Here is a 144179-nt window from a genome sequence, read left to right on the forward strand (position 1 = left end):
ATTATTTTGAATTTCATCTTTCTACTTATGAAAATAAAGAAGTCTGTGCTTTACAAAAATTGAGAAGTTATTATAATGGTTGGTAAATATATGGACTTGAATTATTGATTTTTTTGCAAATTTCATGCATATAAATTCTTAAAATCAACAATTTAATGGTAAAATTTAACGGTATTACCCAATTGAATTAAATACTTTCTTAATTTCCATAGAACATATTGAAAAATAAAATTCATAATTAAATCATTTTAGTTATTGCATATGAAAAGCAAAGTGTTTCTCAACATCTTTATGGTTTATCCCCTTGAATTGTGGCAATTATCTCTGGAATTATGGCCTAGACTTTTTGCCAACTATTACCAAACAAGATGATTACTCATAGTTTTTATATGTTCACTTATGAAGAATTAAGTAGCCCTCCCCCAAAAAGAACTTCAGTGGCAAGTGGGGCTTCTATAAATTGAGTTATTGGCTTTAATATGGTCACATCCACTCTAAATTTTCCTTAGTGCTTGGCTACCATTAAAAATGAAATTATATTTTTGTTTTTCTTATATTAGAATAGGATGTCTACAAAAGGTCAACATATTTATTTTTTTGGTGCTTTATTGGGTTTCCATGAATATGAAGGCCTCCCACTACTTTGGCATAATAAAATCAGAATCCCTGAAAATCACAAGTCCCCACCACTAAAATTTTTGAGTCTAGAGATCAGATAATGTCTAATGAGACAAAACTTCAACTAGAACGAAGAAAGTAAAAGTTATATGTATAATTGAGACATATTTTAGTTTCAACTATTGATTATTTTGAATTTTTATTGAACTCAAGATTTAATGTCAATTAAAATTGTCATTCGATTGATCGAAACTAAACATATTTGATTATATTTTTATATATTTACTATAAGGACTAAAATCAATTTTTTGAAGAATTTTAGGGATCCCCTCCCGAGATTAGACGATCCTCATTAAATACATTGCATTCATCTTCATTAAAGCACACACTTTTCAATGAATGTTGATTGTTCTACAGCGATATATCTTCATGCCAAGTTCTTAAGAGCTCTTTACAAACATGAAATCATTGCTTTTGCATAGAAATTCCAAGGTTTTACATGGAATTAACTCTAAGTTCGACAAATACTATAATAAAAAACCAAGTTCCTTAATTTCTTGGCACTTTTCTCAAACTTTTTCTTCAACATTCCCCTTTTTACTCTAGTTTCAAAGAGTCAAAAATTTGTTTTAGAGAACTAAAGATACCATGATATCAATATACTATTTCATAAATTTAAAAAAAAATCTTAAATTTATCATTTATGAAGACAAAAATTAATTTTTGTTTTCATTTTTGCCCTTAATTATCACCTATTTTTTAATATAAATTTTTTTGTTGAAATCAATATATTCATCCTTATGAAAAAGGGTATTTTAATAAAGAAAGATTTGTGGGTTGACATTTAATAAAGAAAATGGACCCAAAAAAAAAACTTACACCATAGCTCTCCCTTGCCTTTTCTTGAACCAGTCTTTTTACTCCAACGCTTGCTTTGCCGTCTCTTTCTCCTTTCTAGTTTTCCTTCTCCTTTTCTTCTACATTTTCCCAGAGAAAAAAAAAAACCCAATAAGACTTTGTAGTGATGGTTGAATTGATGCATGTAACAGCAGCAGTGGTAATCATTGTTATTTTTTTGATCCTTTTGGTAGTGTTTATACTTAAGTGGTGTCTTCATAAAGAGAGTACTGAAGGTAAAGACATGGTTGCTGATCACCACTATGTTTTCCGACGTGGGGTGTCGGCAAAGCCATTGTTTAGTTGGTCTGATCATCCATCTCTCATCACAGATGCAGTTGAAAATGGATGGTCTAGATTTGGTTTCACACCCTACAACATATCATCATCAACAAGGTCATCAAGCTTGTTGGGATTATGTGCAGCTGTTGATTTTCTAAGAGGGAATGATGTTGAATTAAGTTGGGAAGTATGTCAAGGATCAGCTGATTTCATGCAAAAGGTTAGGCTAAAATCTGGGTCATCCATGGCTGCAGCATCATCAGCTGTTATTAGAACAGCTTTGCCTTTACCAGGCCCACCTTTAGGGAACACTGCTTTTCCTCAAGAAGCTTATTTTGAAATCAAGATTTTGTATTGCCATGGTGATGATGATAGTGGGAAGCTCAAGGAATTAGGTGAGAAAACAAAATTGATCCATGAACATCAAGATTCCCACCATGTTATTAACAAGGTTGATGAATTAAAATCTGCAACTAAAGATGATGGAAAAGGTGAAGAACAAGTGATGTTATCAATGGGATTAACAGCAGGTGGTTCTCTTCCTTCGAAGCTTCCTGGTACTTATCCAGGTTCCATTGGTTTCAATTCAGATGGTTCGGTCTTTCTTGACGGTAACTTTCTTTTTTCATCAACTTTCTATTTGGTAACTTCCATTTTTTAGATGATCAAATAAACCCCATTTATTTTATAATGTTAATCGAGATGAAATAGTATCCGAAGGATGTCAAAAATTGAATAAATCTGTGAAGGTAATTGAAAAAAGGGTCCACTGCCACATGATCACGAATTATGTATTAAGACCACTTAATCAGTTAATGATGCCACACTTTACTGCATGTGGAGTAACTGTGAAGCTATTGACTAAAAATGATGCATCAGTTTCATATAATTTATTGCAGTATTATGTGTACCAGTACATACCTACGTATCAAATTATAGGGGTTCAAATTTGTTGGTACTAAGTACCAATAAAGAGGAGAAGGTGAGTACAAGGCAGAGAGTCAATAAGGAAGAAAGGGAGTGAGGAAGAAGGGGAGAGTGACTCGGTCTCTTTTGTGCACTTGGGCTTATATAGGGATTTTAATTTTGTAAGATAATGCCACGTGATGAGCCGTATGATTATACAGACAAGTCAGAGGTTAGTGATCAGAAGTCAGGTGTCAAACGGGGCACTGCTATTGTAGGTTGATTGTTGTTATAGTAAGTGTTCCGTGGTCCTATGTATGTCGTTAGACATGAGTGTCAAATGACAGGTGGGCTCACTTGTCCTTGGTTGAGGGGTTATAGGTAAATAGTCTTAGGCGAAGAGTGTCTAACTTACCAGATGAGCTCCAGGGTTCAATTTCTTAATTCTAAGTTGCTTGTTTATGCAACTTTAACTCATGGTTTACACTAATTTTCAGGAATTAAGCTTATTTTCGAATCCGAGAAAGAAGACTGGGGGAAACCAGGGAAAGTGATAGGTTGCGGTTTCAATCCGAAGCAAAAGAAAGTGTTTTTCACATTAGACTCGGAGTTAGTACATGTAATAAACTGTAAGTCTGAGGAATTCGGGACACCTCTATATCCGACACTAGCAGCAAACGATGATGTTTTGGTTCTAGTTAATTTCGGACAAAGTGCATTCGTTTACAGTCCGGCGAACGGGCAACGGACACCGAATCCATGCTTCATTGGCCCTGTGGTGAATTCCCCTGCTGCTGCAGCAGCTTTAGGGTACGAAGACAGCAAAGAGCTATTTTCAATGGGGAGAATTGATTCTCAATGGCTTAATAGATGCACAAATAAAGGCAGCCATAATAATTATGGGACAAATTGTTCAACAATGGAATTTGATGAAGAATCTGAGGCTGATTTGTTTGAAATTGTATTGGATAATCATAATGGAAGATCCCCTAACTTAGTTTTGTAGCATGTGAAACTGAGATTTTGTTTGATTTTTTTGGAATGAGTGTGTGGGTTTTGGCGTTGAAAATTGAACTTGTTTTAGTTGTATAGTTTTTAATTGGAGTTTGGTAGATTGCAAATGCTTCAATTCTCTGCTTAGATATACAAATATTAACATGCGATCTATGGTTTGAATTAGTCGAATTATGATTTAATTATCTCTGAAATACTCTGATTTTTTTTAAATATTGTGAAAAATACAAGTATTTACTGCAGAGAAAAAAATTTGTCAATTAAAATAAACTGAAAGAAGATAATTGTTTAATGGGTGTCGCCGGTGAGAATTAAAAAAAATAGGTGAAATAAAAAAGAAAATTGAAAAGAGACAGTTGAAATAAATAAATAAATAACCGAAAAAAAATAAATGAAAAGCCCGTGATTAATGCTTGCTTCATAGGTAATTATCGTACTAGCACCATACATTTTTCAATTTTCTAATTTGTTTGTGTTTAGTTTTCTTTTCATTTCCCCTTTATTTTTTTCCATCTTTTTTCTATTTCAACTGTTTTTCTTCAGCATTTTTTTTTCGGTTTCACCTTTTTTAAAAAAAAAATTTCCACCAATGCTGCCTAACACCAGCAGCACCCATTAAAAAATTATTTTTAAATACATACGGGTGTTGCCTAATACAGTGGAGGCACAAAAAATATTCTTTCTTTTTTTTTAAATTTGGTGATTGAGTGATGATTAAAAGAAAAAAAAAGTAGTACCGTCAGTATGTCAAATTACACGTTGGGTGCTCTTAAAAACAATCTATTTCCATAAATAACTTTTCGCTATCCCATTTTTATAATTAATTAATTTTTTATATTATTTTTATATTAAAAAAAAAAACCTAAACATCCTAACGTGAGAGACTTGTGCACGTTTTGATCAACAATTCAATTTTAAAAAAAAATGAATACAGGAATAAAGAAATAAAGTAAAGCAGAGAAATTCGTCGGCTGAGATGCCAAATGCCGTTAAATGTGCATTAAAAATAAGTTGAATATTTATCCATGGATTCAGCTAACAAAACCAGTGCGAAGTCAAATTTATTTTCCATCAACAGAATGTTTGATGAATAATTCGTTTTTTTATTATTATTTATGTTTATTTATTAAATTAAATAAATGAATATAAACAAAATTTTGAGGTTTTCGTCTATTGTTCCGTTAATATATATTAATAAAATTATTTTGATTTGTATTTTTTATTTATAATATAATTATTAATATTTATATTTAATTATTTTATATCTAAAAACAATATATGTTTATTTATTGTTTGTTTGTTTATTTATTTTTCATGAACATTGTTCGTAAACATGTTCAATTATATGTTCACGAACATGTTTGATAACATGAACATTAAACAAACGAACATTAAGATTCATAATTTTAAATAAATGAACACAAATAAAAATTTTGAGATTCTTAACGAACACGAACCGAACACAAACAAAATTGAAATTAAACAAACGAATATGAACGAATAGAAGTTCGTTCATTCAAGCTCGATTCATTTATAACCCTAGTTGTAAATATGTGTGTACTTTATTGGATGAATCATTTTAAATCTGGTGCATTAAAAAAATAGTTTCAAAAAAATTTGAGAGGTCTCTGTTTTTTAACATGTTATATATCCAAGCTATCATGTGATAGATGTACTATATAACAGGTTATATATACAAGTGGAGGTGCACACATCATGTTACAACAAATGTTGATAGAACAACCACACCTAAGCCTGCTAAAGAGAAGTATACTATCACAGAAGGAAGGGTACACATTACAACTCAAAAGCCTTGAATGCAATTTTCAATCAAACAATCAAAATCATTTCTATGTGTAAATCTGTCAAAGATGCTTGGACACTTCTTTAAGATCAACATGAAGGTAATGTATCAATTCGTATGTCCGAGCTCTAGATCTTTTCTTTCAAGTTTAGAAATTTAAGAATGGATGAAGAATAATTTTGTTTTTTTTATCTTTGAAAGAAAGGTTCATTATAAAAGTTATTACAATCGAAGAAATTAAAAATGATACCACTTCCAAACTTGACGAGTTCATATGTTCACTTGCAACTTTTGAATTGGATTAAGAAGAATCTAAAATGTAGAAGGTGAAAGATGAAAAGAACATTGCTTTTAATGTCTAAATTGTGGTTACAACGTACACCTGATTCAACAATTACTTCTATTGTTGAACTTGGAGAGAAGCTAGTCTTACTCACTAAGAACTTCAATAGAGTATGCAAAACTTTTTGAAGAAAGAAGATATGAGAAGAATATCAACCGAGACAAAGGGAAAATCTTGTTGAAAGAAGATGCACCATCTCCAAAGAAGATGAGAATTGAAAGCCATGAATGTGGAGGTTTTGGACATCAAGAAGAAACAAAAATATTTCACTTAGTGGTTAAAAAAACCTCTCATAAAAAGAGCAAAAAAAAAAAATCAAATATGCTCTCATGAAAAATTTACATCAAATTGAGAAGTGAAAATTTAATCAATTAAGCCCCTGTTAATGTTGACCATGTTTAACCGTTAAATTTTGTTGATGTGGCTGATGGAGCAAGCAGATGGTGGAACGTGGCATCCATGTGTACCTAATAGCATGGTATTTTGCCACATCAACAAATATTTAAATAAAAAATAAAAATTATAAAAATATATTAATTTTTAATAATTATTTCAAAAAAATACAGGCTAAACAAATTAATAAATAAAAAATTTAAAAAATTATTAATAATTATAAAAAATTTAAAAAATATTACGAATTATAAGAAAGGTTCATCTTAAACCAAGCTTTTAATTAATTATTAGGTACAAAGCCTTTATGCTTTCTGGGTTTGGGTCTTCGGGTATTAACAGGCCTTTATATGATGTGCCCATGAATCATTGAAGAACTTTCCAATTAACCAAAACTAATAAAACATTGCCCACCATTATTGTATTTCTTCTTTATTTAGGGAAAACAATATTGTTTCTCAAGTTGTTCATGCAAATTACCACAAACATAGCCTACCATTGCCGTGTTTAATCTGTTTTTAGAGTTAGTTTATTGTTAATATTAAAACCTACTTCTAAAAACACACACACACACACACACACACATATATATATACACCCTTTACCCTTTGAATTTTGATATAAGAGTTTGATTACACATTTCAAACAAAAAGAAGGAGAAAAAGCTTCAAATTTGGCAAACAAGAGAAAAGCTTATCATCATAACATGGGAAGCGATGGAAATCAAATACATGCAATGTTTTTTCCTTACATGGCACCTGGTCACATGATGCCAATGGTGGACATGGCGAGGATGTTTGCTGCTTTCGGCGCTAAGGTCACCATTATCATCACAACCATGAATGCCCTTCGCATAAAAAACGTCATTGATCGAGATGTTAAATTAGGTCGAGACATTACACTTGAAATCATCTCATTACCTTCCACTGAGGTTGGATTGCCCGAAGGTTGCGAGAACGTGGTTTCAGCCCCAACCCCAGAAATGTCCATAAAGCTCTTCCATGCCATCGAATTGCTTCAACCCAAAATAAAAAAGCTGTTCAGTGATCTCCACCCTGACTGCATAGTCTCTGATTCTCTTTGTCCGTGGACTCTGGATATTGCCAATGAGCTTGGCATTGCAAGGATTGCCTTCAATGGAAGCGGATTCTTTAACCTTTGTCTCTTGGAGAATATTACACTTTATGAGCCTCATAAGAGCATCGAGTCGGAGACTGAAACATTCGTTGTTCCAGGACTGCCTCATGAAGTGAAACTCACTAGATCACAGTTGCCAGACATTGTTAAAGCCAAAAATAAATTCTCTGAGTTATTCGATAAGTTAAGAGAATCCCAGAGGAAGAGCTTTGGGGTGTTGATGAACAGTTTTTATGAGCTAGAGCCTGGTTATGCAGATCATTGTAGGAATGTTTTAGGAATCAAAGCATGGCATATTGGCCCCGTTTCTCTGGTCAATAGAGACACTGTTGATAAAGTTGATAGAGGTGAAAAAACATCAATTTCGAAGCACGACTGCATTAATTGGCTTGATTGCAAAAAACCCAGATCTGTTCTTTACATCTGCTTTGGAAGCTTAACTAGATTCAACAAAAAACAAACAACGGAGATTGCTTATGCACTCGAAGCTTCGGGCCATCCATTCATTTGGGTTGTTGGGAAAGTGTTAAAAACAAGCAACGGTGAGTTCGAAGATGAAGAGCAAGAGCTATGGTTGCCACAAGGATTTGAGGACAAAAACGGGCAAGGTTTACTTATTAGAGGGTGGGCACCTCAAGTGTTGATACTCGAACATGAAGCCATTGGAGGCTTCTTAACACATTGTGGGTGGAACTCGATACTCGAAGGGATTGTTGCAGGTGTACCCTTCATCACATGGCCGATTTTCGCCGAGCAATTCTACAATGAAAAGCTGGTGACTCAAGTGCTGAATTTGGGAGTATCAATTGGCAACGAGGTGTGGAAAGCATGGGCAACGGAGGATTCACTAGTGATAAAAAGTGGGGATGATATTCTCATGACGATTAATGCAGTGATGGGGGATACTGAGGAGGCAATTGATATGAACAAAAGAGCTAAAAAACTTGGGGAATTAGCAAAGAAAGCTGTTGAAGAAGGCCATTCATCTTATAATGATTTGAAACGTTTGATTGAGGATATCAAAATGCACAGAATATCAAAAAGTAATGGAGTTATCAAAAATTCTGGCCATGCTTGAAGAACTACCAAGTTTTCTAATGCTCTTATGGTAAATAGTTGATTTGAGTCTACATATTGATTATTCATCCGCTATACATATGTAAAAAAGAAGAAGATTTGAGCTATTTGTATTTTATAAAGAAATATGTGGTAAATAGTTGATTTGAGTCTACATGGTGATTATTTTTCTTGTGTTGTGCGTTTCATATTCTTGTTTATGTTAGGGATCGACCTGATTAAGCAACAAGTAACAAAAATAGCAGAATAAATTGAGAAATTGAACACACAAATTTAACGTGGAAAAACCCCTCCAAAGAGGATAAAAAACTACGAGCAAAGATAATTTTACTATAATGGCAAAAGAATGAAGAGTACAAAAGATGGAGATAAAACTAAACCCAAACCCCGAAAATAAAGAACCCTCAAAACGTAAACACAAAATTATCTAAATGTGTTATGAGTTCTAATCTCTAAATGGGGTGTTTTTTTTTAATGTTTGTAAAAGAGCCTATTTATAGGCTAAATTCATATGTCAAATAATAATAAAATAATCTAAACTAATCAGTGTTTGATTGAAACAAATAAACAGAGTTTAACTAGAAGATTATTTCTCAAATTTAACTGAAAATAAGAGTCATACTTAACAAATCTCCACCTTGACTCATATTTCTACAACGCCATCTTTGCCAAAGCCCGCCACGAGCCTATCTTGAATTATGCAGGGAATTAACTGAGTCGAATTTGTGCTTAGAAACTGGAAGACTTCTAGCCTTCGACTTGTACACTGCCAAATCAAAATTAATCCGGGTCTGATTTTCACGAACACAGTGCCCTAACTTTTCACAACCTGCATCCAAAAGAGAACCTCTCTTCAACGAAGCGATCATACATTTTTCCCTCCTATGACCAAGTTGCCTCCGCTTCAAACGAGTTGACTTCGACTCTGTAACGGACGAGGGACGTCCGATTTCACCGGTCACTGTAGAACTTTCCAGAATATAAAGACTGTCAGTTCTTTTACCTTTTAACAAAACGAAAGCTCCACGAGATACTTTAATACCGCTTGACTCGATGTTGATTCTACATCTTTTCAAGTCTAAAATACTCAAGGAGATGATATTCTTTCGTAAATCAGGTACATACCTAACATCTGAGAGTGTCATAATCGTCCCATCGTGTATCCTAATTTTAACAGTACCAATACCAATTACCTTACTAGATGAATTGTTTCCCATGCGCACAACTCCACCTTCAACCGAACTGTATGTGGAGAACCATTCTCTATTGGGACACATGTGGAAAGAACATCCCGAATCTAGGATCCACTCGGACATGAGCTTAGAGTTATCGCTCGTTGACACTAACAAGAAATCATCACTGCTTTCATCGATCAAATTAGCACTAGCTACATCTTCCTCGTTACTCTCAGCAACTCTTTTATTTCGCAGTTTATAACAATCTGCTTTGACGTGACCTAACTTTTTACAATAGCGACACCTTTTGTCTCGTTTCTTTGATGCTATCAAAACGGAAGTTTGCCTATTTGCCTTGCTATCCAAGTAAAGCTCATTGTCGAGTTTGTCTCTACTCAACAAATGACCATTCACATCTTCGAACGAGAGTTTGTCTCTGCCATAAATCAGGGTCTCCCTGAAAGACTTGTATGAAGGGGGTAAAGAGCACAATAATAGCATAGCTTGATCTTCATCATCAATATGAACCTCTCTTTAAATCATTTAAAAGAGTAATGAATTCACTGATGTGATCTCTAAGAAGCTCACCTTTGTTCATGCGAAACGTAAATAGACGTTGTTTCAACACTAAACAGTTAGCCATAGACTTAGTCGCATAAAGAGTTTCTAACCTTTTCTACAAGGCAGATGAGGTCTTCTCCATCAATACCTTCTGCAATACCATATTCGCGAGGCACAACTGGATTGCAGACAAGGCCTTTTCATCAAGCTCTTCCCATTCTGTTTTATTTAGATTCTCAAGTTTTTTTCCGGTAACAACCTTTTTTAAATCGGATTGAACTAGAATTGCCATCATCCGGACTTGCCACAGATTGAAATTTGTCTCACCATCGAACTTCTCAATTTCAAACCTTGTTGTTGCCATATTTGAATGGGTTGATCTATGAAAATTAAACTAGCTCTGATACCACTTATTAGGGATCGACCTGATTAAGCAACAAGTAACAAAAATAGTGGAATAAATTGAGAAATTGAACACACAAATTTAACGTAGAAAAACCCCTCCAAAGAGGATAAAAAACCACGAGCAAAGATAATTTTACTATAATGGCAAAAGAATGAAGATAAAATATGGAGATAAAACTAAATATTTTACAAAATATGGAGATAAAACTAAACCCAAACTCCGAAAATAAAGAATCCTCAAAACGTAAATACAAAATTCTCTAAATGTGTTATGAGTTCTAATCTCTAAATGGGGTTTTTTTTTAAAGTTGTAAAAGAGCCTATTTATAGGCTAAATTCATATGTCAAATAATAATAAAATAATCTAAACTAATCAGTGTTTGATTGAAACAAATAAACAGAGTTTAACTAGAAGATTATTTCTCAAATTTAACTGAAAATAGGAGTCATACTTAACAGTTTGATTGGTGATAAACTTGTTTGAGTAGAGTTGAGAGTGATATTTGGTGTTTATTGATTGTGGTTTTGTTCTCTATTGTGACGGTATGAATTTGGCTTGTAAGGGGTTATGAGTTTTAGCCGATAGAGATAAATTGTTACGGTTGTTTGATTTAGTGATTGAATAAGAGTATATTTTAAGTAAGGCTTCACAGACGTAGGACTTTTGTGTCTAAACTACGTTAACAAATATTGGTTTTGTCGTTTCTTCTTCCTCTCTTGTTTCCTGATAAGTTCAATTTTTGTTCTATTTATCGTTGCAACGAATTCTAGGCATAGTAGAATTTATCATATTTGCCGGCTAATTTTGTTTCAATTGGCATTAGAACTTTCCTTTATAAGGCACTTGAAGAGGATCCAATGATAAGTTTGAAACTATGGAACCTATGAGAGAAGAAATTTTGGTATCTCGGGCTCCGCTTCTAGTAGGCCCTTTAAATTACGTTTATCGGAAACCTCATATGAAGGCGTTTATCATGTCTGATGATGTTGCTGCTTGGGAGGCAATTGAAGAAGGCTGGGTACGCAGCCAATAGTTACTAGAACGGATGGAAGTAGTTGCCCAAAAGAAAATATACAATATAGAAAAGGATTCATTTACACCAACATAAAATTAACATCTTCCTTATTATTCATTTTAAAGAATTATATTTCTTGTTTGTATCCAAATATATATAACATAAAAATATTTCCGAAAAGACTTTAAAAAAGAAAAAGAAAAAAGGAGCCGAACCAAAGCTCTGGAAAATCCCACAACCTAATTGCAAAATTGAAAGCATCCCCATGATTGAAACCCCACAATCCAGCACATGTTATTTCTCCAACACATTGAAAAAAGGTTTTAATTTTATCATCAAAAGGGTTATTACCAATAAGAGGGCACACAAAGATCTTTATCAGCAATTTTGGTGTTTTATTTACGGCAGAAAAATTATATGATGGTTGACAAGATAAAAAGAATCCAATTTAGATTTTCTTTTTGTAATAATTATGATGTTTGAAATTAATTATTATGATGCAGGTCTCTTATAAGCACAATTTCAGATTTATGAATGTGATGAGTTCAAATCATCTTAAAACCTAACAACAATGTCAAAAGCTAAGCAAAGCAAATTAAAATTCGATAAAAGACAAGATTCGAAGACGAATTTTTTCGAGGAAAGGGGGAATGATACATGCACGGGTGGTTTGAAATTTATTAAATTCCAATCACCAAAGTTGTCAATTTTCAAACTTGGAAAATTAATAGATTTGCAACGACTTTTTAAATGAGATCCTGACATTTTTGGGTTGAGATGTCCCATGGCGATTGAAGATCGGTCGTGCATGTATCACATTACATTTATATGAATAATGAAAAACCTTAGATATTAAATTGTACTAATGAAACAACATGGTGCACTGTTTACAGTTAATTTTTTTGATAATTGGGTTAAAAACTTTTTGCTGGTAAGAATAGAATGAAATGGGGACAAAGATTGGTGCTTTGATAAAAATAAAAATAAAAGGTTGAGAATTAATTTTTAGTGATGTGGAAGCATGTGGGGTAGAAAGCACATGGGGGAATATGTTAAAAGAATAATGCAAATTCCTACATTGTTTATCCTAAAATAATAATTGAAATTTATTCAAAAAAAATTAATAATAAATTTTGATTTAATATATCAAACCTATAAACGAGTAGTGGTTTAAGATTTTTGTTGATACTTCTTTAATAATCAAGATTCAAATTCCGTTGATGTAATTTTTCCTTTCTTAATTTATAACATGATAAGAGTTCAAACCCTATTGATGTAATTCTTCATTCTTGAAACTTGAGCAATAGATTAATTGACTAAAGTGAGTTCATCCAGACCCGAGTCCAATGTTCAATCCACAGGCTTGCCTGTATGATAGTGTAGCGTGTGTGGGTCTAAGAGTTTGGACTCGTATTGTACCTAAAAAGTTTCCTCCTTCCTCAATTTGTAACTTAACTTTATGCAAAAGAAAAACCCTTATTGATGTAATTCTCCCTTTCCCAATTTGTAACACCACTCAAGTTCTAACCCCATTAATGTAATTACTCTTTTCCTAATTCGTAACTTGACTTCATGTCAAATAAATACTTTGTACTTAACATTCAGAGATACACTAAATTCGAGTCAAAAGAATAAAAAACAATATTCTCTTGCATAAAATATTCTCAAATTATGTTCAAATATTAGATTAGTCCTCAAACTTTAAAATATTTTATTAATATTTTTTGTCAACTCAAACAGAATCTAATATGAAACATATTTACGCATTTAAACCAAATTTAATAAATAAATTGATAAAAAAAATTTAGACACTAATTTAAAACTTGACCTTTGATGAAATTGAGTCAATCCTCATGTGCCCAATATTTGTTGAGTAACGTGGTATTTACTTCTAAAAATAGAAACGTAGAAATGTCCAATTAATGATGAATATTGCACCGGTATATAACTTTTGACTTTAGAGTTCTGACAAGCCATGTGAAGGTGTAACATAGAAACATGCGTGTAGGAAAATGAAACCCAAAATAATTGGACCGACATAAAACAACATATTGGAAATAATTCAACACAATGACATATGAATGTGTACTTTTGAAACCTTTTCAAGGTTGGGAAACTAAGATGGAATAATCCTTTTTTTTTAAATAATTGACATGCTAATCCCTAAGAAGGACCAAAAAAAAAAAAAAATGGGCCTTCCTTTAGTTGTTTGGTCTGAATTCGAAAAAGAAAATCTATTGTTGGGTGGGTTTAATTTTGATAAAAATATTATAGTAGTCTTCGTATTATATTATATAAAAGTAGTAAGTTAATTCATATACGTTAGATTAAAAATAAAATAATATTTTATCAAAATTGTGTTGTTAAATGTTTATTTGGTGTTTTATGTATAACGATGATAACAAATTTAACCCTTAGCCTTTATATATTTATTCAAAGGACTATAGATTTTGTTTCTAATTAAAATACATTGCATTAATAAATAATAATTCAGGTCTCATCAAATTGATTTTATGTAAAAAGATTTTACACAAACCTAATCCGAATAGAACAAAATCTATAGTCCTTGAACAAGTCTAATTTTCAGTTTTTGAGATTATATAAGAATAGTTAATTTTCAGTTTGATATTTATACTTCGCTCAAATTTGAGATTTAATCTCTATACTTGATTTTGAAATAATTTAGTACCTCAACTCTTGTAATGTCATTAGTTAGTCTAAATACTTTATTTTGATTAAAATGTTAATGTGAATTTTTAAAATTTGTTAACACTGTTAAAATTCTCTTTTAAATTCAAGTCTATTATATTGTCATTTTGTTACATGGATACCAAGTGAGTTTTTTTTAATTTCAAATTTCCACACCAATAAATTTAAACAAATGAATTTTAACAATGTTAATAAATAGACCTGCATTTTTAAACTTGAAAAGTAGAGATTAAATTTCTGAAAATAAAATTATGAAAGTTAAATTCCAAAAATATAAATAGTATAAAACTTAGAGCATATTGCAACCTTTAACTTTTTACTCTATAAAAGAATAAATATTTAACTCCATGTGAAGCATAGGTGGGAATACTAGTTTTGGAGAAAATGAATTTTAAACATTTTATTAATTTTAAAATTATATCTAGATTATTAGAATTTTACGATTTAAAATTAAAATTTAAGATTTAAGGTTTAGAGTTTTTTATTGAAGTAACGGAGGCTTATGAAATGGCTCCATTAATGTATTGATAGAAAAATACATCTATAGAGTTAAAGATGGATGGTTACATTTAAAATAGAAATTCAAACAGCTAATTTACCAATAAGATAAACTAATAATTCAAAACTAGGAAAGGATAATAACAAATTTATTTGAATGTTTAATATGCTACATTATTATACCCTGCACGATTGATGGTCACTAGAGCAACTATCTTAGATTGATGACAACAAAAAAAAATGTGGACATTTGATAGGAAAAGGTAGATTTTGCGATTTAGAGTTTTATGATGGTAAGCTCTTGTTGAGAGTTACGACAATGATTGACTAAATAAAAAATATATTGATTTTGAATGTTATGCGGATTGTGATATAATATTGTGAGTTATAGAATTATAATCAGCATATCCAAAATACGATTTGACATCTATTAAACAAGATTCTCAGTTGACTATCAAAATAATCAAGCATAAACGTCTCCACTTTGAATTAGTAGATAGTAGCCAATGGTAGGCTAATGATAACATAGCTGATTGATGAACAAGAATTGGCGTCGTTTTAGCCGAAAAAGCTAAATTGTTGGAGTGGATATCACAATAAGATGTCGTTCACCCGACCAAAGCTCTGTTAAATTAAACGTGGATGTCGCAGTTGATATTGCTGCTCGAGTGGTAGGCGTGGGAGCTATCACCCATGATGCGGACGGTATGGTGCTGCGGGGTTGCACACAAATACTGCTCGAGTATGTGCACCCTATGTGGGTCGAGGCGCGCAGGATCTTGCTCGGGACATGGGCTTTAGAAACATTGTGCTAGAATATGATAATTGCTTTTTAATTTCTAAATTTATTCACTATACATTCGACTTAATTTTATTAAGTTATGTCATTTTTAAGGCTCGAATTTATATTTAATTTGTTTAATATTCACTTATATAATTATATATATTGAATTTGAAGTAAAATGAAATTTGAAAACCATGTAAATAGATATGCCTAAATCTAACATAAATTTAATAAACATAATAATTTATTTGATTTTTCAACTTAAAAAAAATCGTTTTATCCTTCTATTTAGATTCTCCTTTTTTACCCTTAAACTTGTATTTTTTATTAAATAATTTCAAAATAAATAAAAATTTTAACATTTTTAAAATGAAATATAATAAATATTTTTTACAATTATCCGTAAAATTTAAAAATTATTTTGGACTACCATACTCAAGCACAAGTGCCAAGAAGATGAAATATAATAAATAATAATTTTACAGTTATCCAAAAATTAAAAAAATTCGGAAAGTTAATTTTCGGGATAATTGTAACAATTATTATTTATTATATTTTATTTCGAGACACTTAGACTTGAGTGTGGTGGTTCAAAAATATTTTAAGATTTTCTGTGATACTTATAAAATTATCATTTATTATAATTCAATTTCAAGGCACTTGAGTTTGAGTATGGTGGTGCAAAAGTATTTTAAAAATTTTAGGATAGCTATAAAATTATTGTTTATTATATTTCATTTTCGTGCACTTGAGATTGAGTATAGTGCCCCAAAATATTTTAATTTTTTTGAGATAACTGTAAAAATTATTATTGATTATATTTTATTTTCCAAACACTTGAGCTTAAGTATGGTGATGAAAAATATTTTAAAATTTTTGAGGTAACTATAAAAGGGCCACAATGACTTTTTTCAATGAATTATAATATTAAAATTAATATTGTCAAATCGTAGCTAACAATTTAAACCAAAAAAAGGGTTTAGTACCAATAAAGGCTCATTTCTGAAATTATTTACGGAAATGGGCCGTTTCTAAAAATAATAATGGGTATGAACCAAAAACCTAAAAAAGCGCTGATGTGGATGCGTTTCAGAGGATAACCCAGAAAAACGCTTCTACGTCAGCGCTTTTTTTCTTGTGTCAAGCAAAAGCGCTCTGATGTGGACATGCTTCACTAAAAAGCGTTGACGAAGACGCGCTTTTGGCCGTGTTTTCCCTCAACAGTCACCTCCAATGGTTGTTTAAAAATCTGGTCGTTGGGCCTCCAACGGTCAGGAAAAAAAAGTATAAAAATCTGACACAAGGAAAAAAGTGCTGACATGAAAGCATTTTTCTGGGTTATCTCCTGAAAACGCGTCTACATCAGCACGTTTTTAGGTTTTCAGTCCATACTCATTATTATTTTTAAAAACGACAATTTCTATAAATAATTTCGGAAATGAGCCTTTATTGGTACTAAACACCAAAAAAACAATATATCTAATAAAAGTCTATAAATGTATGAACCAAAGTTTTTTTTTTGTTTTTTTTTCAAAAATCGTATATGATTAGATATCACATGGCTTATGTGTTTGTGTCATCCTGTTTTCTACCATACGTTACGATCATGAAATCTTATAACAAAAACCCAAAATGGAAAAAAGAAAGAACTGATGAATTTTATAATTTTAAATATTTTTATTAATTTTGTGAATATTTTAAATATTTATTTAATTATTAATAGATTCACTGTAAAATTAGTTAAAACGAAAATTGATGGTCTCACCGATTCGAATACCAATTCTGTTTTTTAAAATATCCATTCTTTGTTGAAATCCAAATATCAAGGTTTAAACTTTATTGTTGTTATTCTATTTCTCAATTTGTAATATGTACCAAAAAAATATATATATAAATATATATAGGATTATTTGCATCAAACATTATAAATTTTAAATTGTTTAATTAAGTATAGTATCAATTAGACACTTCAATCAATCCAAAGTCAGCTTAGACTTTAAATATCGGACTCGGATTTGAGTTAGCTTACAATTAATAATTGGATAGTTTGAATAAACATATTAAAGAAAACAAACAATATCATTAAAATTTTAGAACTATTTCTTCTTTCTAACCTATCATATTAAAATTATTCATGTAATATTTATAATTTCATTTAAAATTTGGTCCACGTATTTAATTACATTCCACCGTAAACTAATATGAGAAATTAAGTGAAATACGAGAATAAATTAAATCTAGGTTCATCCTTGTGTGATGCATAGATTTATTCATTATTGTATTTAATAATTAAAATATATTAAATTACTTTTTCTTAATGAATTATTGAAAACTAGGCTCCGTAGTCTTGACTCCCTAATAATGATAAATATGTCTATTAATCTCTTCAGGATTTACGAAAATATAAATAAGTATAATGGTAAGATTGCATTTTGATCCAAAATTTATAATTTATCTATAATCCCTCCCTTGATTTTTATTTCAATTTCAATTAAATAAATTATTAAAATTAAAAATAATTAAAATATCATAACAACACATCTTTAACAATTATCTGCCTTACTTCTAGGAGATGCATTGATCGGTTTTCAGTACAATTGATCGATAAGGTTACAACCAGTGCAATTTTTAAAAAAGAAAATTGAATTTTACATAAATAATTATTATTTACCTCTTTTCTTTCAGTTTCCAAACGAGAAATTGTTTGAAACTAAGATTATACATTTCGTTTTCTCTCCTTTCCAAACATTCTGTAAGACAAGTAAACAGGGTAGAGCTAAAAAAGACAAAAAAAAGAACAAGTAAGGTTAGAAACATAGATACAAACAGAGATTGAAAAGGGAATGAGTGTCATGAAAGTATGTTTTAATTTTACTTGTGGGATTTTGTAGTGAAGGCAAAGAAAAAATCATATGACTGTTCCTCAACTACCCTTCCCTGCAGTTCCTCTACCTCTCTATTTCTTTTCTTCTTTGTTCTTTCACAACAGCAGGCAACTCATTCCCTTCACTAGTTGTTGCATTACTAAAAAAACAAAACTCTTACAAAAAAGGAATATTATTTTCTCTTTTTTTTTCTTGGGGGGGGGGGGTGTTTCTTTATTTGTTTTCTCTTTGTGTTTGGAAATTGTGAAACTTTTTTTCTTTGTTTAGCTGTTTCCTATGGAAACTACTCCAGTTTCTGAGGATTGTTGTGTTAAGGTTGCTGTTCATGTAAGACCACTTATTGTTGATGAAAAGCTTCAAGGCTGTAATGATTGTGTTACTGTTACCCCAGGGAAACCTCAGGTACTGTCACTTTTTAGACCAAATACAAGTGTTCACACTGTTAAAAAATTGCTTGTTCATATAGAGATCTGGATCTTTGGGTGATTAAATGCTGAATTTAGTTAGTTTCTATGTTTGTTTCTTACAGGTTCAAATTGGGACACATTCCTTTACATTTGATCATGTCTACGGTAGCACCATGGGTTCACCGGCATCTTCCATGTTCGATGAATGTATTGTTCCACTTGTTAATGGTTTGTTCCAAGGATATAATGCTACTGTTCTTGCTTATGGTCAGGTATATACAGTTGAATCTCTTACAAGACACTGATAACTATTGTATAGCTTTCAGTTTTGTTGTTGTGATTTTAAGTTCCAATTTGCAGACTGGATCAGGTAAAACATATACTATGGGAACAGGTTTCAAAGATAGTTGTCATATAGGAATCACTCCACAAGTAATGAATGCTTTGTTCAACAAGATTGATAGTCTAAAACATCAAATCCAGTTCCAATTACATGTTTCCTTCATTGAGGTTTGTTATCATGCATTTCCTGTAAGAGAACTGTAAATGTTTTCATAATTTATAGTTCTTACATATATGGTTTTTATGCTGAAAGATTTTGAAAGAAGAAGTGCATGATTTGTTGGATCCGACGTCTCCGAACAAATCAGATACTGCGAGCACGGGAAAAGTACATGTCCCCGGAAAACCACCTATTCAGATTCGTGAATCATCGAATGGCGTTATTACATTAGCAGGATCTACTGAAGTTAGTGTTACTACATTAAAAGAAATGGCAGCTTGCTTAGAGCAAGGATCGTTGAGTCGAGCAACCGGGAGTACGAACATGAACAACCAATCAAGGTTAATTCATGTTCTGTTCTCGTTAATTTAGTATGCTTTAGTAATAATTTCCTGTAACGATATGTGTTTGTATAGTCGCTCGCATGCAATCTTCATCATCACGTTACAGCAAATGCCTATTACCGGAGATGGAAGTACTAATGACGTTATGAATGAAGAATATCTTTGTGCCAAGTTACATTTAGTAGACCTCGCTGGTTCGGAACGAGCAAAAAGAACAGGTTCTGATGGTATGCGTTTTAAAGAAGGTTAGTGGCATCACTTATTGTTTCTTCGTATCACGAAAGTAATCTTCTCCATCAAGTAATTGCCATGTATCATCTAAATAGGAGTTCATATCAACAAGGGCTTGCTTGCACTTGGTAATGTCATTAGTGCACTTGGTGACGAAAAAAAACGCAAAGAAGGTATTCACGTTCCATATCGAGATAGTAAACTCACTCGGCTTTTGCAGGTATGACTGGTATATTGATATCTTTATGTTGCCTCGATTTGTTTTGTATTAAGCGCTGAAAATGCAAGCATTTTTGGACAGGATTCACTTGGTGGCAACAACAGAACTGTCATGATAGGTACTGCCATTATTTTATTACACTTGGTGGCAAGCATTCCTTAACGAATTTCTTTCGTTGCAGCCTGCATTAGTCCGGCCGATAGCAATGCCGAGGAAACTCTTAATACTTTGAAGTATGCAAATCGAGTTCGTAATATCCAAAACAAGCCTGTTGTAAGTTCAAAGAGAATGATTTTCAAAATAGTTTCCATACAGGATTTTCATTCTTATTTTTGGCTTTAAATAGGTTAACCGAGATCCTATGTCCAACGAGATGCTAAAAATGCGTCAACAATTACAGTATCTGCAAGCCGAACTTTGTGCTCGTGGGGATTCCGATGAAGTGCAGGTATCATGTTACCCTTAACTACTTGTTTCAGTCCACAAGTATTCTAATAGGAATTATTGTTGTAGGTTCTCGAGGAAAGAATTGCTTGGCTTGAAGCTACTAATGAGGATCTTTGCCAAAAACTTCATGAGTACCGCAAAAAATGCAACATTACGGAGCAATGTGAAATAGATTCGAGAAACTTTGATGAAGAGGCAGCTAAAGAATGGGAGCACAAACTTCTACCGAACACGATGGACAAAGAGTTACACAAGTTGAATAGACGTCTCGAGGAGAAAGAGGTATATTGTTCAATTGTTGGTAACTTTTCAAACACTAGCTAATTCTTCTATGTTCATCTATTATGTTTCGAATAGTCCGAGATGAAACTTTTCAGAGGCGACACGGTTGCACTCAAGCAGCATTTTGGGAAGAAAATTCAGGAACTAGAAGATGAGAAAAGAGCTGTGCAGGTTTAAAAACACATTGCTTTTTTTGCTTAACTCGAAGAAAAACCGTGCTTGTTTAACATTTGTTAACATATTTCATTGTTGCAGCAAGAACGAGATCGTTTACTGGCTGAAATTGAAAATCTTTCTGCCGGTTCTGAAGGACAAAAACAAAGAGTGCAGGACATACATGCTCAAAAACTGAAGTCCCTTGAAGCACAGATTCTGGATTTTAAGAGAAAACAAGAGAACCAAGTTCAAGTTTTAAAGCTGAAACATAAGAGCGATGAAGCAACAAAACAACTGCAAGATGAAATTCAATTCATAAAGGCACAAAAGGTTCAGTTACAACATAGGATAAAACAAGAGGCCGAACAATTCCGTCAATGGAAAGCTTGTAGAGAAAAAGAACTATTGCAGGTGCCTTGTATATTACATTCTGATATTACATAAGAATAATCACACACTTCGTTACGTACTTAATTAATAACATGAATGTACAAGTAGTTGCGAAAAGAGGGCTGGAGAAATGAGTATGAAAGACACAAGCTGCAAGCTATAAACCAACGGCAGAAAATGTTTCTCCAAAGAAAAACCGAGGAGGCAGCCATGGCTACCAAGAGACTAAAAGAGTTGCTCAAAGCTCGTAAATCATCTGCCCAAGATAACTCAGGTATGCTTTTGCAGACAAATGAGAAAGCATTACAACAATGGCTAGAACACGAATTAGAAGTGGTGGTGAATGTACATGAAGTTCGGTCTGAGTACGAGAGTCAAAGCCAAGTGTATGTAACAAAATCCCTTTTGTGTACTAATACTGATGCATGATATATAAAAATTATTCTTATATCACTTTCATTTATTATGCTCAAACACCAGTCGAGCTGCAATGGCGGAAGAGTTAGCTGTTTTGAAGAACAGATTTGCAAGGTATCGGTTGTTTACATGCATTTTATCTTCCGCCATACGGGTTATATTGATGTATTGTACTGCTCTACAGGGCATCCTCAATGACACTAAATGCAAGAATGACTAGAATAGCTTCACTTGAGAATATGCTTAACATATCATCGGATTCACTTATAGCAATGGCTTCACAACTTTCGGAAGCAGAAGAACGAGAGCGTTCTTTAACTAACCGTGGGCGTTGGAATCAGTTGCGGTCCATGGGAGATGCAAAGAACTTACTTCAATACATGTTTAATTCTCTTGGTGATGCAAGGTACTTTCTCTAGAACAAACAAATTATGGTTAATAAAGGTCTTTAAAATGGTACTTATATGTTATGAACAGATGCCAATTATGGGAAAAAGACATGGAAATCAAGGAAATGAAAGAACAGCTTAAAGAACTTGTAAGTCAGTTGCGACAAAGCGAGTTACAACGAGAAGATGTAGAGAATGAGCTAAAATTAAGAGAGCAAGCTGTCGCCATTGCATTGGCTACATCACCGAATTCATTGAAGCACATCGCTGATGACATGAATGGCTCGTTGTCTCCAATGTCTGTGCCAGTACAGAAACAGCTGAAATATAGCCCTGGTATAGTAAACGTCCCAGTCAGAGAGTTGGTGTCGTTCATAGATCAAACACGAAAGGTAATGCCATTATCTAACCTTAATCATAGTGTTGCAACTTGCAATCAACTTTCATCCATGGTTGGATTCCCTCTGCTTGCGTAGATGGTACCACTCAGTCAATTACCAATGAAAAAGTTAGTCGCCATAGGACGACCCGGTAATGGAAAACTATGGAGGTGGAAAAGATGGCATAACAAATGGCACGTACAATACAAATGGAAATGGCAAAAGCCCTGGAGACTCTCAGAATGGATTAGGCACAGTGACGAAAACATTATAAAGGCAAAGCCTCGTTCACGAAGTTTTCTGTACTGAGTTCGATATTCCATGGTACGAGATTATATCGGCCGTATTAATCTTTGATTTCTGGCCACGGTGCAGTGGAACCTAGGAAAAACTGCAGGTAATTTTTTTCCTTAGTACGATAGCTTATTAGAATCATGATCTTTTTCTCTTTGTTGATGCAGTGTATCGGAACTGGCTAATAGGAATCTACATACACCGTATCAGTATAGTTGATTTTGAAAATATCAACACTATAGGTTTGTCATCTTCAAATATAAATAGTTTATTTTTTCTTGCTTGTAAAGAAGTGCCGATGTTGCCGATGACAACGGTGTGCCGAGTTCGTTGACATGGTTTCAGTGTTGATGCTTAAGCAAAAATATAAGGGATATAGTCCCTTCAGCTGTCTCAAAGGTTTTGGCTTATTGCTCATCAGTAACATACACATTGAGAGAAGAAAGTCATGAATAATTTGTATGAAAGATGCAGTACAATAAGTATTTTTCCTTTTTAGTTCTCCAGTTTTTACCAATGTGTAAATTTTTAATGTTCATATGTTTCAGCTTCTTATGGTTATAAATGGAAAAGTCTTTAGCTCTTCACGTCTCTCCCTAGATTCTTGTAAACCCAATCAGACCACTAGGCCTGTCTTGATTCAACCGGTTTAATCAGATTTCAAATAGTCTATTCAAAAGCTGATTCAACCCGAACAAGTATACCAGCGCCAGTCTGGTCACCGGTCCAATCTGTTTCAATACCATGGTAAAAGAAGTGCCATTGAATGAACTCATTCAGTGCTATTGAAACCAAATAATTCCATAGATAAAAGTAAGCAATCTAACTTTGGTACAATAAGATTATATGATACATTATTGTGCACTAAATCAAATTTTAACTCATTATTCTGTGACAAAAACCTTCTCACTGATGAAGTACAGTGTTCTAATTCATGGCAAAGGAACAGATTTTGCTTCACTTTTGATTGGTAAAATGACAATTTATACTGATTATCAAATGGTACACCAATGTCATGAGTCTCATAGCAAGCATTGCGAGAGGTTCTATAAAGTGAGCAATTTCTACATATTGCAGCACCAGTATGCATAATGCTCATCTTTACGATGATTACTAACGAGACCACCGCACTGTAAACAGATAAAGCTGCTTCCATCCGAGAATGCGTCCAATACGATTTGCATTCTACCTGTTTCGGCAAGTATAGAAGTCCCGTGAGCATCTGGTGCAACCGATGGATCATTGGGGTTGCATGGTACTGGTTCGGTTTTCAAAGGCTGTGCTTCAGCTATTGCACACTCAGCAAACAGAGAAGCCAGCTGATCAACTGCCGTGCTCTCTTGCAGCTTAGTTCTGTACACTTCACGAGCACGGTATAATGACTGAAACACAGCTTCATCGCCGCCTCTAGTTCTTACAGCCATCACCACCTGTTCCATAACAGATAAGCAGAGATTAAAACAGAGGAGCAAGTAGGTCCAGGGCGCATGTCTCTAAATAAAGGCAGAATCAAGAGCCAACGATCCTCAGCTATGGCAGAACAGTGATCAGCAAGCTGGCAAGCAGAAATATAGAAGAAGCTCAAACATATGCAAAATAGAACACAGTTTAAAGGATAGAACCGTGTTCAATGGTGCTAATAAATAAGAATAAGTTTGCATAGGTCCACGACCTCTATCAGTTTCGACTATTAGTAATGAAAGGGGCCTTTCGCCAAGTTTATCCTAACTCCAAGCTTGAGGACAAGCTTTTTCTCTGGCAAGGGAGTAATATTTTGGGCTGAATCTATACTAAGTTTGTCTAGGTCCAAAACCCCTATCAGTTTCGACTATTAGTAATGAAAGGGACCTAGTGCCAAGTTTATCCTAACTCCAAGCTTGAGGACAAGCTCTTTCTCTAGCAAGGGACTGATCTTATGGGCTGAATCTACGTTAGGAAAGGCCATTAATTTTGATTCTCTAATTAAGGCTTAGGTTGCTATTTTATTTCTTTCCTTACATTTTGTTGCGATTTTATTTCAATTGATTTAATTCCTTTCTAGAATAGGCTTCCTATTTACATAATAAGACTTGTTAAAAGGGTAGAGATGTAGTCAATGGTGCTAATACATGAGAATAAGTTTGTGTAGGTCCACGAACCCTATCGGTTTTGACTATTAGTAATGAAAGGGACCTTTCGCCAAGTTTATTGTAACTCTGAGCTTGAGGACAAGCTCTTTCTCTAGCAAGGGAGTAAAATTATGCGCCAAATCTATAATAAGTTTGTTTAAGTCGGTTTCAACTATTAGTAATGGAAGGGACCTTTTGCCAAAGTTTATCCTAGCTCCGAGCTTGAGGACAAGCTCTTTCTCTAGTAAGGGAGTAATATTATGAGCCGAATCTATAATAAGTTTGTGTAGGTCCATGACCCCTATCGGTTTCGACTATTAGTAACGAAAGGGACCTTTCACCAAGTTCATCTTAACTCCAAGCTTGAGGACAATCTTTTTCTCTAGCAAGGTAGTAATATTATCAGCCGAATCTATGTTAGGAAAGGCTATTACTTTTGATTCTCTAATTAAGGCTTAGGTTACTATTTTTTTTCTTTCCTCAGGTTGCAATTTTATTTCAGTTGATTTAATTCCTTTCTAGAATAGGCTTCCTATTTACGCAATAAGACTAGTCCTTATTTAAGGGGTAAAGATGTATTCAATGGTGCTAATAAAAAAATTTGTGTAGGTCCATGAGCCCCATTAGTCTCGACGATTAGTAATGAAAGGGACCTTTCGCCAAGTTTATCCTAACTCCGAGCTTGAGGACAAGCTCTTTCTCTAGCAAGGGAGTAATATTATGGGTTGAATCTATAATAAGCTTGTATGGGTCCACAACCCCTATCGGTTTCAACTATTAGCAATGGAAGGGACCTTTCACCATGTTTATCCTTAACTCTGAGCCTGAGGAAAAGCTCTTTCTCTAGCAAGGGAGTAATATTATGGGCCGAATCTATAACAAGTTTGTGTAGGTCCACGACCCATATCGGTTTTGACTTAATGAGGGGACCTTTCTCCAAGTTTATCCTAGCTCCGAGCTTGAGGACAAGCTCTTTCTCTAGCAAGGGAGTGATATTATGGGCCGAATCTATAATAAGTTTGGGTAGGTCCACAACACCTATCGGTTTCAACTATTAGTAATGAAAAGGGCCTTTCGCCAAGTTTATCCTAACTCCGAGAGCTTGAGGACAAGCTCTTTCTCTAGCAAGGGAGTAATATTATGAGCCGAATCTATTATAAGTTTGTGTAGGTCCACAACCGTTATCGGTTTCGACTATTAGTAACAAGGGGACCTTTCCCCAAGTTTATCCTAACTCCACGCTCGAGGACAAGTTCTTTCTCTAGCAAGGAAGTGACTTATGGGCTGAATCTATGTTAGGAAAGGCCATTAATTTTGATTCTCTCTCTTTGATTAGCTAAACTATCAATTCAAACCTCAGACATTACATATCCTTACTGTGTTTGTTTACTCTAGTTAACCCGAGTTAAACTAATAGTGTGTATTCAATTGTATTATAGCTGCCTGCCTAAGAAAGGCAAAGCTACTTTTGACCTTCTTGTATCGACAAACACCAAAAAGGATAAAGAAGCGATATTTTTAGTTTGGCCCAAGATGGTCAACTCGGATGCCTCGTATTTTACCACCAATACTTGTACCCATCAATGCAGTCTTCAAAAAGCCTACAGTGAGAAGTGGCGGAACAATACTTAATTAACAATCGGAATTCAAGGTTGATGGAAAAATAACAAGCTATTAAAGCTAATACATTCGAAAGGGGAACAACTAGCAAATGTCGAATTCATTAATATCCAAAAATAGTAGCTAGTTTCGAAAGTAATGAAAGTTGAAACAATCCGAAACTAATCACATCGAAGCAACAAGACATTTAAGTCTATAATCAATAAGAAAGATGTCGAAAGAACAAGATTTTTTTCAACCCCATTGTTCTAAAACAAAGAAAAGCTACTTCGATGAACAATATCATGGGAAATCGCATTAGGTTCTTTCCATTCCAAAACCAAAATGCTTCACCATTTGTTCATCCTTAGACTGGCTCATTGATTGGGATTCTCAAATAAATGCCAAGACATAAAAAGAATTGCTTTCAACCTCAAAAATTCAAACTTTGAACGTTTTTTTACTTCTACAAGACACCTCCTTTAACCCTTACTCTTTAACAATAATAAATCCCCATTGTTCTTTACATATATTCATAATCACCCAACGTGTTTTTTTCTATTCATTTTTTGCAAACACAAATGATATTCACTAACCATTAAGTACCCAAAAAAAATTAAGAAACCAACAAATCCCATTAACCTATCGAGAAAAAGAGAACGAAATTGAAAAGGTATCTTATGAAGATTACCGCTTGAAGAGCCTGAGAAGGTTTGCCTTGATCAATAAGATTACGAGCCATTGTAAGCAGGTCCTTACCAACATCATTCTGTCCTACCTGCTGAGTTGGCGCTGCTGCTGCTGCGGCGGCGGTGGTGGCCTCCGTCTCCATCATGTCGGCGTCCATACGGTCCATGGCATCTGGTCCTTTCCTTTCTTCTTCTCCGTCGATCAATGAATCTTTCTCTATGAATATATCACCTTCTTTTTCTTTCTTTTTTTTTGAAAAAGGCAAAAAAATATTAACAAACTGTTGATTGAGAAATGAAAATGATAAAGAGGATTCTAGCAAATTCTGGTGTGATACCTTTTTCTTTTCTTCAATCTTCCATTAGCGTTTTGGGTTTCTTCCATTGGACCTCCATATCATGGTTTTCAATAAATTCATGGACTAGCGGAATATGGCCTTGTTCTTTGAAGGCCAATCATGGAGTGGGCTATTGCACGGCCATAAGAGCCTGCAAAATGAAAGTTGAGCTGAAGGTATTGGCCCAATGAGGTCTTGCTAGCTTGATGATGTTAGGAATTCTTCTAATTGGATCATTACAGTCGAATTATGGACTTTAGTTACTTTAGGGATTTTTTTTTTATATAATGTCTACTTATACTCGTAAGCTCTCAAGTCCTTAAATCGAAAAAAATGCGTTTAAGTATCTTTAAATAACAATGGTGTCAATTAAGGTGCTGTTTAATAAATTGAAATTTTAAATATTGAATACAGATTAAGCAAATTTCTAAAGATAAAGTATTTAGAGGATAATGTTAAAAGAAATAAATTAAATTAAATTAAAAATATTTTATGTTAAGTGATAAGTAACTGAATTGAAATAATGACAAATCAATAAAAGAAAATTATATTCATGATCTTATATTTGGGATAAATCTTAAAACTACGCATGAATTTTAGTTTAATGTGCAATGTTATCGTGAACTTTGATTTTATACAATTTTATATATGAAATTTTAATTTGATTCAATTTCCACAAACTACTAACACAATTATCGATATACCGCTATTTTAAATTTACATATTGCAAACACAAATAATTTATATTTATCCAATATAAAAAATCGATGCAATTATTTCTTTAAATGCACACAATTGAAGTAAATTTAAAGTTTCACGTGTATAATTATACCAAATTAAAATTCATGTATCAAATTACACATTTGATTAAAGTCCATAGAACACGAATTTCGAACTCTTTAACCCATCAACCCTAATAAACTTGATCAAAATAATTAGAATGGAAAATTGGAAAGTCTTGTGAATTTTTCTTTTCAACTTAGTGTGAAAATGAGAATCTAGTAGTGGTAGTAGTAGTAGGTATAACTTTAGGGTTAAGAAATAGTTGACGTACAAGAGATACCTTAACAAAAAATCAAAGTGCTTGGTTTGTAGTACATTACTCTTCTCTTTTATATATATATATATATATATATTTTCTTGGTTTCAAAGTAAAGTTGGTGTGTTTCAGATTCATCCTTTCACACTTTTTCCTTTTCATACACTGTCAAAAAAAGCCTTGGATCGACCAAATCCAATCGACTATACTTTAATAACAAGAAAATGACTAGAGTTAACACAACAAGCAACAAGGATGATTGGATTTTGTTTAAATATTACAAGTGGGTTAATTCCATGAAATGTGCTCCAAGTATGGTCTAAATTTTAAATTAGTCTTCGAATTTCAAAATGTTCTATCCGATTCCTCGATTTATTAGTATGGTATCAATCAAATCCTTCTATCAGCCTAGCCATTAGTTTGGGTATTAAAAGTGGGAAAAAGAGGGAGGTTGACTTTGAAATTAAACCAATGATTCAATCCTTCCCACAATCAAGAAAAATAAAAAAACAGTAGTATCAATGCATACTGTTAATAGTGAAATTTAGGCAAAGTAAACAATTTTGAAAAAAAGCAAACTAATTATTTCAAACTCTTTACTTATTTTAATTTTACATAATTTGATATTTCTGTTTTATGTTATTAGTTAATTGAAATAAACAGTTCACCAATATTAATTATTTTACACGAGTTTTCTTAAAAATACTTTGTTCAATTCATCATGTAAATATGTTTTTTTTATGCGTATGCATCGGAAGGATATTTAAAAAAAAATTCACGCCAACCTTTTAATTGGAATGTTATTTGATTGGACTAACTAATGATATTATAAAAATAGGAGATTGAGTTACGCCAAATTACAATACAATGAGATAAAAGTGCCATGGAGGCCCTTATATTAAGAGTCCGAATATATTTGCCCCCTTTACTAAAAATAGGCAAATTAATCCAAGTATGTTAGATCAAAGAATAAATTGATATTTCTGTTAAAAATTGGCATTGTACGACAGTATGATGTTTGTTTGGTTAACCCATCAACCAGAAAGAATCAATTTACTCTTTGATATAATGTCAAGGATTAATGTAACTATTTTTAAATAAAAGGTAAAATGTCATCTAGCTCTTAATACAATTATTTGCTTGTATATATCGATTTATATTGTCAATTGTTAAAATGTTCATTTAGTTTTTTTTTTTACTTTCATTTTTGAGTATTTTTAATGACGTATCAATATAGGATACATAAAATCAGTAAGTAACTGAAAAAAAGTGGCACTAAACTTCTTCCTTGGGTATTTAAATTAATTTCTTCCCTTACTTAAATATCATCTAACACCAAAATAGACCACAAAACAGATGAAAAAAAACGTACCATTCATACACTAATGGTACATAAATTCAAACCCATAGTTGGAAAATTGGTCCCCCCCCCCCCCTTTTCAATCATAAGAAGGTAATCAAAGGGTACTTTTCTTTGAATCCATATTCCATACAACAATAGTAATTTTTTGAGAGACTTGAAATTCAAATGAAAGATTAGAAAGAAAGTGTAGACAAGAAAAAGATGAGTGGATTATAGTTTAAGTTTGACCTAAACAGTTGAAAAAGTATATTTGTGATGCAACGTTCAACTCTATCTTCATAGAATAACCACTGTTGAAAAAGAAAACAAAAACGTTTTATTCTAAATTCCCAATCTGAAAAGAAAAACACTATGAAAAGCAAAGAAATTTAGACATCAGCTGTTGACATTGAAAGAGGAAAAACAAAAGAAGGGACAACAATAATCAACATGCCAGATAACTTACTTTGACTTCCTATTTTATTCCTCTAATTTTTTAAATGAATATTAGATTATGAAACACTACCCATATGGGTAAGTCGAGTGCATTTTGCGCTAGATTAAGTTAATTCGAACTTTATAATTTTGGGATTGTTTTGAGCTTGGGAGACTTGCGTTTGAAGTTTGATTTTTTGAATTATTTTGAGTTCGAAATAATGTAAAAATAATCTTAAACAATATCACATTTTTTAAGAAAAAAGCTACACATTTTCTACTTTCTTTTGTCCCACTGCACTCAACACAAAGAAGCAACTTCATATTCATTGACTGCAATACCTATTTGCCTTGAAATACAAGATAAACAAATCCAAATTCAGACCATTTTTCTGTATAATATATATTATATTAAAAAGGAAATTTTTTTTCTAGTAATTGAGTATAAGAACATCAACAAATACATTAAAAGAAAAAAAATACCCACCACTATGCATGATTCAACTCCCACCACCACCAAATCCACCATAATCTCCTACTCTATCGCCCCCTCCAATACCAAAAAAACAATGAATCCTATATTGTCTTTTTTTTTTCTTTTACTTTTTAGAAACAGCTAAACTTACCCACTAATCAATCTTCTTTTGTCTTGTTGGAGACAGAACCTATGGATCTAAATTGACTAATCTGAACAACCCTATAGATATTTCAGCCGTTGGGTGGGATGATCTTATGATGATTCAAGAACTAGAGCCGATGGGACATCTGTGGTGATATTATGGCTATGATTGTGATCACCTTCGTATGTTACAATCAACATCCTTGGATCCTCTACAGCTCTTTCTACATGCTTCCTTGCAGGACAACCTCTGACACTGCTACATTTGTAATAGCCCCTGAAATTTGGTAGAACATAAGGGACTGAGTTAAAAAAAGTGAACTCAATGAACCAACTCGGTAGTAAGGCAATAGTTCAATGTTATAACAACAATAAAAAGTACAAATACTATTGTATTTTAAGAAAATTTGATAAATTAGTCCCTAAAAGTTGAATAAAAGAATAAATTAATTATTTCTGTTAAAAATTTTATTCTCGTTCGAGTTTACTCTTTAATCTAAATACATAAATTAATTTATCTATTTCTCTAGTAAAAAGAATTTCTAATTCAAAAGTCTCCATGCATTTCCCCGCAAAATGTCAAATTAACAATTAATTTTTTGCCAAATAGAATATGATTATTGTTTGTAGTTGAAAACCAAACTAAAAGGCATTCAATACATACATGAATTATTGTTTGAAAACTTTGGAACCCTTAAGTCAACTTCAAAAAAAATAGAAACTTTGGTGTAAAATTCACTCTATTAGAATCCATTCGAAATTTAATCGAAAAAACACACCTTGGATGAGGAGAACCTTTGATTGGTTTTTGGCCATATTTTCTCCAAGAATAATCATCGTGAGGAATATCAGCCATTTTGTTGCTAACAGCTGGGACTCTAATGACTCTTTTCACTCTTGATTTCCTACATGAACACATTCATAATCAAAATCAAATGAAACCATCAAAAATCACAATCAAAAAGTGAAGAACCAAGCACCAAGGACCAACCTCTTCTTGGAACAATGGCAACGAGCAGAGGATGATGATCCACACTTGAGATTAGCAACATCATCCATGGAATTACACTTCCTTTTTGAAGACAAAGGAGGTTTACCATGAGAAGAAGGGTTAGTGAATTGAAAACCAAGAGAGAAACACGGTTGGTGTTGTATGCTATCAGTATCCCCAGTCAATGAAGACATAACAGAATTCCCAGGCTCTAAAACACCAGTCTTCAAAACATGGCTGCTTTTGGTTGGCAAAGGAGGTAACTTATAACTTGGGGTTGAACATAAAGGCTTAAAAGTCGATACTTCTTCATCTTTGCTCACTTGAATCTGTTGTTGTTGTGGGAGATGATTAAGAGGAGCTCGTCTGAACCGAGCATGACCAGTTCTAGGTCGACCCAATAACGAAATAACTTTTTTAAAGGAGCTTACAGTCTTATCTGTAACAGCTTGGATTTCCATAGCTGGTTCTGAACTTGAAGGGGCATTAAAACAAACATCTTGTGAGCAAAGCTGTTGACTTTTAGACATCAATCTGATCAGTTCTTCAAAACCTTGAATCCCAGCATTAGCAGCTTCTTTCAAAGCAGTTTCCTCCATTTTGACTGGAAAACTGTTGCCTCTACCGCCAACGCCGCCGTGACCCATCATCAATTCCACCGTCATCTCTGCTCATACGAAAACAAAGAACACCCAGCCCTTTTGAGAAACTCCCAAATAAAAGCAGAGTTTATTATATAGATGAAGCAGAACAAAGAGGGGGGAAATGAAATGAATTGAGATTTAATTACGAAGAAAAAGTGAAAGATTGATTATGATTTTATGATGAAAGAGATTCGAGTTTTCGTCAAAGGGATGCCTTTCTCATTGGGTCACTGACAACAGATAAGGTCAAAAGGTGGGGATTAGCCGTTTGAAATTGATGACTCTGTAAATTTGGGATTTTTTTTTCTAAAAAACGATTTAATATTAATTTCTCATAAATAAATTCTGATTTCTTTTTAATTCTATTCTAAAAACCGTCCCAAGTTTTGCATTTTAGTTTCTTTATTGAGAAAATAAGTAAAGTAGTTCATGTATGTTAGATGCACGAGTAAAATAGTCTTCTGTTAAAATAATAAAATCGACTCAATAAAAGAGCGGGGTTAAATTTTATAAATATGTAAAATTGATGGCTAAATACGTTATTATATCTTATATATAAACACCAAATTTTAACAGATGAATTGTTATGCTAACTCATCTAGTGTGTGTTTGATATAAGGAGTTTTGTAGTAATTTTACCTAGTTTGTATCGATTTTGTATTTCTTGATTTTTCTTATTTAGTCATAATTTTAACTTGTTGTGTCATCATTCCGTTAACTTAATCATCAATGTAGATATTAAATGCCAATTTAAATTTAACACGAAAGATATTTGAAAACACTCTAAAAATATAAAAGCAGTTACGTACAAAATTTGAATATATCGTGTTCAAAAATAAAAATAATAATTTTCTTAAATTTTATTGATGTTAACTTTTTAACAGGTTAGATCTAAGTATAGGTTAATCTTACACTTACTTACAATTTAATTTATGTGTTTTTTTAAGTATTACAAATACAATACAATTATGAACTAATCACGAGTAGGATCACATTATTACAATACAAATAGATTAAGAACTAATACGATTCAAGCTAAAATCGACAAACTAGACTAAAACTTTAACATGAGACTCAAAAATTAGTGCAAATTATTCATTTAATAATTTACGTGTTTTAATTATATTCAAGTCACATTCAAAATAACATTTAATACTCAAATCTAGCTTTTACATGTGGTAAGTCTTTCGCTTTACCAGTAATGCCAAAACTTCATTAAATAATTTACATGTTTTAATTATATTCTCGTCAATTTCAAAATAACATTTAGTACTCAAATTTAACTTTTGCATGTGGTAGTCTCGAATCTTTTCCTTTACCAATCATATTAAAACTTCATTTAATAATTTACGTTACGTGTTTTAATTATATTCCACGTCACATTCAAATAACATTTAATACCCGAATTTATGATTAAATTGACAGAAAAAATTTAGAAAAGTTTCATACTTTAATAACTCGATTATAATATTTTAAAATTTAAAAACAGGATTATAAAATTAAATCTTTTATTTAAATCCCATACGATGGTCTGTTGATTAAGAGTATTCACCGCCTCAAGTATAGCCTAAGTTCAAATCGAGCTAATCGTGTTTGTTGATTGAACTTTACCCTATTATTATAATTAAAAAAATTAAACCTTTTATTTATTTATTTATTTATTTTAGGTTGGAGTTGGAGACAGTGATTAGAGTTGACCTTTGAAAACAAAATTAATAAATAATAATAAATTTTAAAGTTATTAGTGGGACCCACAAATAAAAAGTGGGCCCCCAATCGACTGTTTTACCGGAAACTGGAAACGGCGGTCAAAGTGACAAAGTCTCGTCCCACAAGTCACATGGGATTCTCCCTTTTTTTTCCTTCAAAAATGTGGACCCCATAGCCGCTTTGATTTAATATAAACAGTTCCATTTTTTTTCAAAATATTTATAGGAATAAATTTAGTAATTAATTTTCTGTATTTTTTTAAGCTTATTAAGAGGTAAATAATAACCAGAATTTCTAAAATTATTTTATATTCAAAACGATAATCGAACTCTCAACTATTTATTAAAGCAAAAGAGATTCGTTTTATCTTACTTAACTTTCGTGATTAATATAAGGTGTTGGATTTAGGTGTCTTTGGTAATCATTTGGTATGATAGCATCCCGTTGAATTTTTCTGATATGACTAGGTTTAGACCCTATAGCCGCTTTAGCTTTTTGATGCTTACAGCTGGACGTTGAAATAAAATTTTCTTTTTTATTCTTTAAATTCCACTTTTTTTAATTCAATAAAAATAACACATTGAATATACTTTTTTTATAATGATACTTTATGATTTAATTAAGATAAATATAATGTTTGGACTCTAAATTTGACAATTAAATTTATTTTGATGTATTTATTTTTTTTGTCCATTTTAGAATTTGAATTTAAACTTGACAGTTAGGTTCGTTTTGGCCTCTGATGATGTATTGATGTAACACTCTAAAATTATGTCATATTTGAAAATTAAAAAAATATTATATAAAAATTTAGTCGAAGATGTGGTAGAATCTTGGAGTGTCATATTTAATATTTTAATAATCATGCTAGTGATTGAATAGGTCAGACCACTAGTTTTTTATTCAACCAATTCGATTAGCTCGATTGTCGAACCATTAATAATTAAACAAATAATTAAGAATCCATAAAATTAGAAAATAATTATTAAATCGATTTAACCAATTCAAGTGTCAACTTTTATCTTAAATTTTTTATTTTTATCAATTTTAAACAAGTTCTAAATCAATTGATTCAAACCATATTTAAAATGAGTGTTAAGATAATGTGTCTACTATATAAATAAATATTTGGTAAATAGTAGGAAAACTAAGAATTTCATTCTTTTAAAATTATTATTTAGTACTAATTGTTCAACCATTATAATTAATAAAATGAAAAAAAGACCCATAAATTTAGAATTAATTGTTGTTTATAGGAAATAGTAGGCTCTTTTTTAGGTCAAAGTGTGACATTATAAAGGAAAAAGATAAAGCAAAACAATCATGATAGCTTGTTTCTAATTGTTCAAACCTTTTATCTTTTTCAACAATTAATTCAATTTATGGTTTAAATTTATTGTTAGTCCTTGTACTTGATCAAAATGAGATTTAATCTTTGAGTTTAAAAGCTAAAACTTAAGTGATATTTTTTTGATTTGAAAATTTCACTATAGCCATTGAAATCGTAAGTATTTTCCATTAAATTTTGTCAATTTGACATATTGATTAAATGTTATTATCGATGTGACATATGATTGATAAAAAATATATATGTTAAAATTGATAAATTTCTATGAAAACTATCAAAAAATATAATAATAGGATTAAAGGTATTTTTGGACTACAAAATCACGGCTTCAAATCCAACATCATATGTGGGAGAGTGTTGTAGTGCACGCCATGCATTATTGTTTGTTTATTCTATCAACAATGTCAGTTTTTAGCGGTACAAATGGATTAAATTTTTACTAAAAAAGACTAATTTTCTATTTGATTTAGCATACAATGACTAATTTACTCTTTTTTTAGTAGGGGGATAAAATGCAATTTGACTTTTTTTTGGGTTAAATTTAGTTCATTACAATTGTATTCTTTTTGTTACATGGCTACTAAATGACTACTTTTTTTTTTCAAAATGTCACACTAATAAATTTAACAGAAAAATTTAGTCGATGAATTTAACCGATAAGTTTTTACGAAAACTATCAACAAAGATAATAATAGGATTAAAAACTACAAATAATCTAAACTAACATAAACTAAATCGAACTAAAACCCATACATGATAATAGTACGACACACATCATATAATTGTGTATAGTGAATATTAAGCATGGATACTTAAAACCCAAAGCTTGAAAATATTTTTATTTTGAATAAAGCAATAAATTTATTTATGACACGAATTTAAAAATCAAATGAAGGAAAAGTCTATTATTAATATAAAAGTTCCAAGTAAAAATATTTGCTTTTGATTACAATAACAAATAAAATAGGCCCAATTTTGAGTGTCAAAATGGCCCATTCATAAACAGAAGAAGCAGAATCCAAAATTGTCAATAAAATGAATAAATCAGCCAAGGCCTAATAGTTTAGTCCTAAATTTGATTTGCAACTAAGCAAAATATTTAAAATTGGATTGATTCAAAGGATAATGCGTTTCAATGCACTCAAACTCATTTCCTCCTGCACTGACAATAATACCGATGTCAATCAAGTTAAGACTCAATCGCCCTTCAAGATTAATATTTGATGCTCTAATAGTGTAGAATTTTATATACCATCAATGAATCAAATAATGCCATACATTCAGAATTAAGTTAAAGCACACTGAAATAGGGTTGTAAATGAACTGAGCCCGAACAAACTTTTGTTCATGTTCATTTATTTATTTTTGAGCTTGTTTATGATCGGTTCATGTTCGTTAATAATTTCAAATTTATGTTTATATTCATTTATTTAAAATTATATAATTGAACATGCTCACAAACAATATTCATGAAAAATAATAAGCAAACAACAAATTAGCTTTAAATAATACATGAACAGAACACCAAATGTTGCATTAGTATGCTTCATCAACACTGAATGTGGGCATAACTCACTCGAAAATGAAAAATTTCTATAAAACGCTTTTAATAATATAATGATAAAATTATATTTTAATTTTTTTTATTCACTTCTGGTCCCTTTGAACAACTTTTTGGCCTTGCCCCTTATGGAAGTGGATATCGCAATGGATAGCTTGGGATAATAACAAAGGAGTAAGAGAATCCAAGTGAAGACTAAAGATGTATCCTCTACTATTGGTATCTTATCGTCTCTTTTATCTACAATTTGTATACATGTATATATACAATACCAACCAATTATACAAGTGACATAAAATACTACAAAAATACTACAACGTGATTGTTCAAATGGTTCACTTGTGAGTTGATTCTAGTTGTGTTTTTTAACACTGATGTGAACTGTGTGGACCCAAGTAAGCTTAGCTACAATCTAACATCACATGCAATGACCAGGGACCATGAAGACCCCTAGGTTATATATTGATGGTATAGCTGATTGGAAAAGATAATTTGAAGTTGAATATGTTAGATAGTTAGATATTTGCACTTCTAATTTGATAGTTGGATTGCTTAGCTATTTTTTTTATACCATACTTGGAACTATTCATAATCTTTTCTCAATCTTTAAACCGATGTTAACTTAACTAAGGCTCAATCAGCCGAATGATTAGGTATTTGGATATTAAAGAATCAAAGACACTGGAGGCTTGTAAGTCGCTACAACGATAGTGTAATATTGGGTAATTTACATTTTGGGTCGCTAAATTTAACATCAATTTTTGTGTAGGTAGCAATGCTTTAATTTCATTAAATTATATTATTGAATTTTTGTTAATAAAAAATTAAATCACTTGTGCTAACTTTACCAAATAATTTTAGGGATAAATATCAAAACTATACATGAATTTTGATTCAATGTGCAATGTCACACGTGAATTTTGATTTGGTGCCATTTTATACATGAAATTTTGATTTGATTTAATTTTACAAATCACTAACAACATTGTCGAGTTAACATCATTTTAAGTTGATATATTGTATAAATAAACAATTATATTAATCAAATATGAAAATAAATATATATATATTCGTTTCTTTAAATGTGTACAATTGAATCAAAATCAAAGTTTCATATATACATATGAATCACAATTCAAGTTTCATGTGTCTAATTGCACCAAATCAAAGTTAATGTATCAAATTGCACATTGGACCAAATGTCATGTATAAATTTGATATTTATCCCAATAATTTTAGTGTAAAAGTTACCTTAACATCATGGGAAGACATAAAAATTTTTGGGGTGAAATTAAATTATATATTTTATAGTATTTAAAATGCAATTTCACCATAGTATAGGTATATATCTTTATAGTTTTTAGAAAGATTAAGTAAAAATTTATCATTTAAAGGAGAAACTATAATTTTACCTTGTGTTAACTTAAAATTTCATAAAGTTTAAAGGAGCTGAAGCTAAAATTTCCTATCCTTCACCTGCTTAACATGCATACATGACTTAATTTTTAAACGGAACGCCCTAAGGCCTTCCTTTCATGACAATATCTTTTTCTTCTTTTTTTCACATAAAAAGGTTATGGTCAAATTTCATCTTTAATCTCTTTACTTTTTTTGAGATTATATAAGAATGATTAAATTTCAAATTTGATCTCTATATTTCACTCAAATTTGAAATTAAATTTCTATATTTTACTTTTGACATAATTTGTCACCTCGATTCTTATAATGCCATTAGTTAATCTAAATATTTTATTCGATTAAAATGTTGATGTGAATTTTAAGGATTGTTAACAACGTTAAAATTCTTTATTACATTCAGTCTATTACGGTGTCATTTTTTTTGAGGATACTGAAGTAAGTATCTTTTAATTTCAAAATGTCACGCTAGCAAATTTAACAAAAACTATAACAGTGTTAACAAATGGACCTAAATTTTAAATTTGAAAAGTAAAAGACTAAATTTCTGAAAATAAAAATATAAAAATTAAATCCCAAATATCTGAAAAATTCACAAACTTTAAGGACATTATAACCTTAAAATTTTTACTCTATAATTTAATTAAAAATAAATAACCCTTCTCAACACATAAATAGAAAGATAATGTAAATCGGTGTATTTGAACTTATGTTCGCTACATTGACAACAATACCCATATCAATCGAACTAAGACTCAATCGACATCATATTACCTAGATTTTAGATGTTGAATATTAAGATAAAATAAAAATTCCCATTTATTTATTTTCCATTTTGTTTCTTCTCCGGCTACTATTTTATTGGATTTACCATTACCATGTTCACATTCAAGTTTGGTATATATATTTTTGTTAAATTCGACTATTAGTCCTTGTACTTTACTGAAAAGTTGTAATTTGATCTTTGTACTTTTCGAATTAATCAATTTTAATTTCTGTACTTTTTGAAATTTGAAATTTTAATCCTTACTCAAACAATAACGATTAAATTTGTTTGGTTAAATCCAATTATTAGTAATGTACTATGCATAAAATTGTATATATGGTCAATATTCTCCATTTGGGTAATTCTAAATCCTATATTCTCTTTTCAAAATTTGAAATTTTAATATTTACATAGATGACTGTCGTTAATCTATTAACTAGATTTTTAGTGAGTAATATGTGAAAATAACAAGGTGACATGGTATTACACATATAATAGTATGTCAGGCGTATCAGATACTGGAAAAAAAAATTTAACTTAATAAACTTAATAGTTTTCATAAGGATTGGAATTTTAAATTTTAAAAAGTATAGGGACTAATAGCAAAATTCAACCTATTTTCTTTTCCCTTTATAAACTCATACATCACTACACTTTCTTCCACCCCACATTCAAAATCCACTATATGGATTCACAACCATCAACAATGGCGATTCTCTTGCTGATGATGTTCACTTTATCATCAGCTTTCGACATGTCAGTCGTATCCTACGACAAATCCCATCCCGACCGGTCGATGTCTAGTTGGAGAACCTTCGACGAGATTATGGCAATGTATGAGGACTGGCTTGTAAAACATGGCAAAGTTTACAATGGTTTAGGAGAGAAAGAGAAAAGGTTCGAGATTTTTAAAGATAATCTCAGGTTCATCGATGAACATAACTCGGAGGAGACCCATAGTTTCAAGCTTGGGTTGAACCAGTTCGCCGACTTGACCAACGAGGAGTACCGTTTTACTTTCTTGGGTGTTAAGAAACCTAATAAGAAGGTTTCCAAGAGGAGTGATCGTTACGTGCAGCTCCTCGGCGAGGCGGCCTTGCCGGATTCTGTTGATTGGAGGACAAAAGGTGCTGTGGCTCCGGTTAAAGATCAAGGTTCTTGTGGTAAGTTGCATTGATCATCATTGTTTTTTCATCTTTGTTGGGTTTTAAATTTGTTGAAGTTTTTATTTTGTACATCAAAACTATATATATATATATATATATAAAGGGTATTGTAGATATTTTTATTTTGATCACCCGTCTTTAATTTGGGGTTAGAGAATATTATTCTACATTCATTTTAGTTACTCAATTTTAGTGAGTTCTCATTTTAATCGCTCATTTTTTAGAATTAATTTTATATAAAAATTTGATTTTTATGGAAAATTGAGTTATTTAGTTGTGGAGATAAAATCCAAGTTTTTCCTTGTAACTCAATTCCTTATAAAAAAATTAAGGTTTTCTGTAAAAAATTAAAATTAATTCTAAAAATAGAAAAAATAAAGGAAATTGAAAAGATAAAATAGGGTTTTCTGTAAAAAACTCAAATAATTTCTAAAACCTCATTTTTTATAAAACTAAAATTAATTCTAAAAGAATTAAAAAAGATAAAATGAGTGACCATAATAAAAATATATTAAAATTGAATAACCAAAATAAGTATACAATAACATTGCTTCACCCCAAATTAGCGACAAATAACGAAAATGAAAATAGTTTGTAACGACAATGGTTTTTTTACAAAATTTTTTTTATTTTCAATACTTAAAATGAAAATTTATGAATTTAAGGTCACCAACTGCATAATTTATCTTAAATGTTTGATAAGATGATTCAACGTTGACTACAGGGAGTTGCTGGGCTTTTTCAACTATTGCTGCAGTGGAAGGGATAAACAAAATCATTACAGGCGACCTCATAGTTCTCTCAGAGCAAGAATTAGTGGATTGTGATACATCCTACAATGAAGGATGCAATGGTGGCCTTATGGATTATGCCTTTGAATTCATCATAAAAAATGGTGGCATTGACACTGAAGAAGATTACCCTTATACCAATCATAATGGCAGATGTGACACCTATAGGGTAAGTGTTCGAATACATTAGTAATTACCAACAAAACTGTTATTTGATTATTCAATTTTATTTTATTTTTATTAGTAGTAGATTAATATGATAGTTTTAAACACTCAACAGTTATATATTATGTAATTTAATTTTTTTATAGTTTTATTTTTCTTTGTGACATTGAGAGGTTAATTTTAAAAAAATGAAAATTATTATATTAGGTTTTGGGTGTTTCAGTTTTTGTATATTTTCAATCAAATTTAGTTGATAAATTTGATTTTTAGCTTTTAGGCGAAAAGATCACAAAGAAAAGCAGAAATGTAAAAAGATAAAATTACAAAATATGCAAATGTTGAAGGTTAGATTTTTTAGAATTAAGACTAAATTGACACAATGTGTAAATGTTAAGGGTTAAAGTTGCTATTATACCACTTTTAAAATCTACCACCGTTAACTCGCTAGTTATGATTATGGTGTTTTGTGATTTGCAGAAGAATGCCAAGGTTGTTTCAATTGAAGCTTATGAAAATGTTCCGGAAAACGACGAGGGTGCATTGAAAAAGGCAGTCTCAAATCAACCGGTTAGTGTTGCTATCGAAGCCGGAGGCAGGGCTTTCCAGTTATATCAATCTGTAAGTTTTGTCTATGGATTGAATGCTTTGTTTATAATTGACAATGAAACAACAAAGTAATGTGTGTTTTTGTCCATTATTGTATTTTAGGGTATATTTGATGGTCAATGTGGCACACAATTAGACCATGGTGCGACTATTGTTGGATATGGTACTGAAAATGGTAAAGACTATTGGATTGTAAGGAATTCATGGGGTGATAATTGGGGAGAGGCAGGCTATGTGCGGATGGAACGAAACGTGGTTGATACCAAGACCGGCAAATGCGGAATTGCAATGGAAGCCTCTTATCCTATCAAAACGGGACGAAACCCACCTAATCCGGGTCCTTCTCCGCCGTCTCCCGTAAAGCCTCCTACGGTTTGTGATAATTATTATAGTTGTCCCGAGAGCAATACTTGTTGTTGCGTCTACGAGCACTATGGCTACTGCCTCGCGTGGGGATGTTGCTCGATTGAGGCTGCTACTTGTTGTGAAGACAACTATAGTTGCTGTCCACATGACTACCCTGCTTGCAACATAAATGAAGGAACTTGCTTGATGGTAGTGACATTTTCGGTTTCGTTTTCTTGAAAAATTGTTATTGCTTGCATATACAGTGTCTTATTTTCGAATTCGTTTTCGCAGAGCAAGGACAATCCGTTGGGAGTGAAGGCGATGAAGCGGACTCCGGCGAAACCATTCTGGGGAGATGGAAGTGTAGTCGGAAAAAGCAGGGCTTAAATCGAAAACCGACATGTATGATGGTAAAGCAGCTGTGAACAAACAGGTTGCTGTTAATTTCTATTGTCCTCTGTATTTCATTTCATTATTTATTAATGGCTTCTAAGAATTTGATTACTTGTCAACATGTAATGTTGTTTATACTTTCTTCGTATTAATTATTAAATTTAGGTTTTCGTACGCGTATTTTAAACGAGTTTAATTTTTATTCTAAATGAAACAAAAAATAGGGTAAATTTTATAATTAATCACTTAATTATTAGTACATTTTTGGTTTGGTCAATCAACTAAGAAATTTTTTAATTTAATCACTTTTTGATCCCCTATTAAATTGTTAATGGAAATAAAGATGCGGCTTTTTTTAATTGGTATAATAATATATTCAGTCCTCAGTACTCACTCGTTCTATCATTTTGGTCCTAATATTAAAGCTTGTTTGCCAAATTTTCTATTTCAAGCTCTTTCGTTGCCCAATGAAGCCAATTTGATTTTTGAAACAGTCCATTTGAACCAGGTATTTCCCACGAACATCACTCAAGTCAAAGCACAAACAAAACCAAAATCGACAAACAAAACTGAGTCAGCACGTTGACAATGTGGCCTTTGACTCCCCCCCCCCCCTTTAATGAGTTCAACGTCAACTTTAAAGGAAGTTTATTAATGAATGAACCCCCTTTTAATCTGTGGTTAGATCCAAAGTCTTTGAAATTTTAGCCATTGACTTTACCTATTTCTGCACATGAAACTGGATTTGACTATAGCCTTAAATGACTTTATATGTGAACACAGCATGAAGGGAACAAAATACGACGAAATTCCAAGAATGTCAGCCATAATTCTCTAACTAAAAACATATAAAATAGATAGGTTTAATTGAGTTTTTAGTTCGAAATTTGGGATTTAATTATTATAATTTGATTTCATATAATTTGGTTCGCATATTGTTATAATGTTATCAATAGATCTAAACTGATAACATCGTTAATTATTGTTGTTAAAATGATAATATGATTTTTTTGTTTGTTTTTTAGTCATACAATCAAGGTTGCATAAAAATCTAATTAACTATGTTTACAATCGATAATGAATTTATGTCATCTGAATGCTTGAGTTTTTTTTTTTTAATTCACATCATCACTTTAATGAAACTAACAATTTTATCAATTTACATCTATTAATATTATTACAAATGTGTTAAAAGTCTTCCTGAGAAGAAAATGGGTCGAAGGTTGGTTTTGGTTTCGTGAAATATTCAATCCTACAAGATAAAGGAATAACTATGGGGCCACCAAAGATTGAGATTTGGGACGTTTTTCGATGCTTAAGTTAGTGAGGGAAAGGTAATGAAAGCTAGAGAGAATGTTTTTGTAGAATAATGATAGATAAAACCGTTCCTTCCATATGTAATTGGCTAAAGCTAGTACCTTTGATCCAATAGGACTATGCCTCGGGTCCTTTGTTGATCTTGCCCTCTGGCGTTTGGCAAGTACCGATTTATCTAGACTTAAGTATATTCTCTTGAACCGGTATAACAAAACGTATAAAAATAAATTACATCAAATTAAAAAAAATCCCAACTTTACTAAATTTCAAGATGGTAGAGGGACTTAAAATCATAACTAGACCAAATAAATATAAAAATAAAATTCTATTGATATTTAGGTGAGCAAGTTTCAATGGAATTTCCATTAACAATATACTCTATATAGTAGAACATTTCAGTCACATATGGCAATTTAAACAGGTTGATGTGTTGGAGATTAAGCAAGTTGATGGGTTTTCTCTCATAAACAATTCAAAACCACCCCATGATTGATACAGCTAAGAAGATGACTAAAACAGGCTCTGTCAACCCTTACCAATTAAGGAGAGATAATTATATTCCCTCCATTCCTATAAATACTAGTTGCAGCAGCTTCTATATTGTCATACTAAGAACAGCATTTTTTTCATCAAGCTATAAAGTTGTTCTATACTCGTAGTCATGTCGATCCAAGGCCTTCCGTTCGAGGTTACAGGTACGACATATCTATATACATTGTATGTATAGAGATTTATGATTGACCTAATTCCTAGTTGCCATTGCTATGTTTTGTTCATATCCATCCATTTTTGCAGTCGTTGGATGCTATAACTTGGAGGACAAGGAATGGATATCAAAACAAGATCCTTATGTTTGTGTCGAATATGGAAGTGCTAAGTATGGGACTAGAACCTGCACTGGTATCTTTCTTTTCTCTATTTACGAAACCGATTTTGAAATTTATGTTCGGATTTCGTTCTTTAAACTAATTTTTTTTTTGGTTTAGATGGAGGGAAGAATCCTACTTTTCAGGAGAAATTCGTATTTACGCTTATCGAAGGCCTCAAGGAACTGAATGTGGTCGTTTGGAACAGCAACACGATCGTCGCCGATGATCACATCGGAACTGGAAGGTAAATGATCTAAATCTACAATCCCCAAGAAAAAAACATTAACTTAATGTTCAAGGAACTGAGTTTGTCTTGCTTGTGTTGCAGGGTTCAACTCCATAAAGTCCTTTCCCAAGGTTTTGATGATTGTACTTGGCCACTTCAAAGCAAATATGGCAGGTTAGCTAAATAGGAAAGCTTGTATAATTCTCTTTTTTAGTAGAATCACATGTGTACTTATCTGTTTTACAATTTAAACCTAATCTACGATAAATTTATTTCAAAACAGGCATGCTGGGGAAGTGAGGCTCATATTACACTACTCCAATGCCAAAGCCCCAGTAAGTTAATTACCTACTTACCAAGTTCCACATATTTGCAAAATTCCATCAATCCTGAATGTTGAATACATACATATACATATATATATATATATTATGTATATTATGTTATATGGGTTAATTGTATGATAAGGATTTTAAATTGGTCCCAATCTCCAAAACGTTTTAATTGAGTCTTTAATATATGGGTATCATATCAATTAGGTCTTTTCTACTACTTTAGGCGTTAGATATTAGTTTTAATATAATATGAAGTATATTTAAAACATGTGGATTAAATTTTAAACAGCGTGAACCTATAATATAGACAAATCGGATTTGACATGTTTAAAGGAAAAAAAAATTGCTCTCATAAATTTGAATGACACTATTTGTTTTTTTTTTTTTCTAATACGTTTGATTATGTTGTCCATGCAACGGGTTTTAAATATGTTCTGGACGTCCAATTTTACTGCTATGTTGAAAGAAAGGTCTAATTGATATTGCAATCATACTATAAGGACTCAATAAAATGTTTTGAAAATTAGGTACCAATTTAGAATGTGGATCATAGTTTGGAACATCTTGTGCAATTGACCTTTTATATATATATATATATAAATACATGCATAGCTGACCAAGTAACCATGGTATTCAAATGTAGCAACCACAAAAATCAAAATGCAAGACAAAATCAATTGAAGAATATGTACCATCTGCACCTTTCAGCCAGGTCTCACCATATGGTTACCCACCAGCACCATCAGCAGCTCCTTACCCAACAATGTCATATGCAGCTCCATCTCATTACAAGTCATGTCCTACAGCAGCCCCTGCTGCTGTAGGTTACCCTCACCATGCCCCTCTTGCACCTTATCCACCACAAACATACCCACCACCACCACCACAGGCCTCAACTTATTATCCACCAGGTACATTCTTATTGCTGCATTTATACACACACACACACACACATATATATATATATTTATATATTCCATGTTTATCAATTGCTTGATCTGAACTTTTCTGATTGTCGGTGCAGCTCCGACCGGAATCTATCCTCCACCACCCTATTGAGCTATTTCAAGCACATAAAATTACTACATCAATAGAAGGTGCAACAATTCATTGTCCGAGCCATCAATAGAAGAAATTTTCATTGCATTGGATTTGTGATCTGTATTTCACACAACATTATGTCTTTTTTTCTTGATGAATTGGTTTCTTGTAATCTACTCTTCTCTGCGATTTCTATATAATAAAAAAAAGTGGTTCTCTCAAGTTGGTATTTGTAGCATTTTGACAAAGTATCAATAATGGTGACCAACTAGTGGTGAGCAAATAATTTATCTTATTATATATATGCAAGTTATGAATCAAAAACTTATTTAACTAAATAAAATATTATTATGTTAAAATAAATAAATTTAGAGTAATAAAAACTAATTTCTATTTTTCAACGAGCAATTAAATCTAAATATAAGAAAATATTATTATATTTAAATTAAATTAAATATTTAATTAATTAAAGTCAGATAAATATTGATTCGTGTTGAATTACATTTTGGTTGTAATTTAAACTATTCAAATTTTTATATAAGTAATATTTTGTTATTTTAAATTATTTTTACTTGAAATAATTTTATTATTATATTAAAATTAATATAAAAATTCAATAGATATAATCAGATAAAATATTAAATTACACTTTATATTCAATTTGAAATACATTTTTGTTGTAATTTAATTTGTTTAAATTTATAAATAAGTAATATTTTATCTATACTATTATTTAAGCTATTGACCGATGGCGTCACGAGTCAATTAGGCTCCAACTCGATTAGGAAAATTATGAAAATGTCATTTCATAAAATAAATTATATTATTTGAGGGTATTTTAATTTTTTAATTTTAACAATATCCAATAAAAACTTTTCATGCGATTGGATTTGGTGTACTATTAACATTAATAAAATATTAATTTGACCACTAAATCAAAACTTTATTTTAATATAATATTTACATTTTAATTTTATTATGCAAACTTTATTACCTCAATCAATTGTATATTTATACTATCATTTAAGCCTCTGACTGAGTTGGTGTCACGAGTCAACTAGATACCAACTCGATAGGAAAATTATAGAAATGTATTTCTGTAATTAATAATGTTGTTGATCAAGTTGGTGTCACAAGTTGACTTGACACTAACTCAAGATTGATGATAGCACCATGATACACCATTGTAGTACATTTGGTATTTTTAATATGATGTATTTACGTGTTTAAATTTCATTTTACTCACAATTTAATCCATTTTTCATTTTAATATCGTATATATTTCATTCATATGTTATTAGTTTCATTATTTATTGTATGTTATTTTTAAACTAACATCAATGCTAGTTTCCACACACATACGTATGTGATAAAATTTCTAGTTATCTTAAATTGTTTTACTCAAACGTAAGAAAATAATTTTATTATATTAAAACAAAAAATTGAATAAATAAAATCCGATACATATTGAACCAAATTGGGTGGTCGGTTGAAATATTAGTCCGAAAATAGGGGTTGTATTGATTGACTCAAGAACCGATACATATTGGTCGAACTAAGCTAAAAAAATCAATTGAATCAATTTTCTCTATTTTTAAAATATATTTTTTATTTTTATTAATTTTTAATAATTTATTTAGTCGAACCAGACGGGCCGATCAAATTAGGAACTAATGACCTAATTAGTTTATGTACCAACTTGGAAAAGCATAGTAGTTTAGGTGCCACTTATGACAAAAAAAAAGATTAGTACTATTTGTGGGTTAAATCAAATTTTAATAATTTTCTCCATAATTTTTTTATCAATATCATTATATGTTCTAATCATATCTAATCTTTTTGACACAATGCCTAAAACTACTCATAGCTCCTCCCAACCCATAAATAGAAGGATAATGCGTTTTAACACATTCGAACCCATGTCCTCTTACATTAGCAACAATATCTATGCCAATCAAGTTAGTACTCAATCGGCCCCTAACTTTTAAATATAATTCTAATAACTCTACTTTAATTTTGACAACTCTTTTAAAACTTTGACAATATCCATATAACCATATAAAAAAGGACAAGTGGCACACCCACCTCTTTTTTAAAATGGTTAAATTTTAATTTTGGTCTGTATAATATACTTAAATTTAAGATATAGTTTATATACTTTAATTTTAACATAATTAGATCCCTATAATTTTATAATGTTATTAGTTAATCTAAATAGTTAATATTGTTCACTATTTCAATCAAAATATTGAGTCAATTTTTCCTAAGAATACTATTCCAATAGATGATTTTGAATGGTTGTTTTAAGAAAAATCCTAATAAGCATTTTCAACGTTATTTTATTTACATGACTATCAAGTATTTTTTAATTTCAAAATATCACATCAAATAATTTACAGTAAATTATACAAATGGTCACTCAACTATGCTCGCGTTCCTGTTTTAGTCACTTAACTTTAAAAGTATTTAATTTAGACACTAAACCTTGTATTCGTCCCTATTTTGATAACCCGTTGTTCAATTGATAACGGAAATAATGACATGACATTTTTCTAACTAGTATAATAACACATTTAATCATCAATACTTACATATTCTATCAATTTGATCTTAATTCTAAATAATTCAATAAATTTAACCCTTCACGTGTACAAATTCTATCAATTTGATACTCATATTTCCTAACCAATAGAAAGCTTTGACAACATAGGCATTCCAAACCCCAAAAAGGGGGAAAAAAACTTCTCCAATTGTGCAAATATAACATACTTTACGGGTTTCTTGAGAATTAAACTATACAAGATTTTAATTTTTGGGTCATTTAAATTTCTACTTTTTATTGTATTTAATGGTTATCCAATTTAATCCACGGCTCAAAGATAGGTTCTTTGTTGTTGGAAAAAAATGAAAAATAAATTATTTTTTTGTTAATTGATTTTATTTTATATGCCAAATCATCTATAAAGAAGAACCTCAATTTTATGTTAATTATTCTGGATTTTATTGAATTAATTAGTACCTATTGCTAGATTTTATGTTTCTTAAGCTTAGTTCTTTAGATTTGGATGTTCAGCGGTGATCCAACTATTTGATTTCTGTGTTATTTATTACATGTTATATTTGTACAATTGGATTTTTTTTGGGGGGGGGATTTTACAAATTTATAGATAGCTGAAATTTTTGTTAAAAATTTGAGGATCAAATCGATAGAACTTATAAATCTGAAGGGTTAAATTTATTGAATTATTAAAATTAGAATCATATTGATAAAATATACAGGTGACTATTTGTATAATTTACCCAATAATTTAATAGAAGATTAAAAATAAGAGTGATTAAATTCCATAGGTAATTATCCCAACACAAAGAGTGGATAGAGAAGGATACTAGTTTGACATAATTATGAACAGAGGCATATTAAAGAAAGCAAAAGCAAAAGTGCAATTTGGTAAAAAAGAAAACAAGCCTGCCTGGGATCCACTGTACAAGTGACATAAAAAAAAGTTGGAAAAAAGGCTACATAATAAATTCATCTGAAAAGCTAATAACTCAAGTGGGACAAAGCTTCAATGACTATTGCAAGCATGAAGGCAAGCAAGTCAACAATGGTGGAAACTGGAAACATGGCCTGAATTCTGTGATCACAATTAACACTTTGGGAAATTTCCCCAAAATTTTCCATCAATTTGGAAATATACAGAAGTATAATCACGGGTAAAAGTATCGAGACCTTTGTATTAAGAGTAGGGTTGTATTTTACCCTCTCTCATAAAAAAATAGGCAAATTAACTCTTGTACGTTAAATCAAAGAGCAAACTAATCTTTCTGTTAAAAATTCCATCTAATTTTTTACTGCTAAAATTTGATCTCTATATGTACACATAACACGTCAGGTGTAACTGTCTAATTACTCTATTAATTAGTTTTTAACAGTGGAAATAGATGAATTTAAAAAAAAAACAATTTACTCTTTGATTTAATATACAAGAGCTAATTTGCCCGTAAAGCGGACAAAATACAATTTGATTCTAGTATGAGAGCCCCACATGCACGCAGACATTCATATACAAACAAAGATATATAACAAATTTGCAACTGATATATTAGTTATTATTCCCTTATACCCTGTTGCAGCCTGAAGGATAATGTTACAGCAAATACTAAAAATATCGTCATGAAGCAAGCAAGTTATGGGGCAAAATGCTAAACTGACATTCTGATTTAGCTATAACATACAAAAGGATAACTAGTTAAACGTACCTCGGATTCAGTGGTGGAAACGGCAACAAAACAACTAAAACAAGCACCACGTAAGGAGTTGAAGACCTCCCCACCTGGTTAAATTGGAACTTCAATTGTGAAGTTCCGATTGGCATGCTTTGCTTTGCTTTTGATGTGTATTTTTTCCTGTAGGTGAGAAGACAGAGATACAATATAACCCAGACAAAATCAAGATAATTGCAATATGTCCAAGCTAGATTTATACAAGCACAGCTAAAACCAGAAACTGTCAACAATTTCAGAAACAAAGTACGTGTCCCGATCAATAGAAACAAAATATAAATACATTACATGCTTTATAGAATTGATAAAAGAAGTTCTAGGAAAAAGATGGATGAGTTAACTATTCAAAGATTCACAAACAGCTCAACGAATGGTACTAATGCAGTTTCTAACCAATTACAATCGGATAGAAAGTATTCACAAACATAAACCATGAAAAAATGCCCCACAAAAAAAACTAATAGCAGTTATCATGTTTGAATGATTCAACATGTCATAGATATATCTGGATTCATTTCATATATAAATTGACTAAAAACAGAGAACTTCTATCACTATTTTACTTATATTTAACTATTTGATGCATAAAACTGCAGTCGAGTGGTTCCAATACAAACAAACATCCTATCTAATGAGCAAATGTATCCCATTCAGTATGCATAAAAAGAACAGGAAGCAATATACTGCACAAATCCAACTAATGTATCGATAATTGATCATATACGGAGAAAAAAGATTTGAGCGAGCTTGCTAAATAACAGAAATATAGGAAAATAAAAGAGAACCTATCACTTAGATGAAGATTGAATTCTAAAGGCCATCAACAGCACAACGTATTTTTAAAAAATACACAGAAACAGAATCAGATACTACAATACACTATAATGTAACCAGCTCAAGACCCAGAGTGTTTTTCCCACTATTTTCATTGCAACTTCACGTCGTCCATCCAAGTTAACTCCGGGAACTGCCGTTACTACTTGCCAACCTCCTCAAAGTGCAAGCCATGAAACTCCTCCCACCCAAAATCCCTGAAAGCTTAAAGGATGTTGAACGAGCTGTGCTGCTTGAAGCAATGCCTGGAGCTCCAATTTGACCAGCCACAACAGGAGGAATTCCATCTCCATTATCTTGTACCACACCATCATTGGCAGTCACATCTAAATGTTCCCCCATATCCAAATTAACCGAGAGTGAACCTCTATTTGCTCTTAACCAATCAGCCCCTTCCGGAGTTACTCCTCTACATTTCTTCACCTTCACTTTAACCAAATTAGGGCAACCACTAGCAAGGGCTCCCATTCCATGATCTGATATGGGGCAACTCTTAATACAAAGCTTCTTTAAAGCTATACATTTCAAAGCAATACAACAAATCTCGGCATCACCAACTGTATCACTACCACATAGAGCTAACCGTTCCAAATTCTGACAATTCGAAGCTAACATTTCCAAACTCAGTTTTGTCGGATTAACACCAATAAGAACTAATTCTTGTAAATTAGAACAAGATTTCGCAACAGCGATTAATCCATGGTCACCTATTCGATTTGCTTTCCATCCATCAATATGAAGCTTCCTTAACAATTTGCATTTCTCTGCAACAGCTCCTAGTCCGGCATTTGTACACACCGGAGTCTTAACAAGGTGAAGAATTTCTAAGTTTAAACTGTTTGATATAGCCTCGAGACCGACATCGCTGACTTGAATCCTCTCCATATGTATCTCTATAATACTCGTGACCTGATCCATTATAAGAGGAAAAGCTTATCCCAATCACCAGAGCATCTAAAAAGTTTCAAAGATCTCAGATTCCTTGCACCAATAATAAGCGGACCAAAACATTGTCCGTTATAAAGCTCCTTTAAGCAAATCGTTTTCAACGATGCCGCCGCCAGCCCTGGCCCTATCGGCTCAGCTGCAGATCCGTCGATGATGCCACGAAGTCGTTTCACAGAAAGCTCCTCAAGAGCCGGACAGTTGTCGAGCACGGCGTTCATGCCTTTAGCTCCAAAAGTACAAGATCCACACGAAAGCTTCTTTAGACCTCTACAGTTTTTAGCGAAAGCCAACATACCTGCATCAGTTAAGTCACGGCAAGCTCGGAGCTTAAGACGAGTCAAATTCCGGCAACGTTCCGAGATCGAAGCAAGTGCTTCGTCACCTATGCCGACAGATCTACGATCACATTTCAAAGCCAATTTCGTGACAGCATCGAAACGAGAGAAGATTGAAGGAATCAAAGGATGTAGATCTGATTGAGCGTTGAGAGAAAGCCGGTGACGACTCTGACCTTCAATCCTCAACCACCGGCGGCAAACAAGGGAACACCGTTTCCTATCAGCCGGAGTAAGAGACTGAAAAACACAAGCTAAACATTCGTCCGGTAGATCCGATATGAAATCGGATAATTCATCAATCACTTCAGCTTCCTCGGTTTTCATCGGAGAGATCAGAACCGCTGATTTGGAGTAAGACCGTTGACTATGATTACAATCCCGACGAGCCGTGAGTTTCGCCGACGAAACTGACTGGCCCATCCACGGCAACTAACTAAACCTAAAACTGAAAAAAAAAAACCAGCCACAGGTAATTTATCCTGGGCAAAACCGTAGAGAAATGCGAAAGGAGAGATTTACCATTAACATGTTCTTAAGCTCTCTTCATCATCTTCTTCAATTCAATTTTGCTCTTCTTGGAATTGTCAATGTCAAATTTCAGTTGGCTTTTATTAATTGTGTTGATTTATTGCTTCATAATAAATCTTCGAAGTCAGAGTTCTAGAAAATGAAAATTCTGAATCAAAATTTTTAATTAAATTCCATTAAATTAGAGAATAATAGGAGCTTAAATGCGCTCCATTCTTATCTTTCTGATTTCCTTAAAATACGCTGTTAGTCCCTATATTTTCATAAAATTTAAAATTTAATCCCTATACTTTTTATTTTTTTATTTAATGGCAAACTTCAATAGTCAGCCAACTATATATTTTGCTTTTTATTAATTTATTTTAGTGTAAACTATTAAAATAGTCACTTTTATTTCTCTCGAGTTACATTTTAGTCACTTATGCTTGAAATGTTAGTGTTAATTACCACTAACGGTGTAATGGTAAGCTGATGTGCCATGTTAAATTATCATTTCAAATGAAAATTTTAAGTTAAATTATACAATTGGTCCCTATATTTTTTTTCATTTTGAGCAATTTTTTTTTCTTTTACGTTCAAAGAAATGAAGAAGGGAGGAAAATAGAGGGAGAAGCAGAAGAGAATAGAAAAAAGAAATAAAGTTAAAAGAACATAAAAAAGTACTCAAAACGAAAAAATATAGGGATCAATTGTATAGTTTTAACATAAAATTTTTTTGTTTGAAATGATAATTTAACGTGCCAGTCAGCTTACTGTTATATCGTTAACAACAATTAACAGCTCAATGACTAAAATGTTACAACACGTTAACGTGACTAAAGCATAATATTTCAAACATAAATAATTAAAAGAAAAAAATAAAAGTGATTATTTTAACAGTTTACCCTTCCTTTTTAACTTAAGCGAAATTTTAATTTTCATCTCCTGACATTTAAATACCCTATCCATTTGTTATTCAAAGAGTTCATCCTTGCACACTATCTTGTTGTATAATATATACAGATAGTATTTGGTAAATTAGCAGTATATAATTTTTATTTTGTAAGTAGTTTTAAAAATGGTATGTTTTGTCTATTAGTTTTACCTTAATTGGTATGGGCATTGTTATTAATGTAGTAAAACATGGAATCGAATGTGTTGAAATACATTATCCTCGCTATTTATGAGTTGGAGAGTGGTTATGGGTAATTTTAAAACTTGTATCGAAAAAATAGATATAATCAAAACAAATTGATCCAAAAAATTAGCATTATATATATATATATATATATATATATATTATAGATAAAAGATATATAAGATTTATTTTTTTTAAATAAAATAATTTTTATATCACAAATAAATTAAATATATCATTTTAAATTATCGTTCAAACCACACCTTCCGTCACGGTTCAACACTTTCCTTTTTCTAATATCAACGAAAAAAAAAAGTTTCCTTTTCTTTCTCTCATGACATGTTGTAATAAGTACAACTCCATCATAAAATATCTTTTGATATTTTCTTTGAATGATTTTTAACTCGATTGACATAAACATTGTTATGAATGTAAAATGATGTAGGTTCGAGTGTGCTGAAGCGCATTATACTCCTATTTAAGGGTTAGGGAGGGGCTATAAGTAATTCTAAGCATTGTTTCAAAAAGAATAAATGTGATCGACTCTAATAAATGCAATAAATACAACAAAGCCTTAACATTGATGTGTATCGACTTTTTTTTTTAGTTAAAAGGTAGGGCAAAGGTGTTTTAAAGATTGAGTTCGTAACGAGTATTAATTGAATTTTTTTAAAAGAATTATAAGTACAATCAAAATATAAATATACATGCGAGGAATTATAAGTATCAAATTATTACATCATAGATTGTTCGAAGAATCACGAAATAGATCAAACATTAAAGTATAATTGAAATAAGAATAGGTACACTTTAGTCTAAGGCCAACAAACTAAATTAACTTGACTAAAACCCGCACATGTTCGAGGAACTAAAAGTATCGAATTATTATAGAATGGATTGTCCAAAAAATCACAAAGTAGATCAATCGTTAAAGCACAACCAGAATAAGAAATGGTACACTTTAGACTAAAGCCAATAAACTGAGCTAACTTGACTAAAACCCACACATGACAATTGCATATATTGAGACTTGAAGATCCACAAGCATAGTTCTTAAGATTAGATACTCAAAACCCAAAGCATCCGCCTTAATTAAAGACTTCAACACAAAATTTTTTTGTTACTCCATCTATTTAGCCATTTTAAGGTACTTGAAAGATTTTCTGACCCAGACCAGCCCATATTTTGTAAAGGGTAAAGCCACAATAATCCCTCACTGGGGTCCAGCCCAACCATGATCCTTGAAGGGCCTCACTGAGCAGCCCAAGAACCACTTGTTCAAACATTTTATCATGCCAACTGAGGATGTACAACTCTGCCAAAGATACTATTATAATTTCATATATTTTTTATTTATTAAAATTTTATATATAATTATCTTAACAATTTTTAATATTTACATTATAGTAGTATTATATATTACTATAGATTTAATTTTATGTGTTATAAATAAAAATAACATAATATAAAATGTTACAAACTTAAAAAATGGGTCGGGTCAAACCTGGCTCGGGCCTTGAATGTTCAAGCACGAGCCCAATCCATTTTTTAAATGAGCCTAACTTTTTTGTCCAAACCCTCCCAAATTTCAAGTTGGCCTTCAGACGGACCTAGACGTGTAACTCGACTTATAGACAAGTCTAAATGCAATCGTTTTTACTTTAGATGTGGAGATTAATATTTAAATTCAAATATTCTAATCACTATTCATTATAAATTTAGATTTGATATACATTATTCGAATCCCCTTCTCTATAGTATCTAGACAATTTGACTCCAAGATTACCCTTTTAAAACCCATAAACCAAATCCATAATTTATTTAATTCAAATTCGAATACATTATAATTAGAACCAAATTGAACGAGCCAATTAAACCTATTGAATTGGAAACTAATAGTTTCGTAAATCCGATAGGTAGATTCAGAAAACTAATCTAATACTCCATCCTAATTAATTATATAAATATAATAAAAAATTTATGGAATAAAATTTTCTTTCAAATTACTCTTACTCGATGGTAAGGGAGTTTATCGTCTAAGTCCGACTTAAATTCAAGTTGCGCTAATCACATTGCTATTAAAATTTTGTCTTCTTCTTATAATTCAACAATAAAAAACAACATTTCTTATTTATTTTTTTGGCAAAGAAAACACATGTCCTAATTTAAAAGCATAAAACATAGACTTATTAATGTAACATTTGATAATGGCTGAAAATTAAAACATGACACATGACATATTTTAATCCACATGTGGAATTATCAAAGTAGACAAATGTATAATTCAATGATGAAATTATTAATTAATAAAAAAATTAATTTTCAAACTTTTCATTAATTTAAAAAATCTTTCCAATTCAAAACCAACGCTACATTTTTAAGTTTGTTATTGAGAATAAACAAGAGGTGAAAGTATTACCGAGGCCTTTATACGAGGAGTTAAATTATATTTTACCTTTTTATTGAAAAAGGAAAATTAGTTCGTGTACATTAAATTAAAGAACAAATTTGTCCCCATTAAAAATTTCATCTATTTATCTTTGTTAAAAGCTGGTTTTGTATGTAAGCATAAAGTTTATGTGGCGCATCACATATAATCTGTCTAATTATTTCGTAAGTCATGCTAATTTTAATAATAAAATTAATAAAATTTTTAATGAAATGATTAATTTACTCTTTAATCTAACGTATATGAGATACAAATTTTCCATCATGTTCTAATTTAATAGCATAAAACTTACACTTATTAATGTAACATTAAATAATAAATTTTAATTAACCATGCCACATTAAAGCATAACACATGGCATATTTTAATCCACCTGTAATTATTAAAATAAACAAAAGTATAATTCAATGATGAAATTATGAATGAATAAAAAAATAATAATTTTCAAACCTTCCGATACTTGAAAAAAAAAAGACCTTTCTAATTCAAAACTAACGTTGAACTTCATAAGTTTGTCGTTGAGAGCAACAAGAGGTAAAAGTAGAGGTGTTCATGGGCCGGGCCGGGCCCATAAAAAATTTTGGCGGCTCGGGCCCGGCCCGGGAAAAATTCTTAGGCCCGAGCTCGGCCCGGCCTGTTTTTTAAAAATAAATACCAATTTTTTTAAAAAAATTTAAAAAATATTTTAAAATATAAAAAATATTCTTTATTATATATTCGGGCGGGGCCCGGGCTAAAAAAGTCGTGCCCGAGGCAAAAAACGGGCCTCATTTTTTTGCCCAAACCCATATTTCGAGCCTATATTTTTACCCGAACCGCCCGGCCCATGAACACCTCTAGGTAAAAGTATCATAGGAAGAGCTTAATTATATTTTGCCTCTTTATTGAGAAAATAAAAAATTAGTCTGCGTACGTTAAATTAAAGAGAAAATTAGTCCCCTTATTAAAAATATAACTGTCTGATTATTTTGTCAGTTATGTTAGTTTTTAATAATAAAAATATATGAAAATTTTAACAGAAAGAACCAGGTTCCTATTTGATTTACCATACATGGACTATTTTTTTTAGTAAAACAAACAAAAATGTATCTGACGTCATAATATTTTTACCATTAACAAGACAATTAAAACTATGATTTTAATTTATACTTAGTTACATTTTATAATGTTTATCCAAATATATCACACGTAATTATACGAAAATTCAATGAAAAACCGACTTTCCAATCAGATTGTTATAAATTTCTTTTATAAAACATTTGGAATAAAGGATGAATTTCTCTATTGTTGTTTGCACAAACTTCTAATCATAAAACACATTGATTAAAACATCCCAACATCCACAATTATGACATTTAAAAAAAGTGGATTCATCTCAATCACAAATTGTTTGCTCCCATTTACCATAGGACTTGGATTTTTCCAACGTACCCACACATTTCATACCCACAAAATATTATTAAACTCAAAAATTAATTGGGTTTTAATTCAACTGATATCGTTATTATCGTAACAATTAAAATAACATAAGTTCAAGCATGTTTAAGTCTTCAATTTAAATATTAATAAATTTATGAGTAATTTTAAAATTGTATCAAAAAAAAAAAATCGTAACGTACGAAGAGAATGAGACTACTCTAGAAATCTAATCGAGCCGAATCAAATTTGAATAGTGAGAAAGTTTCAGCAGAACTCTCAATTATTTAACTCAAATTATTGTTGAAATTTGAGTGCATGAGAAGGGGGGAGATTCCGACTGACGTCCAATGAATCTTTTGAACTGCACAACGTCTGTCTCTGTCCTATTGGACTGTTAAAAGAAGAGAGAGACTGAATCAAAGCATCTTGAAGATTCCATGAGTTCCTGCCTTGCAGATGACCAACATGTGATGGCCATGAAATCGTACAATTTTCCGGGTTTATTCTTGTTCTTCAATTTATCAATTTTGATTTGAATTTTAAATTTTAATTATATTAATTTAACTTAGACTTGATTTAATTTCATTTAATGGTAAAAAGAATTTAACAACTTAAGTTGATGAATTGACTCGACCAAATTTGAAATTATCTAAAATCGTAACATTCCAAATCTAGGCCATATTCTCGGTTTGGATAAGGAAGTGGTTGAAGGACTAATAGAGAAAAAGGCTTTAAATTAATTGAGTCAGAAATCAATACAGCTTGATTCAATCGAATTAAAAAATTAATTAAATTAGTGATTGAATTGATTTTAATGTGTTTTTTTAAAATTTTATTAATTTTTAATAATTCATTTGATCGGATTGTCCAGACTGAAAAATCAACGACCTAACCGATCTAATTACTAAAAGCAACTTCTAAGAATCTTTTATAGATTCCAAGTTCCAACATAGTGAGGGAATCTCTTTCACTATATTAGTATCTATTTGGAATTTCTCTCTTAAAATCTTGGTTACTAACTCCATTATTTGTGGGTTTTCCATAAAGGAAAGGACATGTACTAAAATAAAACAAAGACCCCTCCCTCAAATACTAATGAATAATTGGATCAGAGGCTGTTGTTGTGCTTGTCAATGACTGATGGTTGCTTACAAATCTAAATTTGCATGTGGACAACTATTATGCCAAAAAGAAATATTAAAATGGTCGTTCTCTACGAGGCCTTGAATCCAAGGATGGACCATGAAAATGTTTAGTATATATCGCCATCAAACTTTACAGTTGTGCCTCTGCACGAGCTTTTTTTTACTTGTGGTTACCAGTCACCATAGATATTTTTTCTTTATTTCAATTTCAATGCATTTATTTCTTTCTCTTTTTCTTGGTAAAATTTTCCTTTTTCTGTGCTATGGTTCGCCTCATCACTGCACACAAATGGCTTTGCATTAAGGTTTTAGCCAAAAGACCTTCGAGAGAAATCGGCTGAGTGGTTGAATTTTGAAATGTGGTGTAATTACAGCTTTCCTACTAGGTAATTTTACCTTGACATAGCTTTACAAGTAATTTTGCCCTTTTGGCTAAAAAAGTAGACAAATTAATCATTGTACGTTAAATCAAAAAGCAAGCTGATCCTTTTTGTTAAAAGTTTTATCCATTTCTATTGTTGAAAATTGGCATGGGTAACAAAATAATCAAATAGTTACATGTGGCGTGCCACGTGCACCTCATTCTGACATACAAGGACTAATTTCTAATAGTAGAAATGGATGGATTTTTTAACAGAAGAATTGATTTGCTATTTGATCTAATGTACATAGACTAATTTTCCCATTTTGAATAGGGGTAAAAAACAATTTGATTCCTACTACAAGGGCGCCCATGGTACTTCTATCTTCTTCTTTTTTTAGAAGCAAAACTTGGTAGGTTGACATAGTTATTTAGGTTAATTATATCATATGTTACTAAATTATTGTGAGATTTTAAATTGATCTTTAAATTTCAAAACATTTTAGTTGAGTTGCCAAAGTATCAATATCATATTAACCAAGTTCCTTCCTCTACCTTCACCATTAAATTAGCTTAAACATTAAATGTTAGCTCAAACTTGATGTGAAGCATGTTTAAAACATATGGGTAAAATTGTAAACATGTGAATCTATACGGCATAAACTAAAAAAGAAAAAAAGAAGAAGACTGAGCCTCCTTTTAGTGACATAGGCAGATTAAGCCTTAGCTCAGTTGGTATTATTGTTGTTGTTGCAACAACAAGGAGAACATGAGTTCAAGCATATTCAAGCGTGTTTTATTCTCCGGTTTACGAGTAAAGGAGGTTTATGGGGCCTAGTTTATGCATTCTATTGAAAAAAAATTGATGTTTAATGTCTAAACTAGAGTTGTCCATGGGCTGGGCCGAGGCTCGATTCCAAATTTCTTTTTCATGGTTAGGCCCATTTTAGGGTCAATCTGATCAGCTTCAAAGACTTATTTTATTGTTAAAAAATTATTAAAATATTAAAAATATATTTCAATTGATATTTTATATATTTTATAATTAAATTTAAATTAAAAAATTATTTAAATTGAATTCGGGTCAAGCAAACTCGATTACAAAAACTTTTCTTCAGTTGAATTGATTTAAAAATTCAACGATAATGTGAAGTATTAGGGAGAATTTAAGCTTTAGTTATTTTGTGGTCCTAATGCTGTTGAGTTGTGGCCCGCATGAAGTGCAAACATCCAAGAACCTTGAACGTGCTTTGAGTCACTCACCTGAATACTCCAATGAATATTACACTACTACCATAGGTACTCAATTTTCATGCCACATTAATTATAGTGAAATGATATGCATGGTTTTAGCTATATGGCACTTTGAATAGTATTCATCCCAAAATGAACATTTTGGTGAAAATTATTCCAACAAATGAATTGTGGCTGTGAGTAGATTTCCAATGAGATCATCTTTGTGGGTGCATTTAAGAGATAATCTAAATATAAAATATTATCTTTCAATAAGATTTTCAAGAAGTTCTCTTTTAAGGTTTAATCTTGTATTTTTCTTCTTACAAAAGTAAGATTGTTGCCGCCTCAACCAATACCTTACTGATATTGCGAGACTTCTTATATTGGAAAGCTCTTTCAAGGTTCAAATTTATATTTTTATTCTTACAAGAGCAAGATTGTTGCCGTTTCAACCAATATCTTACCGGTATTGCGAGACTTCTTATATTGGAAAGGTAGATGGTGAAGAGTAAATTTTTTTTAATAAAAAATTATAAATTGGGATAGAAAATAAAACTAAAAAAGTTAATTAATTACCATTTGAGTCTTAAATTAGCTAGCATTATTGTTGCTGCAAAATATACAGGACGTGGGTTTAAGCATATACTTAAGTACGTATTATTCTCCGATTTAAAAGTAGTTTAAACTTTGTATACAAAACTATCTTATATACTTACCCACATATTTATACAGATTAGGACTTAAATCTGGAATCACCCATTACACTTGAAACAAGGCCTTATATGTTAATTAAGATATACTTAAACTTTTTTTATAACAATGGGATAATAGTTTTCTTCTTCTTCTTCTTCTAATTTGGATAAGGAAGATGAATGCACAAATTACAACCTCATACATAAAGTAGATTTTGTGGATTGCTTTTCATTTACACACCACAAAGTTATTATCAAATTTCTTCCATCCATAATCCATGAAAGAGTAGTTGAAATACTTTTGGGTTAAAACCATATTCATGATACATATTCCATTTGAAGTGGAAAACAAAAATAAAAAAACAAAAATTGCTCAAATTGCTTACTGAAAAGAGGCATGTGATCAAACTGATCTTTCAAGGGGGCCTTAATTTGTTTGATTGTCAAATAAATAGGTGGTCACAAATAGAATCTTCAAAACCCCAAAAAAGTTTCTAGTGTATTTTTATGATTCCTTTGTATATATAAAATATATAAAACTTATTCTTTTGAATTGTAATTTTCACATAATTAGAAAGCTTGTTTTACATGCAAAATTCAAGAAAGGAGGGCTGGAATCAAGTAATTTATGTTTATGTTAACATTGTCAAGTAATTGCAATTTTGGAAAAATCATTTACGTATATATTTTAGGGAGAAAAGTTTCCCTGCCTATCTCCCTAGTGCCTTCCTTCAACCTTGGCACCAAATAAAGGAAGGGGTAGGGTTTGTCTAGGGATGGAAGGGAAAGGCTTTAATCCATTTTAGCTCATTATTAAATATAAATTTCGTATTTTTGACTCTCTTGGAAAATTAATAATTCAATATAAGTTATTTTAACATAAGGTTTTGAGTTTTGTCCCCTCAAATATTATCTGAGCTCTAACAAAAGTTCCAGGCTTCATTGTTGAACCTAGAACCACGGGCATAGACAAGGAGTAGGTAGTGGCTTTGGCTCCTCAAAAATGATAAATCTGTCATTTAGTTCCTTCAAAATTTATGAAGTAACCCCTCCAAAAAAATTATGATTCATCTCTAGCCCAGACCTATCTCAACTGAATTTATGAAATTATAAGTTAGTATAACATTAAAATTGCATTTTACCCCTCTCCCTTCAAATATGATTCATCTCTACCCCTCCCTAAAACAATTTTCTAATTTCACCCCTCCCTCAAACAAATGTCAACCGAAGATTTAATATAAAGTATTTTACCACTCTACCAATAATTCAATTCAATTTTGATGAAATCAAACCTAAGTCTAACATCACGTTTAGTTAGTGGGGAAATCTTGCAAATATATAAATGTACAGTGAAGCAATATCGTGTAGCTGACGTGCCGTCCCTTTCTGTATCAGTTTGTTTTAAATGTTCAGTGCTGTCAAATATATACACTAAAGATTTTTCTACGTATATTAATTTAATTTCAAGCTAAGTTTGAATCGAATTTAATAGGTATATCTAAACAAGGTCTATTAGGCACATATATATCTGATGATTCAATAACTTAATCATCAACTTTCATGCAAATCTAACCAATCACCAGCCTTATCTCCATTTCAGATTAAAATATAGGATAAATTATTCTTAAAAATCACTCAACTATTAGTAAATTTACATTCTTATTACGCAACTTCAAAATATTACTAAATAGTAATTGAACTATATAAAAGTTTTTATTAAGTCACTGGACTGTTAAATTTGTTATTGTATGGCCTATCTCTGTTCGCACTCCCTGCACCAATTGAAAGCTCTCCTTCCTCTTTTCTTCTACAATTCAATTTTTTTTTTCATGAAATAGCTTTATTATTTGATCTTTGACATTGGTCGTCAGATTGACTTGTATCTAAGATATGTTCTTCTACTTATTAATGGGTACTAATCCATCATACCAATCATTGATTAATCGTTGTCTGGAACTTGCTAGCCGGACTTTTTAAATAAAAACTTTCGGATAGTTTGATGACCATTTTGTAATTTTTTAAAGTTGAGTGATTAAAATATAAATTTACTAATAGTTTAATGACCTTGGGTGGAATTTATCCTAAAAGATATTATTAATTAAGATGCTACTGCTTGGAAGATACCCTTAGTTCTAGGAACAGGTGAACCTTTTGACCGGCAGCCATTTTTGGTTTCCATTTTTGGCTGTGCGCCGCCTATAAACCAGCTTCTTGGAACATTGAAGATTAGGTTAAAATATAATTAGTATAGTAAGTGGAACATAGATTTGAACAGAGATTGTCATGTTATTAATAGATTTTGATATATGTTTTTTTTTTAAAATTTATATTTAGGATAAATATAATGTTGATTGAAGATGTATTCAAGTTGGTAAGGTGGTCGGTCAACTACACCAACTTTGAAGTTCATTTGAGCCTTAACCCAGGGCGGTTTTTATGGTGCTTGTCGTTGGTGTGTTTTTCAAACCAATGATCGGATTAATTTTCAATTTAATCGATTAATTTGATTCGATTTTAATAATCTTATTTTAAACTCAATATTAAATAATTAATCTTTTCTTTTAATAGGATGACAATGAAATGGGATGTTATGTCACATTTGTACGTGAATTTTGGTTATATTCATAATTACTACTAATTAGTACTCCTTTGCACCACTTCATTCCATTTATTTTATTAATAATTTTTAATTTAATAATATATTTTAAGTTTTTATGAACATAATTTTGGTAATATAATTTTTAATATTTAATATATAGTATATATAACATATTCACAATTTTATTATTATCTTTTAAAGTTTATGTTCGAGATTTATAAATATGCCGCCAATAATGTTATTTCTAAAGTTTAAAATCGTATTATTTCTTTAAGAGTACAATATAGCTTACCGCTCCATCTAACCCTTGTTAATTCACAAATATATTATTTTAGTACATATAATAAGAAAATAAAAATGATACATAGAATATTGTAAACGGTTAAAATAATAATTTTATTTTTATATAATTCCTACTACTACCCATAACTCTTAAATCCGTAAATTAGAAAATAATATGCACTCAAATGTGCTGAAGCCCACATCTTCTTATTTATTGTCGCAACAACAGTTCCAACCAAATTAAGATTTAATCAGCAACAAGATAATATTTTTAAAAGTTGAGCGAGATGGACCAAACATTTACCATAACTGTTCCATTTTATCGAGTTTTTTTTATCATCCCTATCCTCAAGACAAAGCTTTACCCTTTTTAGCAGTTTTCATGTTTTCTGTGTTTCTAATAAATAAAAAATTGTCAACTTTGTTCAATTAGAATAGGAAAAAACGAGTGGAGAGAAGAAAATGGTAGAAGAGGCAAACTTGCTTAAGCAAATGCCAGCTTCATCCTCTCGAGCCTTCTCAAAATTTGCCTCATGAAAAATCGTAAATGTCCTTTCTTATAAAAAAAATGTACCACGTGTATTTCATCATCATAAATTTATGGAATTTGTATGGCTGTAATTGGATGACGAAGGACAGAATGTTAAGCTTCGGTTTATGCCAAGAACAGTAAATACTATAGTTAAGGAGGCTAATACTACATAAAATATTAAAGAATCGATGAAGATATGTTATTTGAAATAAAAATAAAGTGATTTGTATTAAAAAAATTAGATAAGGTGTTATTATTTGATTCAGAATTATATAGGAATAATTTATCAAATATTAGGATAACAATTTCTTAAAGATAATTATAAAAAATTAAGTCGAGAGTTTGAATCAATGGCTACAAATAATTAATTTTAAAAAACCATATCATTAATGGAAAATTTCCAACACCCAACTTTGGAGTAAATCTATTAAATTTAATATTACGTTCTGTTATTATGTTGTCGTATCTACTTTGAACACAAACAAAGAAAAAGGAAATTGGCTCCAAATATTTGACAATTTCATAATTTAATTAATTCATGGTTTGTTCAAGGTCTAATTTGGTTTTAGTCCTCTTACTATGCTAAATTTGAGATTCAATCCTTTACCCTCATACTTATTATTTTTATAATGTTGTTAGTACGTCTAAATTAATCGTAACCGTAGCTATTAGGGGTAAACTATAAAATTAGTTAATTTTGTTTGCCTCAGATTATATTTTACTCATTTATTTTTGAAATTTTATGTTTCAGTCACTTACGTTATTGTTTTGTTACGAAGTGATCATTTTACCGTTATCTCCCTAACGGCAGTCCAAATGTGTTTTAAATGTTCAGTTGCTGGGATGAAAATAAATTTTAATTAAATAAATTTAATTTGAACTATCACATAGGACATCCAAATTGACATTTACGTAGGACTGCCGTTAAGGAAGTAACGGAGGTTAATGGTAGAGTATGTACTTTGTAAGGAAATACAGATTAGCATGCAGAACATGATGGACTTCATCTGGTGGAGAGTCACAAGGCTGCCTTCTCTATTGGCATGTACTTCCTAGTAGAGCTGCAACAATTTCCTTATCGAGCGAAGGACGACATTTCCATAATCTCATTCAAATTCTCCGAATCCAGTCAAGTGTATTCGATCTGTATTTCCTTATCAAGGCTATATGAAAAATCCAGCCAACCTGCATTCAACCTGTATTTCCTTATCAAGGCCAATAATAAATTTTATATGTGAATCCCCCCTCACCCCCACATCATCATCTTCATGGCGACAACTAATGGTATTATCAATTTGGACACCAAACTAAGTCAAATCTGAAATTTTAGCATAATAAAAGGACCAAAAAAGAATTAAACCAAAAACTCGAAGAGGATCAAACCACTCTATAAAAGGCTGTCGTGCCCCATAATGTTTCCCAACTTTCCATTACAAAACAAAAGGGTGTTTAATTCACATTACCATCCTCCAATTAAGAGATCATAAAGGAAAAAAGATTCTTAGTAACAGTAAATAGCCTACCCGGATTCTACCGAAATTAAAACCCACATTACAATCCACTTCACAATTCAATTTCAAGTCCGTCACCCTCTATATAAAGAGCCCCCCAAGGTTTCAGTTCTTCACCGCAGTAGCAAAACAGAGGCAGAAACGACCGGCAGAGAAATAAAAATGGGAGGCTGGGCAATCGCAGTGCATGGTGGTGCTGGTGTAGACCCAAATCTCCCTAATGAAAGGCAAGAGGAAGCTAAAAGACTCCTCAATCGTTGCCTTGATATTGGAATCTCTGCTCTTCGTTCTAACCTCTCCGCCATTGACGTCGTTGAACTTGTCGTACGTAAACTCTAACCGGGAAAAAATGGGTCAAAAATGGTTTTTTTTTTTTTAATGATTAATATGGGTTTTGGTTTATATATATAGGTGAGGGAATTGGAAACGGATCCTTTGTTTAATTCCGGGCGTGGATCGGCACTTACGGAGAAAGGGACGGTGGAAATGGAAGCTAGTATTATGGATGGACCGAAGAGACGATGCGGTGCTGTTTCGGGTTTAACGACAGTGAAGAATCCGATATCTCTTGCTCGACTTGTTATGGATAAAACACCACATTCGTATCTGGGTTTTGCCGGCGCCGAAGAGTTTGCGAGGAAACAGGTTCGGGTTTTTTGTTGTTTCTTTGGAATCTTCGATTCTGGTTTGTCACGTGTTGAATAGATTTGTTACACACTTGCATGGCTTCTGACACGTGACTGTTGAGTTGATTTTGGTCACGTCGATTTTTCTTAATTTTTGATTTGGACTCAAAATTAAATTATAAATTTTTAAAGAGATTAAAGTATATTTTGAAAGGGTTTAAATTGAATTTTATTTTTATCTTTGAGAGCATTTTGATGATAAAACTAATATATAATTTTAAGATTTTTAAGAGATTAAATTGATAATTTGTCATTGATGTTATCTCTACCTTAAAAACATAATGATTGAGGATGAGTTTGAATTGACAGTGAGATGCATTTAGTTTATTTTTTATCTGAGAAATGTGTTTGGCTGTAAAATCCAATATTGGAGGCTAAAATAAATTCAAATTAACTATTTACAAATAAATAAATTTGAGTAAAATTTGAATTTTAATTTACATAAGTATAAAATTAAATACGATCCGAAATCGACTTGACCCGAGCTATTAACATCTCTAATTATATTGGTAATTGAAACTTTTTGGCAGGGTGTGGAGTTGGTGGACAATGAATATTTCATTACAGAAGACAATGTGGGGATGCTTAAGTTAGCAAAAGAAGCAAACTCAATCCTGGTACATTTTGATTCCTCCATTAATTTTCCCTAAAAACATTGATTGGGCAACTCACATGGTCTTTCGTACCCCATACCTGACAATATTCATTTTTCCCACTTTTGTATCATTTGACCAGTTCGATTACCGTATCCCAACCCTCACCACCTGCGGTGGCAGCGCAGCCATGGAAAATCAATTACAAATGAACGGCTTACCAATCAGTCTCTACGCCCCAGAAACAGTAGGTTGCGTTGTAGTTGACAAACAAGGTCATTGCGCTGCCGCTACTTCCACTGGTGGATTAATGAACAAGATGACCGGAAGGATTGGTGACTCACCGCTGATTGGTTCAGGGACTTATGCTTGTGACTTAGTGGCTGTTTCATGTACCGGTGAAGGTGAAGCCATTATACGAAGCACTTTGGCTAGGGAAGTAGCGGCGGTGATGGAATATAAAGGGTTGAATCTTCATGAAGCGGTGGATTATGTGATTAAAACTAGACTAGATGAAGGCAAAGCTGGTCTTATTGCCGTGTCAAAGAATGGGGAAGTGGCTTGTGGGTTTAATACTACTGGTATGTTTAGGGGTTGTGCTACTGAAGATGGGTTTATGGAAGTTGGTGTCTGGTAAATTTGTGTTTGGTTTAGATGCTGGGTTCATATTGAAGTGAAGCAATAAATGTAATAATTGCATGTTAAGATCTTGAATGTCTTCTAAGGTCTAAGGTCTAAGTTTCTACTATATCAATGAATCATGACAAGTTTGATGTTCTTTCAACGCTTTTGTCTTCACACTTTTTCTTTTTCTCATGTGACCTTTAAATAAGCAATATATTTTTTAATGAAATTTAGCTTTAAAAAATGAATTTAAAAAAAAATGAACACTTAAATGGAAGTAAATCTTAAAGAGAATCATTGCTTGAATGGAACTAAATCTTGAAGAGAATCTTGAATGGGACAGCCGAACATGTCTTCATTTTCAGGCTTCTGTCTATTATGGCCCAGGGAAAAGCACTCAAACTGCCCCTACGAAAAGACCCATCGCGCCGATCACGATGATGATAAAGAGAATACAAATTCGCAACGAAGACAGACACATTATACTCCAAAGAAGGAATGCAAAATAGTTTGGGAACTCAAACCAAGAACATGGAGATAAAAATGAAAAACCCATGACCTAGTGAACCTTGTTATTATTATTTTTTAACATAAAAGGCATAGAGAATACACATATATGCATGTATAGTTTTTCATTTGTTGCTGCCTGACATAGAGTCCTTGACAGCCTGAACAGCCTTAGTTGCTGCCTCAGCTGCACCAGCTAAAACACCACCTTTGTTGCCAGTATTGGGCCTATCATGAGTCAAATGGACCACTCCCACGTTCTCCACCTTGGGTTCTTTGTTTTCCCCCGGTGGTGATTGTATATCTATAGTATCCACCTTGGTTTCAATTGCTCCCTCTTCATTTACCCTTTCAGTTCCCTACATTTAACAGCCATGGAGTTAATAAAAATTGAAAGGAAGATATCAAAGAAGGTGATCTTTTTACCTTGGTGTTCATGTTGCAATAATCAAAGTATGTAAATTCTAGGTATTTGGTGGTACTACAACAAAGGTATAGGGATATTTATTTGTATTAATGGTAAGTTGGGTTTCAAATATTGGATTTGGTTGGCACTAGTGGCAAAGAGAGAGACTGAGTTGGGACACGTTTCATGTCTGGCATGTGGTGGCAGTACCAGCTTGCAATATTGCTGTGAGTGAGGCAAACACGTGCCTCTTGGGTGCCTATTTGTTTCACCCTTTGGTGGCTGAAAGGACAGCTTCCAATTGCTTGATTCCAGTGACTCGGAAAAGATAAACTACAAATAAAGTTATTCAGCGTTTTGGTAATTCAGTTTTAAAAAATTATAAAATAAATTATTTTTTTAAAGAATTAAACCCCTAAATTATTCAAAAAAAAATTATTCAAATTATTGTATTGTTAAAGTTTTTTTTTTTAAGTTTTAGTGAGTTTCAAGCTATGATTTAACGATAGTTATAATAGATAAGTACCCATTGATGAGCAGAAAAACACACCTTAGATCCAAATTGATATGACAGTTAGTATCGAAAATTAGAGAATAAAGTTGTTCGTATTCTAGTTCACAAATGCGTGACGTTTAAAGTAGAAAAATATACCTTAGATCTAAGCCGATCTAGCAGTCAATGATGGAAATCGGAGAAGAAAGTTGTTTGCTTTTGGTTCGTAAATGTGTGACGTTCAAAGCTATTTTATGAAAAAATTAAACTGTAGAAGAGAAATAAAATAAAGGCTTTTGATTGGTGCAAGCGGTGTGAATAGAGAATGTCATATAATAGTGATTTTAACAACTTAGTGACTTAAATGAAAATTTTCGAATAATTCAGTGTCTATTTTGTAACTTTTTAAAATTGAATGCTCAAAACGTTAACTTAGTAATGACCTTGAATATAATTTACCCTAAATGTAAATATGCATGTATCTTGATGAAGTAGAAACATCCATGATATAATAAATGTGAGACATAAGATTAGCAGAAGTATTTCGTGTTTGTTTCATTGAAAACAGTGTTGAAAAATAATTTTCGAAAAGAGGATTAATTTGTTTTGGAAAAGCTGATGTGTTTTAGTATTTGAATGATTCTTCATAGAATATTTTTGTTGTTTACAATTTTTCTGAAATAATTTTTAAAAGTTATTCTTAATTGCAAAAATTATAATAGCATTTCTTTTACAATAGAAATTTATTTTAAAATAAGATAATATTTTATAATAATTAATATTATATGCAAAATTAATAATAAACAATAGTTAATCAAAACCTAATTTAAATTATATATATATCACAACATTTATTATACTCATATTTAAAAATATTATTAAAATAAAATTGTAATATTAAATAATTTATTATATTATTAAATATATATGTTTATTGATATTCAACATTATAATATGTGATATTAATATATTAATATTTTTAAAAAAATGATTTGCGCTAAATTACAAAAAATAATTTATGTGAAACAAATGGGCCCGTAATATCATTTACATGAAAGGGGATATTTGAATTATGTCAATTAAAATCTGACACTACATTATCCGAACAGTATTAGTAACAAAGATCTCATCATGATGGTGGTGTGGAATCAAGATCTCTTCAAATTCGTTTTACACCTTTTGAAGTTCATGGCTGTCAAAAACCCAGCATTATGTGTGACCATGTAGTTACAACTTTAGGAAGACAAACTCTTCCACAGCTGTAATTTCTCCTATTTTCTTTAATGCATCTCTACTAGGTTCCTCATCCAGACCAATTGTCATTACAGCTTGTTTCCCTGGTGCAATCCTACCAACACTCATGAAATTTACATTTACATTTTCTTCACTTAATATATTCCCCACTTTTCCAATGATCCCAGGTTGATCACTTTGCCTACAAAGTACAATACTTCCTTCAAGGCTTACATCAACACCAAAGGATCCAACTTTGGTCAAATGGGGTTTCCCATCTTTCACCCTTCCTTCAACTGTGATCTCACCCGAGTTTGAAATCGCACTAGCGAATTTAGATTCAACGTTGGCTATTCGAACCTGGATGAACTCGAGTGGTTTCTCGGGTGAACCGTCTAATACTATACGCTCTTCAGTTAGCCGAAGTCCTCTTTGTTTACCTATGAAGTCTGCATTCACTAAGTTGACAAAAACACTAGATATAGGCTCAATTAAACCCTTGGTGACCATAGCTCGGAGCAACCGAGTATCGAGATCATCTGGACCTCTAGCCGAGGCATAAGTCACCTTTACAAACTTCACACCACTTCCACCAGCAACCAATTGCACTGCCAATCTACCTAGCTTCTCAGTGAGTGCAACATATGGTGAAAGTTCTAACAGGACCTGTAATATTGGCAAAAGAAAAGTTGAAATGCAACATATGATTCCCTAAAAATGACAAGGGTAAACTACACTAGGAGTTACCATTTCAATTTTTGTACTCAACTATAAAAAGTTACGAAATGATCACCCAATTATTCAATTTTTTCTTTTTTTTTACCACCAGTAGTTAACGGTGGCAATTTTTAAAATTGGCATTATAGTAACTTTAACCCTTGACATTAAAAAATTATGCCAATTTAATCTTGGTTCTAAATATATTAACCCTCAGCATTTCCACAAGGTGTAATATGATCCTTTTTTGCAGTTTTATTTTCTCTGTAACAATGATGGTTAATTTAAAAGAATGAGAATAGATTAAAATATTATCTTAGATTTTAGGGTGTTTTCTTTTTTATAATTTTAATCAAATTTAGTTGATAATTCTTTTTAGCTTTTTAAGTAAAAGGGTTACAAATAAAAGTAAAACTGCAAAAAGATCAAACTACACAATGTGTAAATGTTGAGGTTGGATCTTAGAATCAAGACTAAATTGACACAATGTATAAATGTTAAAGTTTAAAGTTGTTATTATGTCAATTTTAAAAGTTACCACCGTTAGCCAAGTGATGTCAATTTTGTAACTTTTCATAGTTAAGAGAACTAAAAAAATTTAATAATAGTTAAGTGACCATTTTGTAACTTTTCTTAATTGAGTTACTAAAAGGAAATTTATTAATTGTTAGGTGAATACTAGTATAGTCTACTCAAAAGACAATTGCGAAATGGTACCTCAGCAGGAACCATTGGGGCATTTACAGCAGTGGCAGCAAGTTCCCCTTTCAAAGCCCCAACAACCGCTTCAGCAATTTCAAGGGCCACACCTTCCTGATCATAATATAAGGCAATAAAACCAATAGAAGGAAGAGGTAAAGAAAAGGGTAGAAGCCAATTTAGATAGTCAAGCAGGTGGTATAACTACCATGAAAGCTTTGTGCTAGTCGGATTGCATTTTGCTCTCTATTTATAAAATGGGTAAATTAATAAACTGGTCTTATTGTTAAAAATTTCATCCAATACGTGTAGCTTATGCTAGTGTACAATGACCAATTTTTAATAGTAGAAATGAATGAAATTTTTAACAAAAAAAAAGAGCAATTTGTTTTTTCATCTAACGTTTAAAAACTAATTTGCCCATTTTTTGAGAGAAAGGACAAAATGTATCTCGACTTTAGTACAAGGGACTCCACCTCAAGCAAGTACCTGAGCCTCAGTGGTACTAGCACCAAGATGAGGAGTTACAGTCACATTTTCATGCCTCACTAACTTATTCTCTTGTGGAGGAGGTTCTTCAGTGAATACATCAAGTGCTGCCTGCAAAAAGAACCAAACATTACCAACTCTCCAATTATGTAGTACTTACTTGAAAATGTACACATACCTGAGCAACAATCCCGGAATCTAAGGCTCGTAGTAAAGCTTCCTCATCGATAACACCACCACGGGCGACGTTGATGATACGAACCCCTTTCTTCACCCGAGAAAAAGCTTCATCATTGAACATTTTGGATGTAGCAGGGGTGAGAGGCATGTGCAAGGAGATGAAATCAGCAGTTGTTAATGCTTCTTCAAATGACACTAGCTCCACACCAATGGCACGAGCACGGTCTGCTGGTGCATAAGGATCATGTGCAATTACTTGCATTCCAAGTCCCTTAGCACGCCTAGCTACTTCAGAACCAACTTTCCCAAATCCCATTACAGCAAGTGTTTTCCCCACAAGAGATACCCCTACATACTTGTTTCTCTCCCATTTCCCTGTACAGTTTAAAACCATTGACAAAATTTGAACTTTCAAGTTTTAAGCTTATTTGTGAAATACCAACAGTCGTACTAGTACAATAAACAAGTAACAATTTATAACTATAGAACAAATTCTAAATTTTAAAACACACACACACAAAAGAGCACACAAACTGTTTGAAGAAATGCCTGAATAAAATTAAATGAGCAACAAAACAAACCGGCTTTGACAGAAGCATCAGCCTGGGCAACATTCCTGGAAACAGCAGTAAGCAAAGCAATCCCATGTTCCGCAGCAGCAATAGTATTGGCTGTAGGCGCATTAACAACGAGGCACCCATGTTCCGTAGCAGCCGATATATCCACATTATCAATCCCAACACCAGCTCTGCCCACAACCTTTAGCCTACCCATAGCCGATTCAAACACTTCTCGGGTCACCTTGGTTCCACTCCTCACTATCAGAGCATCACAAAGTGAAATCTTGGTACAAAGCTCTTCGGGACTTAAGTTGTAAGAGCAGTCGACGTTGGCGAAAGTTTTGAGCAGTTGGATACCGGCGTCACCGAGCTTTTCAGACACGAGGACCGTGGGTTTTGCGCCCAAAGCGATGGCTAGGACTACGAGGGTTTTGGATTTTTTGGGGCGGGGAAAGATGGCGCGAGAAGGAAGAGAAGAGCGCCATGAGAGAGAGAGAGTTGTGTTGAGGGAGATCGTCAGGTTCCATGAAGATATTACAGACATTGCTTATTGGCTCTCCCCTTCTCTCTGTGTGTACCAGTGTTGTACTCACGACACGTTACTCCCTTTTCATATGGATAATTTTAAAAAGAAAAAAAAAGAATTTTAGTTCGTTACTTCTGTTATCACATGTGAATTCGGTTTAATTAAATAAATTTAATGATGTTTGAATAGGATAAAACCGGTTGAAATTATCAAATCGGTTGAATTAAGATAGTTAAACATGTCAAAAAAAAATTGGTTGAATTAAGTTTTATAAATATTTTTTAATAATTTTAATAATTTTTAATCGAATCATCAAATCAACAAACTGTCAAATTGTTTTAGGTTCGCATTGATTTTTTTTATATATTATTAGTTTCTAATGCATGTTATTTTGATTTTTAAAATAAAACTCGTTAACTTAACTATCTCAAATTTTAGTGATTAAAATAAAAATTTTAAATAATTAAATGGTTATTTTATTATTTTTAAAAATTCCGTGACCAAAACATAATTTTATTAATATTTTAGTGACCTTAAAAGTAATTTACCCTATATTTTTAATGGTCTATTTTTTAAGGACTTTTAATGAAATGCCAATTACGTGGGTTGGCTTCAAGTTGAGGGTCAGCCAAGCGTTTTTAGTCAAGTTATTTTAAATTCGAATTAATTTCAGTTTGGATTGTTTGAGTTTTCTGTCGGGACATTTCAAGTTTGGATATTTTTGAATTTTTTTCATTCAAGTTGAACACTTTTGATTTGTGTCATTTTGGATTATCTTTTCGAATCATTTTTAAGTTTGAGTTAAAGAAATACGGGTTATCGTTGTTAAATCAGATTATTAAATTTATATCAAGACCAAATTTACTATCAATATATAATTTTTTTTTAACGTGAGTGCATGGATTTATACAAAATTTGGGATAGTTTTTAAAGTTTTTTAATGTGAAATCAAATGTGTTTTTCTTTTGAAAAATTGAAACGAGGCAAGGAAAGAAACATTTAACAAGTTGTGCCAAAATCCACTTGTGATTCTTCCCTTGGAGTCAAGGATTTGTGTTGGATTGATTGGGACTTGCACCAAACAGTGAACTTATTCAACATGCATGCAACATGGAGATTTGATCTTTTCTTCTTTAATTACTATTGTTAGTAGTAATTTGACAAAGTGATTTGATCAATGAAAATGGGAAAAGGAAAGGAGAAAAGCATAAGCCAATTTGAGACCAAGCTTGACCTCCGACATGGTGGTAAGGTGAAGATTATCTGCATTTAGAGGCAACCCCTTGGCATCCACACACTTTACATTCTTCATCTTTATCCCCATTTGAGCTTTTCTCACCATCTCTATATTTGTATTTGTACCTTCTCCGGAGGCAAGTGCAACCTAAAATTAACTTCAACCAATCAATAATCCGATTCATTCTGATTTTGGTCGCTCTACCATACTTAAATTGAAAGATATACATCGTTCTACTTTTATGATGTTATTTGTTAATCCAAATTTTTACCAACTTTGACGATTCTTGTTAAATTATTTGCGCGGAATCTTTCTAAAAACAATTTACATGTCAATTGGACATCACGCTAGAACTTTAATGGAAATAGTTAATAGTGTTAGGGACAAATCTAGAAATTCATTTAGTGTAGTCGGAATTGAATTATAAAGTTCTAGAGAGAACAAAATATAATTTTATCATGTATTACCTTATGATTTCATCATTTTTGAAGGGATTAAATAGCAACCTTTTCATTTTTAGACCAAAGTGCAATTTTACCTATATAAACTTTTAAGTATTAAAAAGCAAGTTTCCATTTTTGGGAGCCAAGACCCATGTATGCCCCTTGAATTCGCAGTTGTTAACAGTTTGAACTAACTAATAATAACATTATAAAAATAGAATGACCTAATTATGCTAAATTTAAGTATAGGGATTAAATCTCCGATTAACATAATAGAGGGACCAAAATAAGAATTTGACCTTAATTCAAACATAAGTAAACAATTGAAGAGAGACAAAGACCTGGATAAAAGGTAGAGAGGGAAGATTAAGATCCAAACGCAAGTCCTCAATGAGCTTCACCATCTTCCCTTTATATGTCTCTGCATCATCTTTATTAAGTGTATCACTCTCACCTTGATACCACAATATGGCCCTTATGGTTCCACCACCATCCTTCAATGCCGCATTGGCTCGTTTCACCAATTGACCATACAAACGGCTTCCTTTTCCCCATTTGTTTATGGAAGTCCCACCAACAGCACAAGGGACCAAGCCGATGATGCCGGTTCCGGACCTGTGTGATCGAATGATCTCATTAGCGAATGCCATCCCAGGTCCAACTCCACAAACCTTTCCTACATCAATGTCTACATGTAGAGGTTCCCTTGCTACTTCCCAATCAAGGTTGGCGGTGAAGCGGAGGATGGACCGCTTTGGTTTGCATTCAGGCGGGATGTTACCGTCCCATTTCCCTTGATTGACACCACCCCGGCCGGCCATGTTACTTTGTCCTGCTAGGATAAATATGTCCTTTGCGGTGTTATTTTGCCCTAAAACTAAAGTTGAACCGGCAACAAACAACATAGAGAACCATGTTAGCAACTTGAACATGTTGGAGATGTTGTAAGTGAAGATACTGAAAAAAAAAAGAGTAAAGCTTTGTTTGTTCTTTCACAGGAATAATAAATTTGATAGGATTTTTAACAATTAAAAAGACAGATATGATTTGCCTTATTTAGGCAAGGGATTTCAATAAGGGTATTTATTATTTTGACAAATTAAAATTGGAATTTTCTTTTTTTCTTTTGGAAAAAATTAAAATTGGAAATTTTAATCATGGGTGTAAAGGAAAAAGCATATTAAAGGGGCAATTAAATCACCATCAAACTTTAAAATTCACCATTGTAATATGCTTTAAATTCAGGGAATAATAATAAATTTAACCCTTTACCAAAAATAATAAATTTAACCCTTAGTATTTACATCTTTTGTCTATTTAAATCTTATTTTTTCAAGTTAAATTTGGCCCTTAGCTTCATTTGTTACCGAAGCAACGACAGTCAAATTCGTTTCATTCTGAATACTTATTTAATCTCCTTGATCAAATATTTAAGCTTTTGATATGCCTTAGTATCATTTTCGAGTCTTATATGGTTTTATTGCACCTTTTAAAATAGTCTAAAGAGAAATGGAGACTAGAGTGAAAGGCTTTCAAATTTTAAGGGTGACATCGCGGCATCGGGAGGTTCCTCCTTATGACTTCACAAACTGACTTATGTCGTCACGATGTGGTTCCTCCGTAATCGCATCGAGAATTCTATTTCCCATGTTTTACCATATTTTAAGTTTTTAACATCCAAGTCTCTTTTCAAAGCTAAAAATTCAATCAATCCAACTCATTTCACATGGCAAATCATTCACATTTAAAGTATTTATAGTTTCAAGTCCACATAATATAACATGATATTCAATCAGAAATAACAAAGTGTATGAAATTGACACGATTATCAAAGTTTTACAAATAAGTCTATTAGAGGATTCACACTTACAAATATAATTTATTTTTCTACAGACCGTGACTAATGTCAATATATATATACCAATTAATTTATTAATTAGGACTTCGTCAAATCATTTTATGAGAATCACTTACTTATAAGTACTTTAAAAAGCATTTGAATTTATTTTATGTATTTTCAAGTCCATTATTTACAACAATTCCTTAGTATTATCACTTTTTATTATTTTGCCTCATCCTCCTCTCTATTCCACATCCTTAATATATTTTTTATATATACATAAATCTTTTCTCTTAATGTATCATGAGTATGTGTGACATTAATTAAGGCTACGATTTGAAATTAGGCTCCACTTTTTATTCTTGAAACTAGAGTCAATAAAATTTTTACCATAAAAATTTTAGAATTTTACTTATTCAATTAATATAGTAAATTTTTAAAATTTTCTCTATTATTTTGCTTGGCAACTCTATCCCTTTTCACTAAAAATTAAATTTCTTTTAGTAAAAATTTCAGATCACATTACCGTTTATTTCCTTGAAAATAAACCCATTAAGCTTTTAGGAATGTAAAATTCATCACCTAAATTTTTTTGTACAATTTCTAATGATTTTTCAAAGTCGAACAGGAAACCCAAAATTAATCGACCTTATCCTCAAAAATCATATATCTCATAATATAAAATTATTTTACTTACATCGTTTCTTCTATGTAAAACTAGACTCAATAGATTTTAATTTCATACTTTAATTAACTCTAATTCAATTTATACAATTTTGGTGAATTTCCAAAGTCAAACTATTGCTCTTGTCTAAAACTGTTTTAGTACAAAACGTTGATAACCAAGTTTATAACACTCTCCTTTCTTTTCTCTACAATATTTCTCATCACTTTCTCTTATTTCCATTCATTAGCATATTAAGAACATAAAAATTTATATAAGAAAAATATACTTTAACATCATTTTCATGTTTTTTCAATAATGTCAAACTTAAAAATATATTGAAATCTTAATGTTCTTACCTTGTCCTATTGATTTCAAACTTTATCTTGATTTTCTCTCTCCTCCAACTTCTATTTTCTTGAATCCAACATGATATTTTTGTTCTCCATAGTCTCCTGATCACTTTTCTCTCTTGGTGGTTATAAAAATTCCTTGAAATTCTAAGTGAAAATGGTGGATTTTTGGTGGAATGACCAAATTGTAAAGAAAGCAAAGTTTTCTTCTTCTCTCCCCCTCCCTCACGTTGGAAAGATAGGAGGATCCTCTTCTTTTTTCTTCTTAATCTTTCTCTCCTTTTATACTAGTTATTTATAATAAAATATTAATAAAATATCTCATTAAAATATTAATAAAATAATATTTATCTAATTAAATAATTATAAAATATCATCAAAATATCTCTAACATCATCATTGCCTTCTAGATTTCTCTTTCTTTCTAATTGATCATTTTTCCTTTATGATATTTTAAAATTCCGTCTTTGAATTATCACTTAATTTGGTAAAATTATAATTTAGTCCCTTATACTTTTTTCGCTTATTCGTTTTGGTCCTTATTCATCCATTTTCCTTAATTTCTAGATCCTTCTTTCTTTAAGATATTTGCAGTATTGTCCTTTCACTTCAACTTTTCCATATTTATACTTATGCCACAAAACTTTTCGCATATTTATAATTTAGTCCCTTCCTTAATTTAATACATCATGTCTTGCTTCTTGATTTAACTTTCTTTTGATATCTTGCAACTTTCGTTTTCTTTGATCTTATACCTTTTTTCGCTAAGATTTTATCCCACATTATTTACTACAAAGGGGGTTTTGAGGATGTTACAACCCTAATATTATAACAAGAGTTGGATTTGATTATCAATATTTCTAAAAGAGCCTAATTGATTTTTTCAATGAAAATATTGACTAAAATGTTAAAAATTTAAATCTGGCAGTCCACATGGCAATCCGCGTGTACTTCATATTATTATTTTTTATTTTTTATGAAATATATATTTTTTGAATTTTGAATTTTTTTATAATTTTTAAATTATTTATTGACATGACATATAAGACAAATAATATCATGTCAATATAAAGTGCATGTGGACTACCACGTAGGTTGTCACGCTAGCATCATTAAAAAATTATTGTTTTTGTCAACATTTTCATTAAAAAAAATTATTTTGACCATTTTTTAAAGGTTAATGGTTAAATTTAACTCAAAAAATGAGTAAGGGCCAAATTAGCAAAACATGTAAACACTGAGGGTTGTCTAGACTTAATCTTGAATGGATGTGAGTCGTTTCAAAGGGTGTCGGGACTTGATCTTGAAATTGGGTTTAACGAGATGATTGCTTGAGAGTTGAATTTAATTGGATTCAAGGGTGTTTGAGACTTGATTTTCAATCAATGATGTCCATTTTAAGAGTCATCAAAACTTGATCTTGAAAACGAATTTGGAGAAAGTTCGGATCCAAGGGTCTTTGAGACTTATTTTGGATGGATAGTTTTGCTTCAAGAGTCCTTTAGACTTGATCTTGAATAACGAGTTCTATATTTTTTGTGTCGATGAAACCAAATTTGGAAGAATTTTGATCCAATAGTTGTCTAGATTTGATACTTAATCTTGGATGAATTCAGATTCCTTTAACTATCATGGTGACTTGTATTTTAAACAAGTTTTGACCTCTTTTTTTAATTAAACAAGACTAGAAGGCAACTTTCTTCATAAACAAGTTTTGACCTTCTTTTTGCTATTAAACAAGATCAAAAAACGACATGATTGCTAGTTGTTAATGGATTATATCACAGTTGAATAATCTTTGAAATTAATAAGAAACTGCCCATTTCATTGCCATCGATTGATAATATTCCAACAGACATACAAATCCCTTTTTATTTTTTGTATTTTTTATCCTCAATCAATACTTACCATGAAAAGAGAAGGGTCAAAGAAATTACAAAATGTAGACATCTGAAATTTGGAAGCAAATATTCTCATAAAACAATAAAGGAAAGGAAGTAGAAAATTAGGGTGTATCATTCAATACCCAAGGAAAGCATGACCCAACATTTGGCCCAGTGTGACTTGGGATGAAGTGGTGAGGTGCAACCCATCTGGTCCGAGTGGGAGACCCTTGGCGTCCACACATTTCACATATGCCATGTCTGTCTTTAACTGAGCTTCTCTCACTTCCTCTATATAAGCCCCTGGCCCTGAAGCTAATGCTACCTATCCACCACAACCACCCACTTTATAGCCTAGCTTGCAAGTTTTTACAAAATAAAAGCATAAATTTGGGTTTTTTTAAATATTATTCATTTTTATTATAGTTTCTTACTTTCTTTATTTTTCAAAATGATGTTGAATTTTGAGATTAACTTTTTATATAAATTCCATCAATTAATTTGTTTTTTTATAAAATATGTGATAACGTGGCGTATACACTAAAGTATTTTTGTATAATTGAATAATTTTTTACTCATTTAAAAAATAAAGGAAAAATTTTATAATATTTATCTAACTATAAAAAATTATTAATTTGGATGTGTCATGTCATCACATATTTAAAAAGAGTATATTACGCCACCTTTTGGTACAAGTCGCCTTTTGGTACAATGACAATAAAATTATATTATAGGTATGAGAGCTTGAGTTTAATGCTTAAGTAGAGGTGAGCAATATTCGATTTGATTTAAAAAATAAAAAAAATTGAATTTTAAGTTAATCGAATCGAGTTATTCAAATTATTTGAGTAAACCCGAATAAGTAATTTGAGTTTGAGTTCAAATCGAGTTAAATTTTACAATTCGAATAATTGAATAACATATTGGTATAAATACTCTTTTGGTCCCTATCAAGTTTGAAAATGAACAAATTAGTCTCTCTCTACAAAAATTTAAAAAATTCAAAATAATTTTTAAAATTTAAAATATTTATAAAAATTCCAAAATTTATATTTTTAAATAAATTATAAAATTTCAAAAATAAATTCTAAAAATATTAAAGAAAGTTAAAAAATTTAAAAATATTCTAGAATAATAATTTTGGGACCTAAAGATGTTAATTAATTATTCAAGTTTATCATACTAAAGTATTATTATTATTATACTTTTAAAAGGTTTACAAATATATACGGTTTCAAATTTGTGTGATCTAACATGAAATTAGTTATATTGTAACAAGATTTTAATTTGACATATTTAATTTATTAATTTAATTCGAACAATTTCACTTGAATTTCATTTTACTCGATTCGATTCAAAAAAATTTCAAATCAAGTTAGAATGATAAAATAGGACTCGTCAACTCGAAAATTTTTCACTCGATTTGATCGAATGCTTATCTCTAATCCCAAACAACCTCATCCCTCTCTCCTAATTATAAGAAAAAAAAAGTAAGTAAACTACACCAAATTATTTAATGGAATTAAAGGGAAAAAAAAGTTATCCTCTTAACTAAAAATACATATTTTTAAAAATAAATATTCAAAAGAATTAAATTATAAAAAAGAGATTAAATCCACAAAAATCTAACTTTTCATAATTTGATCCATCAACTTTTTTGTCCTCATTTGTCGCGAAATTTAGCAACTTTTTTAATATGGTCATTAAACTTGAATTCTATTAAAGTGTGATGACGTAACATTTGATATTGTACCACATCATCACTTGATAATTTTTTTATAAAATTATATAGAATATAAAATACAAAAAATATATTAAAATTTTTAAGTGATGAAATAGTACATTTTCAAAATATCATATTATCGTAATTTAATAAAATCCAAATATAAAAGATAAATTAAGAAAATACTATAAATTTCAAAACTAACGTAGTTAAAAAAATTAAGAATAAAAATAAAAAAAATGAAGAAATTCAAGAATTATATATTAGTTTATCCCAAATATAATTTAACCCGTAAATGTTGCTTGTTTGTGCCGCAAGTAAGAATAACTTCATAATTTTGGCCAACTTGTATTAAAATAAATTAATCTCCGCCTACATGTGGAAATGTGATGCCTTAACTAATTGCATGTGCCCTCCAATTAGTTTAGTGATTATTTTATAATTTTTTGAAGTTGAATGATTAAAATATAAATTTATTAATAGTTTAGTGACGTTAGATGTAATTTACCCAGTTAAAAAAGATCAAATCAATGAAGAAATAAAACAGTAAAAAACAGATAGTACCTGGATTATTGGTAGCTTAGGTGTTTTCAGATCAAAACGTAAATCATTGAAAAACCTCTTCAATTTATCTTTATACAATTCTGCATCCTGTTGATTTTCTGTATCACTTTCCCCTTGATACCAAAGCATAGCTCTATACACTCCACTTTGCATTGCAAATTGAGACCTTTTCACCAATTTCTCATACAAAAACTCTCCTTTCTGCCATTGGCTTATATTTGTCCCTCCGATGGCACAAGGCACCAACCCTATCACCCCAAAGTTAGGGTCCTTGTTCAACACAGTGTTGGCAAATGGCATTCCAGGTCCAACCCCATTTGTCTTGTTGTAATCAATGTCTGCATGGAGTGGTTCATGGGCTTCAACCCATGTTAGGTTTGCGGTTAGCCTGAGGATCGAAGGGTTTGGTTGGCATTCAGGTGGAACTATGCCGTCCCAAGTTAGTGTCTCGGTTATGGTGTCGTTGAACACTCCTCCACGACCGGCCATGTTGCTTTGCCCGGCTAAGATGATCATGTTTATTTTTGGGTGTGGGTGTTTACATTGGATTGGAGAGGCGTGAGCCAGAAGAGCCAAGAGAATGAAGGAAAGCATCGAGGGAAAGGACTTCAGTGCCGACGTATAGACTCAAAAGGAGGATTTGAAGTTTCAGTCTTTTCAATCGGTTAAATCTCCGAGGAATTTGAACTATGTTGAAAGCAAAGATGCTTGGTTTTTATATGGCTTTTTATGTTGACTTTCTTGTCTTTTGCTCTTATATTCAATGTGATTATTTTTAGGTAAATGTGTCATTGAGTCCCTTGTACTCGATGTCATATTAAATTTTTACTCTTTTTTTTATTCAAATAATTGACAAATTGGTATTTATATATTAGATTAAAAAGTAAATTAATTATTCCGTTAAAAATTTCATCAATTTTATTTTTAAAAGTTGGTCCACGTACATCAGCATGAGCTATACGTGGCACAACATGTGTAACTATATGGTTATTTCGTCAGCCACGTCAATTTTTAGCAGTGAAAATGAATGAAATTTTTTAACAGAAATGACAAATTTGCTCTTAAATATAACTTAATTTACCTATTTTCTAAGTAAATAGGACAAAATACAATCTAACTCTTAATAAAAGGCCTACATGATACATTTACCTTATTTTCATTTTTCATTTTTTGTATAATTTAAAAATGTAACCATATTTCATCAAATATATGTATTTCTAAATAATAAGTCTAATTCTATACTTTTTCTCTCTATTTTACGAAAATTAATCTTTATTAAAATTTTGTCTTTATGTATTTTATAAACTAAGAAGTTGGTGAACGAATGAGCTTGAAACACTTATTTTTGCTAGTTTGTTGCTAGGGGAGTACCTAATTCATTTAAAATAAACTTAACCAACTCATTCACTTAAGTCAATTTTGATTAATTTAGTTTTGGTCTTGGTTACAATGGTTTTGTCAATCGATTATCGATTATTTAACTTTTTAAACGAATCGACCGATTTAATCGACTTATTATTTATTATTTTTAAATTATTTTAAATAAATTTATAGTATAATATGTATAATATATAATTAAAAAAATGTACCGGTTAATGATGGTCACTAAACTAACTATAATTACAACAAAGGCAAGCGCACCTATCAAACAATAGTATAGCTATGGTGAGTAGGGAATATTGTATCCACGAGGACTAAAAGTACTAGTAATTACCCTTTTTTTCTATTATTTAGCCGATAAATTGAAGTTATTATTTTTAATCTAAAATTACTAATCTAATTTAACTACGAACACAACAAAGAATGAAATGGGAAAATAATCGAAAACAACCAATGAGAAAGACAATACCCAAGAAAGAATCCACTTAGACTTCACCTATTATTATAAATCTGAATTAAACGATTTATTCTGTAACACCCCTATACCCGATTCGATCCAAGGAACCTAATATTGGAATATTACATTTGGTGTCAAAAATAATAATAAGTTTTCATAAATTATATTTTTGTCCCTACTACTTAGAACACACTTGATCTTCCTAAGTACATGCCTTTCTATTCAAAAATTTGAAACATACCCTCTTGGCACTTGGAGATGTGATGAGATGGATGCTCACAACCTTAATTACAACTCTTCAAAATTACTGTACTTAATCTGCGCAAGGGAAACAAAATCGTACGCTGAGTAAAACTCAGTGGTATTTCTATAGTCCGAATATTTAAAGACTTGATAATATAATAAGCACAATTAAATTATAAGGACATATTAATGTCTAGTATTATGACTATCATTTTTTTTATTAAACAATATCCTATTCACACAATTGCTATATAAATGGTTATTCACATGTCAAACCATATTTATTTGTACAATGGCATTAGTCATGCAATACTCAATTCATGAATACATCATTATATACCATACTCAATTTTATCACTTGCTATATAATAGCTTTCCATAATTTGTTCACATATCATTTAAACAATGACACTATCCATTCCATATTCAATTCATGAGTATTTAACTCATGAATTCCATGTATTTACAACATATTTCACATTCTATTTTCAATTCACTATATCAATTTCATTTCTCATACCATGCCATTTAAATATCAATTATAAAACTTTATTATATGTTTACCCCTATTAACACGACTCGGACTCGGACGGATACACGGATCCAACCAAACACACCAGTTCGGTACTCAATGTCTCATCGGATAATTCAAAGTAATAATTTGACATCTAGTGTCTCATCAGCTAAACCGAAGTAATTTGGCACCCTGTGCCTCATCGAATTAATCCAAAGTAATAAATTGACACCCAGTGTCTCGTCGACTCAAAGTCGAAGAAATTCCTGAACTCTTCCAATCCTATGGCATGCCATCTATATCCGACTCAGCCCGATACAGTTAATAGGGTTCCAATTCACTTTTTAAACACAACCAACATTCATTTCAATTCAAATAATCAATATATTCAATATATATATATACCAATTCAATCAATATAAATTCAATAAATTCATCACATATTAAATCAATCCATTTCAATTGCAAAACACAATAATTGTCACCTCAACACTTACCATATACATTACATTAAAAATACAACAATAAATAACTAGTTTCGGATTATAGAAATACAAACCAGAAATTTTGAGCTATTCGACGTCGACTTTATCTTTTCCCTTTTTAGTCCATGATTCCGATACGACATTACCTACGGAATTTAAACAATTAAAATTCATCAATACAATACAGTTCAATTTCATATTTAATATTTCAATTTTTACTCAAATATTGCCTAAATTTCAATTTAGTCCTTAAACCGATACTAACTTTTATTCTTCACATTTAGTTCTTTATTTTCATGCAAATTCCACTTTAGACTAATTCAACTCCCTATTTTCACATAAATCCCTAAATGTTGAAATTTTCACAATTTAGTTCCTATTACTCAAAACTTATAATTTATTCCACAATTTAATCTCTTTCTCAATTTTAACTTAAAAATCTATCAATTTAATCCCTAATACTCAAATTATTCAACATAGACAACATCTAAAAATCCAATAATTTTAAAATTTCAGCATATGTTAAGTAGTATTTAATACTAGGATTTCAAAACATAAAATTATAAGAAAAGAGACTAAATTGACTAACCAATTGAGCTTTGAACCCTTGAAACCCTAACTTTTCTCCTTCTTTATTTCTCTTTTCTTTCATTTCCCCTGTTTCATTCTATTCTGTATTTCTTTTTCAATTCCTTTTCTTTTCTTTTATTTGTTTTGTTTTAATTATAATAATAATATAATAATATATATATTTACCTAATTAATAAGCAATACATATTTTATTATTAAATACATATGTTTATTATTACACATGTATTTACCAACACCATCCAGTTGTCAATTTATGGCTTAATTGATTATTTAGTCCCTTCACTTTTCCTCTAATCTATAATTCAACTTTCTCCCTATATGCAATCTAGTCCTTACACCTAATTACTCTTAATTTAAATAAATTCACCTAATCAAAACCTAAATTTTAATTGTTTTAATTCCGTAGCTAACGTCGTATATGAATCATGGACTAAAAAGGGAAAAGATAAAGTCGACATCGAATAGCTCAAAATTTTCGGTTTGTATTTTTATAATCCGAAACTAGTTATTAATTGTTGTATTTTTAATGTAATGTATATGGTAAGTGTTGAGGTGAGAATTATTGTGTTTTGCAATTAAAATGGATTGATTTAATATGTGATGAATTTATTGAATTCGTTTTACGAAAACGAAGAACTGAAAGTACACTTTCCAATACCCGTGACTATCGGGTCGTTACATATTCACTTATGCCTTGATCTGTAGAAATCTCTAAATTATGTTAATACCTCTTCCGAGAGTAAGAACAACTGACTCTAAGTTTATTAATTGAAATCTCTTTCTAATTAAAACCCCTATTGTCGCATTAACTCGATCTATGGATTCCCCTATTAGATTTGACTCTAATCCGATAGATTTATGTCGTCCTATTTCTAGGATTGCATGCAACTTCACTCAATTATGCTAGATTTACTCTTAAACAGAGACTTTTGCTCCACTAAAATAAGCACATTAAACTTGAATTAATATATAAAAAATATTAAAACAAGAAATAAGCATACATAATTGAGAACAAGAATCAAGTATTTATCACGTAAATTAGAAATCAAATAATAAGATTCATTATAGGTTTCATCTTCCCTAGGTATCTAGGGAATTTAGTTCATAATCCTGAATGAAAACATCTCAAAGTTAGAATAACCACAAGACATAAAGAAAACTCTATAAAACTTCAAAAGAAATTAAATGGAGATCTTCGATCTTGAGGGAGATCTGCTTCTGAGTTGATTCCGATAGCGTTCTTCGAGTGCTTTCTTCAATCTTCTCTCCGTGTGCCTCCCCTTAGGTCTTCTTCTAATTGGTATTTATAGACTTTAGAATTCTCAGAAAACCTAAAAATTGGGTTTTTTCGCGTATTTGGGAAGAAGGGTGCGACATCGACACGGGCTGGCACATGGGCGTACGGCCAGCCCGTGTGGAAATGCCTAGGCCGTGTAGATCCTGGAAACAACTCTATTTGTCCAATTTTGGCTCTTTTTCACTCCTTTTGCTCCCAAATGCTCTCCTAAGTATAGAAACATAAATTTAAAGGATTAGGAGCATCAAATTCACAAATTTACATAATTAATCATCCAAAAACGCATTAAAAATGAGATTAAAATATGTTACTTTTACAGCTTACCAGTTAATCGACCAAATTGATCGATATAAATCAATTTGGTTAGGTCTAGGGGTGAAGCCAACAATTTAATATTGGAGGGGCTAAAATAAAATTTTAGAAGTTTGGAGGTCAAAGTCAAAAGTTTTATTCAAAAAGGACTTAAATTGAATACCTCATAATTAAAAGGGATATTATACCCTTAGCTAAGGAGGGGTCAAAGGCCACTACCTGTCTTTCTAGGTTAGTTAAGACTAAAAAGATCGACTAATTCAATTATAGGAGGAAGATAGTTGATTCAGTTGATTAAGTACGAAAAATTAACAAACTAACCTACTTAATAGTTTCTTCAACCCTATTTGTGGCATATAAATTATTAATTTATGCTAAATTCTTACATATAAATTACTAAACTACTGATTTTCAAGTTAAGAAATTTAACGATAAGGTACACCATTTCATTGGACTAAAGTACTTCATTAGATTAACTTCTCAATTTTCATAAAATTCAGAGACAAATTTTAATAAATTAGAGGGATTAATTTTTGAATTTTAAAAATTAAGGGATAAAATTCATAAACTTCAATAATTTCCAATTTCCTTGATCCATGCATAAACCAATGCTCTTGGATTTCGTGGATTGTTGTTTTATCTAAATTTTTATTTATTTTTAGTATTTATATCCATGTGCCACATATAAAATACAACAATATATTTATATTTATATTTTTATTATATTGATCTTGAATATTAATATAAAATATTGTGAAGGTGTGAATATGAGTGAATCACCCTTGTCAAAATATATAAAAATAAATGGATAAATTATCTCGTTAGTCATTTTAAAATAACGTTGTCCCTTTTTAGTTATTTTAATTGTTTTGTCAATTTAGTCACTACCGTTAAAAAATATATTCAAAATGAACACTCAATTATTATTCTAAAATAAAAAAACTAACTGAATATATTATATCAGCAATTTTTTCACTTGTTTTCCACGCAAATTATTTTTAAAAAATAAAACGACGCTATTTTAAAATAACTAACCAGATTGTTTACCCAAATAAATTATTAAGAAATTTATTATAACACATAAATTATAATTTCTTTTGCCCTTACATATGTCTTACCCAACTTTTGCTTGTTACAAGACTAACTTTGAAACTCAAGTAATCAGGCCCAAGGTTCTGGATAATTGAGGCCTAATTTTAAAACTCAGACCCCAAAATTATAAATAAAGTCGGGTCAATTTCAGCTCCTTCATCCATAGTATTGATTACACAAATAAGTAGTATAAGAATAAGATATTTCAGTGGATTTGGCAGGTTTATTTAAACTTTTTTTAATTTATAAAATTTTAAATTAGTAATGGTAAAATTGTACATTGACCTCTCAAAATGATAAAAATTTGATTTAATCTTTTAAAATTATAAAAATCTAGGCTATTAAAATGGTAAAATTACACTTTTGCTATCGTAAAATATACAATTTAATTTATCCCCAAAAACTTTTCTGGCTTCACCCTTGATTTATATCTTTTGTGAATTTGGTCTTTATTCTCTTTTAGCTAAAATTGATCATTAGCTTTTCAAAAAGAGTTAAATCACTTTTTTAACTGAAATGTTAACTAAAACATTAAATTTTTCATAATGTTAGCATCGCAGCATGTGTGGCAATCCATGTGTGTTTGCATGACACTATTTGTCTTATATTCTACATCAATAAATAATTTAAAATTTATAGAAATATTCAAAATATAAAAAAGTTCATAAAAATTTAAAAAATTAGCATGAAGTACATGTGAATTGGCCTGAAATAGGTCTTTATTGGCATGATTGCATCCTTGGTAGAGTTCAATTTAGACCTAATTTAGTCCAATGTGTAATGTCATACGTGAACCTTGATTTAGTGTCCTTAATAGTCATTTCACTTTTTCACTATGTTTCACCTCATTACCATTTCTATGTTTGAATCCAAACAAACATCTCACCATTAATTTTAATCTCCTTATTGCAGTAACTAATCACTCCAACACTGATGTTTTCAATCTCAGTGGAGTTATTCTCACCACCAAACATGTTCGAAGACCAAGCTACCCACTCATGCACGATGGTCGGCCCCATATTTGGGAGGGATTGGCTAAAAATTAAATCCTTTCAGAAAATGACTCGAGTTTGAGTTTCAATACTCAAAGCTCGAGCCCAACCCAGTTAAGTTTATTTTCAAGTTTACAATGTAGTGTTTTTCTTTTCTTTTATTTAATATATGTAGTGTAAATCATATCAAAATTAAATAAATTATACTATAATGTAATTATTAGAAAAGTGTGTTCAGTTATATATACCGACCATGATTGAAACCCACATGACCCATTTTGCATGATTGCTTTGTTGGATTAACATCCCAATACGTAACAAATTCTAAAAGATTACATATATACCTTCTTCTTTTTTGGCAAGCAATTGGCAATGCCAAATATTATAATATGTTATTTTTGCCTTTAATTGGAGCAAAATCAACAAATCATCCCAACTTATAATAATATCAATTTCTTTTTAGATGTATTCCACTTGCTTAATAAAAGACGTTCCTTTGTACAATTAAGTGGAGACAAATGCCACATTATTATATACATAATTAATAATATGGTTCCATCCTTGGGCAAGTTTTGACTTTGTTGAGTGGTCAATTTCTCAATTGGGTCCCTTTCATCTTCCCATATTTTTTTAATTATTGGGATTAATCAACACAACACGAGAACCACGTTATATATGTATGCAATCTTGCCTTTTATATGATATCATTTCATTAATAAAATAATCATTAGATTTTCACTAAATATTTATTTATTAATAGGTAGGTGTGTGTTGACATGTATTGCCAAAACCCACAATAGAAAATGAAAAAAATTTAGTGCATGGAATGGAATTTATGTTATTAAATTATGCTATGATTGAAGATGAAAAAAAAAGGGGTGAAGTTGTGGATATGTCAATCATGTCAATACCCAACATTTAAGGTGTTGTTTTTCTTATAAAAGATTTGGGGGCGGTTCTAATGTTGGAAATTTTGACTTTTCTTCAATCTACTTGGTGCTTTGCCATTGATTCATTCCAAAGGGAATACAGCATCGTCCAACATGTTCGATATCATAATTCATCTTTGTTTGAAGTTTAACACATGGCAATGGTGTCATGTCGTTATTATCCTTTTTTCTAATTACATTAATAAAATTTATAGTGCATTCACTTATATGTTCAAAAACCTTCTATTTCCTTGTCAATATAGAATTAATGCATTTTGTTTATTTTTCTTTGAGTGGTTGACGTGATATTTTTCTCTCCCTAATATTTTAAACCCTCATCATAGGTTCTTCCGTCACAGTTGATCTATTTTGTTTACTTCATTTGTTCGGGAGCTCAAAATGGAATCCGGCAATTAAAATTGCTCTGATATTACTTGTTACGGGATCGTTACTCTCTTCCAAAAAAAAATGTTTGATAAGATATGTATGCTCTCGCTTATATGCCCCAAAGCCCCTTTTTTTTATTACTACTTACTTCATTAAAGAGAACAATTAACCATGATGAGACTGAAGACTCATATATGATAATTGCACATAACGGACTCAAATCTATATACTCAATTTATTATAATAGTATTTAAAATATTACATGCTAGTAATGTTTTCTTTAATAATTAATGTTATAAAAAAGTTTAGATGTATTCATATTTGATCATATTTGTTATACTATGTTTTAAGCTAAATTAGAAAAATTAGACCATTAGTTCCTCATCCAACGTTTCAATTGCTAAAAAACTTTCAAAAAATATATATAAACACAAATAAATAACAATAATGACATAAAAATCAATTAAATATTCCATATTCAATTAAAACATTAACATGTCGATTGAGTCTTAGCTCTATTGGCATGGGCATTGTTCTTAATGCAAGAGGACATAGGTTCGAGTGCGCTGAAGTGTATTATCCTCCTATTTATTCTGATCGATACACATACTAATTATCAATTTAATCGATCGAATCAGCTAATTCGATTTGATTTCAAGAACATTAATTATAAAACTAACAAATAAATCACCAAAAAAATTTTCTCTTTACCGTTCTGTTTTTTTTCGATTGCTTTTCTTTCCTTCTCTGTTAGCTATTAATTATATGTAATAGAATATATATATATATATATATATATATATATAATAAAGGAGAAAAAGGGAAGAAGAATCTTACCTTTGCGCGCCATTGGAGCCATCCTCTACTCTGTCCGAATCGGAATGAGAGAGAGGAGAGTTCTGGCTTTCAAGGCAGCAGGGAAGAAAGGGGCTTACCTGTGTATCAGAACCGTCGAGTCATCGAATCCTAGTCCGCTTCGCAGTGGTCGGAGATTGAAAGGGACGGAGGTTGATTGCGGCGCGATTCTGATTGAAAAGGGGGCTAGGGTTTTAGTTTGTTTCTTTTTTTTCAGGTTTTGTTTATTTATTCTTTTAGTTCTATAAAGCATAAAACGGTGTCGTTCAAAGCCGAGACCCGCGCAGTGACCCGACTAGGGGGTAGGATCCGCGCACTTTCGTTCGTTGGTCTTTTTGCACAATTGGTCCCTCTGTGTTTGGCGTAATTGCAATTTGATTTTCTTCAGTTTTCTTAATTTGTGCTGTACATCTGATTTAGTCTTCATTTTAATCCTCTGATAAACGGCACCGTTTTCTACGGGTGGTTTTGAATGTTTAGATTTTGCGGATAATTGCAATCTTAGTCCCTCATTTTTCAAGTCGATCACCAATTTAGTTTATCTTTATTTTCCTTTTTATTTCTATTTGTAATGTTTCATTTTTATTTGAATTCCAAAATCATTTTAATCCTATTATTATTATTATTATTATTATTATTATTATTATTATTATTATTATTCCTTCTTTATATTTTAAATCATGTCTTAACTTTAACTTGATTTTTAATAGTATAGTTTTAAATCGAATTTAATGCTTATTTTAATATATTTATTTGTAACATATTTTAATATATAGTTTGACATGCTCTTTAAACTTATTATTAGTATAATTTTAAAATGTAATATATTATTATTTCAAATTATTATTAACATGTTTCGAATGTATCATACATTGTTTTAAAATTTATTACTTTTATTTTTAAATTCTATATTATTATATGTTTCATCATCTTTTAATATATATATAGATATTTTATAAGAATTTGATATACTTTGTACATATTTTAATGATTTATTTTGTGTTATAACTTAATTTTCTTTTAATATAATGTTTTTAAATGCTACTATATGTGCTATTAAATTATTTCAAAATTATATATATATTATTGTTTTGATGTTTAATGTTATCATGATTATAAATTTCAAAGTCTTTTTATATGTATATATGTATTTTAAGTCGATTTCATTTTATAATTTATTTCTTTCAAAACCTATTTAGGTAATTACTTATTTCTTTTAAGTTATACATGCATTGAGACTCTACATAGTTATTTCATGTGTATTATTTAAGGTGGATTAATAAATATATTTTATTTGTTTCAAGTTCATTTCGAGATGCTATTATTTAATGTTATTATTATTTTATTTCAAATTTATCTTGAATTTGTGAATAAATCTTTTTAGAACTTGTGTGCATAGTGAAATTCCTCTTTTATCATCTTGGATATACTTTAGAATTTGATGTTTGATTGTCAATGTTAGCATTAATATAATATTATTAAAACTATTATTGCTATTCTTTATTTGTATTTATTTATCACTTATTTGTGCTTCTTAGTCTAAGTTTGAATTATCAATTATCTTTTACATTTCATACTTCTTTCAAATTTCTTTATTCTATTCCATATTAAAAAGGATCTAGCATTTATAATTCTCGAGAGAATTGTGCCCTAACTTATTAGATTCCAATTTTTCTAGATAAATTTAAATAGTTATATGCTTATTTTATTAAAACCATACCATTTTAAAACTAAGCATTTAGGATGTCAAAATGTTGGATTCTAACCTACCAGATGTGACATTCTGTTATCCTGATTTTTAAATAAAGGCAATGTTTGGTGTTTAAAAACTTCGAGAAATCGAAACCTAACTTACTGGATTCTGATTTCTCATTTGACTTAAATGACCGAACAACCTCCTCAAAATGCATGAATTTTAAAATTTAAAAATTAAAAAGACATACTTAATTTTGATGATTGAATTGTTGCATCCTAACTCACTGAGTGTGACAATTTATTTCTTCGAAATGACTGTGTCTTATCATTCAATTTGGTTTATTCAAATTTAAACTTCAAAGGATTGTATTTTAAAATCTTTTCAAAATTTCGACCCTAAGACATTAAACAATCAATTCGGTACCAATTTTGGGCGTCACGAGGGTGCTAACCCTTCCTTGTACGTAACCGACTCCCGAACTTATTTTCTCAAAATTCGCAGGCCAAAATCATTTTTAATGGTGAACCGGTCACACCTTAATAAAAGATCGGTGGCGACTCCCATTTTATTTCAAAAGTCAATCCCCGTTTTTTCAAATATTAAAAAAAAGGTTTCGACATAGATGTATTCATATTTGATCATATTTGTTATACTATGTGTTAGGCCCAATTTTTGGCCTGGGTTTAAAATAACCCAAACAGGTCACAAAGGGCCCGTATAGCCCAACAAGACTAACCCTAATCTAAAAAAACTGAAACCCTAAGCAGCATGTGGCCTCCCCTTTTCAGCCGCCGCAAGGTTCGGGGCGAGCCTCCTCTACGTGCGCCGCTCTTCTCCGCGCGCCGCTCCTCGCGCGCCACACCTGCAACAACAAACTAGAACAAAGCAAAATCGGGCAACAAAATAGGAATGAACAACAGAATAGATTCGTCTTTGATTTTTCTATTTTTTCATTTCGGCTATTTAAAGCCATGAAAGAGGGTTTTTTTTTCAGTGTAAAAGAGGACAGAAGATCAATATCAAGCAAATCGAGTTTTTTTTTAGGTGATTATTAGAGTTGTTTAGATTTTTTTTTTTTCGATTTGGTTCCTATTGAAAAAATAAAAAGAATAAAAAGAAAAAGAAAAGACTTACCTTGCTGGCGGCTGGAGAGGAGGAAACCGAAGAGTATTTCGATCTTCCTCTGATCTTTGAAGGCTTTTAGCAGGTTTTAAGGATGGATCGGAGTCCCCGGGGTTAAAACGGTTTTAAAAAGGGCCACTTTAGGATTTTTGACCACCGCGCGCGGTGGTCGATGATGGCAACGGCGCCGGAGCCACACCGGAATCCTCACCGGAGTTTGATCGGATTCTGGGCCAACTTGAGAGAAAAAGGAGAATTTTTCTTGCTTTTTTTGAAACAGAAAGGGAAAATGAATTTTTTTTAAGGGAAATTTGGCTTTTATATGGGCTATGAAACGACGCCGTTTGGGGCCAACTTCAATGGCCTCAAAACGACGTCGTATAGGTCGAAACCCGACGACCCGACCCGTTTTCTCAGGATCCGCGCGTTCTGGCTTTTAATGGTCTATTTTCGCGGTTGATCCCTCTGTTTTAAAAGCGTGTCTAAATCAATCTTTTGTTTCATTTAAATTTGGGCTTCATGCTTTATTTTTGTTACATTTCGATCCTTTTAAAACGCAGCGTTTGAGAAGAATTGATTAATTTCTATTTCGGTCCTCATCTTATTGTGCGCGTTTTGATTTGGTCCCTTTGCGTGTTTTCAAACTTTAAATTCGGCCCTTAAATTTATTTTATTTTCAATTTAATCCTCCATTTGTCATTTTAGTTTGTTTTTAGTTTTTTTTTAACATTGTTGATATTATTATTGCATTCTTATTATTATATTATTTATTATTTTTGCCATCATTATTATTTTTATTATTTTATACATTTACACGCCTCTTTTATATATTTACTTTTTATAATTACATGCGCATTTTCTATATATGTATATATATTTATATATTCTATTATTATTTTATTTTCATATTTTTATGTGCATACATATACTCCCGATTTATTAATATAGTATACTTTTTTTTACTTATATTTTATAAATACATGTACATTATTTGTATATATATCCTATAATTTTATTTTCATAACTTTCATATACCTATATGCATACATACACATTTTAAATACACACATGTTTTCCATATTTTACAATTCAAAATACACATTTTTATATATACGTTTTCATTTTTTTATTATAAACATTTTCATTATTTTATATATACTTCATTATTTATATATATATTGTAAATATATACAAGTGTTTCAATACATATACTTATTCATTTTTTTATTTTCTAAATATCTATACATGTATATTTTAGATTAAAGTTTTTTGTTTCATATTATACATTAACTTTTTAACACGCCTTTTAGGAAATATATATTTTGGTTTTCATTAAAGTATTAAAATCTTCATATTTTATGAACTTTCAAAATATTTGGCATTCATGATTCTCGAGAAAGATCGTGTCCTAACTTACTGGATCGCGATTGTTTTTCGATGAATTTAGAAAACCAAGTATTTATTTTGCAATAAATTCACGCAAATTTCAAATAAAAGCTTATTCTCGGGAATTCAAAAATGTTGGGTCCTAACTTACTGGTCCTGATATTTTGACTTTTCGAAATAAGAATTTCCAAAAGCAAAAGGCAATATTCAGATATTTTGAAGATTTAAAAATATTGTGCCCTAACTCACTGGGTGTGGTATTTTATTTCTTTGAAATAAGAATGTCTGATTATTTTGATTCATTCATGAAATAAAGAGTCTCTTTTTAAAATCTTTTCAAATTTTCGACACCAAGGCATTAAAACAATCAATTTGGTACCAATTTTGGGCATTACGAGGGTGCTAATCCTTCGTCGTGCGTAACTGACTCCCGAACCTGTTTTCTCAAATTTCGCAGACCAAAATTATTTTTAAGGTGGGCCGATCACACCTTAATAAAAGATCGGTGGCGACTCCAGTTTTGTTTTTAAAGTCGACAACTAAAATTTTTGTTTTCAAAAAACGGTTTCGACACTATGTTTTAAGCTAAATTAGAAAAATTAGACCATTAGTTCCTCATCCAACGTTTCAATTGCTAAAAAACTTTCAAAAAATATATATAAACACAAATAAATAACAATAATGACATAAAAATCAATTAAATATTCCATATTCAATTAAAACGTTAACATGTCGATTGAGAGGACATGGGTTCGAGTGTGTTGAAGTGCATTTTCCTCCTATTTATTCTGATCGATACACATACTAATTATCAATTTAATCGATCGAATCAGCTAATTCGATTTGATTTCAAGAACATTAATTATAAAACTAACAAATAAACCACCAAAAAAAAATTAAGTGGAATCAATGGCTTCCTTTCCATCAACCTATGCCTACTTTTTTACCACTCGAAGTTATTTTGCTTTCTATCTCAATTTCATTTTTTCCTTTGAAAAAAATCCATCCGACAGGCACAACCCTCGTCCTTTTCCAGCCGTCTCCAACCCTAGCCCATCACAACAACAAAATTTTATATTAATTTCTATGTATTTTATTTGAAAGTGGGGTGTGTTAAAGAATGATTGCGATAAGAAAGTTGTTAGGTGGGGGGTGGATGGCCGTCTTAGAGAAGTTTATTAGAATTTGTCTTCCAAAAACGGTGGGATTACATAATGAGGACCAAAAGGAAAAAAATAAAGAAAAGAGCATACACAAGTTGCTTTTCTACCCATTATCATCAAGTAGTATACGTTATTGCTAAATTCAACAACACATCCTTCAATCTACCTGAATGGGACATCGAGAACGAAAATGAAAGTGCTTCAACTCCTAAGCTAACTTTATATAAAGAATGAAATTCGTGTTTTTGGGCACCAACCTCTTTTCACATATTTGTTAAAATATTAGTCTCTATATATTTATTAAATTGTATTTCCGAAAAATATGTTAATATAAAACATATTCTTAGAGAGAAAAACTAAGTCGCGGATCGTGTTGCAAAGATGATTTCGACAAGGAGTATAAATATACAGATGTTTGAAGATATACCTAAAGGTCTATTACCTGTTCTTGAGATTGATAAGACAGCTAATTTTTTATTATGTTAGTTTAATACAATTAAGTTGTATAATTTTATAAGAGTTTTAATTCAGTCTCTTCAATTTAATAGTCTATATTTTTATAGTTTTTTTAAAAGAATAAATCAAAATTTTATTATTTTGAAGGGTTAAAGTACAATTTTATTATTTACTAACTTAAAATTTTACAAAATTTAAATAATCAAAACATATTTTTACCATTTTAGGGGGTTGGACCCCTATCAGCCCCATTCCGTCGTCCTGGACACAATTGGTAAAGGCAAATATCTTGGGTCTTGAATACCCAAATTCGAGATTTACCATACACAAACAAATGTTGGAATATCTGAATCTCCTTATAAATTGTTATCTTACCATATATAAGTTTGAGACCGAATACCACCATTAAGAAAAGAAAAGGAACGGTATTCTTTGTGATTAGGGGAACGGTATTCTTTGTGATTAGGGGGCCTATCAGCCCCATTCCGTTGTCTTGGACACAATTGGTAAAGGCAAAAATCTTGGGTCTTGAACATCCAAATTCGAGATTTACCGTACACAAACAAATGTTGGGATATCTGAATCTCTTTATAAATTGTTACCTTACCATATATAAGTTTGAGACCGAATACCACCATTAAGAAAAGAAAAGGAATGGTATTCTTTGTGATTAGGGGGCCTATAACTGAAGAAGATTAGTTGGGTTTCAGTTCATCTCATGCTTGGTTTGGGACCATTTAACAGGTGGCTTTAGGAACAATGGAAACATCCCATGCCAAACCGGGGACCCCCCCATAACCCAATTCCAAAATAGTTGATTTTTCGTTAGCGGTTGGATGGTAATGGACCTAAACGAGGGTGATGAGTATTTCATCCACTTGCATCTCTCGTTTGTATTGATGTTAAAAGACACTCTTAGTTCAAATAGAATTGTTTGCGATTGTAATAATTAAGAAAAGGTGAGTTTAAATTTACTTAAGGATGTATTATCTTTCGATTTAAGGGCTTTAAGAGGTTTATGTGTAATAACTATAGTAGCAATAAGAAAAAATTATACATGAGCTGACATCACAAGTCAACCGGACATTAACTCTTACTTTACAAAATAAATTGTATTCTTTTGAAGGTGTTATTTTATATCTTTTATATAGAAAATTTTTATCCAAAGTTCCATAATTTTTAATAAACATAATAACAAATTTAGCCCTAACCTTTACACCTTTTGTCAATTTAGGTCTTATTCTTTATTTGAGCTAAATTTGACTCTAACATTTTAAAAAGAGTTAAATCGCTTTTTTAACGAAAATGAAAAGTAAAATATTAATTTTTAACAATGTAGCACCATTTGTCTTAAATGTCACATCAATAAATAATTTAAAATTAATTTATAAAAGTATTGAGAAAATAAAATAAATTCATAAAAGTTCATAAAAATTAAAATATTAGCATGAACTACATGAATTGTCATACAAGTTGTCATGTTTAAAAATTTAATGTTTTAGTCTTCCTTTTTTTTGTTAAAAAAAAGAACTTTCGACTATTTCTAAAAGATTGATAGTCAAATTTGACTCTTTTTAACATGTTGAGGGTCAACAAAACTAGCTTTACAAAGATAAGAGCCAAATTGACAAAAAAATATATATGTTAAGAGCTAGATTTATCATAATATTTTTTAATATTTATACTTTACCATTTAACCAAAGCTTCATTTGTTCTTTATATCAATTTTGTAAATATATTTGTTACACAATTCTATTTTTCACTCATATCGTGTGTGCCGTAATTCAATTATTATTTAAGAGTTTGATTGAGTTGATTTCACTCATCAAATGGGTCTTAATTCAGTTATAAAATTACCCAAAATCATTATTTTTATAAAGCAATAAATATTGTTTTGAAGGTATTTTTATCTTTTATTTCTTTATATGAAATCTAGAAAATCTATACTATCATTTAAGAGTTTAAAAAGCATGATGGGGACTAAATTGCAAATATATAATGAGTAAGATGGGGACTACAAGCAGAATTTGACCTTTTAATTTTAAATAATAAGAAAAACCTCAAAAATCAAATATGGTTGGTATTGATTATGGCTCCACTAAACTGCAGCAAGAAATGAACAAAAACAGTAGCCAGCCCCAGCCTATTTTTTACTCACGTCAGGTAATCACGTCGTACGATGGATGCATGCAAAGAATTAAAATATAAAAAAATAAAAAATCATGGGGCTGAAATGGGACCTGCATCTCCCCTCGAATCCCTAGATTATTGTTCCCCTTTGGAACTCGGGAGTTACCTTGGTGCTTTATAGCTGGCAATTTACCCTTCCTTTGATTTTTATTACATAAACACAAATATCCCCGAAAACCACGCTTGCCATGTCATCTTTTAAAACCCGACAAAACCCACCTCTTTAACTCTTCATTTACGTCATTTCGTATTTGAATTGTTCTGATTTTTTATCTTTTTAAAAATTATTGGGATCGTAGTGTTGATGATGGTTTACTCGATCGGTGAAGACCTATAGAAAGTGTAACAAGTGCTTAGGAGGAAGGAAGGTGATGAGAAGGATCTTATAAAAGATATCGTCGGTCCATCTCATGGTGTCAAGTGTTAGCCTCTTGTTAGTTTTTTATTCCTTTGAACTCAATCCACCTATTGACATCGTTTTCTTTTAGATAAAATTGTCTTATCAAGATAGAGGCGAAGGCAAAAGTGATAAAAATTGGCCATATCCTCTCATTATTATAATAATAAAATTGTACTTTTATACTACAAAAAATCATAATTTATGCTAAAACAATTTTTTCTCTATATTACGGTAACGGGTAAATACAAAAGACAAATATGTCGCATCTATCAGAAGTGTGGTCCTTACAATATGTGCTTGTCTTGCTATGGCTTCGTAAGGTGGAGGGCCGTGAGTTTTGGAGGGAAGGATTTGGTTCTTATGGGTTTTTAACTTACAAGGCACTCTACGAGATTAACAAGTTTACGAGGTGTAAGTATAACAAGCACACAGATCATTTAAATCAATCTTAAATTCAAGTTAAATTCGAATGGACAAGTCGACAATTTACCGTGATCATTACTTAGTCCACGTGAAAGTTGTTCGGTCCATCCTTTTTCCACCCACGTCCCAAGCTTGTCGACAAAGGAACTAGCCATGACCGTAGCGGATGGTGCTTGATTTTCATCACGTTTCCTCCTTATCTGCCCCCACACCAATAATTCAAGAGAGAGACACACATATTTCAGCTCATTAGCTCACAAACAAAGCTCAATCATTTTTTGGTCAAAAGACACGTTCCCCTTTATTTATTTTTACTGTATAAATGTTGTGTTGGCAAGAGATTATTAACTTAGATTAATCACATCAATTCCTAAGTTTTAGGGTTAATTAACATAAGCCCAGTGATGTAGTCTTTTAGGTCTCTCAAATTCAGAGGAGTGGGCAACTTTATTAGGGTTTTATTATATGCATGCTTTTACGTGATTGGTGGCCTGACCCTTCATCTTTTTATTAGGTTGAAACTTTATGGTCCATAATTTGCCTTTTTTCTTTAAATACTAGTCTTGTCTTTTAAAGTTCCAACTTATGATAATTGCTTGCATCATGCAAAATATCACAGCATGGAATACCAAACAAAAATTTGGCTTAAGTTTGTTCTATACAGAATACCAAAAGGAACATGTTGATCTTGATGAATGATGATTGCTATTTGCTTTTGCTGCAACATTTTGCTTCAACTCTATTGTCTTACATTCTTTTTCAGCATTTCTTTTGAGAGGTCTAGAGAAAATTATGAAATTCTAAGGGGTTAAAATTAATTTTTCGTTAAAATGTATTGAATTGAATTAATAATTTTTGGAAGGGCTAAAAGTGTAATTTTTTAGTAATAAAGTACTAAAATGGATTAAATTGAATGATAAATTATTGTAAGAGGTTTAAATTGAAATTATCCTAATTAACCAAAGGGTGAAGGTCTTTGTCTGTTTGCTAGCTTTGCCATTGATTTTCTTTTAAGGGTGAAGGTATAAATTTTGGGTATTTTTAGGGATTATCATTTTATCATCGTACAACTTTATAATTTTAAAAGCATGGATAAATCTCAATTTTGACTCAATATCATGTCATATAAATTTTAATTTTATCGAATTTTCACAAACCGCTAATACAATTATCAAAATTGCGTCATTTTACATTTACATATTGCATATAAAAGTAATTAGATTTATCCAATATAAAAATAAATTAATGTTTCATTTCGTAAATATGTATAATTGAATCAAAATTAAAGTATTATATATATGTTTGAACGATGACCTAATTTTCACATGTATAATCACATCAAATCGAGTTAACACATATTGAATCATAATTCATGTATAATTTTGATATTTATCCCATAAAATATCAAAAATGATTTTCTTTTTCACTTTTAACATTATAACATTAATCTTTTCACCTCTCATGCAATATAAAGTCATGTTGAGATTGATAAAACAGTAATTCACGTTGAAGATGATGATGAAAGACATTGAAAATGATGGTTTATTTAAATTGAGAAGGTGTTTGAGTAGTGTGTTGGCATATAGTTTATAATGTATATATCCATGTCCGTCTTAGAAGATGAGATATTTATAGATGAAGAACAGTTTGAAATGGGTCTTTATTTTCATGACTGCATCTTTGGTGAAGTCCAATTTAAACTCAATTTAGTCCAATGTGTAATGTTACACGTAACTTTTAAGTCTATGCAATTTTATATATGGAAATTAGGGGTGAGCGTTCAATCAAATCGAGTCGAATCGAGTGACAAAAATTTCGAGTTAGTTGAGTTGACGAGTCCTATTTTATCATCTTAACTCAATTTAAAAAATTTCAAATCAAGTTGAGTAAAATGAAATTCGATTTGAATCGAATCGAGTGATATTATTCAAGTTAAATTAAAACATTAAACATGTCGAATTAAAATCTTGTTACAATATAACTAATTCCATGTTCGAGCGCATAAATTTGAAACCATATATATTTGAAAACTTTTCCAAAACAAAATCATAATAATAAATAAGATACTTTAGTATGATAAACTTGAATCATTAATTAACTTATTTAAGTCCCTAATTTATTATTTTAGAAAATTTTAAAATTTTAAGTTTCTTTATATATTCTCTAATTTTTTTAAAAAATTTATTATAATTTTTCTTAAAATATAGATTTTGGAATATTAAAATTATATTGATTTTTTTGTGATTTTTGTTGAGAGAGACCAATTTGCTTGTTTTCAAAATTGAAAAGGATCAAAGGAGTATTTACACTAATCTATTATTCGAAATATTCGAGTTATTTGAATTGTAAAATTCAACTAAATTCGAACTCGAAACTCGAATTATTTATTCGAGTCAACTCGAATAACTCGAAATTTGAATTTTTTTCAATTTTTTCGAAGCGAATTGAGTTTTACTCAGCCCTACATGGAATTTTGATTTGATTCATTTTTCACAAATCATTAACAATATTATTAAATTATCATCATTTTCCATTAATATATTGTATACGTAAACAATTATATTAATTCAATATGAAAATTTTCTTTAAATGTGTACGGCTAAATCAAAATCAAAATTTCATGCATACATATGAACCGCAATTCAAGTTTCATTTATGTAATTGCATCAAATTAAGGTTCATATATCAAATTGCACATTAAACCAAAATTCATATATAAATTTGATATTCATTCCTACTTAAATTGGATTTAATGTGGTAACTGTTTTTAGTGTTTATCTACAAAACGTGTAAGACGACACGAGGTCAGGGACAAAGGCAAAGAGGATAGGTAGTCTTCCAAAAATGATAAAATTATCATTTAACTTTTTAATTTTTTATAAAATTACGATGATAAAACAACACTGTAATCTTTCAATAATTTATAATTAAGTTATCTCTATAATGGAATTCAAGGCACAAATGTTTTTATTATTACAGAGTTGTTGGTTGTCGATGCAAATAAAAAATACATCAGACCCCACGGTCTCGGCCACTTGCAATCCATTGGAACTGAGAAATATTATAACTTAAAATTTTAGGTTAAATTCTGATTGTAGTCCCTCTAATATGTTCAAGTTTAGATTGTAACTCTTATATTTTAATTACTAATTAACCAAAATAAATTTAAGGGAAAACTCATGTATAAATTACACATAATGAGACTATTATACTTTTTAATATCATTAGTTACTAATTAACTATTTATACCATTTATAAAGTCCCTAATTAAGTTAGTATTTAAAAATTAAATTTTTAAAAGAAAAAAATCTTTTTGGTGTGAGTTTGATTCTTGGTATTAGTGTTGATTTTTATAAGTTTTTTCTCTCAACGTAAGTATCACATAATCTAATTCATATTAAACTATGGACATGAATCTTTCTTAAAAGTTCTATTTCATTATGTTAAAATAAAATTTTTTGGTACTATTCGTATATGTTTCATGTTTTATGTTCAGAGTTAATGGTTATCAACGTTTTAACTGAAATTATTTAGACTGGCTACTAAAATTATAAGAGTAAATGATTAAATTATGCGAAAATAACTTCTAAACTTGACGATAACTGAGGGACCAAAATAAAAATTTGATAAAAATATAAATCTTTTAGATATTATAATTAATTTAACTATATTTTCAACAAAATGTTGATGTAAACCCAAGCTTAATTCAGATATTTTGGCAAGAAATATAGTCGTACCTAATTTCGGTAAGAGAAATTTAATGAAAACAAGGGTGCAAACCGGAGCGTTATCGCCACGTGTCGGTTTTTTTGGGGTTGGCTGTTAAGGTAGAAATTTTAGTCTTTAAGCGTGGGGGGTCGGGTTTGGGTTTTCATGACAAGCTGGACCGACACAATTGTAGTCTCATTCGTACCTGATTATTTTTATAATGTTTTGTTAGATTTGTTAAATTCTTATATTAACCCAATAATTTTGGTAAAATTACGATTTTGTTTCATCTACAAAAAAAAATGATAAATTAGTCCTATATGTTAGATTAAAGACAAACCAATCATTCTCTTAAAAAATTCATCCATATTTATTAGAAAAAGTTAATTTTTGTATATCAACATGAGATACATATAATATGTTATAAGTAGCTGCTTGGTCATTCTGATAGCTACGTCAGTTTTGATGGTAAAAATAGATAAATTTTAACAGAAATTATCAATTTATTTTTTGATTTTATTTATTATAATAAATACTAAAAGAATAAATAAAATTATAAATAAAATCGAATTTTATTTTATTTATTTTTATCAACTGAACCTAGAAGAAAGAGAAAGAAAAATCAAGTGAAGGACCCTCGACTCGATTCTGATACAAAACTTTGTCGTGTTCTGCGCCAGCTCAGCACTCCCGCGTGTCGTGTGGATTTCGCATATGATATTTTCTTTTTATAAAATTAAAATAAAATTTTAATATAATTAAATATGCTCTCCAGCCTGGCTTTAGTCAAAGTCATCCCTTTCCCAACCGTACATTTATTTCTTTCATAATTAAGTTTTTCCCCCTTTCTATTTTATCGGATAAGATCAAATTAATTCTTCCAATTTTTAACTTCCAAAACCGTTTCAGATTGGTTAGATTAGAAATCGATTAGGGTATCGATTTATAGAAAGTCATTAAGTTGATTAATTTAAGAATTGAAATGGATTAGACAAAAATCGATTGATCTAGATTCTTTCTTAATTTTCTAGTAACTTATTTAATTGAATTGAACAAATCGATGACCAAAATCAATATTTTCAAGACTAGACTAACTGATTAGATCGAGAACAAATTAATATATGAACAAATTATATTTTGGTCCCAAAAAAGAAAATATTCTATTAAACCCCTTCAAATATAATGTAATTAATAATATTTTAATTTCTAAAAAATTATAATTCAATTTCGATTTTTTTAATATTTAATAATTTATCTAATTAAATCAATTTATTGAAAATATTAATAGAGGATTAGGAAATTTGAGGGTTAAACTTCCGTAACAAAATTAGCCATTAGGGAGCGTTAACTTGACGGAGTCAGTTAGGTGGGAACAGCACGTAATCAATATATTTTGATATTTTAGGAGCTGACATTTACAATTATATACGTGTAAGTTATATAAACTTAGAAACCGACGCGTGTCCCATGACAGCTGTATACTAGTAACTGTCTTCCCTGTAAGAATCCTCTTAACAGTTAACGCCCAATCCCCGGTCACCACCTCCTCTTCCACCGGTTCAACCAGTCATGCTTATCCCTTTCCCATATATATATTTATCCTTCTCCTCTTTTCTTCCTTATTCTCTTCCCCCCTCTGCCGCCTCAACCACTGTCGTAACCTTCCCCCTCCTCCTTCGCCGCAGCATTCTCCTCTGTACAGATATGAAATTAGCTTAGATTAAAATTTCTTTGGGGGGTTTTGGGGTTTTCGTCTTTGTGATCTGTTCTTTTTTTTCTTTTCAATTTTCCGATGGCTTCTACGAGGAAAGATATGGATCGGATCAAAGGTCCATGGAGTCCAGAAGAAGATGAAGCTTTACAACGTTTAGTACAAACGTACGGGCCAAGGAATTGGACTTTGATAAGTAAATCAATTCCGGGTCGATCCGGGAAATCATGTCGGTTACGATGGTGTAACCAGCTTTCACCGGAAGTTGAACACCGGCCTTTTACCCCCGAAGAAGATGATACTATAATCCGAGCCCATGCTCGAGTCGGTAACAAATGGGCTACCATAGCTCGTTTACTCAACGGCCGTACCGATAACGCCATTAAAAACCACTGGAACTCGACGTTAAAGCGAAAATGCTTGTCGATGACCGAAGGTTTTAACGACGATTCCCCTCAGCCGCTTAAACGATCCGCCAGTGTCGGAACCGGCAATCCAAGTAGTCCGTCGGGATCCGATTTGAGTGACTCGAGTTTACCAGCTCCCTCACCGGTTTTCAAAACTGGTTCTGTAGTCCCTTCGAGTCAACATGTTGAAACAGCTTCATCGGCAACCGACCCACCTACTTTACTCAGCCTCTCGTTACCCGGTTCTGACTTTTCCGAACCTGTTTCTCCACCCGGATTCAATCCGACCCAAGTGACCACACAGGCTCCGGCACCGTTCCCAGCTCCGGTGGAGAAGCAGTTTTTCAGTGCCGAGTTTTTTGCAGTAATGAAAGAGATGATAAGAAAAGAAGTGAGGAGTTACATGGCGGGGATTGAGCAAAATGAGCTTTGTTTACGAACGGAAGCTATTAGAAACGCTGTTGTTAAGCGTATTGGAATTAGCAAAATCGAGTAGGGGAAGCAGAGAAAAAAAATGTCTTTTTTTTTCTTTTTTCTTTTTTTTTTTTAATTGGTGTTGAGTTATTTTGGTTATAGAAATAATCATTTTGGTAGTGTACAGGGGAAAATTAGGAGTTAAAAGAAAGGGGAAATAAATATAAAATGGAAATGAGAATGAAAAGGATGAAGAAAGAAAGGCTCAAAATTTCCATGAACTGATATTGCAAATATTCATTTTATTTTTCAGAAGTAATGGTAAAGGAGGGTTTAATTAGAAGCTTTTAAAGTTTTAAGGATTAATTTGGAATTTAAATTATAATTTTGGGTTTCATTAAGGAAGACAAAGATATCAATAATATTTAAGTTGGGGTTAGTTATAGTTAGATAGGCGATATTATTGGGACACAATCCTCATATCATGGAAGAGAAAATAAGAGTTTATGGACCTAATTAGTATCCCTATTTGAATTAAAAATGTTATTGGAAGTTCTCCTTTCTCGTTCTTTTTATAAAATAATTTTAAATGTCATGAATCTGTTATTTAAATTTTAATTGGTTTTTCTTTGATTTCAGACACCCTCTTCAAATTGATTGGAGGAGCTTTTTTACTTATTGATGGATATTACTCCACCATAACGACTGTTGAATTATCATTTGGAGTTTGTTAGTTAAATTTAAAAAATAAAAACTTGATAGTCTAATACGTTAAATGAAAAATTTTAAATAATACGGTAATCATTTTATAGTTTTATTTTAGTGACCTAGAGTATATTTTACTCTATAAATAAATTCCTCTACTCTTGGTAACACATTCAGTTTTTTCATTTTGGTACCTAACCTCTTTTTAGTCACAAGTGATACCTAAATTATATTTTTTCAAGCTAATATATCTCTGATAGCCAATTTGTTAAATCTATTTTAAAAGGGATTAATCCATACCTTAGTACTTAAATTATTCCATTCATTTCAAGTTTATATTAATTTTTTTTCACGAGACATATCTAAACTATTCTTCTGTTACCTATTTATACCATAAATTTCTAACCAATATCCACATCATTTAAACCTAAAAATATAATTTTTAATTCTTTTAATTTCTTTTTCTTTTCCTTTTCATTATTTCTCTTTATTTTTGTTTGAATTTTTTTTCTTTTCCTTTTCTTTATTCTTCATTTATAATGTTTGGTAATGCCAGTCAAATTTGCCTTCCTAAGATTGAGACATTAGTGATTAATTATGTTTCCGAACTTCATTACCTTTTTGCTCTATCTGATGGGATCGAAAATGTTACTTCATTGACCAAAACTTGTATTTCCAGAACTGGATTAGCTAGTCGAATCGATTGGACCAGGAACTGATCGGGTACTAGTCTAAAGATGGATTGAGATGATTGACCTGTGAACCAATACAAATCTATTGAACCAAGCAAAAAAAAAAAAACAATTGAACCGATTTTCTTTTCTTTATTTTTATGAATTTTTTAATAATTTATTTGATTGAACCGGACAAATTGATCAAACTGGAAACTGATGGCCTAACTAGTTTGACTATTGGTCTAGTTTTTGAAGAAAGACAAATAAAACAAACAAAAAAAGGAAAATATATTTATTATAATTAATAAATATATTCAATGCGAATAAATTATTTTATTATATAATTAAGCGGATTATTTCTACTTTCAACCCTTATACTTTTTGTATATTTAAAATTTAGTCTTATTTTTAATTTTAAGATTTGCATTTCTCTTCTCTTTTGATTTAATAATTTAAGTCCAATTGACATTGATAAAAAATTTTGTTAGTCAAGTGAGTAAAGAAAACTGCTCAAATAAAGACCTATCATTTATTTTCTCGCCAGCTTAAACCCTTGTGAATTTTAAGTACGAATAATCCTTGACCAAATAGGAGAGTTCATATATGTATATTATTAGTAAAAAAAAAGGAAAAATTTGAAAACTTTGGATTTAATGTGTGGACTTGGATTGGGCTATGTTGGGTCACTGGGCAAACTTAGAAAACCAATGACCAAGGGTCAAAGCTCTTTAAGTCATTACGACTCGTGTAGTTTCAATTTAGGCATAATGTCAAAAATCATCCCTAACATTTACATAATTAATCACTTAGGCCCTTATTCTTCTTTTAAGTATTTTAACCCTCATTGTTTCAATTTTGGTCAAATTGATTTTTTTTACAGAATTGCTGACGCGGTTGTTAGTTGACTAACGGTGGCACAACATATGTACATTATTACTAACGTAGTACTATTTTGTATTATATACCAAATTAACAAACAATTAAAATCAATTAAAAAATAATAATGCCTCTTTTTTAATAATCTGATCATAAGTTCTGATCATATTTGTTCTTTTTGACACAATGCTTAGAACTACCCATAACCCCTTCTCAACCCATAAATAGGAGGATAATGGCAACAATACCCATATCATTCGAGTTAAGACTTAATCGATAAAATTAAAATTTAATTTTTAATAGTTTTTAAAAGCATTATTAACATATATTTTTTAACTCATCTTTTTTTTCTAGAAACAAAAACTTGTTCTTCTCTTAACCACCCCTCATCAAACCCTCTTGATATCGGGCAATGATAAGTTTGAATGTTCAAGCATAGATTCGTCTATTTCGGGGCAATTTTTGGAGAATTCAACTCTGAATTCATGTTTAAAAGCTCAAAAAGAGATTGGGTAAGAGTTTTGAAGCAAGGCAAAGTCTGAAATTTTTTTGGAGGAATCAGAATTATATTGTATGTTTTTAAAGGATTAAATCAAAATTTTATCATTTTAGAAGGTTAAAATATAATTTTATCTTTATTAATTTAAAATATTATAAATTATAAAGGGGATCGGAGCCTGTCAGTCCCTGATTTCACCACTATTTTGAAGTTGATCGACCAGCCGACAGTGGCCGGCATGGCAGTTTGGTGTCAATTTTTGGGTAAATGGTTGCTGTTTTCTGGGTTTCTTTAGAGAAAAGATGAGCAGAAATTTGAAGAGGGAGACAGCAAATAAAAAGAAAAGGTTTTGGTGATATTTAATTAGAAAATAAAGGAGAAATTAATTCTTTAAAAGACAAATTATTAAATAAAATAAATTCTACATAACGGTTCTACCTATTTTATTTAATTAAAAGGTGGATTTAAATACTAAAAATAATAAAAATAAATAAATGGGATCAAATAATTAGAAAAAAGAAAAAACTAGTAAATCCCCAGTAAATGTCTACAAACAACCCTATTATGGAATTCCTTTAATTCTATAGAATTTTTTAAGGAAAATTTATTAATTCGTTTCATGAATAGTATCATATAATTTGTGTCGGAGTGGAATGTAATGAAAGGCAAGCTTAATCAACACAACAAAGGTTTCAGCATCAGTATTAATAGAACATTATGACATGTTGACAATCAGTTTTGTCACAACTCAAGCACGACGTAACTGGAGTGATTGCAAGCACTTAATGCTATAAAGAAATTAGCCTCAGATGGTCTAAAGTGGAGGTGTTCATGGGCCGAGCCAAGCCCGTTTACAAGGCCTAGCCTAAAAAATGGGCTTAAAATTTTATCCAAGCTCGACTCGGATAAAAATGTTAAAACCCGAGCCCGGTCTGACTGTATTAATTTTTTATATTATTTTTAAAAAATATAATACATCAAAAACACTAAAAACATTAAAATAAATGTTTCCCAACAAATTGAAAATAAATATAAAAAAATATATACTTAAATAACACTAAGAAATGTGCAACTTAACAAGGAAATGCCTCTAAAATAGTAACAAAATTAACAATAAACCAAGAGTTATACAATAATAACAAAAATAGTAGCAACATAATAGTGAAATGGTAATAAAATAATGAAAAACAACAAGAAAATAGCAATAAACAGTAAAAAAAAGAGAGTCATTTTTTATTTGCATATTCCGGCCAGGCCAGACTCGGGGGCAAAAAAGCCTTACCCGTGGCCCGACCTATTTTCTAAACGGGAAATTCTTTTACCTAATCTCATTTTTCGAACATATATTTTTACTAAATTCTCTCGTTTTACGAGCATACCTATATTTACAAATTATTACTATAAAAATCCAGTTTTAATGGTGGCTTCCATATAACATCAATTAATTAAAGAATCCGTTGACATCTGTTAGCAGCCGTGTTCCTCTGTAAATGAAAATAATTTTCTATTTTTTTAATTAAGTTTATATTGGAGTTCTTATAAAAAATAATAAGATATTAACAACAATTTGACTTAATTAAAAAATTAATAAATTTATAGAACTAAAATAGTACATCTTTTCAAGTTTCAATTCTCTACCTATACAAAAACTCAATAATATAGTTTAGATTGTCTTCTCCTCAAATAATTCTGCATTTAATATATAAAATAAAATTAAAACTAATATTCATCTCTATCATTTTTATTTTAAATATTCACAATTTTATTAGTCTAATATAATTTTTTATACAATGTTAGGAGTCGTGATGAAATCACATGATTTGAATTCGTATAAAATAATATCGATAAAAAGTTTAACCGCCACTACATATAAATCAAGTTACTTTCATCAATAAATAAATTAGTAAAAAGTCTTACACAATAAACAAGAATTAAATTCAATTACAACTGAAGCTATAGCTTGTCATTATAAGCGATAGTGATTAATCTCTTCATCATCGTAGCTGTTTTTCGAAAATTTAAATGACTGTTCATGAAATATCTCGCAATCTTATTAAACAAACTTTTTTTTTAACCATTACAAGCATACAAATTTGGGGAAGGGATGTAATAGCCAAGACCCGCACCTAGAGTCTTGAGATACAAACATAGTTTACAAATATTTACATTAATCCCTAATGGGGTACAACAATGTAGAAGAAGGGTCTTAACATAATTTGATGATAGTTCCCATTACTAATGGAGATAATCATAATCTGTGGTTCAATGGCTTCCATGTTGAAGCAGCATTTCGACCACTTCCCCCATTGTGGGTCTTTCATCTTTATCTTCCTCAACACAACGAAGTGCTACATTAACCATAATTACCATCTCAGCCTCATCATATATACCTTCAAGCTTGGAATCTATTACCTCATGCTTCCATGGTTCATTCTGTTTGGCTCTTCCCATTTGCTCTCTCACCCAGCCTACTAACGTTCTTTGCCCTTTCGAATTTTCATCATCACTCATTTTGCATCCCATTGCAGGGCTTTTCCCTGTCACTAACTCCAATAAAACGATCCCATAGCTATAGACATCAACTTTGGAAGTAATGGGAAGATTAAAGACCCATTCAGGTGCCATATAACCTCTTGTTCCTCGAATCCTCGAAACTTGCGAATGTTTAACGTCGCCTCTATTTAGCAACCAAGACAAGCCAAAATCCGACACTTTGGGTTGGTATTTAGAGTCTATGAGAATGTTTTGAGGCTTTATATCACAATGGAGAACCCATTCCAAGCATTCTTCATGTAAATAAGCTAAGCCTCTTGCTGTTCCCAAAGCAATATCGAATCTTTTGCTCCAATCAAGTGATTTAAAAGAAAGGGTTTCGGCTAAAGATCCATGTTCCATGTACTCGTACACTAAGAGCCTATGTTTTCCCTCAGCACAATAGCCCCACATCTCTATCAAGTTCATGTGGTTAAGCTTCCCAATGGTGTTTACTTCTGCTAAGAATTCGGCTTCTCCTTTGTTAGCATCCATGAGTCGTTTGATCGCTGCTATTCGACCGTCGGACAACGTTGCTTTGTACACTATTCCACCTGCACCTCTTCCAATCTCTTGTGAGAACTTATTAGTAGCCTTTTTAAGCTCTCCATAGGTGAATTTTCTGAAACCAGTTGTAGCTAAATGGTAGCCTGCATTGGGGCTTGAATTATCATTGGTTCTAATGAATAAATTCCATACTAACAAAATGGTAATAAACTCAACTCCCCCTATAGCACAAGCTGTCCAAAGAGCAAATCTCAATGACTCATTTTCACTCCTTTTGGTATATTTTCGTTCAAGCTCCTGCACTTCATTAGAACATTGTAACTCAGGATGTTCAACAGTATCAATGTAAGAAGAGACAATAGCTTTAGGCAATTTCACATAGAAATCAGCATTAAAATTAGGTGGTCGATGTCCATTCAACAACTGTGTCTTGGGATAACAATATGTACCATCTGATTCATGTGCTTTAATAAACCTGAATTGAAACCCTTTACAATCACACAACTGCAAACAAATTTGCTTGCAACCTTCCAAGGTGACATTAGTATACAACTTGAAATCATAGCCATAGAATTCAACATGACGGAGCTTTAAGAAACCAAACTGATGATCAGTTTGGTTACAAGGAAGATGAAACTCTGGCTCACAACCAAGAGACCAATCACTAAGATTCTTCAACTTATACCCTGGACTACAACTACAGTCCCTTCCAAAACTAGGAGAATAAATACATATACTGTTTGGTCCACAACATCCATGAACCATACATGGTTGAAGAAAGGCTTGCCATGAAACAACCCAAGCTTTTGTATCTTCACTTAGACTATATAACCTAAGATTACCATCAAAATCCATTTTCAACATCCTTGAGATGTTCAAACCATAATCAGCTGACAAGAAAGTGAAATTATCAGTTGAACTGAAATTACCCCAAGAGTCTAAAACAGCTATTTTGGTGTTATTGAATGTGGATCTTCCAGCTTCCCATCTCAATAGCCATGGACTTGGCCAATAAACACTTGAAAACTCTGGACCTTTGTAGACAAGGCAAAGCACATTATCTGTGTCGAAATACAGCTGATAATAACCCGAAGAGTAATTCCCTTGGCTTCTCCTTGAAACAAGCTTTGAATTCTCATTGAATGGTTGAGAAGGAAGAAGAGTATCCGTGGGTGAATCATAGCTTTGCCATAATATAAGACCTTCCACATCACACAAGATAAGGTTGCCACCATTTTCAAGCTTCAAGTATGAAGGCATAGGTGACATAGTTTTTGTTTCCCATACAATGATATGACCAGCATCTTTTAAAACAAGGTTACCTGATTTTAACAGACAAAGCTTTGAGAATCTACCATTGACTGGTTGATCCCTATTTGCCATCCAAACAATGGTGCAACTGTTGGCATCACAGGTTGGTTTATTGAACCATATGGCAAAGGAATAAGCGTTTTGGCCAACAGGATGGAAACCAGCACTGAAACTTCCATCAGGTGATGTCAAAACATCAGCTGGTGTCTCCACTGAGAGTGATGAGCCTGCCCGCAGACTATCAGAGGATGAAAAAGAAGGAAAGCAAAGTAAACCCAAAGACAAAACAAGAGGAATCAATGGTGTAGCCATGGAATTTTTTGTGAAAATGGAGAAAGGCAAGAGTGGTTGAAAGAACAACAGTTTTAGAGGGGTTTTCTGGAAGTATTAGATGAAAATTGATGTGATTGCCTATGTCGTGGAATAGGAATGAAAATGATCTGATTTAATGACGGTTTTATAATTTTTTGAAATTAGAGTGGATTATTGTAGCAGCGGACACCAGAAGACAAATTTAGTGACAACATTGACAAACTTTAGTGTCAAATCATGTAATTAATAGAAGACAGCTAATAAGTAGAGAAAATATCAGTTCCAATTCACACTTGCCGATGGAAACGGCAACTGCAAATTGCAGACGACAACAATTTATTATTTTATTGACATCCACATTCCAATGTATAATAAATACTGAAATTTATATTAGTTGAAAAGATAATATTTTATATCTTAAAAATTATATTATAAAAAATTATCAATTAAATATTATTTACAGATATAAATATAATTAATGCATTTTATAATTATTTATCGCATTTGATTTATTGATTAAAAGTATTTATCACATCATTAAAGTTGTTGGATGTTAAATTAATTTGTTTAAGTCAATTAAATTTATTTTGATAAGTCGATCTGATTATGATTAGAAGTTAATTATTTATGAAAATTTATATTAAATATATGTTGGTGAATAAGCTTGGTTATAGTTAGAAGTTAAATATGTTAAAATTTGATCTAACCTACCTATTCTCAAATCTAAATATTTGGGCTTTCAATCTAGGCTTCGATAATTAAACCTATTGGACCAACCTATTTTGTGTACAAGTTGATATATTATTGGTAAGTTGCAAATTTATTTATAATTTATTCTTAAAATTTTAGCTTAATCCAAATTCATAAAATATTCTATGTTGCAAATATATTGTTATATTGACTTGTCATTTTTACATAATACTTGTAAAAATTATATTGAGAGAAGGAGTTGGAGGTTAGTAAAAATAGTAAAGGTAATGATAAGGAGCAAGGAGTTGAAAAGAAGTTAGATAAGGGGGAGTGGAGGTCGCAAGGAAAAGAAGAATGAATAAGTATAAAGGGTATTAGGAGGATCGAGCGGCGGCGTGCATAAAAGGCTAGTCTATATTTAAACGATCTTTTAGAAGTTATCCATTTTGCATTAGCAACATTCCCCTGTAAATGTAAAAGAATTAGAAATTTTTATAAATATGAGAAAAGGTAAAACGTGAGAAGAGTAACAACGAAATTAGCTGTTTAAACATTAGTATCTTGTTGATTTGAACTAAGTACGTTATGAAATGAATGGTTCTTCACGAATCTTAAATTTATTAAGATAAGTGTTAACTTATGACACACGACTAATTTGTGTTCGAATCGAGACTATTTCAATATGGGCACGGAAACAGGCCGAACGACTGCATGTGTGTTGAGCTTTTAGCCTCAATTGCTCAATGAGGATACGAGGCAAATCTATATTTAAACCCTCTCACAAGCTTACCCACTTTGTATTACTAACAAAGGATAGAGAAAAGAAAGGTTTGTGTTGATGATACACTAGTTGCTGAAACTTTGAGAGAAGGGTTATTAGTAGCTGTTGTACATGATTATAAAGATATTATTTTGGAGTCGAATTCGAAAATGGCTATTGATGAAATACTGATAGAAGGAGATGGCAGCTTAGACCTTTACTTGTGGATATTGATGATTAGGTTTCTAAGTGTCATAGGGTTCGTTTGTAAAAGGTGAAGCGTACCGCTAATGAAGCAGCAAATTATCTTGCTAGACATTGCAGGGATGGATTTGAGGCTGAGGGCTAGGTTAAGAAACCTCTATCCTCGTTGATGTTCATCTTAAGCAAGGATGGCCTTCCTTGCCCGCATTGATTTTTTTGTCTTTGTGGGTTGCAGGGATTTTTATATCTGTTCTCTGTTATCCAGGCTCCTTGTTACGTGGTGTTTTTTTATTGTTCCTTGCTTGCATTGATTTTTATCTTTGGCTAAAGCTATACGGAAGTGTCGATTAAATTTTAACTTAATTGATATTAGTATTGTTATTAATGCAATAAATATAAGTTTGAGTGTAATAAATATATTTTATATTAAGAGTAAAAAAATATTATGAGTAATTTTAGTCCTTCTATAAAAAACCAACAATACAAAACTAATGGTGGGTTTGGATGGACGATTGGGTGCTGTGCGGTGCGTTTAACTTACTTTTTCTCTTATGCTACAGTATCACTGCAGTATCTAATCTCACCGTCACCTCTGTTTTTACACTTACCACAGGTAAACGCACCGCCCATCCAAACTCACTGTAAAGCCCAGATTTCGCCCGGACCCAAAATCCAAAATAAAACAATCCATTACATTAGTGGCCCAAAACCGAAATTACACCCAACGGGCCCAAAATAGAAAAACCTAGCCCAAATGACTTTAACAGTTTCGGCAGAAAGGAGCAAACCTTAAGCCCAGCGCCGCATGCCGAGCTCCAAGAATGCGCGCGTTCCACCTCCTCGCACGCCGCCACCGCCAAGGCTCGCCAACCACCGGTCGTCCACGCGTCGACACTGCAAAAATTAAATACAATGGCAAAAAGAAAGCACGGGTAGTTAAGCAGACAAGTAAAGAAGAAGAAAATGTTTTAATTCGCTATAAAAGCCCGAATCTAATCGTTGTTTTTTTTACGAAGGCGATAAAAAAATCAGAAATAGAACGGAGTTTTAAAGGTTGAATCTGATTATTCTCCTTTCTTTTTCACTATTTTTTTCTTGCGTTTTTCTTTCTTTTTTATTTTCTTTTATTTATTTCTTTTGCAAGTCGGTTTTAGTAAAAATTAATAATAAAAAAGGAAAAGAAGAGAACACCTGAATCGGCCCTTGGACTGGCCGGCGATGGTTCTTTGCCGTCGTCGGATTCAGGCTCGAGAGGGGCCAGAGGTCTTGTTTTCTCCTTGACTCCCTTCCAAAAGTTTGGGCCCTCGAAGTAGCTTTCATGATTCGGAACTCCGTTCTTGTGACGCCACCACGATGCCATGGCGACTTGGAGCGGTCTAGAAAAGGGATTGAGGGGATTTGGGGTTCTTAGATTGTCTGAAAGAAGGGAGAAAGAAATGGGGGCTGATTTCTTTTTAGGGTTTTATTTTATTTTATTTTATAAGATTCCATACGGCGTCGTTTAGGGGGGAAGACCTGCGCAATATTGCCTTAATGGGTAATTTGCGCCTTTGGTCCCTCTAATCTGTGCATATTCACTGCTACCTTTTGTTTCATTTTAATTTTTGACCACATGTTTCGCTTGTTCCAATCGGCCCATGTTGAATGTCGCATGAGGGAGTGGATTATTCTCCCAATAGGTCCTCGCCTCTCGGGCGCGCCTATTTCATCCCAAGCCTCTTTTCTTTATTTACGATTTAGACTCGTTTTTATTCAAATTCAGTTTAGTCCTCACCCATTTGGTTCGATTATTTATTCCTTTTTAAAAGAAGTGGGCTCTTTTATCTTCATTAATTTCAGGTTTTTATGTTACTTATTTTATATTGTTCCAAATTTTATTTAATCATTTTATATTATTTATTGTGAATTTTATTATATACATACATATCTTTCAAATTTTTATATATACATATTCTTTTGAAAACGAATGCCCTGTATATTTATTATTTATTATTTTTATTTGTGTTAAGTTTTCCTAAAGTTGTTTACATAAAATTTTATCATTTATTTTTGAGTCATTCTTAATTCGTTTATTTTAAATTATTATTTACTTTAAATTGATTTATATGTTATCTTGTCTTATTTTTATTTGATTATTAATATCGGTTGAAATAATATGTGTTGTGTGTTCATTGTTATAATGTGTATCATAATTTGTTTCTTCATATTCATGTATGTGTGTGTATCATTTATCATAAATTGCTATTTCATGTCATATATTATCATTTCATTTCGTTTCATCATTTTAAAGTCGCATTCATTTTTTCTTCACAACCTAATAAATATATTCCGTTCAAAGGTTGTACACGTTATTATTCAAAATAATAATAATTTCAAATAAGGCAATATTTTGTATTTTGGAAATTTTGAGAAATTGTACCCTAACTTACTGGGTCTCGATTTTCTCGTTAATCCTAAATAGCAAAATATCCTTTTAAATTTCTAAGCGCATAAAATTTCAAAAATAAAGGTAATATTTCTATACTTAGAAAATTCAAGAAATCGTGCCCTAACTTATCGGGCTTCGGTTTGTATCGTTGATTCTAAGTAATCGAATATCCTTTTAAAATTAAAATAAATGAGGTTTAAATAAAAATAAAAGGCAAGCTTACTCTCAAAATATGAGGTATTGCGTCCTAACTTACTGGATGTGACATCTTGGTACTTTGAGATAAGGAAGCGTTTTTCATGTTGATTTATTCGAGTAATTTTAAAATAACATACATAAAGAAGGATCGTATTTTAAATTCTTTAAAGTTCTCAATTTTGACACCAAGACATTAAGTAATCAACTAGGTACCAATTTTGGGCGTATCGAGGGTGCTAATCCTTCCTCGTGCGTAACCGACTCCCGAACCCGTCTTTCTGAATTTCGTAGACAAAAATCGTTGTTTTAATAAAAATTAAATCGTTTATTAAAAACAACCACTTTTCGAGGTGACCCGATCACACCTCATCAAAAAAGATCGGTGGCGACTCCCACATTCGATTTTATTTTCAAAACCCAAGTCGACCCCGTTTTAGCAAAAAAATAGTGTCAACAGCTTGGCGACTCCACTGGGGACCAAAATAAGAGGGTCAAGCCACATGTTGATTATTTCTCGTTTTTTTGTCGAAACTTGAAAATTCGATTTAAATTTACGATCCTCTCATTGCATCTCTTTTGTCTTGAGTTATATTTTTCATCATGTTCTGTATTTTATTTTTTATATCTCTGCACATTGCATTGCATGACCACTGGTCACACCCCTTTAAGTGGGAGTGAGAAACTAGTCCTTCGTGAGGTTTTCACCTCCGTGCAGGATAGTAGATCGCTTTCGGGATACATCCGTACCTATGTCTTCGTGAGATTTTCATCTTCGTGCAGCCATAGGGAAATGTATTCCCCTGAACCGAACTCGGTCCGTATGAGCCTATAATGGGTGAGGATCGAGGAATCTGCTGGTTTAGGTACCTTTGTTTTAGAACTAAACCACATGTAGAGAGCCCTAAGAGCCTACCCTAGGTAGAACCACTTCGATACCCTAGTATTCACCCGAATAGGTGTTCTATTTATTCTTGCTTGCTTTTGCTTTGTACTAACCTGTTTTCCTTTTTGTTATGATTGCATTGCATTTTCATCATAAAAAGAGGTGTTGATTCACGTTCGGTTGTTAAATAGAGAGCTTATCATAAGGAAATGGGTTTCTTGATAAAGTGGATAATAATACGGTTGTCCGAATATGGTCCAAGAAAATATGATAAGAGAAGAATGATAGTTTAATGGAGGACTACACAACCATTGCTCCGTGGCCCAAGAGTTCTAGGTGACAAGGATTATTCGAGAGCCGCTGAACTTTCTTAAAAGAGAAGCCAACGAGCACCACGAGGTTGAGTGAGCAACGAGTCACGACCCGGATTGAGTAAAAAGGAGATAGAAGATACGTCCCTTTTGAAGAGTTCGTGAGATTTATCTTAACGCTCGAATGAAGAAGAGGATCGAATGTCTCCGCCTATAAGGGCAAAACCGTATATATATCCACTTTATGTAAAGAGATTTATTTTCTAGTAAAGTTGTTCTAATAGAATTGAACCAAGAATCAACGTCTCTTTTTGCATTCATGCATCTGCATTACATTTCATTGAATGCATATTTTTCATTCATTAACATTACATTTCATTGCATACAATAAATTTCCTAAAATCCAAAAGTGCATTAGTTCAGAACTCTAATACAGAGCTAGATAGTTGATAAAGAATGGGCATTCTTTGAAGTTATCAATGGTATGGAAGGGAAATGTGTTTGTGCCTTTGAAAAATGAACTAAAAAACCTATCAGGGATTTGTTTCTATATCCGTAGAGGCGTTTTAAACAACCGAACTGTGGAGGAGATTCTTGTAATTTTTAGGACCATTTCAGAGTAATATTTGGAACGCTCTTATTGTTCTAAGCCTGGGAGCAATAGAAAATCCTTTTGTGAAAAGGCACATGTCCACTATTCTTTATTTCAACGAAATGCATCTTTGTGTCTTGTTTTGGCAAATATTCTTTTGTTCTTTCCAGTTCATTCATACTCATACCGTACAGATAATTATCCTTCGATTCATTAACTCTTTGAGCGTTCTTTCGTCCCTAGAATAGGTCTCCAAATATCAATGATATGAGCGACACTACTATTGACTCAGAATCTCCTTTTGAGCAAGATATGTGTCTAGGAGAACTTCAAGACTTCGAAGATGATCGAGACTGTAATTTATCTCCTGATTTATTAAAGATGGTAGAGCAAGTCGAAAAGCAAATCTTACCTTACAAAAAAATCAGTTGGAAATTGTGAGCTTAGGAGAAGAGAAAAAGGTGAAGATCAGAGCCTGTATCACAGCAGAGACGAAGCGAGATGTCATTGAGTTACTCCAAGAATTCAAAGATGTTTTCACATGATCAAGATATGCTTGAGCTACAAAGACGTGTGGACGCCCTTAAGGAAAAAAAAATCTTGGAAGAGGTCTATACGGGTGTCTGAGGAACACATGCATTGATTTTGCAATGGCCAAGTGAATCATGAGATATGGGTACTGCTGTTCCACCATGGAAGGGGATTGCATCAGTTATACCAAGAAACGCCACAAGAGCCAAATTTACGGGGACAAAATTCAGGTACCTTCATCTATTCATGTTATGACTTTTCCATGACCTTTCTCTATGTGGGGGCATGGAGGTTATTGGGCAAATCTCGCCAAAAGCTTCTAGCGGTTATCGAGTCATCTTTGTAGTCATCGATTACTTCATTAGGTGGGTGGAAGCTGCTTCATATGCCAATATCACAAAGCTGACAATCAACAAATTTCTTGAAGAATCATATGTCAATATGGAATGCCAAAAAGGATCATATTAGACAATGCATTGAATTTGAACAACCGCACGACATCAGAAGTTTGCAGTCTGTTCAAGATTAACATCATGTCGCCTCAAAATGAACAGTTCAGTGGAGGCAAAAACAAAAAAACAAAAAAAAAGCAAAAAAGCAAAAAAAATAAAAAAAAAGGAAGCAAAAAAAAAGAGAAAACAAAAGAAAAAAACAAAAAAATAAAAAATAAAAAATAAGAGAAAAAAACCTCTACCGGGGCAACTCATTTCTCAATGGCATTTGGAATAGGGATAGTTTTACCCATCGAAGTTGATATTTCTTCCCTTCGAGTCTTGTCAAAGTTGAAGTTGGATGAAGTAGAATGGATCCAGGTCCGATATAATTGAAGAGAAAAGGTTAAAAGCTATCCGTCATGGTCAAATGTACCAAAAGCAAATGATGCGAGCTCACCAAAAAGGTTCACCCTAGAGAATTCCATGAGGGGACCTAATATCGAGGAAGATCCTTCCCATGCAAAAGGACTTCATAGGAAAGTGTATGTCAAACTGGAAAGGACCTTATGCGGAAGGCCTTATCTGAAAAAGCGTCGATATTGACCAAGATGGATGGCAAAAACCGGCCTAATCTTGAGAATTCTGATTCAAGCAATAAATACTTCACTCGAAAAAAGAAACAAAAAAAGAAAAAGAACAAAAAGAAAAAGGAGAGGCCAAGGTGAAAACCCGCAAATGGCGCCTTGAGACCAAAGGGGTTTTGAATTGAAAACCCAGGAATGGGCAGTTCAAATTTTGATCAAAGGTGGGGCATGCGATAGTCTTGCCCTTTCTGAATTAATAAGAAGGAGAGATGCTACATCTTGGGGCATCAACAAAGTCTTCTAGGACTTCTAAACACATATCAAGTTCAAAAGGGTCCTTAAGAATTTTGGGGCAGAGAAGCTCATGCTACGATATCTGGGGCACCTATTTCCATTTTATCCATTTTTTGTATTTTTGACAAAATACACCATCTTGATTAATTTATTCTCATTTTGTATTCTAGCAAAATTTGCTATCTTGATTGATTTGTTCATTTAGAGCTTTGCTCTTAACAAATTTCCATCTTATCCGTTGTGATAATCTTTTTCATCTTATTCATCTCGTATCTCAGCAAAACATGCTATCTTGATTGATTTGTTTGTTTAGAGCTTTACTCTCAACAAAATTTCATTTTGTCCACTTTGATAATCTTTTTCAAGCATTTTTCATTGAAATAACGATTAATGGACTGACAATACTATGCAGAAGGAGTTCTGCATATTACTCTGAAAGTTTCTAAATAATACAAAGACCTGAAACAGGACTATTGCTTAGAACTAACCAAACCTGAGGGTTGAAAACATTTGAGAATGGATAGTCTAAATTGAGACTATTTCTTTGAATCTTCTGTCAAAGATACTTGCTGAACAAAAAAACATCAATGATAGAACCTTGATGAACAGCGAGGAACGACAACCCAAACATTAAAAGGGATCATTCTCATAACATTCGACATTCATTCAAATCTAGTTAGGAGCATTTGATTCATTCTGATCATGTCATCCTAATCACTAGGCATAAATAGGTTCATAAAATAGATTATACAGGTCATGTTCATCAGGGAATAGAGCAATGAAGTTAACAGATCTTGCCTTCCTGTATTTGGTAGCGAAGCAGATCGAAGATGGCAGATTTTACCTCCCTGACTACAGAGGAGTATATTGAAGCCGATAACTCTATCTCCCTGTATTTGGCAGTGGAATAGATTGAAGATTACAGATCTTGCCTTCCTGTATTTGGCAGCGAAGCAGATCGAAGATGGCAGATTTTACCTCCCTGACTACAGAGGAGTACATTAAAGCCGATAACTCTATCTCCCTGTATTTGGCAGTGGAATAGATTGAAGATTGCAGATCTTGTCTTCCTGTATTTGGCAGCGAAGCAGATCGAAGATGGCAGATTTTACCTCCCTGACTACAGAGGAGTACATTGAAGCCGATAACTCTATCTCCCTGTATTTGGCAGTGGAATAGATTGAAGATTGCAGATCTTGCCTTCCTGTATTTGGCAGCGAAGCAGATCGAAGATGACAGATTTTACCTCATTGACTACAGAGGAGTACATTGAAGCCGATAACTCTATCTCCCTGTATTTGGCAGTGGAATAGATTGAAGATTGCAGATTTTGCCTTCCTGTATTTGGCAGGGAAGCAGATCGTAGATGGCAGATTTTACTTTCCTGACTACAGAGGAGTACATTGAAGCCGATAACTCTATCTCCCTGTATTTGGTAGTGGAATAGATTGAAGATTGCAGATCTTGCCTTCCTGTTTTGGCAGCGAAGCAGATCGAAGATGACAGATTTTACCTCCCTGACTACAGAGGAGTACATTGAAGCCGATAACTCTATCTCCCTGTATTTGGCAGTGGAATAGATTGAAGATTGCAGATCTTGCCTTCCTGTATTTGGCAGCGAAGCAGATCGTAGATGGCAGATTTTACTTTCCTGACTACAGAGGAGTACATTGAAGCTGATAACTCTATCTCCCTGTATTTGGTAGTGGAATAGATTGAAGATTGCAGATCTTGCCTTCCTGTATTTGGCAGCGAAGCAGATCGTAGATGGCAGATTTTACTTTCCTGACTACAGAGGAGTACATTGAAGCCGATAACTCTATCTTCCTGTATTTGGTAGTGGAATAGATTGAAGATTGCAGATCTTGCCTTCCTGTATTTGGCAGCGAAGCAGATCGAAGATGGCAGATTTTACCTCCTTGACTACAGAGGAGTACATTGAAGCCGATAACTCTATCTCCCTGTATTTGGCAGTGGAATAGATTGAAGATTGCAGATCTTGCCTTCCTGTATTTGGCAACAAGCGATCGTAGATGGCGATATTACTTTCCGACTACGAGAGGAGTACATTGAAGCCGATAACTCTATCTCCCTGTATTTGGTAGTGGAATAGATTGAAGATTGCAGATCTTGCCTTCCTGTATTTGGCAGCGAAGCAGATCGAAGATGACAGATTTTACCTCCCTGACTACAGAGGAGTACATTGAAGCCGATAACTCTATCTCCCTGTATTTGGCAGTGGAATAGATTGAAGATTGCAGATCTTGCCTTCCTGTATTTGGCAGCGAAGCAGGTCGAAGATGGCGGATTTTACCTCCCCGATTACGGTGGAGTACATTAAAGCCAGTAGTTCTATCTCCCTGGGCAACAGTGGAATAGAGTGAAGATTACAGATCTTATCTCCCTAAGCAATAGTGGAGCAGATCGCATCAAGTCTTATCTCCTAAGCGATGGCGGAGCGCATGAACCACAGATCTTATCTCCCTAAGCAAAGTGGAGCAGATCGCATCAAGTCTTATCTCCTAAGCGATGGCAGAGCGGACGAACCACAGATCTTATCTCCTAAGCAAGAGGGAGCAGATGGCATCAAGTCTTATCTCCCTAAGCAATAGTGGAGCGCATGAACCACCGATCTTATTTCCTAAGCAATAGTGGAGCAGATCGCATCAAGTCTTATCTCCCTAAACAAGGTGAGCGGACAGAACCACGATCTTATCTCCTAAGCAATAGTGGAGCAGATCGCATCAAGTCTTATCTCCTAAGCGATGAGCAGAGCGAGCAGAACCACGATATTATCTCCTAAGCGATGGCGGAGCGAGCAGAACCACGATCTTATCTCCTAAGCAATAGTGGAGCAGATCATGTCAAATCTTATCTCCTAAGCGAAGAGCAAGCGAGATCGCATCAAGTCTTATCTCCCTAAGCAGTAGCGGAGCGGACAAAACCACAGATCTTATCTCCCTAAGCAATAGTGGAGCAGATCGCATCAAGTCTTATCTCCCTAAGCAGTAACGGAGCGGACAAAACCACAGATCTTATCTCCCTAAGCAATAGTGGAGCAGATCGCATCAAGTCTTATCTCCCTTAGCAGTAGTGGAGCGGACAAAACCACAGATCTTATCTCCTTAAGCAATAGTGGAGCAGACCACATCAAGTCTTATCTCCCTAAGCAATAGCGGAGCGGACAAAACCACAAATCTTATCTCCCTAAGCAGTAGTGGAGCAGATCGCATCAAGTCTTATCTCCCTAAGCAGTAGCGGAGCGGACAAAACCACAGACCTTATCTCCCTAAGCAGTAGTGGAGCAGATCGCATCAAATCTTATCTCCCTGAAGTTGCAGTGGAGTTGACTAAAATCACAAATTTCATCCCCATGGAGTTGCAGCAGAGTAGATTGAAGTCATATCTCTCTAAAGATACCGTGAAGTGGGTCAAAGAAATAAGACGCAGTGGACAAGAATAAGGCTACTTGAAGAAGAAAGGCATCAAGAGGTCAAGACTCGGCAAGACCGGGCAAAATTAGCCTTTCATAGTCTTTGCTCTATTCTCGTTACACGACAATGAGCAAAGAGGGGCAGCTGTAAAGCCCAGATTTCGCCCGGACCCAAAATCCAAAATAAAACAATCCATTACATTAGTGGCCCAAAACCGAAATTACACCCAACGGGCCCAAAATAGAAAAACCTAGCCCAAATGACTTTAACAGTTTCGGCAGAAAGGAGCAAACCTTAAGCCCCAGGCTGCATGCCCAGGCTCCAGCAATGCGCGCCGTTCCACCTCCTCGCACGCCGCCACCGCCCAAGGCTCGCCAACCACCGGTCGTCCACGCGTCTGACACCTGTAAAAATTAAATACAATGGCAAAAAGAAAGCACGCGGGTAGTTAACAGACAGTAAAGAAGAAGAAAATGTTTTTAATTCAGCTATAAAAGCCCGAATCTAATCGTTGTTTTTTTTACGAAGGCAAATAAAAAAAATCAGAAATAGAACGAAGTTTTAAAGGTTGAATCTGATTATTCTCCTTTCATTTTCACTATTTTTTTCTTGCGTTTTTCTTTCTTTTTTATTTTTTTTATTTATTTCTTTTGCAAGTCGGTTTTAGTAAAAATTAATAATAAAAAAGGAAAAGAAGAGAACACCTGAATCGGCCGTTGGACTGGCCGGCGATGGTTCTTTGCCGTCGTCGGATTCAGGCTCGAGAGGGGCCAGAGGTCTTGTTTTCTCCTTGACTCCCTTCCAAAAGTTTGGGCCCTCGAAGTAGCTTTCCGCGATTCGGGAACTCCGTTGCGCGACGCCAGCTACCGGCCATGGCGGCGACTTGGAGCGGTCTAGAAAAGGGATTGAGGGGATTTGGGGTTCTTAGATTGTCTGAAAGAAGGGAGAAAGAAATGGGGGCTGATTTCTTTTTAGGGTTTTATTTTATTTTATTTTATAAGATTCCATACGGCGCCGTTTAGGGGGGAAGACCTGCGCAATATTGCCTTAATGGGTAATTTGCGCCTTTGGTCCCTCTAATCCTGCGGCATATTCACTGCTACCTTTTGTTTCATTTTAATTTTTGACCACATGTTTCGCGCTTGTTCCAATCTGGCCCATGTTGAATGTCGCGCATGAGGGAGTGGATTATTCTCCCAATAGGTCCCTCGCCTCTCGGGCGCGCCCTATTTCAGTCCCAAGCCTCTTTTCTTTATTTACGATTTAGACTCCGTTTTTTATTCAAATTCAGTTTCGTCCTCAGCCCATTTGGTTCAGTTATTTATTCCTTTTTAAAAAGAAGTGGGCTCTTTTATCTTCATTAATTTCAGGTTTTTATGTTACTTATTTTATATTGTTCCAAATTTTATTTAATCATTTTTATATTATTTATTGTGAATTTTATTATATACATACACATATCTTTCAAATTTTTTATATATACATATTCTTTTGAAAACGAATGCCTGTATATTTATTATTTATTATTTTTATTTGTGTTAAGTTTTCCTAAAGTTGTTTACATAAAATTTTTATCATTTATTTTGAGTCATTCTTAATTCGTTTATTTTAAATTATTATTTACTTTAAATTGATTTATATGTTATCTTGTCTTATTTTTATTTGATTATTAATATCGGTTGAAATAATATGTGTTGTGTGTTCATTGTTATAATGTGTATCATAATTTGTTTCTTCATATTCATGTATGTGTGTGTATCATTTATCATAAATTGCTATTTCATGTCATATATTATCATTTCATTTCGTTTCATCATTTTAAAGTCGCATTCATTTTTTTCTTCACAACCTAATAAATATATTCCGTTCAAAGGTTGTACACGTTATTATTCAAAATAATAATAATTTCAAATAAGGCAATATTTTGTATTTTGGAAATTTTGAGAAATTGTACCCTAACTTACTGGGTCTCGATTTTCTCGTTAATCCTAAATAGCAAAATATCCTTTTAAATTTCTAAGCGCATAATATTTCAAAAATAAAGGTAATATTTCTATACTTAGAAAATTCAAGAAATCGTGCCCTAACTTACTGGGCTTCGGTTTTTATCGTTGATTCTAAGTAACTGAATATCCTTTTAAAATTAAAATAAATGTGGTTTAAATAAAAAATAAAAGGCAAGCTTACTCTCAAAATATGAGGTATTGCGTCCTAACTTACTGGATGTGACATCTTGGTACTTTGAGATAAGGAAGCGTTTTTCATGTTGATTTATTCGAGTAATTTTAAAATAACATACATAAAGAAGGATCGTATTTTTAAATTCTTTAAAGTTCTCAATTTTCGACACCAAGACATTAAGTAATCAACTAGGTACCAATTTTGGGCGTATCGAGGGTGCTAATCCTTCCTCGTGCGTAACCGACTCCCGAACCCGTCTTTCTGAATTTCGTAGACAAAAATCGTTGTTTTAATAAAAATTAAATCGTTTATTAAAAACAACCACTTTTCGAGGTGACCCGATCACACCTCATCAAAAAAGATCGGTGGCGACTCCCACATTCGATTTTATTTTCAAAACCCAAGTCGACCCCGTTTTAGCAAAAAAATGGTGTCAACACTCACTTTATGAGTGCAAGCATCTTCCATTTCAGCAATCTGCGGTGTAAATTTTCTTTGGAAGAAACCATGCAAATGTCTTTCTTTCTCTCTCACTTCTAAAAACCAGAGTTTACAATTTCTTTTTCTTAAGAAAAGTTTATAACTTGAACCAATTTCATAATTGAATGAACAATAAATTACTTAAGTGTCAAAACTGTTTTACATTACTCAGAATCACAAAAACTAGATATGGCAGACTAATTAACCCTACAAAGAATGACCACCCATTGCCCAGCCTCAGCCTGAACTTATTGCAGACATTACAAAAGAATATGATCAACACAAATAGAAAGCATCAAAAATTGAACAAAACAAATAAATAATAATGAACTAAACAAATGCAGCCACTAAAGAATCAATTGCAGGCTTTGCATTGCATGAGATGAGACCGTAGCTTAATGTCCCTTGCCACCAGAACTTGGACCTGAATTGGGGTTGACAGCATCAGTAAATGCATGACCTTTGCCTCCTTCACTTGGACCTGAATTGGGGTTGACAGCATCAGCAAATGCATGACCTTTGCCTCCTGGACTTGGACCTGAGTTGGTGGTGACAGCATCACTATGTGCATGACCTTTGCCACCAGAACTTGGCCCTGAATTGGTGGTGACAGAATCACTAAATGCATGACCTTTGCCTCCTGGACTAGGACCACTGGTCTTGATTCCATCAAGGCTCAAACCATCAAAGAAAGCCTCAATCCCTTCAGCTATGGAGTTGCCTACTCCAACATCATTGAGAGGACGAGCCATAGAAGAAGAAGAGAAAAACAATGGAGATAGAAGAAGGAAAACAAAGAAGAAAAACTTGAAGTTTCCAGCCATTAGAACCTGTGATGATAAGGTTACTGTAAAGGGTGAGTTTCTTTTCTTTTCTTTTTTCTTACTAAGAAGGCTAAAACTTGATTGTTGATTGGTAAGCTGTGTTGATATGGTTCGTATATTGATATATATAGATTTTGGATATACAGTGATCCATGCGGCTTTGTTATTGGTTTTTGAACTGAAATGAGCTGATTGATGATCAAAGACAGAGATCATATAATTTGACCCAACGAAAAGGTCAGTGAGGAGCTTTGAATGGTTGATTGGCCGCCATCTTTCCTTTAATGTGTCAGTGATGAAGTCGTATAATAGTTAATGGGACGTGTGTACAACATATTTTATTTTGGCTTGGCTGCTAAAAATATTGCTTCTTTTTCAAGAAAAGAAAACAGTAATATTTTTTACAAAATTAAATTATCATTGCATAAAAAAACCTCTTCCATTAAACAATTTTCTATTAAATTTATTATTTATAAATATTTTGTTTTTTATTGATAATAATTTTTAGATTTTTTATAATTTCTTATTTATGGAAAATAAATGTTGTTTATATTCGATTGACCCCATGTTAAAATTCATTAAGTCAAGCTAAAAGAACTAATGTCATTTGATCTAGGTATCGGCTTCTATAACATAAAACAAATATAAATATTCGAATGGAACTCAAAAATTCGGGTAACTGCACATTAAAATCAAACTCGATAACTAAATGGTATATATCAACTCGTTAATAATCAAGATCTTTAGATTAATTTTATGGATTATATTTCAATGTAGCCAGAGTAGAACTCTAATTTTATAAGTAAAATTAAAAGTCATTGTTTATCTCATTTATTTATTATTAAGATTTTTAATTTTACAAGTAGAATTTGTCATTATATTTTTAATTAATATTTAAAAATTAAAAATATATAAATAAATATCAAATAATAATTTAATTGTTTGTAATTATCTATTATTAGAATTTGGGTTATATAGTTGACTATCAATGGGTGGGTCTGGATAGGCGGTACGTTTACTTGTGATTAGTGTAAAAACAACGATAACAATAAGAACATATACTATAACTATAACAATACTATAACGTGAAATAAAAAATAAACTAAACGTACCGCATTTAATTGCCATCTAAATTCACCTAATATCAAGTTATTGTCTACTTTATCCAAGAAAATGAGTTATGTGAAAAATTAATTTGCTTTATTTCCTGTAAACGTCATTAAAAAAGGGTTTGCGTAATTGACTGCATAATAGAACTCTTTTTTTTATTTAACTTTTGATATTTCAAAAAGCAGGTGCTAAAGCCTATAAGCCTAATGAGCTAGCTCTATGCTACACATGAGACCGACCTATAAATAAATAAATAGATAATTGCACCAAACATTTTTTAACTGTAATTTTTACCCTAAATTTTAAATAATTTTAATTACATTTTTAAATTATCGAGATTGAATTAATAAAGTCTTTTATTATTAAAATAGTTATTTTAATTGTTAAATGAGTTGTAAATATTTTAATTTTGAAGTTTTTGATATTTTATCATTCACTCTGACTTTATTTTATTTTTAGTTTTTACTTATAAAAATTATGATGCATCATTTTATTTTTCTTTAATTTTCATTTTAAGTCATATCACACATATAAGATTTATCGTGTCATTTACCAATTAAATTAACAATTTTAATAATAAAAGGATACAATAGTTTAGAGATGTAATGAAATATTTTGAAGTTTGAGACTAAATTTAGAATAAAAATCGTAATTAGAGGTTGTTTAGTACAATTAAATCATAAATAAATTGTGATTTTTTATCTAAGATTTTAGTTTTATACTTTAATTACTATTAAAAATATTTTTTGGGTAAATATTTGATCTTTTTCTAAACTTTCTCAGATGAATTTCATTTTCAATGTTGAAGCTCCACTTTTGATTTTCTAGGAAACTATTGAAAATGAGAAATATGAAGCAATGAGAAGTGTTAAATTTTGAATTGGACTGTTGAATTTGGTATGAAAATGCTAATGGTTGTTGTCAATTTTGCTAGTAGCCTTGAAATTGGTGTCAAAATTCATGTGAACATGGTAAGCTATTATTAATGTAATGTTTAATATAAAAATAATTTTAATTATTTATTAATAATATTAATTAAAACAACCTATTAATAATTTCTTCAAATATAATTTATAAAAACAATAATATTACTAACTTATTTTTTTTCTATACAATACAAGCTTAAACTCACACATGCACACACTACACACAGGCAATTTTATAAATTAAATTTTAATCTCGAGTATAAATAAATTTACTTTAGCCAATAAATTTACCAATATTTTTTATGATATTAGAAATATATATAATGCCCATTATTTAACCATACATATGTTCTTCTATTTGTTATTTTAATAAATATTATTAATACAATGTTTAAACTAAAAACTAAAAATAATTTTATCAATAATATTAATTAAAAACATATTAAAAGTTACTATTTTATTAAAAGAAAAAAATTACTCAACACTTACAACATACAAATTATTATTGTAGAACTGAAATAACATTATCATTTAATACGTTTATAAAGTAACTAGTTTATTTACATTGCTTTTGCAGAGATCCAAACAATCAAGATTAAACAATTACGAGTGCCATCATTTGTTTATGGTATGAGACCAATCTTATTTGGGGTTCGAGTCGAGAGTGGTATTCAAGTAAAGCATTCCCAATAATGATCAACAACTTCAAGCTCTCCATAAGGCAAATGGCTAATTGGATGCTTACACAATTAACCCTCATTTGGAATTTGACTAAAATTGAACTTTCCATTAGAGTCTACCAAACACCAAAGAAGTAAAAGAAGTTCGAGGAGCATGCTAAACAATGACATATTTTTAGGGTTTGAATTCAATCTACAAGTTTCTACTTTATTTGTCATGAAAATATCCCTTTTGGATCCTACAAGGAAATTGCCAAATATGTTCCCAATTCATGCATGTCCAAGCAGCCAGCCAGCCTCCACCAGTCTTCACAAACTCAAAGGAATAGATACAAGTAATAGTGTCACAATTTTGGTTTCAAAGTTGATGGTTTAAGCATAGAATGGAAAAGTTAGTCAAATTATAACAGTTGGTTTGATGAATAATGGCTATGTTTGACACCATTTTATGTGGAAAAAGCTTGGGACCTAACACCAATAAACCATGGAATTCCATGCAAAGTTGGAGGGGTTTATTTAATTATTTATTTATTTACATGAGTGAGTATGAAAAATCAATTTTTGAAAAATCGATTTACTTTAAAGAGAAGCAAAAACGATTTTTAAGAAATCGATTTTCTAATTTCTATGCATTGGTCAAATTAGTTGAAAATTTGGTTTTTGAAATACTGATTTTCTAATTTCTATGCATGACTCAAATAAAATTAGAAAGAGAAATCAAGATGTATGTTTATATTAATCGAAAATGATTTCCTCTCCACTCATAAAATATGCACTACTTCGATAAATAATAAAAGGATGGATTAGATTGATAATTATTTTATTAATTTTTGTTAATAATAAAATTTCTTCCTCTTTCTTTCTCATAAGAGAAGAAAAGAAGAAGAAGAAGAGAAAGTAGCCAATAAAGATGAGTGCTTGATCAACATAAGTCGAATTAAGTGAAATTTTTTTGAGTTAGTCGAGTTTATAAGTCTTATTTTATCATTTTAACTCAATTTGATTTTTTTAATCAAGTCGAGTGAAGTAAGTGTAACACCCCTAACCCATATCCATCGCCGGATTCAGGTCACGAGGCATTACTAAACAAAAACACAGTTCCGAATATTCTCATATTCACACAAATCATAATAGTATATATAAAGCATATAGCTAATAAATATTAAACACACATTATTAATCATATTGCAAACATGAATCGTACCTCAAGATTGAACCGAATTCATACCATGAGTATAATCAAATTTTTCATACCAATAACATGCCACAAAGCCATACAATATAAGCTTTATAAACATATAACACAAATCACATGCTCAACTCTCTAATGGTATTTGAATACCTAATAAGATTAAATATCTTACTTCATAATTCTATACTCACACATGTTAAACCAAATAAATCGTATCACAAGGCTTTTTGGCCATTAGCAAATGCGGCATTAATTAACTTACCACATGGTCAATTGTGATTTTAATACCATCTATATATACACACGCATAGTCACCATATCAAAATGAACCATTTTCGAACACCATTAATAAAAACATATCATACCTAGTTCATATGTTAAAATCTTGTCTAGACCTCGTCTTTTCAAATATCCAATGAGCCATTAAGAAACTGAACCTAAACAAACTAATTATTCAAGCATGAAACATGTGCATACTTATCTAATGGTCAAATATTAACATTTTGTTCATTACAAATTCATATGCATTTCTCTATAATATTATTAACCATATTCGGTCACAAATAGACAAATCATATTACACCCAATTCACATGCTCCCAACCGATCCAAATTTCATATACTTAACCATTCATCTCATCATCTATTCAGCTAGCAAATTCACTTATAAAATTGTTACCCATTTCATCATAATAATATTTATCAATTAAACACAATTGACAATTCAAGAATACCTATCTCGCACGAAAACTATCATCTTTAAACTTCATATGCCAACCATTTAAACAACCACCTATTCGGTCATCCATACAACATCCAAAAATTTACACTATTTCCATATTTCAAATCTTAAGCTTAACATACTATCTCAAAATTATAATATCAAAACGACTATGTCACTTATAGCTATTCAAATGACCATCCAACTTACTCAACATATAATCATCATTTTCCATCATGAGCCGTACCTAAAAACCAACCATTCACTCATAATATATGTGTATATTTTACCATTACAAAACGAATCAACATAACCAATACACAATCAAATATATATATTCATCATTTTACCTTATTACTAAGCCAAATTATACCACATTTCATACTTCCAAAATGAGCTAACTATAAAGCCAATTATACATCTTACTACCTTTCCTCATTGTTGAATCATATAACCAACATTAGCATCATGATCAAAATTACTTAAAACATTTGAACCTTAGCTTTAAGAACAAGCCATTTTCGTATGGCTAAATATATATACAAATTTCAAGACCAACCAAAACAAATGCTAGCCTATACATGCCATATATTCAAAGTTTCAAGCTTTTAAAGTACTGAAATAGAGAACGATAGTGTGATGGACTTCCTTGACGATCCCCGAGCTCGTAACTAGCTTTCCAAAAATCTATAAAACAACGAACAAACACACCCACAGTAAGCCTAATTTGCCTAGTAAGTCATAAGCAAATAAATTATCAAATTAATATTAGCTTAATTGTCTCAATATGACCGAACATGAACAATCTCATGTACATAATAATCACACCTTTAACATGTATAATTCATATCATCATCTCAAGTATTATACTTACCTATTTTCATGAACATTTAATTTCGCACGTACCTGAGCCATTTAACTCGATTTCACATTCGATCTAAACTTAACACTACCCGTTAAACCATTCAGAATCAATAAGGATACTCGGATAACTCAAAAAGCTCGTACAATGCCTACGTCCCAGACGAGGTCTTACATGTAATCAAATATCGATGCCACTGTCCCAGACAGAGTCTTACACGTAAATCTCAATTCGATGCCGACGTCCCAGACGTGGTCTTACACGAAATCACATATCGAAATCCTATGTCATGACATATGTATCCAAACTATTCCTATGGTTCGTACGAGGCTTTCGAACGTTGTAATTCGATCGATTCAAGCTCGTAGCTATTTCTCCCATACTTATATCAATTCGGCATACACATATAAAGTTACTAAAATTCAATTCGATACAATTAAATACATTTTCATATGAATTTAAAAATAATTATTTACTTATGAACTTACCTCATACAGACACGAACGGATCAGAACAACTATTTGACAACCTTCGACTTTTCCCGATCCAAATCCGATTTCTCTTTTCTTGATCTAAATAAATTTAAATCTGGCTATTTAATAACACATCTCATTTAATTCAATCCATAAACACCTAATTAGGGCATTTACACTTTAGCCCCCAAATTTCACATTTTTGACATTTTAGTCCTTAATACAAAAATACACCAAATACACAAAATTCATCAAAATCATGCCTTAGCCGAATCTTCCTATGGTCCCTAGTAGCCCATATATTTCATTTATTTCACATTTAAGCCCCTAAATTTTCAAATTCCACAAATAAATCCCTAATTTGGATTTTTATAAAAAACCACTTAATTAAACATGATAATCAAACATCAAAGATTTATTTTTCATCATCAAACAATAAATTCCTCACATTATCAACAATGGAAAATCTGAAATTCATCATCAAATCCGAAAATTAAAGCATGGGCTAGGTAATATACAAAGCAACGATCTCAAAAACGTAAAAATTATCGAAAACCAAACAAAATCCATACCACAATTTGAGCTTCAAAGTGCTGAATCTTTAAAGCTTTCAAATGGTTCTTTTTCTCTTCAATATTCGGCCAAAAGATGAACATGCATGGCCATTTCTTATTTTGTTTTATTTTAATTACATTTTATTATCCATTTACCAATATAACCTTAATGATTTAATAATAAAACCATATAATGCATGCCATTACCGTCCATTCATGTATTCAATGGCTAAATTTCATTTTAAGGACTCCATAATTAATTAATCAAAGCAATTAAGTACTTTAACAATTAGAATGCCACTTCTACAATTTATGCGATTAAATCCTTTTTATAAAATCGAGCACACAAACGATAAAATTTTCACACAAAATTTTCACGCATATAAATTAACATGCTGTAGACACCAAACATAATATTAAAATATTTTTCTGACTCGAATTTGTAATCCAGAAACCACTGTCCGACTAGGGTCTAAACCGGGCTATTACAGTGAGATTCGAGTTGAATAAATTTATTGAAGTTAAATAAAAAATTAAGCTGGCCATATTGAAATCTTATTGACAATATGACTAAATTCCAAGTTAAAGAACATAAATATCATATATGGTTGATAAGTCTTTTAAAACAAAATAAGGAAAAAAACAAGATAATTAGTATGATAAAAGTTGATAATTTACTTGTTTAAGGAAAATTTATCATTTTAGATTTAAAAAATATAATTTATCATTTTATATATTTTAAAGATTTTTAAAGATTTTTTTAATAATTTTATTTTTAAACTTTTCTATAGTTATAAAAATTTGGAAATATATATATTTTCATAAATATTGTGATTTTTTTGAATTTTTGGTTGGAATGGACTAATCTACACATTTTCGAAATTGTCAAGGACCCAACTGGTATTTGCATAAATTTGTTATACAAGTTATTCGAATTATTTGAGTTGTAAAATTCAACTTGACTCAAAACTGGAAAAATTGATGTACTTATCCGAGTTGATTTGGAAAAACCGAATAACTGAAATAACTCAATTTGATTAACTCAAAATTTGAAAAAAAAAGATTTATTTTTAATCGAATTAAATTTTGCTTACCCCTAATAGTCAAAATGTTACATTAAACTTGACACTAATGAGAATCGAGGTCCAGATTCAAGCTTAAATAAATAAGACATAACTCATCTCCCATGAGTGTCAAGGTCTTAAATCGGACTTGTCAAGGTCTTAAGTTGAAGTTGATTTGAAAAAACTCGTCTCTCATGTTAAACCCTAAACCCTCCAATTACACTTAATTAATTACAATGATTACTCAAATATACTACAAATGTGTAATTACAAGATAACTTTTTAAATCATCCTAAATTTTCGAGTTGCAATCAAAACTTACCTTCTTCTTCTTTTTTGGTATTCTTTATGTCGGTTTTACTATATATATTGAAAATTCATGATTACTCTTAATAAAATTATCTCGAAAATTTCAACGTGCATTATAACTTTAAAAGTTGAAACTCTTATTAACTAAAAAACGAAACGGAAGAGATGGGATTGGATGGGAGGTATGTACGCATGTGAGACCCAGAACCTGGCGTCGCGTCACACCACAAGGGCCACTCATCAGATGGGCGATTAGAGCCCATTTCAAGCAACAACATTGTTCAAGCTAAGCTTGTACCATTTCATACTCCACTAGATTTATAAATTATCTTTTATTATTGTAATTGTATTTAAAATTTGATACATTAATAATTCATATTTAGTTTTCTTTTTTGATGTTGTGTAATGATCTATCTAAAATTTCCAAGCTTATATTAAAGTTTATTTAAAAATTTATTAAACCAAACTTAAATTAATCTTGAAAGCCCCCCTTCGTTTTTCAGCGAGCCGACCTTTGGATCGGCATCGGATGTTACGCTTGTGGTTTAGGATTTTACCCTTCCGCTTTGGCTCCTCTCTTGAGGGAGGTTCTTTGACAAAGACTTGTGTTTTTTCAGATTTGCTCGAGTTACTCATTTTTTCTACCTAATTTGATAAATCTAATGTATTTATGGCTTCGAAGGATTTTCCAAGATGAACAAAATTGCCAATGGCAATACAACACACAAATTAACATTTATTTCTAGTGGCTGATACCATAAGATGGAGTTGGAGTCTATGATTTGGCTTGTTATTCCTAACGGTGACATTTTTTTCGACATTTTTCCCTAGGATCAAGTATTTCTTTAGGCTTTATTTCCAACATACTAGAGGATTATGAGTAAAAGTATTATAAAGGCCCTTACATTAGGAGCTTGATTGTATTTTGCCTCCTCTATTAAAAAAAATAGGACAAACTAATCCATATACGTCAGATCAAAGAGTAAATTTGTCATTATATTAAAAATTCTGTTCATTTCCATTGTTAAAAATTGGTCATTGTACATTAACACGAGGTATATGTGGCACACCATGTATCATTGTTTGGTTATTCTATCAGCAATGCCAATTTTTAACTGTACAAATGGATAAAATTTTTAACAAAAATAACTGATTTATTCTTTAATTTAACGTAAAAGAAATAAAATATAATCTAACCACTAGTACAAAACCTCCATGATACTTTTATCAAGCTACTCTTTCGTAAACTTTGAAGAAAGAATTCTAGGGGGATTGCTTGAATCCTAATAAAAAATGAAATAGAGGAATAAAGAAAGCAACAAATTATTTTTCCCTTTCTTCTTAACGTATTCGTAGATTGTCTTTTTCATATAGAAGAGTACAATACTAAGTATTAAACATGTAAAACAAGTTAGGTTAGCTTTAACTCAAGTCCACATGCTTTTCAACTTGAAAGCTATAACTTTTAAGGCTTGAGCTTTCTTGAAGCTATAAATCGCATTCATTATTGATTCCAACTACGCAGGAGAAAATGACAAAATTAGGGGTCCCATTCCAATACCAACAATCTGGCCCATCAAACATGGGAACTCCCTCACATGCATCCCAACTAGCTATGACATTTTGGTGCCTAATATGGTGTTTAACTTTGTTGATTCAAGCAAACTACCCTTAAATCCATAAAATCCCACTGTTTGTTTAGGGTTAATTTCATTGGGTTTTACTTAAATTATGATCTAAATTTTAAATTAATTTTTGAAGTTCAAAATGTGTTAATTGAGCCACAAAGTATCAATGTCACATTGATCAAGTCCTTCTGATCATTTAGCTATTAACTTAGATGTTAAATAAAACTTCATATTTGTCTTCAAGCATATTTGAAATATGTTAATTGAATTGTAAGCATGTATACCTACTTCATTAACAACTCGAATCTAATGGGTTAAAAGTTAGATAACCAAGATCAAGGTGGCAAGTCGAGGCTCCTAAAAATGGTAATTTCTTATTTAATCTCTTCAAAATTTGTAAAATTATTAATATGACGATAAAAGTTATATTTCATTTTCCCCTTGGAAATAATCTTCCTAAATTTTATCAAAATTATATATTTTTTTAACATGTCAAATTCAAATTATCCATACTATAGGACCACATGTTTACAATATCGTTCGTCTGATTTAAATATGCTTCATGTTAAATCTTAAGTAAAATTTAATGTCAAAATTGGTTAAGATGACAAAAGGACCAGCGCCCGTACTTTGTGAACTCAATTAGAAAGTTTTAAAACTACAGGACCAATTTAAAATCCGAGTAAATTAACCCCATTCTTAAATATTGCAATCTAACCACTTTTTATCTCTAGATTGAGAAAAAACACAAACCCAGATTCTCATCCATGGAATGCTGCCAAAAAACCAAGCAGAAACCCTGACACTGGTTTTTTGGAAACTGGCATCTAAAATGCAATGAAGAAAAAACAAAGTACTAAACCCCAAAATTATGGGGTCTCTTACAATCTGGTCATGGGAAAAGAAATGGCAGATACAAATTTTTGCAGTATAATCATAACAAAAACTACCAATTGGAGCCTTGTTTTTCCTTTTTCTGCCTAAACAAGCTAATCTTCCCACATCAAATCCAATCAATACCCCCCATTTGCCACTCTTTACCCCACAAACTCATAAATGTGCTGCAGAGAACACTTTGAAAACAACAATGGAACATAATTTTTATGGAACAATTGTTTCATTTCATAATTTAACATTAGCACAGAGTAACAGATATAGTGTTCACAAAAAACCCCAAAGCTTAAGTACAAAAATTCCATAAAAAAAGAGAGAGTAAAATCCCAAACAAAAATAGAGGAAATCAATACAACAAGCAAAAACAAGCAAAACCCAAAGCTAGAAAAGTGAAATTAAAGTGATATATTTATATTTTGATCCATTTATTATATAAAACTATAAAAGTAGTAATTAATTAATTAATTAATTAGAATTAGAATTATCTGCCTCTGTTATTCATCTTCTCATAAAACTGAATAGAGAGAAGAGAGAGACATAGATTGACCTCATCTTTCCCCCACCGTGCCGGCGGTTTGGAGTTGATAATCTTGGGCGGAGACCAGGCGGAAGCCGAAGCGGCTTGTGGCTTGGAAAACGTCCAAAGGTAACGGGAGTGGAGCTGACGGAAGCCGCCGAGAGGCAAAACGACAGATCTAAGCTGTTGGGTTCCACAACCGATGTTAGCCCAGTGCCTGGTGCAGATCAGCTCCCAAAGCCGCTCGTCTTTGGCGGTTTGGCGCCATAGACGGCTTACACAAGAAGCCCTAGCCAAAGTCCTTGCATCGACGTGTTTGAAAACTTCGTACAAAAGATTTTCATCTAAATTCATCAACCCAGATTTTGTATCCTCAGGTTCTTCATCTTCTTTGATTTTCTTCAATTTGTGGTCGGAGACGGTTGCCTGAGAATCTGGGGTCCTTCGTTTCATTGAAGGAAAGTTAAAAAAGGCTTTGATTTTTTTGGGGGGGGTTTTTTCTTTCTAAAATCGTTTTGAGATTTGAGTTTCAGAATTGGAAATAACGAAGGAAAGAGAGGGTGGAGTGGGTGAGGGTAATAGGGATGATTTTGTTGGGTATCGAAGAAGACAAAGAGGATAAATGAATGTGGTGTTGAGAGCTGTTGACAAAATGGGGTATTTGTTTAAATTTTAATGGGGAAACTTTAATAAATATATTGATAAAAAAAGCCTTTAATAAACATATAACAAACACGGTAGTAAAAAAGATTTATGTTTTGACTTGGTTAATCCTTGGAATTCATATTATTGTTAGTTTAGCACTAGAGAGGATATGAGTTTGAGTATGTTAAAACACGTATGTTAAAACACGTTTATCCTCCTAATCAAGATTGAGGACAGGTTATAAATAGTTCTAGGCTTGTAAAAAAGAAGAAGATGTTTTGTAAGATTGATATTGCTTCAAGTTTTGTGAAGGGTTCTTCAAAAAAAAAAAGGTTTTGGGAAGGGAGAATCGTAGATTGGGAATGGGCTATGAGTAGTTCTCGGTACTATAAAAAATTTGATGTTTTGTAATATTGATGTCGGTTAAAGTTTTGTGAAAGGGGAATGGGAGTTCTAGGAATTTTATAGAAAAAAAAATATGTTTTCTAATATTGATGTCGGTTCAAGGTTTGTGAGTGGAGAGAATAGCACTGAGAAAGTTTTGTCACATTTGATAGTTTAACTCGATTTAATTTCGGATTTGTTGAGGTTCAATATAATTACTAAATATCCAAGGGTCTAAAATAAACCTATAATAAATATATCAATGTTGAAAACTACATTGAATTTATTTTAAGGTAAACTATAAAACTAGTCACTCAATTATGCACTTAGTTCTATTTTAGTTACCTAACTATTAATTTTGAAATTAAATATTTTAGTCACTCTTCCGTTAGATGTTGTTAACTTAGTAATGAAAATCTAATGTGAGCTTTTTTAATGGTCTAATAACAAATTTAGCTCTTTAATGTTTACACAATTTATGAATTTAATCCTAAATTAAAAAATTCAACAAGTTCTATCAAAAAACAACTCGACCCTCACTCACACACGACAATACTCACCCCCAAGCCCTTTCGTCAACCACCATACATGACACATCACTATTTTCAACTCACCTTCACCATCATTATTTCATCTTCTCTAAACACCAAACAAACACTGAAGCTTCCATCATCTTACCACCCTTCTTTCAACCCAAAACCAGTAGTCAAATCCGATTGAAACAACTATAAACCTCACAATCTCACAATCTCACCCCTTTGTTGATGATGTCACCACCACCCTTTTCCTCTCAACTCCTACGCACTACTCTCACTAACCATCTATCTGAGACCCATCGTGTTCCAAGCTTCACCATCTTTCACCATCTAACTTCTGACCCCTAATCCAAAATCAACTCCAAAATACTTTAAAATCTCAACATTCACAACACCCTTAATACACGATAGTCACAAAACACCCAATAAACCAACAACCATCAAGATAGAAGAGATAATAACAAAAAGAAAAAGAAGAAGTTTCTCTACTTTGAAGAGGAATACCAAGTTCCATTTAAAGTCTAGTTCAGGTGGTTCAAGTTCATCTCTCGATGATCTCAATAGTCAAAAGTTAGCTACTGACTAGGGAAGCAAGAGAAGGTTAGTATTTAGGGGAAAAGCACGAGTTAGTCCCGGAGGTGCAACCATCAGAAAAGCAACAACAACTGGTGGCGATGATTCAAAGTGGATAGTAGTTATAGATTTTCTAGAAAAAGAGAGAGAAAGAAGTAGAAAAAGTGAAATAGTAAGTAGAGAGGAGATCGAGGGTTGACAAGATGATGCGTCATGTATAATGGTTGACAAGAGGGTCGACGGTGTACTGCTAATAATGAGAGAGAGTTTAGTTGTTTCTTGATAAAATTTGTTAATTTTTTTTAAATTTAGAATCAAATTGATAAAATTTGTAAACATTGGATGGCTAAATTTGTTATTAGGCCAATAAAAAAGCCCATGTTAGATTTCCATTACTTAGTTAACAATAACTAATGAAAGAGCGAGTAAATTTTTAATTCCAAAAAGTTGAGTGGCTAAATAAAAAAATTAATAGTTGGGTGACTAAAATAGAATCAAGTGCATATTTGGGTGACTATTCTTATAGTTACCCTTTTTAATGCTTTGGTAAAACTCAAGCAAACTTGTCATCTTCTAAACCACTCTCTGAGGTAAGATTGTGCACTATGTCAAACAATTGTAACTATTCAACTTTGACATTTTCATTTCATTTGAAGAATCATGGATCATTTATTTTAATACTTCTAATTATATGACATGTTCTTCTAATTTTTTTATCTTATACTCCATATTCTAGTATTT

General features: G+C 31.6%; 16 protein-coding genes across 20 annotated transcripts; 7 read left to right on the plus strand and 9 right to left on the minus strand.

The window, feature by feature from the left end:
• The first annotated feature begins 1493 nt into the window (after window positions 1-1493).
• On the plus strand, window positions 1494-3835 carry LOC105774724 (uncharacterized). Its single transcript, XM_012597280.2, has 2 exons — window positions 1494-2408; window positions 3201-3835. Exons 1-2 carry the CDS (start codon window positions 1643-1645, stop codon window positions 3707-3709), a joined length of 1275 nt encoding a protein of 424 aa, XP_012452734.1. The 5' UTR covers window positions 1494-1642; the 3' UTR covers window positions 3710-3835.
• Window positions 3836-6864: 3029 nt separating this feature from the next.
• LOC105771481 (scopoletin glucosyltransferase) lies at window positions 6865-8620 on the plus strand. The gene has a single exon (XM_012592942.2). The coding sequence runs from the start codon at window positions 6961-6963 to the stop codon at window positions 8467-8469; it is 1509 nt and encodes a 502-aa protein (XP_012448396.1). The 5' UTR covers window positions 6865-6960; the 3' UTR covers window positions 8470-8620.
• A 9708-nt stretch (window positions 8621-18328) lies between these two features.
• LOC105773371 (kinesin-like protein KIN-4A) lies at window positions 18329-23547 on the plus strand. Of its 4 annotated transcripts, none has more exons than XR_001127037.2 (18): window positions 18329-18903; window positions 19031-19180; window positions 19269-19418; window positions 19504-19751; window positions 19827-19999; window positions 20081-20205; window positions 20287-20323; window positions 20387-20478; window positions 20552-20653; window positions 20719-20934; window positions 21010-21105; window positions 21190-21501; window positions 21589-21866; window positions 21961-22011; window positions 22082-22303; window positions 22375-22678; window positions 22763-23063; window positions 23128-23547. XR_001127037.2 is itself a non-coding variant. In XM_012595181.2 (18 exons), the coding sequence occupies exons 1-17, from the start codon at window positions 18778-18780 to the stop codon at window positions 22973-22975; spliced, it is 2895 nt and encodes a 964-aa protein (XP_012450635.1). In that variant the 5' UTR covers window positions 18329-18777; the 3' UTR covers window positions 22976-22990; window positions 23128-23547. The 4 variants fall into 4 exon arrangements, 2 of the variants coding, with proteins under 2 accessions (XP_012450635.1, XP_052488317.1); XR_008196760.1 differs by having other exon boundaries at window positions 23251-23547; XM_012595181.2 differs by having other exon boundaries at window positions 22763-22990.
• A 193-nt stretch (window positions 23548-23740) lies between these two features.
• On the minus strand, window positions 23741-27762 carry LOC105773372 (uncharacterized). 2 transcript variants are annotated; one of them, XM_012595182.2, is made up of 3 exons: window positions 27695-27762; window positions 27359-27601; window positions 23741-24390 (listed from the first exon to the last, which is right to left on the minus strand). In XM_012595182.2, the coding sequence occupies exons 2-3, from the start codon at window positions 27521-27523 to the stop codon at window positions 24025-24027; spliced, it is 531 nt and encodes a 176-aa protein (XP_012450636.1). In that variant the 5' UTR covers window positions 27524-27601; window positions 27695-27762; the 3' UTR covers window positions 23741-24024. The 2 variants fall into 2 exon arrangements, with proteins under 2 accessions (XP_012450636.1, XP_012450637.1); XM_012595183.2 differs by lacking the exon at window positions 27695-27762 and adding an exon at window positions 26631-26669 and having other exon boundaries at window positions 27359-27469.
• A 3049-nt stretch (window positions 27763-30811) lies between these two features.
• On the minus strand, window positions 30812-32967 carry LOC105774261 (probable WRKY transcription factor 7). The gene is made up of 3 exons (XM_012596683.2): window positions 32121-32967; window positions 31909-32034; window positions 30812-31406 (listed from the first exon to the last, which is right to left on the minus strand). The coding sequence occupies exons 1-3, from the start codon at window positions 32783-32785 to the stop codon at window positions 31241-31243; spliced, it is 957 nt and encodes a 318-aa protein (XP_012452137.1). The 5' UTR covers window positions 32786-32967; the 3' UTR covers window positions 30812-31240.
• A 7273-nt stretch (window positions 32968-40240) lies between these two features.
• Window positions 40241-43214, plus strand: LOC105774874 (cysteine proteinase mucunain). The gene is made up of 5 exons (XM_012597440.2): window positions 40241-40728; window positions 41456-41691; window positions 42165-42305; window positions 42396-42848; window positions 42933-43214. The coding sequence occupies exons 1-5, from the start codon at window positions 40251-40253 to the stop codon at window positions 43026-43028; spliced, it is 1404 nt and encodes a 467-aa protein (XP_012452894.1). The 5' UTR covers window positions 40241-40250; the 3' UTR covers window positions 43029-43214.
• A 1755-nt stretch (window positions 43215-44969) lies between these two features.
• LOC105772320 (elicitor-responsive protein 3) lies at window positions 44970-47044 on the plus strand. The gene is made up of 7 exons (XM_012593613.2): window positions 44970-45046; window positions 45147-45251; window positions 45338-45464; window positions 45549-45620; window positions 45730-45781; window positions 46425-46692; window positions 46806-47044. The coding sequence occupies exons 1-7, from the start codon at window positions 45013-45015 to the stop codon at window positions 46838-46840; spliced, it is 693 nt and encodes a 230-aa protein (XP_012449067.1). The 5' UTR covers window positions 44970-45012; the 3' UTR covers window positions 46841-47044.
• A 4743-nt stretch (window positions 47045-51787) lies between these two features.
• LOC105773238 (putative F-box/LRR-repeat protein 8) lies at window positions 51788-53915 on the minus strand. Its single transcript, XM_052632535.1, is given in 2 exon segments — window positions 51788-52866; window positions 52869-53915. Coding segments are annotated over 2 exon segments (1584 nt in total). The 5' UTR covers window positions 53647-53915; the 3' UTR covers window positions 51788-52060.
• A 13128-nt stretch (window positions 53916-67043) lies between these two features.
• On the plus strand, window positions 67044-69160 carry LOC105772987 (probable isoaspartyl peptidase/L-asparaginase 2). The gene is made up of 4 exons (XM_012594530.2): window positions 67044-67421; window positions 67509-67742; window positions 68314-68400; window positions 68519-69160. Exons 1-4 carry the CDS (start codon window positions 67260-67262, stop codon window positions 69011-69013), a joined length of 978 nt encoding a protein of 325 aa, XP_012449984.1. The 5' UTR covers window positions 67044-67259; the 3' UTR covers window positions 69014-69160.
• Window positions 69161-69538: 378 nt separating this feature from the next.
• On the minus strand, window positions 69539-70096 carry LOC105772988 (uncharacterized). The gene is made up of 2 exons (XM_012594531.2): window positions 69934-70096; window positions 69539-69866 (listed from the first exon to the last, which is right to left on the minus strand). The coding sequence occupies exons 1-2, from the start codon at window positions 69943-69945 to the stop codon at window positions 69633-69635; spliced, it is 246 nt and encodes an 81-aa protein (XP_012449985.1). The 5' UTR covers window positions 69946-70096; the 3' UTR covers window positions 69539-69632.
• Window positions 70097-71452: 1356 nt separating this feature from the next.
• On the minus strand, window positions 71453-74890 carry LOC105772986 (D-3-phosphoglycerate dehydrogenase 3, chloroplastic). The gene is made up of 5 exons (XM_012594528.2): window positions 74306-74890; window positions 73723-74099; window positions 73545-73655; window positions 73074-73169; window positions 71453-72305 (listed from the first exon to the last, which is right to left on the minus strand). Exons 1-5 carry the CDS (start codon window positions 74826-74828, stop codon window positions 71634-71636), a joined length of 1779 nt encoding a protein of 592 aa, XP_012449982.1. The 5' UTR covers window positions 74829-74890; the 3' UTR covers window positions 71453-71633.
• A 908-nt stretch (window positions 74891-75798) lies between these two features.
• On the minus strand, window positions 75799-77518 carry LOC105771582 (probable carbohydrate esterase At4g34215). Its single transcript, XM_012593019.2, has 2 exons — window positions 76832-77518; window positions 75799-76194 (listed from the first exon to the last, which is right to left on the minus strand). The coding sequence occupies exons 1-2, from the start codon at window positions 77420-77422 to the stop codon at window positions 75985-75987; spliced, it is 801 nt and encodes a 266-aa protein (XP_012448473.1). The 5' UTR covers window positions 77423-77518; the 3' UTR covers window positions 75799-75984.
• A 3626-nt stretch (window positions 77519-81144) lies between these two features.
• Window positions 81145-84213, minus strand: LOC105774834 (probable carbohydrate esterase At4g34215). The gene is made up of 2 exons (XM_012597404.2): window positions 83518-84213; window positions 81145-81555 (listed from the first exon to the last, which is right to left on the minus strand). The coding sequence occupies exons 1-2, from the start codon at window positions 84109-84111 to the stop codon at window positions 81367-81369; spliced, it is 783 nt and encodes a 260-aa protein (XP_012452858.1). The 5' UTR covers window positions 84112-84213; the 3' UTR covers window positions 81145-81366.
• A 22995-nt stretch (window positions 84214-107208) lies between these two features.
• On the plus strand, window positions 107209-108722 carry LOC105773587 (transcription factor MYB73). Its single transcript, XM_012595595.2, has one exon. It carries the CDS (start codon window positions 107388-107390, stop codon window positions 108207-108209), a length of 822 nt encoding a protein of 273 aa, XP_012451049.1. The 5' UTR covers window positions 107209-107387; the 3' UTR covers window positions 108210-108722.
• A 4186-nt stretch (window positions 108723-112908) lies between these two features.
• On the minus strand, window positions 112909-115672 carry LOC105774523 (putative receptor protein kinase ZmPK1). Its single transcript, XM_012597036.2, has one exon. It carries the CDS (start codon window positions 115541-115543, stop codon window positions 113144-113146), a length of 2400 nt encoding a protein of 799 aa, XP_012452490.1. The 5' UTR covers window positions 115544-115672; the 3' UTR covers window positions 112909-113143.
• A 25315-nt stretch (window positions 115673-140987) lies between these two features.
• Window positions 140988-141950, minus strand: LOC105774262 (F-box protein GID2). The gene has a single exon (XM_012596684.2). The coding sequence runs from the start codon at window positions 141751-141753 to the stop codon at window positions 141265-141267; it is 489 nt and encodes a 162-aa protein (XP_012452138.1). The 5' UTR covers window positions 141754-141950; the 3' UTR covers window positions 140988-141264.
• Between the last annotated feature and the right edge of the window lie 2229 nt (window positions 141951-144179).

This window comes from Gossypium raimondii, chromosome 6 (genome assembly GCF_025698545.1).
Source record: "Gossypium raimondii isolate GPD5lz chromosome 6, ASM2569854v1, whole genome shotgun sequence".
Taxonomy (NCBI): domain Eukaryota; kingdom Viridiplantae; phylum Streptophyta; class Magnoliopsida; order Malvales; family Malvaceae; genus Gossypium; species Gossypium raimondii.

What these genes read in the sequence shown, in the direction of transcription:
- LOC105774724 (XM_012597280.2), top strand. Translation starts at nt 1,643, where the DNA reads ATGGTTGAATTGATGCATGTAACAGCAGCAGTGGTAATCATTGTTATT. An exon ending in TGGTTCGGTCTTTCTTGACG is followed by an intron (nt 2,409 to 3,200) that starts GTAACTTTCTTT and finishes ACTAATTTTCAG; the next exon opens with GAATTAAGCTTATTTTCGAA.
- LOC105771481 (XM_012592942.2), top strand. Translation starts at nt 6,961, where the DNA reads ATGGGAAGCGATGGAAATCAAATACATGCAATGTTTTTTCCTTACATG.
- LOC105773371 (XM_052632357.1), top strand. Translation starts at nt 18,778, where the DNA reads ATGGAAACTACTCCAGTTTCTGAGGATTGTTGTGTTAAGGTTGCTGTT. An exon ending in TTACCCCAGGGAAACCTCAG is followed by an intron (nt 18,904 to 19,030) that starts GTACTGTCACTT and finishes TGTTTCTTACAG; the next exon opens with GTTCAAATTGGGACACATTC. An exon ending in TGGTATGCGTTTTAAAGAAG is followed by an intron (nt 20,000 to 20,080) that starts GTTAGTGGCATC and finishes TCATCTAAATAG; the next exon opens with GAGTTCATATCAACAAGGGC.
- LOC105773372 (XM_012595182.2), bottom strand. Translation starts at nt 27,523, where the DNA reads ATGGACCGTATGGACGCCGACATGATGGAGACGGAGGCCACCACCGCC. An exon ending in CTTCTCAGGCTCTTCAAGCG is followed by an intron (nt 24,391 to 27,358) that starts GTAATCTTCATA and finishes GTTATGGAACAG; the next exon opens with GTGGTGATGGCTGTAAGAAC.
- LOC105774261 (XM_012596683.2), bottom strand. Translation starts at nt 32,785, where the DNA reads ATGACGGTGGAATTGATGATGGGTCACGGCGGCGTTGGCGGTAGAGGC. An exon ending in TGCCATTGTTCCAAGAAGAG is followed by an intron (nt 32,035 to 32,120) that starts GTTGGTCCTTGG and finishes GTGTTCATGTAG; the next exon opens with GAAATCAAGAGTGAAAAGAG. An exon ending in AAAGGTTCTCCTCATCCAAG is followed by an intron (nt 31,407 to 31,908) that starts GTGTGTTTTTTC and finishes ACCAAATTTCAG; the next exon opens with GGGCTATTACAAATGTAGCA.
- LOC105774874 (XM_012597440.2), top strand. Translation starts at nt 40,251, where the DNA reads ATGGATTCACAACCATCAACAATGGCGATTCTCTTGCTGATGATGTTC. An exon ending in GCAGATGTGACACCTATAGG is followed by an intron (nt 41,692 to 42,164) that starts GTAAGTGTTCGA and finishes TGTGATTTGCAG; the next exon opens with AAGAATGCCAAGGTTGTTTC. An exon ending in CTTTCCAGTTATATCAATCT is followed by an intron (nt 42,306 to 42,395) that starts GTAAGTTTTGTC and finishes ATTGTATTTTAG; the next exon opens with GGTATATTTGATGGTCAATG.
- LOC105772320 (XM_012593613.2), top strand. Translation starts at nt 45,013, where the DNA reads ATGTCGATCCAAGGCCTTCCGTTCGAGGTTACAG. An exon ending in CCTTCCGTTCGAGGTTACAG is followed by an intron (nt 45,047 to 45,146) that starts GTACGACATATC and finishes CCATTTTTGCAG; the next exon opens with TCGTTGGATGCTATAACTTG. An exon ending in CTTCAAAGCAAATATGGCAG is followed by an intron (nt 45,621 to 45,729) that starts GTTAGCTAAATA and finishes ATTTCAAAACAG; the next exon opens with GCATGCTGGGGAAGTGAGGC.
- LOC105772987 (XM_012594530.2), top strand. Translation starts at nt 67,260, where the DNA reads ATGGGAGGCTGGGCAATCGCAGTGCATGGTGGTGCTGGTGTAGACCCA. An exon ending in TTGACGTCGTTGAACTTGTC is followed by an intron (nt 67,422 to 67,508) that starts GTACGTAAACTC and finishes TTATATATATAG; the next exon opens with GTGAGGGAATTGGAAACGGA. An exon ending in AAGAGTTTGCGAGGAAACAG is followed by an intron (nt 67,743 to 68,313) that starts GTTCGGGTTTTT and finishes ACTTTTTGGCAG; the next exon opens with GGTGTGGAGTTGGTGGACAA.
- LOC105772986 (XM_012594528.2), bottom strand. Translation starts at nt 74,828, where the DNA reads ATGTCTGTAATATCTTCATGGAACCTGACGATCTCCCTCAACACAACT. An exon ending in TGATGCTTCTGTCAAAGCCG is followed by an intron (nt 74,100 to 74,305) that starts GTTTGTTTTGTT and finishes TAAACTGTACAG; the next exon opens with GGAAATGGGAGAGAAACAAG. An exon ending in CTAGTACCACTGAGGCTCAG is followed by an intron (nt 73,170 to 73,544) that starts GTACTTGCTTGA and finishes TATTATGATCAG; the next exon opens with GAAGGTGTGGCCCTTGAAAT.
- LOC105771582 (XM_012593019.2), bottom strand. Translation starts at nt 77,422, where the DNA reads ATGTTCAAGTTGCTAACATGGTTCTCTATGTTGTTTGTTGCCGGTTCA. An exon ending in CCTCTCTACCTTTTATCCAG is followed by an intron (nt 76,195 to 76,831) that starts GTCTTTGTCTCT and finishes AGTTAATTTTAG; the next exon opens with GTTGCACTTGCCTCCGGAGA.
- LOC105774834 (XM_012597404.2), bottom strand. Translation starts at nt 84,111, where the DNA reads ATGCTTTCCTTCATTCTCTTGGCTCTTCTGGCTCACGCCTCTCCAATC. An exon ending in CTAAGCTACCAATAATCCAG is followed by an intron (nt 81,556 to 83,517) that starts GTACTATCTGTT and finishes TGTGGTGGATAG; the next exon opens with GTAGCATTAGCTTCAGGGCC.
- LOC105773587 (XM_012595595.2), top strand. Translation starts at nt 107,388, where the DNA reads ATGGCTTCTACGAGGAAAGATATGGATCGGATCAAAGGTCCATGGAGT.
- LOC105774523 (XM_012597036.2), bottom strand. Translation starts at nt 115,543, where the DNA reads ATGGCTACACCATTGATTCCTCTTGTTTTGTCTTTGGGTTTACTTTGC.
- LOC105774262 (XM_012596684.2), bottom strand. Translation starts at nt 141,753, where the DNA reads ATGAAACGAAGGACCCCAGATTCTCAGGCAACCGTCTCCGACCACAAA.